At 44.2% G+C, this 144,179-nt stretch overlaps 1 protein-coding gene across 1 annotated transcript; it reads right to left on the bottom strand.

Moving 5' to 3' along the window:
• Positions 1-64,343: 64,343 nt before the first annotated feature.
• Positions 64,344-90,550, bottom strand: LOC311223244 (uncharacterized protein; the record flags this gene model as incomplete). Its single annotated transcript, XM_084308014.1, has 3 exons — positions 90,476-90,550; positions 70,646-70,778; positions 64,344-65,572 (listed from the first exon to the last, which is right to left on the bottom strand). The coding sequence occupies exons 2-3, from the start codon at positions 70,764-70,766 to the stop codon at positions 64,344-64,346; spliced, it is 1,350 nt and encodes a 449-aa protein (XP_084164140.1). The 5' UTR covers positions 70,767-70,778; positions 90,476-90,550.
• Positions 90,551-144,179: the final 53,629 nt, after the last annotated feature.

Here is a 144,179-nt window from a genome sequence, read left to right as displayed (position 1 = left end):
CTAGGGCTAAAAACCGAATGAAATAAAATAATAATAAATAATTATGCTTCTTAGCAGATTTCTTAGCTTAACATAACATACCTAAGTTTGGGGGAACTAATGGGATAACTGGGATGTTGTTTGCTCCTGACAAGAGTCTCAAAGTCTGGGGTGATGGTAGACAAATCAACTCTGAGGTCGTGCTCAATGTCCAATCTGTTCCTCTGCTTTGTCTTCAGCTGGACCAGAGCTGAGAAGCCACTTTCACAAAGACTTTCACACATTACCCACTCAAAATGCCCCCGCGACCCACTTCTGGGTCGCGACCCACCAGTTGAGAAACACTGCATTAAAGGCTGTGTAGCAGTATACATTAAAGGCTGTTGTGTTTTATAGCAGTATACATTAAAGGCTGTTGTGTTTTGTAGCAGTATACATAAAAGGCTGTTGTGTTTTATAGCAGTATGTGATTTGATTAGATTTTTATTTGGAAATTACAAACACATCATAAAAACAAATTATCATGACCAATTTGTATTCCTGAGGATATCACCTAAAAGCATTAATTAAAACACTTATTTCCAAGGTGGTCCTTGATGGAAGACATAAAAACATAAAAACACAGGACATAGCCTACTAGGAAGAACTAGAGTTTCAGTCCCCCCTGTCTACTCTAGCCCTGGAATCCGATTTCCTGCCCTATGGCTGCTGAGCCATTTGCTCTTCTCAAAGTTGAGCCTTTACCTTTGTTTTAAAAATGCTTTGTTTGACTTTGCTTGGTAGGCAGAGGTAGTTCATTCCAAAGTACCTGTGTAGAAAAAGGAGCTTCTTGCTATCTTACTCCTAGCTTTAGGAACACTGCAAGACATAATGCTAGCTCTGGTGTTATGATCATGTAGCTCTCTTACCATAACCACATGACCTTTCATATATTCAGGGGCCCTGTTGTTAACAATGTTATACATGTGGTTTAGCTTGAGTTGTTTTACTCTTTTATCTACTGGTAATAGTCTTCTCTTTCTATCGGTCGTATGTGTCCTGAGAGGGGCGTTTAACACATTGTTCTGTGCAACCTGCAGTTTATTTTTGAGCTTTCTGGAAAGACCGCTATACCATGCAGAACAAGCATAATAAAAATGACACTGGATTAGAGATGCAAATGCAACTAATATTTTTTCTACTTTTAGGTTTAGATCACGTGTGCATCGATATAGAAATTTGACTTTCTTTAAGACTTTGGATAGGACTGTCACTGCAATTTCTTCTCCGGAGACAGACTGGTCAAGAGTGATTCCTAGATATTTCACACTTGTTTTGGACTCTATGATGTTCCCTTCACACTGTACTGTGATCATTTTCCTTTTCTAATCTTTTACAAGTTCTACTAAAGTGAAATATCCCAAGGAACATCATGGGAGGAGAGGAGTGGACGTGGTCGCCAGACAAGCTGTTCAGAAACACGGCACAATTAGCTTCACTGGCGGAGGGGACGCGTGAATACTTTCCCTAAGGTGGTTGTCCTTCCGCGTTCGGTATGCGCGATCTGATTGGCCACTGACATTTCTGGTCATGTGACATGTGCGCCAATCGTGTGCCGGCAAGTTCTGCGCCAATTTCCGGGTCTAACAGCCTGAAAACGACCTAACGCCTAGTTTATCACTGGTTAAGCTTAGGCAAACGCCAGCCCTGATTCCAAACTCTAACCTTAACCAACTTCGAAAGAGTGCCTAAGCTTAACCGGCGAACAAACTCTAACCTAACCAACTTCGAAAGAGTGCCTAAGCTTAACCGGCGAACAAACTCTAACCTAACCAACTTCGAAAGAGTGCCTAAGCTTAACCGGCGAAGAACTTGCCGTCACACGATTGGCCGCACATGTCACATGACCAGAAACGTCAGTGGCCAATCAGATCGTGCAAACAGACAACCACCTTAGGGAAAGTATTCAGGCGGAAGGGACGGATGAAGAGCGGCAGCAGCAGCACTGGGATCAGCCAACGCGGTCAGAACAGAATTGAATTGAGAGAGAGAGAGAGAGAGACAGAGAGACAGAGAGAGAGAGAGAGAGAGAGAGGTTTAATGATGTCTCCCTCTGGTGAAGAACCTGCTCTGTCGACTCTAAATTCCAGATTAGTCGGGTTTGGAGAGATGGACGGCTAGAGGTTACACACACACACACACATAGATGCATATACACATACACATCAACACACACATCGACAAACAGAAACACGTCAACACACACATGTCGAGGTGTATATATACATAAATGCACAGACAGGTGCCAACGCAGACACTCGTAAGAGAAAGCGACCGTATGTTCAGATACAATACACACACGAGAACACATGCATTTGTGCCTGTATAACCAATGCGTTGTGTACTTTTTTTAATTGAAAGACAGACACTTGCTCCACGGTCTTGGGTGGTTTATTCTGGTCAGAAAAAATAAATAACGCACATCCTCCGTTTGTTGGTGCTGAGCCAAACTGTAAAAACAGTAATACATAAGACAAAGCGGGGCTCGCAACTCATTTGTAGTTCCAAGGTGTTTATTTGACAAAAAGGCAGATGCAACGTTTTGACCCTTCCGCTTGCTTGAAGAAGACCGGAAGGGTCAAAACGTTGCATCTGCCTTTTTGTCAAATAAACACCTTGGAACTACAAATGAGTTGCGAGCCCCGCTTTGTCTTATGGTTTATTCTGGTACCACACAAAAGATCCTGGTCAGACAGGTTATGTGGTCGGCTCATCAGACACCTCGAACACCGCTCACACGGGCTCCTTCCTCATGTAATGGTCAATATAATAACATGAAATAAACAATGTACAATCAAATGACAATATTTAGTACCTGGTAACACACAACATATCCTGATCAGACAGGTTATGTGGTCGGCTCATCACACACCTCGAACACCGCTCACTACAGAAGAATTAGGAATAATTAGCCTACTAGCATGTTAGCTAGTTATATACATTTTCAACACAATCTCACTTAATTATTATTTTAACACATTTACCATACGGTCGCTACCTTCTACAATTTATTTTCAACATGCCTACATTAATACTTCCAACTAGTAGTGAGAGTTAAACCTTTAGGAATATTATGTTCATTCTGGGTGTACTATATGTGAACCTACCACGGGCTCCTTCCTCATGTAATGGTACTACGCTAACGTGAACACTTGCATTGTAGCTCACAAAGAAACGCCCACCAACCAATAAGAATCCCTAGAACAATTAAGTGCCATGCTATTGGGTCTTAGTTACCTTGACAAGTGGAATCACAATAAACTCTGTTACATTCCCCCCTGCTGAATTCCACTTGCCCACACACCCCCAACAGAAAAGGAAAGAAAACAAAAAAAATATTCAAACCAGGCACAAAACACTACAGCATAATACAAATTTATTTATAAAAAATAAATAAATAAAAATTCTAAGTCTAATTTGAGGATGCAGACCCTGCAATAAAACAGTCACACGTAGTCCAGTCAAAAGACTATTCTTCACAAGAATTAGAAAAGAAATTGGTCGGCCAAACCCCTTACTCCTCATAGGCGAAACATGCCTGTTACATGTTAAATATACATTATGACTGTTGTAAGGGCAACCGAACAACAAAAAGATGCCATTGAGGGAATATGGTACGAAGCTCTTTCCAACGTGTGGTGCTTGTTGATAGTAAATGATGTCTTCTCGTTGAGTGCATTTAAAGTTTTATTTGAGCTTGCAGAGTGGAAAAAGCAAAGCATGACATAAACTCTGTGTTTAACTGTAACCTAAACAAATGAATAGTGCTGCAAAATAAACCTGAAAGATAACTCAAAAACAACTGAAAACAAACAAACACAAACGCTTGAGAAACTGTGTGGCTTCCCTGTGATAATTCCCAATTCCCTGCTGCTGCACACCTGTGACAGACATATAAGTAGGCTGTGCCTGAGATCATCTGATTGGCTAATGCCACCTGCCCAGTTAACTAGTCAATAATCTCCACAACACCCCCAAGACAACACAGCACCTTCACAACAACAAAGTGACACAGTGAAAACATCTAATTGGCTACAACAACAGCTCAAACTAAACCCAAAACATCCAGAGACCGGATCCCTCCCCAGAACCCAGCCTCCCATCAACACCATGAGAGACTCCCTCACCAAAGGCACGGTAAAAAAAATTCTCATCTCTTTCCTCTGACTAGAATAAAGATGATAACAAATAAAACAGAAGTACCCTGAACCCCAACTGAGTGAAAAATTCAAACTATCTCTTATCTATGATCAATCATCTCAATTAACCGTGACACAGGCTTAAAGAACCTGCCTGCTCTCGACCTAACATGACTCAATGACCTTCCAACTGCAACTGAAATGGCAGTATTGTGTTGTGTGGTGATAGGTGCATCTTTGCCATTCATGTCAGACATGGAAGTACATCTGCGGTCAGTATGAGACCTGTTATCATCAGACAGTCCATCATTCACCTGTGCACTCTCAGGCTCAATTGAATCTTGAGATACCAGTGCCCCAAGGATATTGCCAAGTAGAGCAGGGTAGTCAGGCTGTGATGATCCCAGAGCCGGATCAAGTAGAGCAGGGTAGTCAGGCTGTGACGACCCCAGAGCTGGATCAAGACTTGGAGGGTCCTGGGCACCATCATCCTCCTGGCCCATGACACTAGTCCCCTCTGCAGGCAATTCTGACACCCAGACACTGGTTCTGTACTCAGCAGAAACCGATGAAGCTCTAACCTCATCTTCATGGTTACGCCGCTCACTGAGATCTTCAGACTCAGACATGTCAGACATATCCATCTCCTCCTCAGAAGCATCAGAGATTGGGAGGAAGTTGACTGGTGTTATCAGATTCCTATGCACTGTTTTCACTTAGCCAGTGGAGCCATGCTGAATCTTGAAAGTGTGAGTGTCAACATTCATCCCAACAACATGGTAGATGGTGTTCTCCCACCGATCAGCAAGCTTTCGTTTACCACGCTCTCCCTTGTTGGCCAACAATACCTGGTCACCAACTTCGACAGGTGCTCCCCGAACTTTTCGGTTGTATATGTCACCATGCCTCCTCAACTGCTCGACTGCCGTGGCTTGTGCTATTCCCATAGCTTCCTTCAGATCCTTCCGCAAGAGCTGGATGTACTTATCATAGTTCACAACCTCAGGGTTGTCCAGCACCGTACTGAAGACCATGTCAACAGGCAGTCTCGGTATTCTGCCAAACATTAGCAAGAATGGTGCATATCCGGTGGTCTCATGGATAGTGCAATTGTAGGCGAATGTGAGAGACTTGAGTGCCTGCGGCCATCTGTGCTTTGCCTTTGGAGGCAGAGCGCTTATCATGTTTCCCAGAGTCCTATTCATCCATTGCCCATTGGATGATAAGGTGTGGTGTGGGACTTTTGAACAGCAGCAACATTCAAGAGCTCAGCGATCAAAGCACTCTCAAAATTGGCTCCCCTATTGGAGTGAATGCGTCTCGGAAAGCCATACACAGAAATAGTTATGCCACAACTGATGAGCCACAGCCTTAGCAGTTTGATTTGGACACAAAAAGGCGTGTGCCATCTTGGTAAAGTGGTCAGTAGCAACGAGCACATCCAAGGACTTGTTTGCAGAATCCTCAGCACACCAGAAGTCTATGCTCACAAGTTCAAGGGGCTCAGTCGTTATGATGTTCTCCAATGGTGCTCTGGCTTCAGGCTCAGGAGTCTTGCTCATCACGCATCGCAGACAGCACCTCACATACTCCCTCACATCTTTTTCCAGGCCTTGCCAGTAAAACCGCTGTTTGGTAAGGTACAAAGTCTGCTGTTGGCCCTGGTGACCAGCCGTCATGGACACCTTTCAACACCATGGCTTGCAGCGAAGCGGGGACCACATACATACATTCCTTGACAGGTGATACAGCACACCCCTCCTCATTGTTAGCTTATCCCAGCCCCTCAGTGACCGAAGGACATCAACAGACTCCTGAGCACGCTCTCTTCTTGAAGGTCTTCATCCTCTCTCAACAAAGGAAATCACTTTGTTTAACACATGGTCATCTTTTTGCTTATTCATGAGTTGATCATGTGACAGCACCTCTCCACCAATCTCTTCTGATGGCATAACTATCTGAGGAAGCTGTGGCAGCAGCAGCGCATGGGGCCCCATATCACTGTTTTGCAGCTTGTGTGACTCAAAAACAGCTGCTACTTCCTGTCTCGAAAGGGCACCAGGTTGGGAAACAGTCACACACTGGCATGCCACCGCAGGCTCAACATCGGAGGTCACGTTGAATGGATGATTAGACCAACGGAACACATCCTGAACCTGTTCTGTGCGCACAGCATCAGATTCACCCAGCAATGCCTTGTACGCAACCCTCGTCAGACGATGGAGTGCACTAGGCCGGATGAAAGGCTCTCTGCTCAGGGCATCTGCAACAATATTTTTGGGACCAGGGATGTATTTGATGTCAAACTGGTATGGGGCTAGCTTAGCAACCCATCTCTGTTCACACACATCCAGTTTTGCCTTGGACAAGATGTACGTTAACAGGTTGTTATCAGTCCATACTGTGAACTGGTGTCCCCTCAACCAATGGTGAAACTCGTCACAGACTGCCCATTTCATAGCAAAAAATTCCAGTCTATGCGCAGGATACTTCGACTGTGCATAGATGAGCGACTTGCTTGCGAAAGCAATTGGTCTTGCTGTTGTCCCACCCGCAGGCACCTGTGACAAAACTGCACCAAGGCCATTACTGGAGGCATCCACTGAGAGCAGGAAAGATTAACTGAAATCGGGATGGGCCAAAACGACCCGGTCCAGTAAGGCCTGCTTCAGCTGATGGAAAGCATCCCGGCACTCATCTGTCCAATCTGCCGCAGTCATTGTCCGTCGAGGAGGCCGGCGTTTCTTCCCTTTCCAACGAGGAGCCTTGTTCCCAGTCGTAAGTCCAAACAGTGGTTTGGCTATGGTGGAACAGCCCTCAATGAATTGCTGGTAGTATACCACCATTCCCAGAAATGACCGGATCTTCCGCTGTGATGGAATCTCTGTACCTTCTTCCATGAGGTCAGCTTCTGTCAGCGCAGTGATGGCTTTTACCTTGTCAGGATCCGTAGCGATGCCATCAGAACTAACGACATGTCCCAGGAACCTCACAGAGCTCTGCAAGAAATTACATTTCTTCAGAGCCAATTTAAGGTTGTGAGCCTTAAGTCGTTCGAAGACCATTTCCAGGCGCTCCAAGGCCAGGTCTTCTGTAGGCGCCTGGAAGATAGCATAGTAGACTGAGGAAGTTCTGATCCCCAAAGATGTTAAGCATCATCCGCATGAAGGTGGCAGGGCTGTTGCACAGACCCTGTGGCATGCGGTTGTATTCGTATAGTCCGAATGGCGATGTAAAGGCTGTATACTTCCGGTCATCCTCGTGCATTTCAACATTGTAGTAGCCGGAGGTGAGGTCCATGGTGGAGAAGTAGGCGTTGCCACCCAATGCTGCTAGAGCATCAGCCTGGTGTGGAAGAGGATGGGCGTCTTTGATGGTGCGTGCGTTAATCCATCGGAAGTCATTACAGAGTCTCAGGTCTCCCGACTTCTTCCAAACAATGACCAAAGGTGAAGCAAACTCACTATTTGACTTCCTTATGATCTCTTGTTCTTCCATCTCACTCAACACCAGCCTGAGCTTCTCATACTGATTAGGTGGAACTCGTCTGTATGGCAAGCGAAAGGGTTTCTCATCACTGAGTCGAATCCGGTGAAGACAGCCTGTAGCCCTTCCACAGTCTAACTTATGCCTGGAAAATATAGACTGGTACTGAGCTATCAGATGCACAAGTTTATCTTTACACAAAGAGGACACATCACAGGAATCAAGATCTATGTCAGACAACCCTAAACCACGTAAGACTGAACCAGGACTGCCATCACATCCACCAGGTTCCTCTTCTCTGTCACATCTGTCCGATAAGGTGGATGTATCATCAGTCAGACTCGATTCATCACGGTGGTTATCATCTGCCCTCTGCACCTGTTGCTGCAAAAAGGGTGGTGACTCGTCATCCACCTCAGAGCAGTCAAAATCCTCCAAGGCCATGCATGGATAAACGTCAGCAAGCTTGGCATTTCGTCTGAGGGTCACTGATCTACCAGAGGGATTAATCACCTTCATTGGCAGCCATCCATCCTTCCTCAGCAGGGCCACTGTCTTCCCAATCAGGACTGATCCCGGTTGTGACTTTACACAGCTGGGCTCCAGAATGACAGCACTACCAGCTGAGATGTTGTTCACACTCTGTAACCTGCCCCATACCAAATGTTCACTGAAGGGCTCTAGTCACGGCTCTTTTTATTTTCACAGTCCCCACTTTGTCAGGGATGTCATTTCCTGTCCACATCTCCACATTGGCCATCAAACTCAATCACTTGTGGTGCTCACCTCAACTTTGCCGCCAAGCAATACTTTTGCATGAAACAGATCGTCATAAGGGGAAAGCTTCTGTGTATTCTGCATTACAACTTCAGTCACCGTTCTCATTTCACTACACACACTCTTGTAAATGGACTCTATATAAATCCAAGTCATTATTATTATTAAATCATCATCTCTCATTACTGGGGTATCGATAGAAGGCCCAACCCCCCCCCCCCCCCCCCCCCAAATGCTGGCCCTCTAGTTTCCCTGTTGCCGAGAGGTGGGTTCTCAAGACACCACACCAGATGGTTGCAAAGCTGTAGACTTGGGGCATTCCGCACGGGCATGGCCAGATGCATAGCAGAGAAAGCAGAGGTGATTGGCCCTACAATGGAAACTGGTGGTATGCCCAACATCCCCGCACACCTCACAGGCCACCGGAGGCCTGCCTCTGTTATTTTGGCCTCTTGGATACTGACGGTCTGTCCTACCCTGAAACTGGCGCTGCTGAGGCCTTTGCTCAAGAGCACGCTCCAACATACCGATGATACGCTCCAATTGGTCCGTGGGCCCCTGGGAAGCCTGAGTTGTAGGCATTGGAGCAGGCTCAATAGTAGGCTTAGCAACAGGTGATGTGTGATGACCAACTTCCTGTCGCAGCGTAGTGATGGCAGGGGTTACCTTTGGCCAGGATGATTGTCTCGGATTCCTTCTGTGTTCAACCAGCCTTTCATGGACATCTGCAGCTGTCTACTGTGGTAAAAGCTTGCACTTGAATATGAGAGACAGTTCAGGGTCAGGGCAATGTCTAATAAACATGGCTGTGAGCTCACGAGATGGATCATCAATTGTCTTACTCTGTCTCTTTAGACAGTCCTCGGTCACGTCCATAGCCCTGTTCAGTCTGAGCCAATAATCAAAAGATTGCTCACCAGAGAATGGGATGGTGGAATAAAAGTCAGCTAAAGGCATGGTGGAGAAAGCAGTGTCACTAAAGTGCTGTTTTAGCATATCAAAAATAGGACCTGGGCCACTAGACAGATCAAAAGAGGGGTTACTGCGTATGTGTTGTAAATTCCCCATGATTTGTTATGCTGTGTATTGTCATTTCCAGTCAGGCACTTCTTTGATGGCCCAGGGGTCCTATTATTTATAGTCTGGCATCTCTCTGGACAGCCCAGGGGTCCTAATGGGTTTAAATACAGCGGCCATCTTGCCCCCATGTGTTCCATTGCTGTCTGCTTTCCCAGTAAGAGTGCGTTCATGAACTAAGTAAGTCACCAATAGCCTACAAATATAGTGCCTATGGTAATGATAGATACATGTCATATGTAGCCTGCCTTATGTGTTGAGATGCTGTGACATGCATGTGTGACTATGATTTGGTTTGCTACGTTGTGTTAATTCATGCTGCTAATTGAGCTATGCTAATGCCAATAATGCTATAGCATCTCTTCAGTTGTGTGTTCTGGATGCCATTGCATTCTGCCATTTACTTGTTATGTTGGTCCATGCGGCCGATGCTAATATGCTAGATAGCATCTTTTCAGTTGTGTGCATTATGTTTGGTCCATGCGGCCAATGCTAATATGCTAGATAGCATCTTTTTCAGTTGTGTGCATTATGTTTGGTCCATGCAGCCAATGCTAATATGCTAGATAGCATCCTTTCAGTTGTGTGCATTATGTTTGGTCCATGCAGCCAATGCTAATATGCTAGATAGCATCCTTTCAGTTGTGTGCATTATGTTTGGTCCATGCGGCCAATGCTAACATGCTAGATAGCATCCTTTCAGTTGTGCGCATTATGTTTGGTCCATGCAGCCAATGCTAATATGCTAGATAGCATATTTTGCTGTGTGTTCAGGTTATGATTAATAAGCATGTACCTCTGTTAATTATTGTGTGTTCTGCTTATCTGTTGCAGAACACCACTCACTCAATCTTTGATCGCTCCATCCAGCCCTACGACCTGGATGGAAGCATATCGCTCAACAACAGAATCCTTAATAAATACGAAAGGACTGTTCTCTGTGTCTGCGTCCGCTCTCTGACCGGGGTGTGCCCTTCTGGATGAAGTGGCTCCAGCAAACTTTGCAAACAAGCATTATATCTTCAATATTGGTCCTTCGAGCCGGAGAACTTCACCCACGACGGCGCCATGGACACACAGAGAACAGCAGCAGACGAAAATGGAAGACGAGGAGGAAGGCTGCGACAGCTTCCAGCACACCTGCAAGGCTATCTGGTTAGTTTACCACAGTCCCTCATGCCTAATACTGCACCGTCTCTACCAGATGACAGCGAAGGTGCCACCGCACAGCAGCTGCGGTCACTCAGCCTGCAGACCGAGTTTGCAGCTACAGGTGACCAGCTCCACACTGCGCTCGGGCCCCCTCCCTGCCTCTCATTGCCGGGAGCAGTCGATCAGACGCGACACTGGGACCTATCACCGTATGCTAACACCCGGCCTGACCAGCGGGAAGTGTGTGTGGGGCTCACATCGCCATCCCCATCAGAGCAGAGCCACCACAGTCGGAGCCTAACAGGTGGCACCTCTGACGCAAGAGGACCTTGCTCTACCGTGCCCCTACGCCTTCCACCACCATTGTCACATCATAGTCTGAGCGTCCCACCCAACCGCTCACCATGGTCGAGCTCGCTGCCACTAATACCGCTGCTGTGCCCAACAACTGCAACGTTACAGTCTCAAGCCACAACCTGTACACCGGGCCAAAGGCAGCAAGCCTACATGTCGACTCAGTCTCTACCGCCGACAGTTCAAGATTCAAGATTCAAGATTCAAGAGTTTTAATTGTCACGGCATACAGGTATACAATGAAATGCGGCTGGTCTTGCCCGCGACGATGTGCAATACAGTGGTACAACATATAATAGAATCCAATAAAATACAGTGGTACAACATATTAATAGAATCCAATAAAACAGTGCAATAAACAGGTACATGGTGTGCCATCTCGGTATCTGTACATTAGTATTTACAGAGCATATAGGACATGCTAGTTAGCTTTAGTAGTGCAATACACTGTTCCTGATGTTATACTACTTTAAGTGGCCTTTCCTCTGGCCATAAGTGTGCGTGTGTGCGGCATGAGTGTTAAAGTGGCTGCTAGTGTGTGAGCGTGCTCAGCGTGCGTGTCGTGTATGTACTTGTGTGTGGATAGTTCAGTTTCTGTGTCTCTCAATGTTCATTGTTCAAGGCTCTGATGGCCTGGGGGAAGAAGCTTAGCCTAAGCCTCTCCGTCTTAGTCTCTAGAATTCGCAGGCGTCTGCCTGACCTCAGCAGCTGGAACAGGCTGTTATTGGGGTGGTGGGGGTCTTTCATTATCCTGCAGGCTCTGGATTTGCACCTCTTGTTGTATAGAGCCTGCAGGGGAGGTAGCGCAATACCCGTGGTACGCTCGGCTGAGCGCACCACACTCTGTAGGGCCTTCTTGTCCTGTGCCGTGCTGTTCCCATACCAGGCAGTGATGTTTCCGGTCAAGATGCTCTCTACAGCTCCTGAGTAGAAGGACTGGAGTATCTTCCCCGATACTCTGAACTTCCTTAACTGTCTCAGGTGGTAGAGGCGCTGCTTCGCTTTCTTTACTACTGTGCCTATGTGTGTTGACCATGTCAGGTCCTCTGAGATGTGGACCCCCAGGTACTTGAAGCTGCTCACCCTGTCCACGGTAGCCCCGTTAATCCTCAGTGGTGTGTGTGTCTCCCGCTGTCCTCTCCTATAATCCACGATCAGCTCCTTGGTTTTACCAATGTTCAGGAGCAGGCTGTTGTCCTGGCACCAACGTTCCAGTACCTCAACCTCCTCCCGGTAGGCCTTCTCGTCGTTGTCCGAGATCAGCCCCACCACCACTGTGTCGTCGGCGAACTTCACAATGGAGTTGGAGCTGAACTTGGCCACACAGTCGTGTGTGTAGAGTGAGTACAGCAGGGGGCTTAGAACACAGCCCTGGGGGGACCCGATGCTCAGGGTGATGGTGTTGGAGGTCTGACCCCCCACCCTGACCGCCTGGGGTCTTTCACTCAGAAAGTCCAGTACCCAGGCGCTCAGGGCGGAGCTCAGGCCTAGCTCGATCAGCTTGTCCACCAGTCTGGTGGGGACTATGGTGTTGAACGCTGAGCTGTAGTCAATGAACAACAGTCTCACATAGCCCCCCTTCTGACGGTCAAGGTGGGAGAGAGTGCTGTGCAGTACCTGGGAGACCGCGTCATCAGTGGACCTGTTTGTCCTGTATGCAAATTGCATAGGGTCCATATCACTGGGGAGAGAGGCACAAATGTGGTCCTTGACCAGCCTCTCGAAACATTTCATGACCACAGAGGTGAGTGCCACCGGTCTGTAATCATTTGGACATGTTGGGGAGGGTTTCTTCGGTACAGGGATGATGGTAGACATCTTGAAGCAGGCAGGGACTACTGACTCCGCCAGGGATTGATTAAATATGGCGGTGAACACCGGGGCAAGCTGGTTTGCACAGGACTTAAGTATGCGTCCTGTTATACCATCTGGGCCTGCAGCCTTCCTGGTGTTCACCTGCATAAATGCTCTTCTCACACTGTGTTCCGACAACGAGAGAGCGCCCCCGCCCCCCCGCGGTTGCCCCCCCCCCCTCCACAACAGCCGGTGCGCCAGTGACGTCACTAGCCAGAGGGCTAGCGGCGACACTGTCTACACCGAACCGAGCGTAGAAGGAGTTGAGTTTGTCCGCTAGAGAGGCGTCGTCGCTCCCCATTGCGGGGGCGCTGACTTTGTAGTCAGTTATTGTCTTCAGTCCCCTCCACAAGCCTCTTGTGTCGTTTTGTGCCATTTGTGTCTCCAGTTTCTCAGCATATGTCCTCTTAGCAAGTTTAACAGCCTTGCGCAGAGTGTAGACTGAAGCCTTGTATTCTTCCATATTTCCTGACTCTCTGCCCAGGTTATAAGCCGTGGTGCGTGAGTTTAGGGCTGTTCTTATAGTGCTGTCCACCCAAGGTTTCTGGTTTGGGAAAACCCGCGCAGTAACCTCCGCACCGCTGTTCGGGGCTGCTCCGAGGCCCCCAGCCCCCACCGCGATGAGTCTGGTCATGCCACAGTCTGACTTCCAGGTGATGCAAGCAGTGGGTCACGTGGGCCAGCAAATGCCAACGGTACCAAGTTACCAGCCTACCTACCGGTCAAACCAGCCTGTGTCATCAATGGTGAGGAGCAGGCATGGCAGCACACCAGCGGCCGCACAGACCCGGTATGAGCTTACGCCAATGAGATCTGCATATCAAGTGCATCAATATACTACAGCTACGCCTGCACAGCCTAATTATCAACCTCAGACTGCAACAGCACTCTACCCTGCACGATGGTTACCCACTGCAGCTGCTCTCCAGCCAGTGGGCCAACATACAGCAGGTGCACCTCAGCAGTCTACCTATCAACTACCCTCCTGGACAGCGCCGCCTTCACCATTCACAACCGCTGTCGCAGCAGCAAGGGCATATCAGCCTCCACCAGTATTCCCTGCTCAGCAAGCGTATCAAGCGCTGCCGCACCAGCTGAGCCACCATCAACGATCATCATATCTGCCTCCACCAATCAACACTGCTCAGCAATTGCATCAAGCACTGCCGTACCAGCAGAGCCATCAACAACCAGCATGTCAGCCTCCACAAGCCATCCCTGCTCAGCATATGTATCAACCATTGCTGCACCAACTGAGCCACCATCCACAACCAGTGTATCAGCCTCAGCCTGCTGCATCGACTCAGCCAGCCTATCAGCTTGTGCATCCAACACCCGGTCCAGCACCCTATTATCATGTAGCAGTTCCACCGGTCCAGTATGTCCGTCAGGCCCAGTACACAGCACTACAGGATCCATACGCTCTCCAGCCTCCCAGGCAGCCAGTCCCTGTACCTAAACTGCCTAACCTGGTCCATGACAGCGAGAGAGAGTTCACGGACCTTAAGATGGCGCTGGACCACCTACTCGATGCCCACACTGAACTTTCTGAGCACTACAAGTACTGTGTACTTATGGAGCAGCTGGTTCTAGATGAGGCTAAGCTGATAGCCCAGTCCTGCAGGCATTATGCGCAACCCTACACCGCCGCCATGCAGGCCTTGCAGCGGCAATACGGACAGCCATATCAGCTTGCACAAAGCGAGATTGCCGCACTACTGAACGCTCCTGATCTCAAAGCAGGAGATACCAAAGCCTTCCAGAGCTGCGCCCTTAGCGTCGACTTGCTAGTGGGAATGCTCACATCACTGGAAGGACCTAACGGGATGGAAGTCAGGTCGACCGGCCATGTGGACCGGCTCCTGTGTAAACTCCCTACGCAAGTGAGAGATGGCTTTGTGGAGCACCTACAGGCTCGAGGTCGCCTCGACACGACCAGCCTAAACCCGTACGACCTTCGAGACCTCGCCGACTGGCTCAGGGTAAAGGCTGAAGCTCAAAGACTGTCAGAGAGAATGGCACAGCGCCATCGGATGGAAGGGACACAGTTCTCTAACAGAGACAAGCAAGTTCCCCCACCCAGACCTTGCAACCAGCCTTTCTCTGTTTATTATGGCTCCGCCAAGCCTAAACAAGACAGCCACCAGCCTGCTGAGACATCTCAATCAGAAGCCAAGAAGCAGAAGTTCAAGAGGATGTGTCTCTTCTGTAGGAGTGCCGAGCACTACCTATCGCAGTGTCCAGACATTGTCCAATGCTCGCCGGGAAAGGTTGAGAAGTGGATAGCAAATGGCAAACGTTGTCGTAATTGCGGTCGTACCAGCCATGAGCAAGATGCCTGCACCTTGAGGAAACCATGCAGTGAGTGCCAGGAGGTCCACCTCAGAGTTCTCCACGCCATCGCCAAGCCGGGTCCCCGTGCCTACCTCATCACACCAAAGGATGGTGCCTCGCTCTCCAACTCCAAACAAGGAGGGAAGGTGTACCTTAAGGTGGTACCAATCGTCATTACTAACGGGAGCAAGTCACTGCACACTTATGCGATCCTAGACGATGGAGCTGAACGCACGATAATACTGCCTGCTGCAGCTCGACACCTGGACCTTAAAGGCGAAGTGGAGTCCCTCGCACTGCGGACGATTCGCCAGGACGTGGCTCGCCTCACTGGCAAGTCTGTAGATTTCCATGTGGCCTCCCTGACTCATCCTTCTGAACAGCACCTGGTGAAGGGCGCCTTCACAGCAGGTCGATTAGCCCTGTCCGAGCAGTCTTACCCTGTGACTGCGCTTCAGGAACGCTATCGCCACCTGAGGGGGCTCCCATTGCAGGACTTCAGTCAAGTGCATCCACTACTGCTAATTGGTGCAGACTGCACCCATCTGATCACATCCCAAGAACCCATCAGATTCGGCCCCAAAGGTGGACCCGCAGCAGTCCACACAGCGCTCGGCTGGGCACTCCAAGGCCCAGATGGTCTTGCGTCACAGGCTACTTCATGCTACTTTACCTCTCTCAAGTCTGCACCGGATGACCTCTATCAACACGTTGAACGTCTCTGGCAGCTTGATGTGCTTCCATTTAGAAGTGGAAAGCTAGCAGTAAGGGCCCGTCTGGACCACAAGACTGTGGGCATCCTGGAAGCACGCACTGAGAGGGTGAAGGTTGGTGACACACTCCGATACGCCACGCCTCTGCTCCGCGCAAAGGACGCGCCACCACTGAAAGCCACTGCCAAAGCAGTCATGCCAATGCCCCGTAACACAGAGCAAAGACTGGTAGGAGATTCAGCTAAGACTCAAATCACTGGAGCAGAGATCAAAAAGCTCGATGGAGGATGTGTTGCCAAGCTGGGTGAAGAAGCGGTAAATGAGTCTGACGAGTCATGGTTCACCCATCACGGGGCGGCGGCCGACTCCTCCTTACCTCAACCTAACCTGCATGACACCGAAGTCTTCCTGCTGAAGACCAGCCAGGCGGACTGCTTCCCAGAGGGATTTAAGTGTCTCAGAGCTGGAAACCCAGTACTGCCCAGTAGTAAGCTCAGTACGCTCTCACCAGAGATGGATCATACAATGGGTCTTCTCCAAATTGGTGGACGCTCTTGTCACCTGGACACCTCCTGTTCTACTGACATCCACCCCATAGTTCTCGATCCTGGCCATGCAGTGACGAAACTCATCAAGGATGTAGATGCCCGCCTACTCCACCCAGGGCCCGATAGGGTCTTCGCAGAGATCAGGCACCAGTACTGGGTCCTGTGGGGAAGACGGGCCATCAAGCATCATCAGAGGACCTGCACAGGATGTAGGAAGTGGAGGTGGGAGCCGGTGGCTCCAATGGTGGCAGACTTACCTCCTGCCCGGTTGCGGCCCCTTAAGCCACCATTATGTGACACCAAACAGGTTGCTGATGGGGCGGCGGGATGCCTCCCTGCCACAAGTGTCCTACGCTCCCGACCCGACTGTGGCAAATGATGGCGACAATCAGAGACCTCGGTAGCCACTTAGGGAATTTGACTGTTTACATAATAGCTATGCTATTCTTGGGGCGGCTGTTGTAAATTCCCCATGATTTGTTATGCTGTGTATTGTCATTTCCAGTCAGGCACTTCTTTGATGGCCCAGGGGTCCTATTATTTATAGTCTGGCATCTCTCTGGACAGCCCAGGGGTCCTAATGGGTTTAAATACAGCGGCCATCTTGCCCCCATGTGTTCCATTGCTGTCTGCTTTCCCAGTAAGAGTGCGTTCATGAACTAAGTAAGTCACCAATAGCCTACAAATATAGTGCCTATGGTAATGATAGATACATGTCATATGTAGCCTGCCTTATGTGTTGAGATGCTGTGACATGCATGTGTGACTATGATTTGGTTTGCTACGTTGTGTTAATTCATGCTGCTAATTGAGCTATGCTAATGCCAATAATGCTATAGCATCTCTTCAGTTGTGTGTTCTGGATGCCATTGCATTCTGCCATTTACTTGTTATGTTGGTCCATGCGGCCGATGCTAATATGCTAGATAGCATCTTTTCAGTTGTGTGCATTATGTTTGGTCCATGCGGCCAATGCTAATATGCTAGATAGCATCTTTTTCAGTTGTGTGCATTATGTTTGGTCCATGCAGCCAATGCTAATATGCTAGATAGCATCCTTTCAGTTGTGTGCATTATGTTTGGTCCATGCAGCCAATGCTAATATGCTAGATAGCATCCTTTCAGTTGTGTGCATTATGTTTGGTCCATGCGGCCGATGCTAACATGCTAGATAGCATCCTTTCAGTTGTGCGCATTATGTTTGGTCCATGCAGCCAATGCTAATATGCTAGATAGCATATTTTGCTGTGTGTTCAGGTTATGATTAATAAGCATGTACCTCTGTTAATTATTGTGTGTTCTGCTTATCTGTTGCAGAACACCACTCACTCAATCTTTGATCGCTCCATCCAGCCCTATGACCTGGATGGAAGCATATCGCTCAACAACAGAATCCTTAATAAATACGAAAGGACTGTTCTCTGTGTCTGCGTCCGCTCTCTGACCGGGGTGTGCCCTTCTGGATGAAGTGGCTCCAGCAAACTTTGCAAACAAGCATTATATCTTCAATAGTATGCTTACTCTCACCACCTCCCGTGCCCTCCCCATGAGCCTACTCATGACCTCCTCAGCCTGCTCTGCCACTGAGATCCCCCTTTTTCGCAAGTATATCCTGACTACTGACTCCCATTCATACACTGTGCATGTATCAGAGCCATCACCTCTAAAGCACACTGGCTCCCTAATCCCAGTCTTCACCAACATGTTTACTAGGGGTGGGACAATACATCGATCCAGATCGATATATTGATCTATTATCAATTATCAAATAGGATTGATGCAACATAAATTCATATTGCGATACTACAGCGTGTGTAGACATTAGACAGCATTGCTTCAGAGTCCGCCTATTTTGCCCGAAATAAGTTTGTTTTTTTCCCCCACAAGGGGTCAAATGCATCTAACATGCTTTCCATCCTCGCCATTCCTTTATGCCCACGTCGCGTTAAATACTGAAATTAACGTTGCGTGAGCGTGAGATAACTAAGCTAAGCTGATAGAGAGAGCAGCAGAGGTCCACTAGGGACTAGCCCCACTAACAGGATCTGGCCGGTACTGCACCTTCTGACTCTCAATATGCCTTTTCCAGCCAAAATACAGCGCTGTGATAGGATATTAATATCGGAAAAAAAAGAAAAACGAACCAAAAACAGTTATCAGGAGGTCTATTTGTATTAAAAACAATAGATTGTTTTTCATTTAAATGTCTGGAAGAGATCAAAAATAAAAATGTCATGATATTTCCATTGCCTTTTTTTTTGTTGATTTAAATGTTACTGATTGTGTTAAATGGGCATATAATATCGTCTCATATAGATTGCAGGCACCTGAATCTAATCGTATCGTGGCAGACTGTGATATCGGAAAATATCGTATCGTTGTCCAAAGAATCGATATCGTATCGTATCGTGATGAAACTGGTGATTCCCACCCCTAATGTTTACCAGGGACATGGCTGACATCATACCTCAAGGACCGCTCCTACCAAGTGTCATGGAGAGGGACTCTTGTCGGTCACCCGCCCCCTGCGGACGGGTGTCCCCCAGGGCTCGGTCCTAGGACCCCTTCTCTTCTCCCTCTACACTAAATCACTGGGTAACATTATCACGTCTCATGGCTTCTCATATCATTGTTATGCCGATGATACTCAACTCTTCCTCTCCTTCCCTCCCTCAGATATCCACGTCTCTGAGCGGATCTCCGCCTGGATGACAACCAACCACCTCAAACTGAACCTAAGCAAAACAGAATTGCTCCACCTGCCGGCCAAATCCTCCCCCCTGACAGTCGAGAATGCAGCTGTGACCGCGTCCCCGATCGCCAAGAACCTTGGTGTTGTCCTCGACAACCAGTTGAACTTCTCTGCTCACATCGCAGTGACAACCAGAACCTGCAGATTCCTCCTGAGCAACGTCAGAAGGATCCGCCCCTTCCTGACAAAAGAAGCCACCCAACTCCTCGTCCAATCAACAGTCATCTCCCGCCTCGACTACTGCAACGCACTGCTAGCTGGCCTCCCGGCCACTGCCACCAAGCCTCTTCAACTCGTTCAAAACGCAGTGGCCAGCCTGATCTCAAACCTACCGAAGTCAGCCCATGTCACCCCACTTCTTAGGGACCTGCACTGGCTCCCTATTGCTGCACGTATCCACTTCAAGGCCCTCGACCTAGCATACCGTGCGGCAAAGGGAACCGCTCCTGCCTACCTCCGGTCAGCTTAGCATAGTTAGCAGCTTAGCTTAGTTAGCAGCATAGCTTAGCTTAGTAAAATAATACGTTTGTCCTCTTTGCACACATCAAATCCGTCTGTGCCAGAAAAAAAGGACCCAAGAGGTGCCAGGGGCCCAGTCAGCTACCTCTCCTAACCCACCCCACCTAGTGCTAGATAAGAACCCTATTAGGCGAGCAAGCTTCATCTCTGCACCCTCCCTGCACCCCCTGAGTGACGAAGGTTATCCTATAACCCTAGTTATATGAGTATAGCGAGCGCTCTGCTCTATTGGAACTGTCCCTTTAATCATATGCTATCATAAAAACGTTCAACCACATGCACGCTCCTCACCTGCCTGGCCATGCCCACATCCGCACACACATAAGCTGGGGCCATGGCCATACTACCAGCTCCTTCCCCAGTCTTTCACCGCCGAAATGGAAGACACGTGGGGTGCTCAGTGAGTCAGAGCAGAGCGCTCGCTATACTCATATAATTAGGGTTATAGGATAACCTTAGTTATATTTCGTTATAGCGACAGCGACTCCTACAGTTCGGTCGGGGCGCCTGCTCAGCGAGGAAAGGATCTAAGGGGGGTAGTGTGATCCTTCCACACGTTACACCCTCTCAGTGAGAGTCCGCGCTGCCAGGTGAAAAGAAGCAGTTGATTGGCTACACAGGTGTCAGAGGAAGCATGTGATAGCCTCCACTCTCCCAGACCGACTGTAGGGGGTAGGTGCGCAGCGACCAGGAAGGGGATTGGGAATTGGTATAATGACTAACATTGGGATTGGAGAAAAACGGAGGAAAAAGGAGGGGAAAAAAAATAATAATAATAATTTATAGACCAGGTCGAACACGCTCAATACAAGGGACCCTAATCAGAGTCCTGATATATTGACTAATCAGGGTATAGACGTGAGAAATACTGAATAGCCATCAGGTATAAATGGCTAGAAGCAGTACAAGCAATTAATTGAATCTGTTTTGTTAAATGGCTTTACCAGGACATCTTTATAAAATCATGCTTACCCCAGGTGTAGAATTGTTGAATTGTTCCCAGTGTGAAAGCAAGGCATGGCAGGCGTTTTTGAAAGAACTCATGATGGAGTGGCTCATAGTTGAAATAACTCGGTCAAAAAAGTTGAATAAAGTATTTAACAAAGTTTGTTTTAATTAGAAAAAGTAGTTACAGTAATACTGGCTTGAGAAAAGCTCTAAGTCCAGGAAAATAATAAAGCACCATAATACTGAATGAAAAAGAAAAGGTAAATCTAACATCCTCTCAGAAAGAAAGGAAAAAGAAGTAAACGTCAGAATCTAACAAAGTTAGATTCTATCTAAAACGACAGGCAAAATGCAAAAATGTTCCTTTCCAACATGTCTCTGCAAAAGCAGACACTCTGGTGAAACATCTATGCTAGAGTCAAAAGGAGAGGCGCAGCTCCCCAGCAACAGAAAAAACAGCAAAAAGCATGCAGCAGCCGAGAGGAGGGAGCAGAACGAACGGAAAGAGGGAGACAATGCACAGACCTTCATTTTTATAGACAAGTCTCAATCATATCTTCAAACTTTCAAAGCTACTTACTATTGGTTTGAAAACAATGATGTAATTCTATCAACCAATCGTCATACAACAGTAAGGATAAAACACTCCCTCTTTCAGTTGTTACTGTAACTTGAAAAGTAACTAACAGTAACTGAAACGGACTACTGTACTTGGGAAAGTCCCTCTGTACCACTGGAATGTGCAGCCTGCAGCCGAAAGGCCCTCTTCGGGGGAGAGGATTTTGGAGCATACAGCATTAACAAAGAATGAACAATTGCACTGCTGCGATATACAAGATATATATACATGTACTTTAGCATATACAATCAACATATACTAATTATAGTTATATGTTTACACACCACACATGTATCTTAATCATCTCATCAGTTTTGCTTTAACACAGGAAGAGCAGTTTTCAATTTTAGCATGAGGCCCTTTTCAACACAGTGAAGCATGGTTACACTGAATGGCTTGTACTTGTCTCAAGATTGTAATAGTCTATAACAGGGCTTGTTTACAGTGAAGCAAACATAGGATAGGTCACTGCCGGGGACAACTGGTAACTTCCTGGAACTGGCACAAAGGGAGAGAGAACAGGATGGGAATACAGAAAGGGTCACTCTCGTTAGTGGCACTTCAACACTTCTCTCGTGTGAATTATCTGGTGCGATTTCAGACTAGAAAACTGACTAAAGCTCTTCTCACACTGGTCACAAAAGTAGGGCTTCCATCCTGTGTGATTTCTCTGGTGTCTTTGCAGATTACTCCGATGACTAAAGCTCTTCTCACACTGGTCACAGGAGTAGGGCTTCTCTCCTGTGTGAATTCTCTGGTGTGATTTCAGATGATCTCCCAGACTAAAGCTCTTCCCACACTGGTCACAGGAGTAGGGCTTCTCTCCTGTGTGAATTATCTTGTGTAATTTCAGATTACTCCGATGACTAAAGCTCTTCTCACACTGGTCACAAAAGTAGGGCTTCCATCCTGTGTGAATTCTCTGGTGTGTTTGCAGATTAATCAGTTGCCTAAAGCTCTTTCCACACTGGTCACAGGAGTAGGGCTTCTCTCCTGTATGAATTCTCTGGTGTGTTTTCAGATTACTCCGATGACTAAAGCTCTTCTCACACTGGTCACAAAAGTAGGGCTTCTCTCCTGTGTGAATTCTCTGGTGTGGTTTCAGATGAGACAGTTGACTAAAGCTCTTCCCACACTGGTCACAGGAGTAGAGTTTCTTTCCCGTGTGAATGCGTTGGTGTTTATCAAGATTAATCTTTGAACTGAAGCTTTTTCCACACTGGTCACAGCAGAGACCTTTTCTTCCATCCAAGCCTCTTGGTTTTTTCCCAGGCCTGACAGGACAGCTCTCTGGATGGAGAAGAGTGTCAGAGGAAGGAGAGATTTGGTGATTTTATTCAGCTTTAATTTCCATGTAAGAGGTTTATAATGGTACGTAGCTGGGTTTTATAGTTTAACCTCTTAAGCCAGACGGGGCAGGTACCGGTCCCAAAATGACATAACATCAAAAATCAATCTCTAGACTGTATGACATAATGTTGCGTTTCTTTTCTTCAAATGTATCCAAGAGTAAAGACCATAATCCTGTCAAAACAGCAGTCAGTGTATATTTTCAACAATACATTTGTTTACCAATAGGGTAAAGTGTTATATTTCATATGGCTTTGCGCTCTGCTCTATTGGAACTGTCCCTTTAATCATATGCTATCATGAAAACTTTCAACCACGTACACGCACCCTCACCTGCCTGACCACACCCACATCCGCTCACATATAAGCGGGGTCGTGGCCATACTACCAGCTCCTTCCCTACTTTCACCACCGTGAAGTATGTGCTACAGTGCACCTCTTCGAGTTCAGTGCTTAAAGTAGTTAGTTAGTTAGTTATAGGAGCTGTGTTGGCATTGTCTTTTGTTTTTCCCTCTCTCACTAATTTAGGGGAGAAAGAAAGGATAATGTCGTCACCACTGGAGAGTCTAGAGGATTATTCCGACCTCCACCGGCGCTTCACATTCGGGCTTCCTCGGGGCGTAGTGGGGCTTGCCTGCTCCACGTTTGTGGCAGGCAGGTGAGCCTCAGCGGCGCCCGGAGGAGAGTGCGCGTCGCTGGGCAGTAGTATCGCTGGGCCGCGGTATTGATATTTTCCTTACCGCACAAATTTGCGAAATCCTACCGCCGCGGTAACCAAAAAAATATATAGTTTGAATGCATTTTTTTGTCTACTCTTTATAGCATATAGCCTGCCTCTGTCTAATGGCGCTTTTCCACTGCATAGTACCTACTCGACTCGACTCTACCCGCTTTAGGTACCTGGTACTTCGTTCCTTTTCCTCTGCAGGTACTACTCCGTTTGTCTCCGTGTGGGGAGACGGGGCCGCTGGTGTACAGCATGAAAGCTCTGTGAGCATAGCTATGTCCATGAGGGCTTGCAGTAAGCCAGAGGTTAACACAGTTTCAATCAATCAATCAATAACAACATTAACCAGACTCTCGTTGTGTCTATTCTGCTAAAGCTAACGTTACCTCTCATTGTGTCTATTCTACAAGCTTTAATGTTACCTCTCGTGTCTATCTGGTGACGTTAGCGTTAGCATTAACAACAAGCTTAACACATCAGCGATCTTTTTGCGACACTAAACTCTCCACTCTGTGGTAAATTGGATTGATGTCAGTTTTGTTTCATCAATAAATGAGGCAGAATATGTAACAGCAATACCGCGGTAATGCGGTAACCGCGGCAGCTCTACTGGGCAGTTCCCCCACCAGCGTTGCTCTCCGGCTGTGCAGCTAGATACTATTGCCGCGAGAGGCTGTCGGCTGGCCGATGGTCTCTCTGGGTGGGTGGTGTCTTGCGGCGGGGGCTCTCCGCCTCTGCTCGCTCACGTCAATTGGCGGTGAGCGGCAGGCGCGGACGGTCTAAACAGACGTGTCAGTTGTGCGGGGTCGACTGCTCAGGCATACAGACCCGCAGAACAGTCGAGGCGAGGATTCCTCTGTTACCTCTCCATCGCGTCTGATACAGGTACAGTAACTAGACGTTAGACTGTGGCTAACCATTAGCCGTTAGCCTGTAAACCTCCGATGGACAATTGGGATTGCATGGAGGGGGCCTGCCTATCAAAGAGAGAAAGTGGGTTGAACCTCCCGCCGCGAGCTTGAATGTTTTTTGTCCCCGAGCTTAGGGCGGCAGCAGCCCGCATAAATGGGGCTTTGCTGCCGACGCCACTGTATCTCTGGCAACGCCGTCATGTGAGGGAGGCGAGCGTTGTCTGCCTTTTTTCTTTGGGCTAGGAAGTCGGCTATCTGGAGTGACCAGGCCTGCATCGCAATTCTCCACCTTACGCAGCTTCAGTGGCTGGCCGTTAGCGGGTAGCTAGCCGTTAGCCGGTAGCTAGCCGTTAGCCGGTAGCTAACGGTGGGCCTGTAAGAGATAGCTGTTAGCTTGTTGTTGGCAGTTAGCCTGAATACAGTAGCTGGTGGCTAACCGGTAGCTAACGGTGGGCCTGTAAGAGCTAGCCGTTAGCTTGTAGAGTGCTAGCCGTTAGCCTGAATGCAGTAGCTGGCCGTTAGCCGGTAGCTAACGGTGGGCCTGTAAGAGCTAGCCATTAGCTTGTGCTAACCGTCAGCCTGGAGCTAGCAGTTAGCTTGTTGCTAACTGTTAGCGATAGCCGCGGGAAGGTAGCGGGCCTTGGACACTGATTCGGCATCATCTCTGGTAGGGGATGTCCATGGCCGGCCGCTGGATGTGGGCGAAACGCCGGAGCAGGACTCCAGCCATCGCCACTACTGACTGTTTAACAAAATGATGCGGCCGGCTGGGAATTATTATTTTTTTTATCTCTACCGAGCGCCAGTGCACTAGATTAGACTCGAGGACTCGCGTACATCTCCGGGGGGAGATGACTGAGTAGATCAAACATTGGCAGGGGGGTTTCATGCCCGTTAGGTGGGCCACCGCACGTGGTGCGTTCGCATACTGACCGTCTTGGTGGCGCCTCCGGTGATGTTTTGGACACACATACCTACCCCCCTCTTAGGACTGGGGGCGGCGGCATGACAAGGGCACGGGACTTGTCCTGGTCGCGCCAGACCGGATCAGTTTAACCCGTTGTCCACCGGGGCTCAGACAAGTTCTGGTACCCCGAAGGACCCTGAGCTTTTCCGGGGGGAAAATGCCAGGGGGGGCCGGACGTCACAGGGGTTGAGGTCATGAATGTGTGTGTCATGTAGATGCCACTACGAGTTGCCCTTAACAGTGGTGTGCATTGGTCCATACTGTGTTATACCTTTTTGCACAATGTTTTGTAGATACAGTACTGTGGGTTGATCCTTCTCCATTCATTTCACCCCTCCCTCCCTGCTAAACCGGGGATGGGAGGGGGCTGTCGGGGAAGCTGCTTCTGTCAACTCCTCTATGCATCCCTGTGTAGGTCCCGGTCCTCCAGGCTCAGGTCGGGCCTTGCCCTCGTTGGCCTGGGTTAACCCTTTTTTAAACCTGAAACGCCTTGAACTGCATTGTATAGCCTGTGTATAGACGCAGTTATGTTTCCGGGGTTTTCTTAATGGGTTAAGGGAGCAATTATTTTCTGTTAATAAACATAGGGGGGTGGTTGTCTCCCCGGTATGTTGGTAGCAGAGTGGACTCTCCGGTTGAGCCCGGGTCTGACCCCGGCTGCCCCAGAGTATGCCCCTGCATGTTTCATGACGTCTGCCAATTGTGTCAAACTCTCTGAACCTGGACCCTGCGGGATTAATAAATTGGCAGGGTCAGGGTTCGTGGTGGAATCGGTTCGCTGGCGGAGTTGGCTAACTCCGACTCCGCAAGGTTCGTGACCCCATCAGATTGTGACATGGAGCACGGCATACCGAACACCCCTTCCGCCGGGATACTGTTCTTACAGTAAGCCCCTTAGGCGCCCGTCTAGTCCGCAGTGCTCCGGGCGCAGGTCGAGTTCTGCTCTTGTTAAGACCCGTTGACCTGGATTGCGGGATCAACCTCCTTGGGGGGGTGTCTCCCCCGTGCGCCAGCTGGCCCCACATCATTGTGGGGGGGAAACCTCCTTGGAGCGCTTCGGAGCGACGTGCCAGGTGGAGAAGGGCCTTCACCTATTGTAGACCATGTCCGATACGCTGGCGATGTGGGGGGGTGGTGTCACCAGTGACCACCTGGTGGGGTCTCGATGCCTCGCCAGGCCCCTTTTTCAGGGGGTCCTGGCCGCGTCTATGCTTTTACCAACGCGTTCGTGTTTCCGGGTTCCCGTTTTGCGCTCTGATTGGCCACTGACCTACGCTAGTACGCCCCCTCGCTATGAGCGTAGCAGGATGCTGAAATGCAAATGGACTTTATGTGTGGGCTCGCTCTGAGGGAAGGAGGCCGTTCATATTCATTTCTACATTTTATACATTTTCAACCATTTTATACATTTTCAACCAGCTGCACATTATACTCACATTATGTGCTCATTAGAAGAAGAAAAAAATTACGCATATTGGTCAGGAAATGGCGAAACGCTAACGTTATAAAATACCCTGACATTGGGTAGAAATGTAGCAGGGTTAGGGTGACCTATTGACGGGTCTGGGAGAGAGATGCGGGGGGGGGGGGGCTGCCTCGCGCTGACGCTGCCCGCCTCGAGGTGCACAAAGCGGCCGCACGTCTCACATCACCAGCCACACCTGAACGAATCTATCCCCCCCAAATCGGCAGACCCTCTCGGCTAGAGACATTCGCCCTATATTGTGCCATGCAGTGCATACTACCTACTATCTGTTGATACAATTATATAGAAAACGATATATTGTATATAATATATTTTAGGCAGTTTCGTGGCATGAATTGCATTTCGCTGTAGAGCGCAGCAGCTGGTGATAGAAATATAGGCTGCGGTCTACAGCAAAATACAGCGTTTGATTTTATGTTTGATTTTAAAATCGCAAATTTTTTGCATCACACAAATATGGATTATGAACATAATGTCATTTAAGGGTCTGTACCGACCCCGGCGGGTGGAACAGGTTAAAGGAACACTCCAACATTTTGGGAAATTTGCTTATTTGCCATCTACCCTGGAGTTAGACAAGAAGATACATACCTTTTTCTTCTCCGTGCATGCAGTAGGAGTAGGAAGACATTGGGAACTAGGCTAATGGAGGAACCTACTTCCAGTGACTGACACTAAGCTAGGCTAACGGTGCGCGTCTTCCTACTCCTACTGCATGCACAGAGAAGAAAAAGGTATGCATCTTCTTGTCTAACCCCAGGGTAGATGGCAAATAAGCTAATTTCCCAAAATGTTGGAGCGTTCCTTTAAGAGGTTAAAGTCAACACATATAAAGTCTTAATGTTTACAGATTAAAGTCAACATTTCCATACTTGTTTCCATGCAGTCCACACAGCTCTTCTCCTGGTCCACTTGTGACGGTTTCATGCAGTCCACCAAACAGACAGACAGTTCTCTCAAACCAAGGTGTGAGAGGCTATGAGGGGTGGTCATATTCAGACCAATCTTGGGGGAAAGTAAGGAAAGAAATATCAGTACATTTTACATTCATCCTAACAAACAAAGGTTTAACGTTTCAGTTGAAATTCATCAGGAACACAGAAAGCCAAGCAAGAACCACCAGTCCTTAACCAGCTATACAGGTAGCTCTCTTTTCCTAGGCTAACCAATTGGAAAGAAATGAAAATCTTCCTGTCAGGATTTCCCTAAGAACTGAAAAACACATAGATGTATATATAGACAGAATGGCCTGACAGGACAGCTATCTGGAGGGAGATAGTGATGGAGAAGAGTGTCAGTGGAAGGAGAGAATGAGAATTGGTGATTTAGTTTCTATGTAAGAGGGTTACAGATTTAACTATATTGAGGAGATTCTGGTATTATAATAGAGGAGATTCTGGCCTTTCAAATGATGCCTCACTTGGCCCTATAAACCCATTTCTACATTCATATTGCATGTGTACTGTCCGGATGGCAAAATTCTGTACTGCATCTACAAAAGCCCCTGTAAATTATCTGCCCATTGTTCATTTGTTTATATATTGACTATACTTGATCTTAAGAAGTAGCTGAATGAGCTCAGTGGCATCTTTTAGCTTTTGGTCATTGTCAGCATGGTTATTCACTGTCAAAGATGGAGAAAAAATTAATTATATTCTCCTTTGGTTCATTACAATTTGTTAGGGCTGTCATGATTCATCAGCCATATCGACTATGAAATTTCGTCGACTTGTATGCCTTTTGCGGTGGAAATGGCAGTTCAAAGTCATAACATTCGCAACGTGTAATCTAACTAGTGCGCAATGAATCACGTTCGAAATATAAATAACTTCTCTTAAACCACTATTCGTGATTCTGCCTAGAGCCGGGACTCGACAGTGCACGTTCGCTCGCATTTGATGTTTCATGTCAACTCCAGCTGGAAGGGAGGGGCTGAGCCCGATACCCCCCACCTTCAATTTTAAAAGCTATGACAGCCTGTGACAACTCCTCGTGAACGCTGAGCTCGTGAGCGCTGTTTCTATGTAAACTCTGTGAGCAACGGCTTTAATAAATGCGTCTAACTTGCTTTATATCCTCGCCATTCCATTCATGTATGCCCACGTCGCGGTAAAAACCTTAACTAAAGTTAGCTGCTAACTAAGCTAAGCTAAATAGCTCACAGACACAGGAGAAATTAGTTTAATGGAGTTCCAATAGTGAGGAATGGGGGGGCGTGGGGCTGAGCCCGTCTCTCTCTCTGTACGTTCAATGAAGTAGCCAAACAGTACACTATAAAAACGAACTGGATAGTTAAATTATATAATCAATATTGTAAAATCATTAAGTCTGCTATAAGCTATTCTCCCTCTCTCTTGTGTATGTGTGCGTGTATACATTTACTATAGGCTACTCTTTTTGACATGGATTAGGCCAATTAGCTTTAACAAGCCTGATTCCTGAGCCTATTTTATTCAAAAGGAAGATATTGATTTAAATGTGTACATAGCCTATATATAAAAAATACATTGTAATTAGGGATGCCCCGATCATGTTTTTTGCCACCGATACTGATCACCGATCGTTTGCGATATCGGCCGCTATACTGCCGATACCGATCGTTTTTGGTTGTGTTATAGCAGCTGGCAGTATTATACTGTAGGTCTAACACAGGCATTCTAAAAGTCTGGACTCCGGTCCAGATCCGGACCGAACCACAACTGTCTCTGGACTCTGAGCAAATGATACTTTTCATATGTATTATCTGTGAGACAACGCAACGAGTAAAAATTCTCCGCTATCAATAATGCAAGCAGCATCTTTGCATGTCCGACTCCACTGCGTGTGTGTGTCTGTCTACTCTGCTTTGGTCCAATCACATTCGCCCACCCAGTCTGCGAATCAGAGGTAGAGTAGGGCGGGTCTTCACGGAATGCTTGTTGTCTCTTCAGCGAGCTGGGAGTGTACCGGGGCTTGCTCAATGTGAGAGAGTGGTCCGTCTCATCCAGCCCTATGAATTTCAAGACTTTTCTTGTGATCGCCTTAGCCTTCTGACTATCACGGTTATACGCACGGGTAGAGCTGCCGCGATAACCGCATTACCGCGGTATCGCTGTTGCATCACGCTCACCGCAGAGTTAGGCTGAATACCGCGTCACCGCTGTTTTTTATCATAATAATAAAGTTGGCTTGCGGCTTGCGGCTTTGCAGATATACCCTACTCGGTTCCAAGCGACCCTATTGGGTAGAAGTGGTACCAGAAAAGTCATGTGAAACATTGCAGACCACTGACTGGTCAGAAGAGAGACGCGTCACAGTTTGGAGGCTCTGAACAAAAACAGAACGCCGCCATCTTTACTGCCTCGCTAAGGATGCATTTCATTCAGGATTTGTTTGCGACAGAACCAAGTGCAATAAACAAAAAAGAATGGATTCACTGTGTATTCTGCCTTATTTATTGATGAAACAAAACCGACATCAACCCAATTTACCACCGAGCGGAGAGTTTAGTGTCACAACAAGATCGCTGATGTGTTAAGTTTGTTGTTGTTATTAGCCTAATACTACCGTCAGCCGATATACACGAGAGGTAACGTTAAACCCGGGTTGCTTGGTAGAATACACAATGAGAGGTAACGTTAGCTTTGGCAGAATAGACGCAACGAGAGTATGGTTAATGTTGTTATTGATTGATTGATTGATTTAAACTGTGTTAAACTCTGGCTTGCTGCAAGCCCTCGGACACGGAGCTTTCAGTGTACACAAGCGAGCGGCCCCGCCTGCATCCCCACACGGAGACAAACGGAGTAGTACCTGGCTGCAGTGGAAAAGGAACGAAGTACCAGGTGCCTAAAGCGGGTCGAGTCGAGTAGGTACTATGCAGTGGAAAAGCGCCATTAGACTAGAGGCAGGCTATAAGAGTAGACTACTAAAAAAAAAAAAAAATGCATTCAAACTTTTTTTTTTTTTGTGCGCACTGTGCGGTAATAACCGCGGCGGTAGGAAATATTTCGCAAATTTGTGCGGTAAGGAAAATAGCAATACCGCGGCAGCTCTACGCACGGGTGCTCTCTAAAGTGGTTTGTTATTAATCTGCCTTTTTCTTTTTGCAATCGTATCTCCTGTGCTGGCACAAGCACTACCATAACATGGAGTGGAGAGATAACACACAATACATGTAATATCCCTGTTTTTCAGCATGGATACATTGTATCATGTAATGATAAATAATGTCATAGTAACGGGCGGGTGTTATAAGATAAACTTTATTGTCCCTGAGGGGAACATTTACTTGGAACATCAGTGATGCATCAGTCTGCGATAACAGTGTAAACAAAGAAAAAAAAAATATATACAATCATTCATTCAGTTAGTAAAAAAGACTTCAGACAAATATGACAATACATATGCCCCTTTTCCACTGCATGGTACCTACTCGACTCGACTCCGCATTTTCAGTTTTCCATTGCCAAAATACCTGGAACCGGGTACTTTTTGGGTTCTTTTTTAGTCCCTGCTCCGTCGAGGGTCCAAGCGAGTAGAACTGGTACCAAAAAAGTGACGTGAAACACTGCAGACCACTGATTGGTCAGAAGAGAGAAGCGTCACACGTTGGAGCGTCTGCACAAAAACAGAAAGCCGCCATCTTTAATGCCTCGCATAGGATTTCATTATTTGTTTGCAGCAGGAACAAGTGCAATAAACAAAAAAGGATACATTCACTGTGTATTCTGCCTCATATATTGATGAAACAAAACCAACATCAACACAATTTACCACAGAGCGGAGAGTTTACTCTCACAAAAAGATCACTGATTTGTTAGCTTATGTGATTGTGTTTTACCGTTAGCATTTGGCTAGCGTACATAGCGTGCACAGTAGGGCTGCAACTAACGATTATTTTGGTAATCGACTAATCTGTCGATTATTTTTTCGATTAGTCGACTAATCTAACGATTATTTTTGTCATTCGATTAGTCGACTAATCTAACGATTATTTTTGTCACACCCTCAATCTCTGCTTTCTGTGGGCATGGCTCCTTCTCCAATGCATGTTTTACCTCACATGCTCAAGTCTGCACACCTGTGAATGTCACCCTGTTGTCCAGTCCCTCTGCCCTAACAGTTAACTTAACATAACATGATGATCCCATAGCAAATTAAAATAATGACTCATGAAACATTTGAATTTGGATCTTAAGCAACTTTAAATAAAAATGACACCAGGACACAGATGGCTAGTAGGGCTGAAATAAACGCTGGCAAAGAGGTACGCAAGGAGGAGATAGCAGCGGGTGTGGAGACTGGAGAGAGAGAAGGAAAGACGGCTATGACAATGGAAAACATGCGCTCGCTATTGAGAGAGCTCTTGTCAGAAGAAGCCGGGAAGAGAAACCAACAAACAATGGAGGCCATGCGCGCACTGTTGAAGGAAGAAGCGGAAAGGAGGGACCAGCAGTTAATGGGGGAATTTGCACGGTTGGAGGAAAAGCTGGAGAAACAAAACAAAACTTTATTGGCAAGTTGGGAAAGAAAGATAAAAGACTGGGTGGATGGAAAGATGGAGGCATGTGAAGCTACCGTGGCTAACCTAGAAGCGAGGATGAAGGAACAGGAGAGACGATACACGGAAAGAGAGGCCTCGTTGGATAGCAGAGCTACGGACCAGGATCGCTGGGAGAGGGAGTGCCAGAGGCTCCGAACTGACAGTAAGGAGATGAGAGAGAATATGATCAACTATGCTAAACGGAATAATCTGAGAGTGATCGGCATACCAGAGGAACAATGACAGAATACTACTCAAAGATACTCGGGGGGCTAGCGGGGACAGGAGTCTTCACTAAAAATCCCAGGCTGGAAGCGGCGTACAGAGGGGCTCCCGCGAGAAGGAAAAAGAGAGGCGAAAATGGAACCAGGAGGAGGCCACTCATAGTGGTATTCACCAACCAACGGGACAAATAAGCCATGCTAGACATCGCAAAAAAGAAGCGAGTTTTGACACACGAAGGATTACAAGTGAGGATATACCAAGATCTCGCCCCGTCCCTGGTCAAGAAGCGGGAGGAGTACAGGGAAGTGAGAGACTACTGCTTTCAGGGGAAAGGACGGACGGGCTTTGTGAGAGGAGCCATTCTGAAGGTGACGTGGGAAGGAAGAACTACTTTGTGTCAACAGGAGATCTCAAGTCTCCGCGGGTGAAATGTGATTGCCATCACAGATTTTTGAAATATTGATCTCAATGACGTGTTACGGCGTCATTGGCAGATTACGCATGGCGGAGAATGACGTGTTAACTCGTCCTTGGCGATTAAAGGGTTAAATAGAATAATTTTCTATAGGCTTGCCGTGGTAGTCATACTGGTGTCATTCTGTGTTCAGGCATTCACTGAGTAAATGAATTGCCTAGTGCCCCTTTAACAACTTATAGGCGACGGCTACGTGGTGCAGTGGGCAAGGCGCTCACCACGAATACTGGAGACGCTGGGTTCGCCTGTTCGAGCCCAGCGCTCCACATTGCTTTCAGTTTAGCTGGTCGTCCGTACTAATACATTGGCAGTATTAGGGGGTGGGAAACTGATGGGTGGGGATCGGGCGTTGTGGACAGCGACTCCTACAGGTCGGTTGGTGCGCCTGCGCAGTAGAATCAGGAAGCGATGGGGGCGGCGCCCCTCCAAAGTGCAGACCCCTGATGCTGAAGGATTGCGCCGCGCAGGTGGAAAGATGTGACTGCGGTTACCTCGAGTATCGGAGCGGACTCGTGCTATGTATGACTTAGTCCACATTGCAGCCGGCTTGTGGGAGGCAAGAAACAGCGTTCGAGACAGGGGAGGGTTGAATTGGATGATACGAAATTGGGATGAGAGAAAAATAGAAGAAAAAAGTGGATACAAAATTAAAAACGTATAGGCTTGGTAAGTTTCAGTTTCACTTCTAGAGAGGATTTATATTCACGCGACTGAATACTAGAGAACAGATGACATGTTACAACAATGGCAGAGGATTATTTGGATAAACACAGTAGCAGTTCAACTGGAGAGGAGCTCAGATGATCTGTCCGGAAAAGTATGTAAGCTTTTTTTTTCTCTATCTGTGAGAGAATGTCCGCAAGCAGGAGAAAGTTGGCGTGTGTGTTCGTGACACACACAAACACAACGACTGCAAAAAGTTGAGTCCCGTGGATATTATTGCAAGAGATAATTCATACATATTATGAAAAGCCAATCTGTTGTTTAGAATTTGGGGGGGTAGGCTCCGATACCTCTGTCTCACGCCTCTGCGGGGTCCAACACCTTTTCACAGCGCACACGCCGCTCTTGTGTGTGTGCGCGCGTGCGTGTATGTGCGTTTCTTGACGCGCTGTAGTTCTCTGGCAAACGGAGATAATTACAATCATACCATCTAGCAAGAATTAAATGTATTTACTAGGGCTGTCAGTTTATCGCGTTAAGTAGATTAATTAATTACACAGCAAATTATCGCGTTATGAAAATTAATACAAAAAAATATATATATCTTTTTTTTATAATTTTTTTTATCTCATTCATTCCATAAGAACGTAGAATACACATTTACAGACTTTTTTTTAATATGGTCCAATTGCATGTTCTTGGTATCTGATTCTAAGGACATCTATGGATCTTAGGGAATGTATTCCCATGCAGTGACAGAAATTCTGTGTCTGTTACTAGGCTTGAGTAAATTGTAATGAACCAAATGAGAATATCAATTAAATTTTTTTTTATCTTTGACTGTGAATAACACTATGCTCAAATTGACCAGACCTGAAAAATCTAAGCAAATTAATAGATGGAAGATGATTAAACAGAAGGTTTTGTAGATACAGTACTGAATTCTGCCATCCGGACAGATGCAATTTGAAATATATAGAATATAGAATATCAGGCATAAAATGGTTATGCGATTAATTAGATTAATTAATTACAAATCCTGTAATCAATTAGATAAATTTTTTGTATCGCCTGACAGCACTAGTATTTACAAGTCGTATTAAGTTTAGCAAGTAAGAAGACGTATAACATCTCAAAGCACTCGAAAATGTCATTTTTCTATTTTTACCGATTTCTGAAAATAGGTACTTTGAGCATTTGGGAGAAATTCTAAATCCTTCTGTTCTCCGCCCACAGGTGAAAAAAGCAGTTTGGACTCTCAAGGGTTATTAAAGTAAGTAGAGGGGCAGTCGCCAGCCTTCAATAGGCTTAGAATAAGTGTGTCGTCTGAAAATGTCAGAACATGATTGTTAGGCTGCTACACTCATTGGTGTACAGCGTAAATAGGAGAGGGGAGCTCACCGCACCTTGAGGCACCCCGGTGCTGCAGAATTTGACCTCAGAGAGTGTGTCATTCACCTTGACTTGTTGTGTCCTGTTGGTAAGAAGAGAATAGAACCATTTGATTATTGAGTGTTTATCCCAATACTCATACGCTTCTGGACAAGCAGGTGTGGGCGAACAGTATCAAACGCAGAGCTAAAATCTGCAAATAGCAGCTGTTCGCCGTTATATTATTTCAAGATAATAAAGTAGCTATAATGAGTCAATAGATAAAAAGCAGTAATGGCATGTAGGTTATTCACCCTACTCATGTACAGTAGGCATCCACACTACACAGCATTTATTTACATTGTCATTTAGCCGATGCTTTTATCCAATGCGACTTACAAGTTTTGTACAACAAGACAGCAGGAAGGGTACAACTCTATCAGCTGAGTAACAATGTTCATCAAAGTGTTGAGTGCTATAGTGTTGGTTAGTATATTAGGAAGTGCATGACAGTAGGGTTAGAGTTTTTTTTCCCTTTCATTTCAGATAATGATTGAAGAAGTGCATCTTTAGTCGACGGCGAAAGATTGGATGGGTTCGGCTGTCCTAACTGTGGTGGGAAGTTCGTTCCACCATTGTGGAACGAAAAGAAGAAGTAGTAAAGAAGGCGAAACAGCGTCTCTACCACCTGAGACAGTTAAGGAAGTTCAGAGTATCGGGGAAGATACTCCAGTCCTTCTACTCAGGAGCTGTAGAGAGCATCCTGACCGGAAACATCACTGCCTGGTATGGAAACAGCACGGCACAGGACAAGAAGGCCCTACAGAAAGTGGTGCGCTCAGCCGAGCGTACCACGGGTATTGCACTACCCCCCCTGCAGGTTCTATACAACAAGAGGTGCAAATCCAGAGCCTGCAGGATAATGAAAGACCCCCACCACCCCAATAACAGCCTGTTTCAGCTGCTGAGGTCAGGCAGACGCCTGCGAACCCCAGCTACTAGGACAGAGCGGCTTAGGCTCAGCTTCTTCCCCCAGGCCATCAGAGCCATGAACAATGAACATTGAGTGCTCAGAACATTGAACTGTCCACACACAAGCACACATGAACACACACACGACACGCACACTGTGCACGCTCACACACGAGCAGCCACTTAACACTTTAACATGAGCGGGCACACACTCATGTCGCACACACGCACACTTATGGCCAAAGGAAAGGACACTTTAAATTAGAATAACAGGAACAGTGTATTGCACTACCAAAGCTAAATAGCATGTCACACATGCTCTGTAAATAACTATGTACAGATACCGAGATGTCACTCCATGTTACCTGCTACCTGTTACTGCACAATGTTGTTTCTTCTTTTGATTCTATTATATGTACCACTGTATTGCACATCGTTGCGGGCAAGACCACCCGCATTTCATTGTATACCTGTATGCCGTGACAATTAAAACTCTTGACTTGACTTGACTTGTGGGGCAAGGACCGAGAATAGGCGACTTCTCTTTGATGACCCTCCCGGAGCTCGGATAGGAGTAGGTCTGAGGCGGCCAGAGGATGCAGAGCGTAGGGGTCTTGAGGGTGTGTAGTTAGAGACCATTGACCAGAGGTAGGTCGGAGCCGTTTCCTTCGCCGCACGATATGCTAGGTCGAGGGCCTTGAAGCGGATTCGAGCGGCTATGGGCAGCCAGTGCAGGTCCCTGAGAAGTGGGGTGACATGGGCTGACCGGCAGGTTTGAGATCAGGTGGGCCGCTGCGTTCTGAATGAGTTGAAGAGGCTTGGTGGCAGTGGTCGGAAGGCCAGAAAGCACTGCGTTGCAGTAGTCGAGGCGGGAGATGACCGTTGATTGGTTCCAGCTGAGCACCAATTTTTCACGTTCCGAACCAATTAATCCCGGTGTGAACGCGCCGTCCGGTTCGAGATTACGTTCGGGAACCGGCTCCAGCACGGAGCCCGGCCGGTGTGAAAGGCCTAAAAATATTTGAGGTGGGGCGGTGCCATATTGAATCAGTTTCAGTAACATCAGTTTGTAAGTCTGGTTATACTGTAAAGAGGTGAAAAAGGTGACATGTTTGTAAAACAAACCCCTGTAGGGGTTTGTGGGGGCATTGCAGGGTTTCCCATTAATTACCGTCCTAGACTGTGGCGGCCCACCACAGTCTAATTAGTCCCTGCCACAGTTGTATAATGAACCAGAAAAATCTTTATATAATTTTTTTTTTCTACTATTTTTTTAAATATAGTTTGCCAATAGGGATGTGTCAGTAGTATTGGCAGTGGTAGTAGTCGTAATAGTAATCCACTATATTTTTTTATTTTCTAAAAAAGAAACCAGTTCAACACAGGTAACCACTTTTGCTTAATTTCTTTGATGGCTCAAATGTATGCTCTAGTCCCGTGGTTCCCAAACCTCTCCTCAAGACACCCCAGCGCAGCCGTTCCATGTATTTGTTAAATTCCACCACCAGCACACCTTGATTCAACTAATAAAGGGCTAGTTAAGTTGAATCAGGTGTGCTGGTGGTGGAATTTAACAAATACATTGAACGGCTGGGGTGCTTCGAGGAGAGGATTGGGAAGCTCTAGTCGATTTTGTGTTTTGAGCACAAAGTTCATCATAGATCTAGCCTCTTTATTTTGCTCTCAAAGTGCACCAGATTGATGCATTTAACTTTTAAATGTACCAAAAAATATATATATATCCCGGGGTGGCATGCCCCCGGACCCCCCTAGAGGGTCGGAGGTTCACCCCCCATAGGCTCTGAAAATACTGTGGGAAACACTGCATTGTCCCCCAGAAGAATATCATTGTGATTTTAACATGTAAACAAAGCACTCAGAAGAAAATAAAAGGGAAAAGACAACCCGTATCCGGGTCTGACTGCACTACAATTACATTTTCATATCATAATAATAATCATAATGCAGGACACTTAACTTTTTTTTGCTGCCGGTAGAACATTGCGTAAGAATTGGAAGAGCCGTTGCGTGTCACGCTAACCATTCGAGAAGCTTTGTGGTCCGGGCGTGAACTTTCCATAAATATGTCTCTATAAATCCATTTTGTCCAGCACTGAATGTATCTTCAGTTCAATCAATTTATGACGACGACAAGTCAACAACTATTAGTGTTAGTTATTTCCTGGTTGGCGTGATTACGGACATGATGTCAAATGAATGCCACACGCTCAGCCTACTGTGACTTACGTATGGCGAAAGCACGTAAGGGTTTGCACTAAAACAACCCATAGAAATGCATTGGAGGTTGTGGTGTTTGAAAAAGAAAAATGCCAACGCGTGAATGTACGAGAGGACTGAGGGGCAATCGGCAGCCAGAGAAGTCGCCCATGAAGTGTCAGACAGTGATTCTGAGATTCATTCCAGAACTAAATTAGATAATTCGACTGATTGGACTATGATATTCAGAGGCAGGATTTAAAAACATTTATTATTATACAGCATTATTTTGTAAAAAATGTAAAAAATTAAATTGCCTGTGGCAGGGAGGGCGACGCACAAATCACCATAATCAAATCAGTCAACCTGCTGATAACATTACTTCCACACCTACCCGCCACAGAAAGCTGCTGGGAGAGGGATGTATGACATCGAAAGAGCAAAGTCATTTATTGCTCCCTCTGCTGTTCACACAAAATACAAACAAAGAATTAAATAAAATAAAAATGTAAAGAGAGCTCCATAAGATTACATAATTTCAAATAATCACGTTACATTACTCATGTCAGGTTACATTCATTACATTACTTGAACAGAACGTGATGCTCATCCGTTTCTTACTACAGACCCAGTGTCAGAACCATATACTGAATACCTCTTCACCTACGACTAGGGTAGGGTAGGGATGGGAACCGGTTCCTAATTGTCCGATGCCTGGAATCGCGTGCCTCCCTTGACTTTCGATTCCCTTATCGCTGCCAGGTTTTCAAAACAACGTTAGCGTTAGCATGTAGCCATGACAGACTTATTTGATTCCTTAAGGGCTCGAAATTGCCTGGGTTTTGGTCATATGCTCCCGAAATGCTCCCGCTGTTTGGCTACTTCTATGTGCAGTGAAAACTACTTGAATGCTTTAGAACCTAGTCATTGATTTAGTTCAGGGTAAGGTAATATTAGCCGCGGAGTTAATGCTAGCTAACGTGAGCTAACGCTAGCTAATCAAGCTCACAGAGAGAGATAAACAGCTGACAGCAGCTAGTACAGGTACAAATACAATAAAACAGCGGGTGGGGGCTGTTGTGTAAACCTTGTACTCTTTAGTTCACATATAATAAGAGACGGAGTGTTTGTTTACTAGTCTGTAAGCCAGGCAGTACCGTGGTGCAACATACAAATGTGTCCGTGTAGCAACACAAGCCAATACCTTACAGGACAGGGGCCCGGGGAGGGAGCTCTGTATGTGTGTGTGTGTGAGACAGAAGTCAGAGGAATAACGACCTGTTATTCAATAGATAATTAGTTTAAGAATAAAAAAATAAATACATTTTAAGAGAATCTCAAATACATTATTTTATTTTAAGTGTAGGCTATAGTTAATGTTTTATTTTTTACAGTTTTTGTATTTTTCTGAAATGGGGGCTCAACAATAAATGACAATCAGAAATGTCAAGTTGCATGTTGTTATTCTAACCAGCTTAGTTCTGTTGCATTTCCAATTTATACTTATTTAAATTATAAATAGATCAGGAATCGATAAGCAGAATCGATAATGGAATCGTATCGATAAAATCCTATCCGTTCACATTTGAACCAATACCAGCAGGGAACAAACTTAACTTTTTGACTTACCAGCCATTTGGCTGGTAGATTTTAAAAACTACCAGCCATCCAGATGTTTTACCAGCCAAAAATTATAAATAGCTTTTTAGTATATCGCCATGTGTTATTATTACTATATAATACTCTCGTATGCTATTTTCAATTAATATCATAAACAACATAAGGAATATTAGCATAATTTTGAGTGGACTGAAGGAATGAGTCAGCGTTAATAGTTTTAAATGCAAATAATTTATTGCGAATTTATTTACAATATGGAAGCAAAAGAATTAAAGAACATATTAAAACAACTTCAAACAAGATAAACAAATCCATACTTGCCACCTACAAGGCAACAAGGGATGTTAGCGGAGTATGTAATGCATCCAGCCTTGTATGGAATAATAATATAATAATAGATAATAATAATAATAATACCGTCCACCCCTAATATAATATAATAATAATCTGGTCAGCAGCCTCCACTGATGTAGCGTGATTCAAACCCCCTCAATGTGCAGTTTCTAGTTAATCAGTTAGTCAGTTACGCATCCTCCACTGATGTACAGTGACGAGTGAATCTGGTAGTTGGTTTATGACGTTACGAGTTAATCAGTCAGCAGCCTCCACTGATGTTATGACGTTACAAACGCGAAATAACATTATACATTATGCTCCGCGAAATAAAGAGAGCTTATTATTAATCAGTCAGCAGCAGCCTCCACTGATGTTATGACGTTACAAACGCGAAATCACATTATGCTCCGCGAAATAAAGAGAGCTTATTATTAATCAGTCAGCAGCAGCCTCCACTGATGTTATGACGTTACAAACGCGAAATCACATTATGCTCCGCGAAATAAAGAGAGCTTATTATTAATCAGTCAGCAGCCTCCACTGATGTTATGATGTTACAAACGCGAAATAACCAGGGTACAAAATATGCCTCCACATATTTGGTCAAATCAAATGCAAAATTAAATATCAGAGCACAATCAAAAACACGATTGCAGGTTTTTTTGTAGGCTAAAGAACGGATGAAGACAGACCTCGTGTGCGTCTCATGTTACAAACTTGATCTCGTGAGCAGAGCGCATCTCATTTACATTTAAAGGTTCATTGTTTGTAAACATTAGAACGGACACGTGAGACGTGACACACACACACACACAGTTTCACTTTCGTTTCAACTCACCACGCCCGCATCCAATAGGGGCCAGCTGCAGCCGCGGAGATTGTTCCAGATTGGGCAACTTTCGCCCGCTCCCACGACATTTCTCCCTCCAGCTGGAGGCTACTCATATCATATTAATGCCGACGCATGCAGTGGATTTTGTTGGCCGCCAGATGGCGCCCAGGCCTTAATTTATGACGGCCAAACATTAAATCTACCAGCCTGTGGCGGTGGGCGTGTGACTATTTTGTACCCTGAATACCAGTATCTGGGAATCGATACCGATACCTTTTTTTGTACTTTACCCTCTCTGTAATAACAAAAACATTATTTCAGTTGTAAAACTAAAGATTAAACTTCCAAATAAAATGTCAACATCATTATCACACCACACAAACTAAAACCCCTCCCTACCTAGTCCGGCAGAGTGGCTACCAGGGGTGGGACGATAGATTGATAGAGATTGATACATCGATCTAATTATCAATGATCCAATAGGATCAATGCAACGTAAAAAGATCGGTTCATAATATCGATACTCTTATTTAGAAAATCCTGTGGCAAGTCTCATTTACACAAGCGCAGCTCCGGCAGCTGGATTCACGTGAGAACAAACCACCTGGCAGCAACAACACAACAGCATGTGAAACGCCTGTGTGGAGACGTTAAAGCAGGGCTCCAGAGTGCGCCTATTTGGTCATTTTGTGACCCAAAATAAGTCAGTTTTTTGTTCGCAACAGGTTCAATGAGTCCAACATGCTTTGCATTCTTGTATGCTTAGTCGCCATAAAAACCTAAATTTATGTTAGCTGCTAGCTAACCCTGCTCACAGACAGAGAAAATAGTGGAGCAAGAGTGAGGGAAAGGTGAGCAGTCTCTCTCTCTCTCTCCCGCTCTCAGTCTCTACATTCAATGATTTTAAGTAGCAAAACATTACACTTTTAAAACTGGATGGTTGATGAAACATTTAACTAAACATAAAAATTTGCTGAAATATTCAAAAATCATTAAGTTTGCTATAAGCCACTATCCTCTGTGTGTGTGCGTTCATGTCCCAGACCAGATGAGGTCAGAGGAGTTTGATAGTATTTACTGAGGATGGCCAGATAATGTTGATATTTAAAACATACAAAATATAATGCATAATAAATATATACATGATCATGCAAATAAAACAATTGTCGTAGGAACGGTTTGAGAGAGGTTTTAGGTTGAGAGTTCAAAAAAATTAACTTAAGTTATTTCAAGTTTCTTTAATAGTGTAACCTTGCTAGACGTAACGTCATTCATGACTCTGGAGGCAGGTTGTTAGTTCTCAGTTAACTTATTTATTCACCATTAGCATAGGCTGCAGCATACAAGTGACCCATCGCTAGGGCTGGGCGATATGACGATATATAAATATCGGGTACAGTTCATTAACGATACACTTTTTCAACGTATCGTGGATATCGTGATGTTTTGCCCAAGAGGATTGTGTCGCGTCAATCTGTCCACACGTTACTCGTTCATATCTCAGCCCGTGCTGAGATATGCCCATTCCGCGGTCTGTTAATAAAGTTTTCAATCAGACAGATGTATGGAAAGGCTTTTATTATAACATTCGTTGTAGTAAAATCATTATGCCTCATTTAGTCATCCTGTGGAGCACTGGTCTCCTACTCGACGGCCACGGGAAGCTAACGTTACTAGTAGCTTTGTTGTTGTTCAGCACACAGGACATTCAGGAAGTCAAAACTAATAGCGCTTGCCGATTGGTGCTAAGAACAGCAGGGCGGGTGCAAGCGGTGTGACGTCATTGGCAGACTCGACTGTCAATCAAAATGATTATGTTTCCGTCAGAATGAATTAATGAAAACTTTATTAAAAGGTTGCAGAATGGGTACAATACAGTACAGGAGGATTAAGACTAGAAAAAGACTTTCGGCTTTTTTACATAAGGGTCCTCCATTTTCAATTCATCAAAACATTTAGAGACATACATACAGTAGTTTCATAAAAATGCTATTGATTGATTGATAATTGATTGATTTAAAACTTTATTAACATATTGCAGAATGGGTACAGTACAGCTCAATACATACAATTGTTAAGGGGATGCAGACCAGAGAAAGACTTTAGTCTTGTTTACATCAGGGTCCCCCATTTTCAATTCATCATATTTCATATCTAAATCATATAATATCTCATATGCAATATATAATCTAATAATCTAAATCTAATATATAATATAAAAATGCTAAATGCATGGGTATATTATTTTGTCTTTAATGTTAGCTTGCAAACTCAAATACTGTCTTGGTAAGCCTCATAATGAATTGTTTGGGGTAAAAAAGAAAAACATTGTGATGTGTATCGCCGGTCAGAAAATATCGTGATATCATATTTAGGCCATATCGCCCAGCCCTACCCATCGCTACCATTTCCCATGCCTCAAGAGAGCGCACCCTGGGTGCCACACCCTCTTATACCTTCCCCAGGTCAGCCCCTGCCCCCTCAACTCTGTCAACCTTTTGCAAAGCTTAGCTTTATGCTTTATATATACTAACTAACACTTGGTAGACGACAGAGTACAGCAACTTGTAATGGGCCTGGTCTACAAGATACACTACACCACTAAGGTACCCATGTACATGTCGAAATACTTCCCAAAGGTCAGTGAATACCACGATCACAACACCAGAGGGAGTTCCACAAATCATGTTCAACCCAGATTCGGCTCAAACAAGGGCCTAAACACGTTTCGCAATTATGCCACATCAACGTGGAACGCCCTACCCACAGCCGTAAAGAAATGTGACCCACCTTCAAAACCGCTCTCAAAGAGCACCTAGGGGAGGCTGAGATTGAAACTGGCCCCGTAAATGTCCAATAACAATCCCAACAAAACAGGAACAGTCGAAACGAGAGAGAGAACTAATGACCGGCTATGCTAACTAGGCTAACATCAACCCCACGAGCGATAAGAAGCAGCTGTGGACGCTGCTAAGAACACAGTAAGAGCGGAGAACTCCCCTCTCAACCACTGAAGACATACAGCTAGAAAACACATTTCAGTCACTACCTGACGAGCCTAGATCACCAGGAGGACGGGGCTCAGATGCCAGTCCCACGCCGAGGACACGAGCAGCAGGACAGAGGACATCAACAGCAGGCCAGACTCGCTCGGAGGAAACGGCTGATACTGATGTGACGTTCAAGAACGATCTGGTTCATTTGAACCAAGGGAACGTAGCATATGGCTGCAGCCCCGGATACCATTGTTTTTTTCGCGACAGCGCCACCTACCGTATTTGATGACCAAGGGTCGCGTTACCATGGACGACAATCAGAGTGTTTGAGTACCTGAATGTGAATTTGAAGTTTTATTTGTTTAAAGGCTGTTGTGTTTTATAGCAGTATACATTACAGGCTGTTGTGTTTTACACAGGGAAGCAGCTCACAGTCAACTACTACACTGTAAAAACTGAGCGTCATCTGGTAATTCTTTAACTATCAGCTCATTTTATTCAACCAAAACTGTGTAAAATGCAATTCATAAATGGGTCAAATTAATTGAATTCAGCTCAATTCGATTTCAAATGGCACATCGTCTTTTGTATTATACAGCCTGATGCCACAGATTACTTGTAAAAGTAATCTGATTGCTGATTACTGATTACTCCTTTAAAAAGTAATCTAAGTTACTTTACTGATTACTTGATTATCAGAGTAACTTAGTTACTTTGAAAGTAACTAGGTTACGAAGTCGGCGTCGTTCCCCCAACAGTTTTTTTTAAACGCTTTATTGAAAGTGCATAAATTGTTTTTAACTTGTTTCTCTGCACATAACGTAAATTGTTAAACTAGTGCTTCAGCTTCTGTACCATCAAGTATGGTAAAGCAACAGTCTATGATGCTCACAGCATTAGAGCAGCCAGCCAGTGGTTTTACAGGCTGAACTATTCAATTATATCAACTGTAACTATTAAATTGTTTTTATAAATATCTCTCTATAAACATACAATCAGTCTCTCTTTAACATGTAAATTAACTGTAAATCTGGCAAATAAGAGCTTTTGCTCTGCCACCATCAACCCTCCTGTACCTAGTCGAAGCGTCGGCTAGTGTTGTGATTCCAGATGCTTTCAATGCAATTGGATGTGCTGTTTTTAGCGGTAGACAGTATTTTGTTTCCTCCGCCGTGAAGTAGTGACTGAGGCTACGTTTAGACGAGCGTTTTGGGGTGGAATTCTGAACAGAAACCGCAAAAGTCATCTTGCGGTTTCACTTTTAATTTTGCCAAGCGTTTTGGGGTGGAATTCTCCGACGACGGAGCCCTGCTGTCACACGATTGGCGCATATGTCACATGACGTGCTGTGAAGACCCGCCCTACTCTGCCTCTGATTTGCAGACTGTGGATGGGGAATGTGATTGGACCAAAGCAGAGTCACTCAAAGACAGAGGGACCAGTCACGCCGCGGGACACATTCTTGTATTTAACCCTTTCACTGCCACACCACGTCACTCCCAAAAGAAAAACAGCTCAAAATGTATTTTTGACTGTCGAAAACGAAATAAAATACTGCATTCCGCCTGCATTATGAATTTATAATGAGATAGTAACGAAATAGTAATGCACAGCCACTTGGACAAGTAACTGCAATCAGATTACTGGCTTTTAAAGATTAACGCGTTATGTTGTGAAGGGCCAGATTAAACCGAATATATATATTTATTTATATATATATATTTAATTGTATTTGTATATTCTCTAATATTCCCTGATATCCCTTGTATATTCCTTGTACAATATGCATTGAATATCCATTCTAGCCTACTGAACATCCCATAATAGTCTCCATTCTACTATTGGTCGAGACCTTGGTGCCAGGCTGCCATACCCCCTCAGACCCAGTTCAAACGTACCGCTCAACATGTACGAACAAGTCCTAGTTCCGCGTAGGAATCTGGCTACCGCACCACTAATGGGACTATTTGTTCATAGTGCGTATATATACTGCGCTACTAAAGTAGGACTTTCTTTTCAGTCCAGTTTCTTACCCTCCAATAGAGTCACAGACGTAAAGCCTCCCCGCGACGCCACGTGTGGGAGTAAGGCCAAGTTCGCCTACCATCGGTATTGAGACATCGTGTATATTAATATTTGAATAGTCATATTTGGCACTATATCGTCGAGTTGGACGTAGTCTATTAAGCTAATAATAGTCTGTTAATATATAGTGCTTCGTGCGGTGAGAATACTACCGTAGTCAGTACCCCATCGTTTCGGGCAGAGAACTGGCTGCTTACCCAGGGTGGTTGACCCTATGTGAAGCTGCACCCGAGGAGCCCCAGAGCCGACGAGCGAGTGGACCTGTATACCGGATTATTCTACCGACGACAGCCCGCCTTCCCAGGCACGGATTATGCTTTGGATACTTTGATTATTCCATGGATAAAGACCCCCGACACTGCCGTGTGTTGGAACCCCCCCCCCTGGAGAGGACGCAAGGTGAGGAGACGCTCTGCAAGACGAGGTCGCTTCACCTCTCTCCCCCGTGGACCGGAGAGAGCCGGCCCACAAAGAGTCCACCTGCTTTCATCTGTGGTCCAAGGATCGCCGGCGCATTGAACGCCACTACAGTGGGTTCACCTGGGATACCCTTGGCCGGACGAGGCAGCCGGATTCTACCCCCCCCCCCCTCCTACTCCTGTCGGCTTACAAGCGACCGGATTAACCCCCTCTAGTGTATCTAGTATAATCATTAAAGTATCATTGCTGTTATTCCTTAACTATTCCAGGTCGTATATTTACCACCTGCGCCTTCAGAGATTGGACATTCTCTATTGATATACCGACGAATACTCCTTGCCATAAAAGTGCATACTATTTCAATTCATAAATGTAATTAAGTGATTAAGTGCTTATTCTACACACCATCGCTGTGTAGAAATAAAGACCTGTTTCTAATTCGTACATTTGTGTTGGATCCGTTTCATCTACGTGAGAGTGTTCATGATAATATATTTATGCCGTGTACTGGGTGGCCGAATATTAAGTACAAAGGTAGTGGTAGTAAGTATCATATCTAGTAATACAGTCAGGGAATTGTACCCCTCAGTTAAAATTGGTCCTTCGAGCCGGAGGGTAATTAGTGTAATATTAATATAGTGTTATTAATATTGAAATGGCCTATGATGAACACTCCACGAAACGATCCTCCTAACCAACGCCCGCAGCGCGAACGACGGCTCCCTCAGTACTTAGAGGCCTACGCTGTCAGTCAACAACCTAGTCTTCTACTAACAGTAAACGCGGTAAAACTAGAAAGTAAAAGTATGTCTAACCCCAACGCCCAGACTACCCCGACCATAGAGGCCCCTACGGGCTCTAATGTAACTGACCAAGTTCACGGTGGGGACCAGTGGGAACCAGACATGACTTCACACCCCGCCAGTACCGAAGAAGTAGTCCCCGATGAGTCCCGGGAGGAATACAACGCTACCGAGAGAGAACTCGGCACGGAAGAAGACGGGGAGAGCACCGTGGAGATAGAGCTCCAAGGCTCCGCAAGGAGTACCCCGAGGGAAGGCTCCCCTATACAACCGCCTTCTCCCAGCGAGGCAGAGAGGACCCTACAGCAGGCCTTCCTCATCAGCCTGAACGCCGCTGCTGAACGCGACCGACTGCAGATCCAGCAGCGGAGCGAAGAAGAGCATATACGTCTAGAAATAAGACGCATTCAGATGGAAGAGAATGTGGCCCGAGACCGAGCAGACAGCCAGCGAGCAGCTGCTGGTGCTCTACGGGACGCAGAGCGCGACAGACAGCAAGCGCAACTAATAGAACAGCTGATCAGACGGACAACACCCTCTCCCTCCGCCAGAGGCTCCAGGAACTCGTCTAGACACACCTCCAGGGCGGCATCCCCTAGCCGAGTAAACAACCCTGAACTTGACCAACAGACGAGGTCTATACCCCCCACAGACCACCTCCCCCCACCGGTCCAAGCGAGACCTAGCAACCGGGAAGGAGCAGCATATCCTGTGGAGAGGCTAAACCAGAGACTACAAGCACTGGATGACCTAACTGAAGACGAAGAGGAAGAGGAGGAGAACCACGCCCGAAGACAGCACAGTACTCTACCGGACCAGGAGGTCCGGTACAGCCCAGGCTATACTCCCGCGGAGCTGCGCTACAGACCCCCGACTCTATACACGGGTGAGCACGACGCACGACCCGCACCGAGGAACAGCACCTGGACAAGCGGGCCATGGTACACTGCCGGTACCAGCCCATACCAAGGAGCGGGAGGAGACTCGCCTAGGAGGCCTCTCCCCCAACGCTCGCCGATGTATCCACAGTCAGCATCATACATTGGCACGCCTATGGTACCCGACTTCACCCAAGAGAACTGGGCCCAGTATACAGAACTCCGCATGTGTCTGGAGACCATGTTGGTGGATGTATTGGATGAACGCCACAAATACGCCATCCTACTGAAGCACTTAAAGGTACCCCGCGCACATAATATAGCGCTCGCCTACGCGACTTCCACCACCCCATACACAGCAGCGCTGGTAGCATTGGACCAGAGGTATGGGCGCATATGGGATTACGTGATCCAGGAGATCCGACACATCGACCGCTTACCCCCAGCAATAGACAATCGAGCACTGGACGACCTGTCCATCAGAGTGCAGTCCCTGGTAGGGATGTTGGGAGCGCAAAGAGAGAAGGGGAGGCATGAACTTTACGCCAACTCAAATGTGGAAAGGATCCTGGAGAAGCTGCCGCCCGCTCGTCAGGAGCGCTTTAGGCGGCAGAGGGACCACAGAGACCCGAATGGCCCCGAACCGAACCTCCTCGATCTAGCAGACTTCCTGGCGAGAGAAGTCAGCAGCCTACGGCTAGATACATTCGGACGGAGCACCCCTGGCTCCAGAGAAGGAACCAGACGACTAAATGATGGAAGAAGATCGGTGACTGTGATGCACCAATCGGAGTCAGTACCGAGCAGCAGGAGCCACAGTACCCCCTCCAGAACGGAGAAGTGGAAGATAGTGTGCCCCTACTGTGAGAAAGAACACTGGCTAGCGCAATGTGACTCCTTCCCCAAGCTGAACGCGGAGGAAGCAGGTCAATGGATAAAGTCCAACAAGCGCTGTTTTCGCTGTGCGCGCTCACACATGGCAGCCGAATGCCGCTTAAAGAAAAGGTGCACCAAGTGCGATGGAGCCCATCTGGACATACTTCACGACAGTAACAGACGGCGCCCTTCACCTGCACCATCCAGCCGCAACGCGAGCGTCATGTACATCGATCCCGCCAGCAGCAGTGGAGCCCGAGTACTCCTAAAAGTAGTGCGTGTGACACTAAGCTACCAGAATAAAGTCCTGGACACTTACGCCGTCCTCGATGACGGGTCAGAGAAGACCCTGCTGCTCGCCTCCGCTGCGGCCCAGCTAGGGCTGCGGGGAAGCGAAACCCAAATGACAATTCGGACAATAAGACGAGATTTGAAGACGATAAAGGGCGAGAATGTCTCATTCTCTATCGCAGCAAGCGGCCAGCCTGAGCGACGGTACCAGATTGCAGACGCTTTCACCAGCCAAGAAATAGGACTGTCGCGGTACACATACCCCGTCGCCAAGCTGATGGAGAAATATGCACATCTGCGCAAGTTACCGATCCCGCTCATAGACAATGCTATGCCGACCCTGTTGATAGGCTCCGACCATGCAGACCTCATTGTCCCGATAGACCGGGTTCATACCGGACCCCGAGGCTGCCCTGCAGCAGTCGAGACCCGTTTGGGATGGACTCTCCAAGGCCCGCTCGCCAAATCTCTCAACCGAAGTACAGCCACTAGATGTCTCCACTCCCGAGTCACAGAGGGAGAAACCGCACTCCTGCAACACGTAGAGCGGCTATGGACCCTGGAACAAATGCCCTTTAAGAACGGAAAGAAAGACATTCGCTCTAAAGATGACATTTACGCAATTCACCTCCTCGAGACAGGGAACAAGAGAGTCCCGGTCAACGGCGTGTCGAGATACGCCACGCCACTCCTGCGGCGAGAAGGAATGCCTACTTTCCACGCCAAGACAGACGCCACAGAACGGTACCTGCTGAACACGGAGCGGCGCTTAGCCAAGAACCCCGCCCAAGAGAGTGTATACCGCGCTGAGATTGAGAAGCTCATCACAGCGGGACACGTCACAAAGATGGACATTAAAGAGGCTGACCAGACCACTGAATCGTGGTACGTGCCCCACCACAAGGTCCATCACAACGGTAAAGACCGCATAGTATTTAACTGCAGCTACCAGATCGGATCCCAAAATCTGAATAAAGAGTTACTGCCCGGTCCCACACTCGGCCCCTCCCTACTCGGCGTTCTACTCCGCTTCCGCCAGGAAAAGGTGGCCATCAGCGGGGACATTAAAGGAATGTTCCTGCAGGTGAGATTAGTAGAGGCGGACAAGCCCCTGTTACGGTTCCTATGGAGAGAGAAGCCAGGAGATGAGCACCCAGCCATCTACCAATGGGAAGTCCTCCCCTTCGGAACGACGTGCAGCCCCTGCTGTGCGACATTTGCACTACAGAAACATGTAGCAGAGGACCCAGCAGCGGACGAAGAGGTCCGACACAGCGTAAAGAACAGCTTCTACGTAGACAACTGTCTACAAAGCCTTTCAACCCAGGAAGAAGCCGAGGCTCTCCTGATTAAACTCCGCGCCTCATTGATCAAAGGCGGCTTTGATCTCAGGCAGTGGGCCAGCAGCGATCCGCAAGTACTGCGCAGCCTCTCCTCCGAGGACAAGGCAGCCAGCAGCGAGACCTGGATGGCTACAATCCCGGGAGAAGCCCAGGAGATGACCCTGGGATTGGTGTGGCGATTCAAAACAGATTCGCTTCACTACAGACACAAGCCCCTGACTACGGAGCAGGGAAGGCCGGCGGCGGCGCCGACCACCAGACGGAGTGTGTACACAACACTCGCCCGACAATATGACCCGCTAGGATGTATTCTACCGTACACCACCAGGGCAAAAATGATTGTACGAGCATTGCGGGACAAGGACCAGGGCTGGGACGACCCCATTCCCGCACACCTTGCATCCACCTGGAGAGAGTGGGAGATGGAGCTCCACTCACTCCCAGGCGTTAATATGCGCCGAAGCTACTTCCCACCCACGGTGAGGCCAGAGACATGTAAAATGGACTTACACGTCTTCAGTGACGCCTCAGAGGTCGCATACGGATCAGTAGCCTACTTGCGGGCCCAAGACCAGGGGGGAGAGATCTACACAGCATTTGTCCTCGCCCGCTCGAGAATAGCCCCACGCAAGCAACAATCTATCCCACGTCTAGAGCTCTGCGCAGCCCTAGCCGGAGCGCACCTAGCCACGCTCATCCAACGTGAGCTCACCATACCGGTGTCTAGAACAATCCTGTGGTCAGATTCCACGACGGTACTCGCCTGGATCAAATCGGACTCATGCAAGTACAAAGTCTTCGTGGGAGTCAGAGTCACCGAGATTCAAGACTTAACCGAAGAGTTAACCGGAGAAACAGAGTGGCGCTACGTTGATACAAAACAGAACCCAGCTGACGTCATCACCCGGGGGATGCCCCTGGATGACCTCACCCGTCGCAATGTCTACAGTGACGGCCCCGCATTCCTAAGACTCCCGGAAGGACAGTGGCCCATGCCTATCCCGAGGGAAGCAAGTCCAGAGGAGGTGGAAATTAAGAAGTCTGTGTTCTGTGGATTGAGCACCGTAGCCTCCACCGACCCTAACATAGACGATTGCACGTCCATAGAGAGTGCACAACAAAGAACATTCCTGCGGTACCACCCGGAGTGCAAGTCCCCCGCTGATATGTCAGCAGCTAACTACGAGGAAGCAGAATTGCTTCTACTGCAGCGAGCCCAGAGAGACTCGTTCCCCGATGAATTGGCCTGTCTACAGGGAGGAAAGCCCGTCCCATCCGACAGCAGATTAATTCACCTGGCCCCCGAGAGCGACGCTCACACCCTCATCAGAGTGGGTGGTCGCCTACGCAGAGCCCCCAATCTACCGGATGACATTAAATACCCGATCGTATTGAACAGCCGACACAAGGTCACAGAGCTGATTATAAAGAAATACAATGTCCTACTGCACTACCTACCGTCTCTACAGACCCGCCAGAAGTGGGTAAAGGAGAGAGACAATTTGACAGAAGGAACAGTCGTCATGATTATTGATCAATCACTGCCCAGAGCTATGTGGCCGGCCGGCCGCGTAAGCAAAGTGATCACCGGTGCCGACGGCAAGGTCCGAGCAGCTGAAGTGCTCATCCAGGGTCGCACTTACACCCGTCCCGTGGCAAGGCTCATAGAACTGCCTCGACTCCCAGACACAATCGATGATGACCATGACCCTACAACCCTATGACTTTGTGAAGTTGACTGACCCCTACAGCAAACCCTTATGTGTAAATAGACAACGCGATTAATCTGTCTCTGTTTAACTGATTAGGTCTGGGACCTATTCAGGGGGTGGCTGTTGTGAAGGGCCAGATTAAACCGAATATATATATTTATTTATATATATATATTTAATTGTATTTGTATATTCTCTAATATTCCCTGATATCCCTTGTATATTCCTTGTACAATATGCATTGAATATCCATTCTAGCCTACTGAACATCCCATAATAGTCTCCATTCTACTATTGGTCGAGACCTTGGTGCCAGGCTGCCATACCCCCTCAGACCCAGTTCAAACGTACCGCTCAACATGTACGAACAAGTCCTAGTTCCGCGTAGGAATCTGGCTACCGCACCACTAATGGGACTATTTGTTCATAGTGCGTATATATACTGCGCTACTAAAGTAGGACTTTCTTTTCAGTCCAGTTTCTTACCCTCCAATAGAGTCACAGACGTAAAGCCTCCCCGCGACGCCACGTTTGGGAGTAAGGCCAAGTTCGCCTACCATCGGTATTGAGACATCGTGTATATTAATATTTGAATAGTCATATTTGGCACTATATCGTCGAGTTGGACGTAGTCTATTAAGCTAATAATAGTCTGTTAATATATAGTGCTTCGTGCGGTGAGAATACTACCGTAGTCAGTACCCCATCGTTTCGGGCAGAGAACTGGCTGCTTACCCAGGGTGGTTGACCCTATGTGAAGCTGCACCCGAGGAGCCCCAGAGCCGACGAGCGAGTGGACCTGTATACCGGATTATTCTACCGACGACAGCCCGCCTTCCCAGGCACGGATTATGCTTTGGATACTTTGATTATTCCATGGATAAAGACCCCCGACACTGCCGTGTGTTGGAACCCCCCCCCCTGGAGAGGACGCAAGGTGAGGAGACGCTCTGCAAGACGAGGTCGCTTCACGTCTCTCCCCCGTGGACCGGAGAGAGCCGGCCCACAAAGAGTCCACCTGCTTTCATCTGTGGTCCAAGGATCGCCGGCGCATTGAACGGCACTACAGTGGGTTCACCTGGGATACCCTTGGCCGGACGAGGCGGCCGGATTCTACCCCCCCCCCCTCCTACTCCTGTCGGCTTACAAGCGACCGGATTAACCCCCTCTAGTGTATCTAGTATAATCATTAAAGTATCATTGCTGTTATTCCTTAACTATTCCAGGTCGTATATTTACCACCTGCGCCTTCAGAGATTGGACATTCTCTATTGATATACCGACGAATACTCCTTGCCATAAAAGTGCATACTATTTCAATTCATAAATGTAATTAAGTGATTAAGTGCTTATTCTACACACCATCGCTGTGTAGAAATAAAGACCTGTTTCTAATTCGTACATTTGTGTTGGATCCGTTTCATCTACGTGAGAGTGTTCATGATAATATATTTATGCCGTGTACTGGGTGGCCGAATATTAAGTACAAAGGTAGTGGTAGTAAGTATCATATCTAGTAATACAGTCAGGGAATTGTACCCCTCAGTTACACGTTAGATTACTATTTTCGGGGAAAAGTAATCAGATTACAATAACGCGTTACTTAGTAACGCGTTACTGGCATCACTGTATACAGGTTACTAATAATTATTTAATAAATATTAATTAACCCCAATCCCAGTTTTTACAGTGTAGGGGGTGAATCTGAGAGGGAACAGAGAGGGAACTGAGAGGGAACTGAGAGCGAACAGAGAGGGAACAGAGAGGGAACAGAGAGGGAACAGAGAGCGAACAGAGAGGGAACAGAGAGGGAACAGAGAGCGAACAGAGAGGGAACAGAGAGGGAACAGAGAGGGAACAGAGAGGGAACAGAGAGGGAACAGAGTGGGAACAGAGAGCGAACAGAGAGGGAACAGAGAGGGAACAGAGAGGGAACAGAGAGGGAACAGAGAGGGAACAGAGAGGGAACAGAGAGGGAACAGAGAGCGAACAGAGAGGGAACTGAGAGCGAACAGAGAGGGAACAGAGAGGGAACAGAGAGGGAACAGAGAGGGAACAGAGAGGGAACAGAGAGGGAACAGAGAGGGAACAGAGAGGCTTCAGGCCTGTTGGGGTAGACGTAGAATCAAGTTCTGTGCGTTCCTGCGCATGCGCATAAATGTTCCCTCGCATAGCATAGACTAAAGACAGTGCCTAATTGCCTCTACGAATGGAATGTAACACATTTCATTCACAAGTTTTGTGTGAATGTATTTGAACACACCTGACGACCTGCGCTATTGTTATGCAAAGTAGTACTTAGCGAGTTGGCGCATCAGTCGAGTGCAGCGCATTCCTGTGTGCATGCACGTGCACATCCGTGCATGTGCGTGCTTCTGCTCACAGACTGGTTGCACGGCGTGCAACCCCGTCCCATGAGCAACGCATGCCTGCCTATAACCCCTGTGTGGGTACTAGGTTAACCCCTGTGTGGGTACTAGATTAACCCCTGTGTAGATTAACCCCTGTGTGGGTACTAGTTTAACCCCTGTGTGGGTACTAGTTTAACCCCTGTGTGGGTACTAGATTAACCCCTGTGTGGGTACTAGATTAACCCCTGTGTGGGTACTAGATTAACCCCTGTGTGGGTACTAGATTAACCCCTGTGTGGGTACTAGATTAACCCCTGTGTGGGTACTAGTTTAACCCCTGTGTGGGTACTAGATTAACCCCTGTGTGTGTACTAGATTAACCCTTGTGTGGGTACTAGTTTAACCCCTGTGTGGGTACTAGATTAACCCCTGTGTGGGTACTAGATTAACCCCTGTGTGGGTACTAGATTAACCCCTGTGTGGGTACTAGATTAACCCCTGTGTGGGTACTAGAATAAGTCTTACCTCTATCCTAAAGGCATCTACAAGTAAACTAGCGACCATTGCTGTCCCTGTCATCTTCTGTCAACACCACCATTCCTCCTGTGTGTCAGGCTCCTCATTCACTATAAAGCAATATTATTCTGTTTAATATATCTTTCTGAGTCAAAGGTACTTATTTATTTATTCTTTTTTAAAAGGAACAATTTTTCACTTGAGGTGCAGTTTGACCAACTGTCAACTTCTTACAGAATGTTTATAATCTTTCCTCCAGCAAGGCAGCAGGTAACCATGGTAACCACTCCCCAACATGCAGGGCAAAGATACACAGCACACTCAAACCTGCAACAAATTGACTGTATCTGCTTTTATTTGTCTACGGTAATAACTCTGTAAAGACTAATCAAATACTGAAACAAACACACTAAGAATAGTCTGTTTTATTGAAATCTGTAGTAGTTTGTTTATGCTTCAAAGGTATGATATTTGGATATGGTGGTGTACCTGAGTGGCTCCGCCTAGAGTGCCCTCCAGTGGAAACAGATATATATGCAGCTAGACAGTTACTGGTGGAGACAGTTATATATGCAGGTAAACAGTTGTGTAAACAGCCATATATACAGTTAGACAGTTACTAACAATCCTACACAGAACCTCTGACTTCAACAAAGCCCTGGAAGGGCTTTAGGCTTGGCATGGGGGTCCCAGACCACTCTGGCATGATTAACAGACTACATTTGTTAAGTTTTTTTTATTGCTTCTTCAAATTGACAAAACAATATAATAAAATACAATCTGGACATCCTGCAAAAATTGGTCCCAGCTTTTACTTGTGAAAATGTCTCAGAAACCCCTCTTTATCATCAATGTATATAGATAAACCATAAACTCTCTTAATGCCCCATATATCTATAGTTTCAGAGTAAAGGTTCATGAAGTCATTTTATAAATGTATATACAGCACATGTAACTCCATTACATGAAGGTGGCAGTAGATGTGACCTAAATAACTATGGACCAAACTGTCCTGTCTAGCAAGAATCCTGGAATCATTGGTAAATAATCAACCTAAAGCACTTGAGGATGGGTGGGTTCATCTTTCTTATTTAATTGTTTAACTGCATTTGGGGGGGGGGGGGGCTGTACCTTTTGGATTTTTGTAATACTTTATATGTTTCCAATAAAATATCTTGACATTTCAGTTCTGAAAACATACTGTAATAATTATACACTGTTCAATAACCTTTTTCTAAAGTGTGGCTGTTATTAAATGTTGATTCAATGTAATTTCTAAGATGACCCTTCTAACCAGAATTCAAGGTTGAACCATTTTAACACTATTTTCTACTTTTTTGCTTCATGTATTTTTGGTCTCAACTTTTTACCTGGAGCAATCTTTTCAACTGAATGTACATGTTTGACCTTGTAAGCCAAGGGATTGTTTATAAAAAAAAAAAGGAGAAAAAAGTAATTTGATTTATTTCTCAGTGACTCATCAGGATAAATAAACAACAACAATGAAGTTTTGAATTTTCACATTTTTCAGTTTAGTCATTTAGCTGAGGCTTTTATCCAAAGCGACTTACAGATTGTGAACAGCATGTCATCTGTGGCAGCTAAGGGTCAGTGGCATTGTTAATCAAATAATATCAAGCTTGAGTGTTACACTCTGAGTGCATAGTAGTATAGACAATTAGACATATTAGCAAGATGGATAGTAGTACAATATTTTATTTATTTATTATTTCAGATATTGTTTGAAGGCGTTTCTAAACGTTCTAGTCAACAGCAGAACATTTTCAAAAAATGTTGCATTCAGAAGATGAAGCCTTTCATACAAAGTAGGTTAACATGTAATATTAAATGTTCATACTTCTGAGTTAGTTACTTCTAAGACATCAATTCACACTTTCCAACTTATCTTGATGCTTACAATTCATCCATATTAGCTAATCATACATTCTAATGAGAATGTTTCAGAGTTGGGATCAATTAAGTTTTTAATTCAAGATTTAATTTAAAATATTGTACAAGTTATGTGATAAAAATGTTTTACTATCCAACCTAATGACCCAAGTAAATGTGAATGGATGTTCCATCATCAGAAAGTCGTGGTTGCCTGTATGAGGTCTTGTTTGATGATGAATATTGAGAGATGGCTCTGAGCCCTTCCTGGTAACATAATCAATGAGAATGAGAGAGAGAGCATAGGTTCTAGGTTGAAAATAAGTGCACGCTAGGTAGAATGAATGGCCTTGATGTCGCCGTTGGAACGTTTCATTATAAGCGCCTTGCAAGTTGCAACGTTGGTTAAGATATGAAAATACTTGCCAGTAGTGTAAGGATGCATTAGCCATTAGCTAGCTTACTTACAAAGACTTGTGGTGGAGGTTGTAGCTGTGTTCAACTTCTGAACGAGCCCGCCAGCTTGATTTCAGCCAGGCAGAAAACGGGTCCAGAAACGAACGTTTTAATCCACACCACAATATGTAAACAAAGGTTTTAACCATCCACAACAGAATACTGCAGTCCAAATGTATTTCCGCCGATGCTTGATTCTTCTCTCAGACCGACGCAATGTCTTGAAACTATTATGTTTATTGGCGACGTGACGCGAGTGTAGTAGCAGTTTGTAAACAAACACGCCCACGTGTCTCCCCACTCTCCGCACACATGACTGAGTCAGGACTGCTCGCTATCGCTTGCTACCAATACAAATAACGCAGTAACGAAACATTTAGTAACGGTAACGGAGTTACTGAATTTAAAAAGTACTAGTTACCGCTAAAAGTAGCTTTGTAACGCGTTAGTCCCAACACTGCTTGTCAATATACACACAATAACGACAAAATAGTTAGTAACAAGCAGTTAGATGGTAGAAAAACCACTAAAGATGATAAATTCATATAAAGAAACATCCATTCAGATTCAGACAACTTTATTGATCCTGCGTGGGGCAATTCATATTTGTAGCTTCACGAGTAACAAAAACAACAAACAACCAAAACAAAACATCTCAATGACAGCACGGCACCAACAACATTCCATGCAATACACAATCCAAGAAAAGTAAAAACAGACAACTAAGTGTAAAAGGCTACTTAAAGTGACAACCGTCTTTAATAGAATACAAATGAAGACAATACATGGAACATTACTCTAAAATAAAAACGTATTCTTGTGAAAGTAAAAAAACATGTCCTACTAGGAATGTTGACAATATGTGACATTAGTTCAAGTTTTCAAGTTTCTTTAATAGTTGTCATACAGAAGTACAGAATACTTTTATACAAAATGCTTCTTACTGTTGCGCTCCAGAGACTGTGCAAGACAAGATAAGTATGAAATAAAATAACATAGTAAAATTAGAAGTAAAAAAAATGAGGTCACAGTGTTCAGTTTAGACATATGTACAATGTTCGATGCAGAATAGACGTAGTTACCATACAATATACAATACTGTGCAGTGTACTAATATACAATACTATATAGTGCAAGGCAGAAATGGAGAAATGGGACGAGGTGCAATTTAGGTACAATTCACAGTAGGTGTACGAGTTGTAGTGCAAATCCTTTATCAATAAATATAAAGTGTAAGTGTGTTTGTGTGATCTAAAGTGTGGAGAGTGGGTGCTGCAGTGTGTTGTTTGTTTGAGTGAGTGTGTGCGTGTGGGTGTGTGTGCTGTGTGCATTTGATGGTTGTTGCATAGTGATTATTGTTCGTTTAGCAGCCTGATGGCCTGGGGATAGAAGCTTCTTCTGAGTCTTTCTGTGCTTGCCTTAAGACTCCGGTATCGCTTGCCTGACCGCAGCAGTTCAAAGAGGCAGTTGTTCGGGTGGCTCGAGTCCTTAATAATTCTCTTAGCCTTCCCCTTGCACCGCTTGTTGTAAATGTTCTGGAGGGTGGGAAGCCCCCCTCCAATTGTGCGTTCGGCTGAACGTGTCACTCTTTGTAGTCTGCTACGGTCTTGTGCAGTGCTATTCCCAAACCAGGAGGTGATGTTGCCGGTCAGGATGCTCTCTATTGTACATGAGTAGAAGTTCCTAAGGATCTTCCGACTGACTTGGAACTTCCTTAGGCGCCTGAGGAAGTAGAGGCGTTGTCGTGCCTTCTTCACAACACTGTCAATGTGTGTGGTCCATGTCAAGTCCTCGGATATGTGGGCTCCGAGGTACTTCAATACATCAATAGTGTCCACATAAAAATATAAAAGTCATTACCAGAAGCAGTTTCCCCTCCAGTGTGTACACTAGGGCTGTCTTAAATAATTCGAAGCTTCGTTCGATGGGCATGGGATTCGAATATGAAAATTTTATTTGATTATTAAAAAAAATATATATATATGATTTAATTTTTTTTTACTAAATCAACTCTGCCTCTCTTTGTTAACTACAACAAGCAATGCTGTTTGTTATTTAAGATGAGGTCGGACTCGGCACTGACAGATTTGTGTTCATTGTGCTGCTGCCTCCAATGACGGCTTACAATATTTCATGAAAGCAAAGTGTTTTGTTTGTCTAAGATTTAAAAAGCACTGACAAAGTTGAACAAATTGCTGTACAAGTCCCACAACATAAAAAACAAATAAAAATAAAAGATTTATAATAATTATTTTTTTGTATCTCGAAGCTTCGAATTAAAATCGAATCTCGGCCCCGAAGCTTCGAATTCCAAAAAAATATTCGAAGGTCAGCCCTAGTGTACACACCACGTTTGTTAACTAGCTTGGCTTTTGGATGGTCACCCCATACTGAGGTCAGAAAGTTCCTATGATCCCAGTATTTAAAACACTAGAACAATGTGTGTTCACTCTTATACCAATCCACACTGTCTGTCTCACTCAGAGCGACAAAAACACAACTGTTGTCGTCAATGACAACTGTGTCTATGCTAGTACTGCTTCTCTCTCACAGAGGCTTCTGTGCAGGTCAAAAGCTCTTGGTAGTAGTTTTTCATTACAAAAGAACGGTCAAATATTATTCTTATGATTGTTGATGGACCGATATAGCTGTAATGATGTACTGAAGCGTTTTTAACACTGGGCCACACATTCATTATGAGTAGGGCTGTCATGATTCGACAAGTAAATGTAGTCAATTTGCATATTCATGTTTGACGCGTGGTATGTGCCTTTTGCGGTGGAAATGGCAGACGCTCAAAGTCATAACATGCGCAACGTGTGTTATGGAAAATATTAAAGGACAAAAGATAAATCATAATAAATCATTCTGAGTCGTTAAAAATTATTATATTAAAAATAGAAAAACATAGTTTAATCTGAGTTGAACATGATTTGTGGAACTCCCTCTGGTGTTGTGGTTGTGGTATTCACTGACCTTTGGGAAGTATTTCGACATGTACATGGGTACCTTAGTGGTGTAGTGTATCTTGTAGACCAGGCCCATTGCAAGTTGCTGTACTCTGTAGTCTACTCTAAGCCATCCTAGGTTGTCAAAGTGGGCAGGGGTGAGGTGGGTTTTAGGAGTGAGGTCAAGCAGTAGTCTGACCAGTTTGTTTTGTGATGTTTGTAATCTTGTTTTTAGTGCCTTTGAGGTGCTTTGGTACCATGAGGTGCAGGCATAGTCGCAGTACCCTTGAATGAGTGCTCTTGTTTACCAGAGAGGAGATCCGGTACAAGAATCTTGTTCGTTGGTTGACCTTTTTGATTACATTGGATGCCATTTTGTCACAGGAAAGATTTGCCTCTAGGATGGAACCCAGGTATTTAATTTCATCTTTCCTTGTGACAATAGTCACCCTGATAGTTGATGATAATAAATATTTCACTTCATTAGCAAAAATAGTGTAACATCAGTAAGTCTGCTATAAGCTATTCTCCCTCTCGTGTGTGTGCATACATTTACTATATGCTACTCTTTTTCACATGGATTAGGCTAATTAGCTTTAACAATCCTGATTCATGAGCCTATTTTATTCAAAAGGAAGATATTGATTTAAATATGTATATAGCCTAATTATAAAAAATAAATCTTAATCGTATCTCCTGTGCTGGCACAAGCACTACCATAGCACACAATACATATCATAATTAATGGAAATATACTAAAAAGCTATTTATGGCCGGTAATAATCTCTCTGGCTGGTAGTTATTTTTAATTTTTTTTTAATTTTATCTAAAGCTAAAAAGGATGATGATACTCATTAAACATTTTGAAATATTCAATCGAAATAGATTTTTCTGGTAAATTAATTGTTTAATGATTAATCAACTAATCGATAAAATAATCAACTGATTAATCAATAACAAAAGTCATTAGTGACAGCCCTAATTATGAGTGGAACTCTTCTAACACTGGCTACAGCTGTAGGGGTTCTTGTATTAAGCCCCAGACCTTCTGATTAGTTCAACAAACCCATAAACCGGTGGTTTGGCTGCTCAGCATACAGCGTCCTGTATGCTTAGCCTTCAGACCCCCATTCATATCATGAATCTGTCGAACACAAAGTATCTGATGCTCGCTCTGTCCTCCCTCGCAAGGTTGCTAGGCTTGGTGAGGGTTGCAGAGTCTATATTTTATTTAACAAACAAACAATGATAATCATTAGATAATCATTTCATAGTCAGTTTATCCAGTGCATTTGAAATACCACACTTGACAGATGTTGTTAATCCTAGGATGTAAATAACCAAATGTCTGCTGGCAGGATACCTCCTTCTTTGAGTAATAAACTACAAAATTCCTTCCCTTTCACTCTCGCTTAGAGCAAAAATAGACATCTTTACACATATACCATGATATACCATGATAGACAAGTTGATACTTTTGTTTGAGGATTTAAAAAAGCCTGGAAATACTGAATGCAGTATTTATGTCATCTTTCTCCAGAAGAACAATAATAAACCTCTATGGTTTAAAAACCATCACAAAAATGAGCGGAGAGCCAAGCACAGCTCTTCAAATCTAAACAGACAAGATAGTGCTCGCCATCATAGGGAAAAGCTCACATTTAAAACATCCATATTCAAGTCCCAATACACCGCACGACTTTGAAATGGAGATAAAAGAGTCACAAAAGCAAGTGACCTATGGGTCAGCCTGACTCAAGCTCCTAGAGACAGAAGACTAACTTGAGTAACAAAGTCATATTTTACAAGACACTATACCTTCCCGTTTGTAGTTGGCTTACCAGCATATGAAGAGTGGCAGACGATATCAAAGGTTCATTAAAAGCCTGTCAATACCCCACTAATCCAATCCAGTTAAAAGTTTCAATAAAGAGAAGAAATGGTCCTTTTTAAAAAGTGAAGTTTTAATTCGAAAAAGAATACAGTGTGAAGAAGAGTCATAGAAAAGAATGCACAATTATTCCAACAAGTCTACAGGTATAGTTAAAGGTTTTCAAGGCAAAAAGGAGCGACCAAAAAAGACGTTTCTGTACTCGAGAACAGGGTTCTGCGTTAGTCATATCTTGATAAACAGAAACACACCTCTTTTTCATAATACAGTATATTTGTCAGCACCAATCAGCGTGCAGTGTTGGGATTACATACCCAGCCCCCGGTAGAAGTACTTTTATACTATAAGTACTTTACTTTCTAAACACAGGGGGAGGGCCGTGTGCACCCCCTACTCTGTGTGGGAGCACACACTGGGCCCACACGTTATACTTGGTTCAGGTATTGTTAGTTATAATCCTTTTTCTTGATCCTCCAATCACAACTGTCGCTTACCGGTTTGTCCGAGGTAAGCGACAGTTGTGATTGGAGGATCAAGAAAAGAGGGCAGGGTTTGAGATAGGTCCATTCCATAAAACATCGTTCTTAAACATCATCCATGGTGTTCTTTTTTTTTAAACACACGTACAGTCTGTATACAAATGACCTTGGCTTCCTCTCGCTACAAGGAGGGAGGATGAGGATGAAAATGCATCAGTGAGGAAGAGTTCTCCTCACCCTGAGAGGAATGCAGTACAGCAGGACATTCGACAGAGCATATATAGAGCAGTGGCAATCAATGGCCACAAAGTCTTTAAATGACACACAAGTTATAAATGTCAATAGCTGGTTTTCTTACTTCAATTATATATAAGAAAAAAACCTTTTAGCCAGACGCTGGGTATACTTTTAACATCCTTTACTTAGCTGGATAATGTAAGTTGACCCTTGAGGAGGAGGAAAGACATCCTTATCAATCACTGTATTTCGTGCATTCCGCACTTAAAAACAGAGGCACACTTGTTTTGTAATCAAGTTTAAAATACACACTAGATTAAACAGATATAGGTATACATTTGCAGGACCAGAATACATCTGTAAGGTCTTTAATACAGTCATCCCCATTATTCATGCATTCTAATGTAATCTTCTCTGCCTCTCTTCTTAGAGTCTTGGCTGGTCGTCCTGGCGGGTGTGTTGATCATCCCTGGATGGCAGATATCCAGGGTAGTACATCGGGCCACTGGGGTATGGCCTCATCTCGTATTCCTGTTGTCGCTCGACATGCTGGGCGGCAGGACGAGGGGGAGGGGGGCGTGGAGCCATAGGGATAGCTGTAGGGGGCCTGATGACCAGGGGGGAAGAAGAGTGAGAGCCATGTGAAGTGTAGTCACTTTGATGAAAGGCCTGCTGGGGTGGGTGGTGGCGATGCGTTGGACGAAACCTCTCGTTGAAACTCCCTCTGGGTTTTCCTCACTCCCGGTTCTGCTGGTAGGGCCTTGACGTCCGAGAGGTCACCACTATTTGGTCATGCTGTCTGTGACCTTTGACAGTTCTCTCCTCTGGGAATGTGCAGGTGAATTGACAGGTTTGACATTTCCCTGAATCTTCTCTCCCAAGTGTATTTTCTCATGTTTTCTGAAATATGCTAATCTACTGAATCTCTTATCACACAAACCACAATGACGTGGCTTCTCTCCTGTGTGAATTATCTGGTGCGATTTCAGATTAGACAAATTACTAAAGCTCTTCTCACACAGGTCACAGGAGTAGGGCTTCCATCCTGTGTGAATTTTCTGGTGTGATTTCAGACTACCCAGTTGACTGAAGCTCTTCTCACACTGGTCACAAAAGTAGGGCTTCCATTCTGTGTGAATTCTCTGGTGTGTTTGCAGATGACCCCATTGACTGAAGCTCTTCTCACACTGGTCACAGGAGTAGGGCTACTCTCCTGTGTGAATTTTCTGGTGTGATTTCAGACTACCCAGTTGACTGAAGCTCTTCTCACACTGGTCACAAAAGTAGGGCTTCCATTCTGTGTGAATTCTCTGGTGTGTTTGCAGATTACCCAGTTGACTGAAGCTCTTCTCACACTGGTCACAGGAGTAGGGCTTTTCTCCTGTGTGAATTCTCTGGTGTAATTTCAGATTACCCAGGTGCCTAAAGCTCTTTCCACACTGGTCACAAAAGTAGGGCTTCCATTCTGTGTGAATTCTCTGGTGTGATTTCAGATTACTCAGGTACCTAAAGCTCTTTCCACATTGGTCACAGGAGTAGGGCTTTTCTCCTGTGTGAATTCTCTGGTGTGTTTTCAGATGAGACAGTACACCAAAGCGCTTCTCACACTGGTCACAGGAGTAGGGCTTCTCTCCTGTGTGAATTCTCTGGTGTGATTTCAGATTAGTCAGTTGACTGAAGCTCTTCTCACACTGGTCACAGGAGTAGGGCTTCTCTCCTGTGTGAATTCTCTGGTGTGATTTCAGACTATGCAGATGACTAAAACCCTTTCCACACTGGTCACAGGAGTAGGGCTTCTCTCCTGTGTGAATGCATTGGTGTTTATCGAGATTTCTCTTTGAACTGAAGCTTTTTCCACACTGGTCACAAAAGTAGGGCTTCCATTCTGTGTGAATTCTCTGGTGTGTTTGCAGATTACCCAGTTGACTGAAGCTCTTCTCACACTGGTCACAGGAGTAGGGCTTTTCTCCTGTGTGAATTCTCTGGTGTGATTTCAGACTATGCAGCTGACTAAAGCCCTTTCCACACTGGTCACAGGAGTAGGGCTTCCATTCTGTGTGAATTCTCTGGTGTGTTTTCAGATGAGACAGTACACCAAAGCGCTTCTCACACTGGTCACAGGAGTAGGGCTTCTCTCCTGTGTGAATTCTCTGGTGTGATTTCAGACTATGCAGCTGACTAAAGCCCTTTCCACACTGGTCACAGGAGTAGGGCTTCTCTCCTGTGTGAATTCTCTGGTGTGATTTCAGATTAGCCAGTTGACTGAAGCTCTTCTCACACTGGTCACAGGAGTAGAGCTTCGCTCCTGTGTGAATGCGTTGGTGTTTATTGAGATTGCTCTTTGAACTGAAGCTTTTTCCACACTGGTCACAGCAGAGACCTTTTCTTCCATCCAAGCTGCTTGGTTTCTTCCCAGGCCTGACAGGACAGCTCTCTGGATGGAGAAGAGTGTCAAGAGGAAGGAGAGATGGTGATTTTATTCAGCTTTAATTTCCATGTAAGAGGTTTATAATGGTACGTAGCTGGGTTTTATAGTTTAACCTCTTAAGCCAGACGGGTCCGATACCGGTCCCAAAATGACATAACGTCAAAAATCAATCTCTAGACTGTATGACATAATGTTGCGTTTTTAGTTTTTTGTACATTTGATCTCAAGAAGGTGCTGAATGAGCACCTGGATTTTTGACGTCTGGTCAATGTTAGCATGGTCTTATTCACCTTCAAAGTGAATTAACTTTTTTTTATAAAATAATGTATATTTTCCTTTGGTTCATTACAATTTACTCAAGCATAGTAACAGACACAATATTTCTGACACTGGGAATACATTCCCTGATGTCCATAGATACCAAGAACATGCAAATGGTCCTTGTAGAAGTGGAGCAATCTTCCTTTTAGGCAAATTTAGAGTCTGGCTTAACCTCTTCCACCCGGAGCCTATTTTCTGAAAATCTGCCTAAAATGGAAAAGTAAATGGAATATTGCTGGGACATCTATGGACCTCAGTGAATGTATTCCCAGTGTCAGAAATATTGTGTCTATTACTAGCCTTGCTTAAATTGTGATGAAACAAAGAAGAATATGAATTATGATTTTTCTTTCCATCTTTGACAGTGAATAACACCATGCTAATAATGACCAAACATTAAAAACTGCCACTGATCTCGTTCAGTACCTTCTAAGGAAATGAATAAAGGGAAGATGATTAAACAGAAGGTTCTGTGGATACAATACTGAATTCTCCCATCCGGACCAATGCAATTTGAAATATTATTATAGACTATAGAATAGCAGGCTTATAAATTACCTTATAGCCAATTCGCACATTTATATATCAGGGATGTGATTGCGCCATAACACTTTCCGTGCCAGCAGTGCCGTGCCTAGGTACCCTGTTGCGTGCCAGCGCTCTATTCAATGACAGAGCGATCATATTTGTGAACGCATAAACTACATCTTAAATTATGTGTCTAATACGGCCGTCGCTTATCAATGACTTGTTTGCAGTCAACATTGTCGAAATGGATTTCCTTTATTTTTATCGGTTCATTTCTGTTTTATACCATTTTGAAAAATGCTGTTTTTTTTTAAAGTTTCAAAAAAAAAAAAAAAAAAAAAAAAAAAAAAAAAAGATTCCACATTAATCGCCCTTTACTGGAATACACAAAACACGTTGTCATTTTTCGGTCTATTTATGAATAGTTTTCAAATAAACGCTAGATTATCGATAGTATGTATACTTATGCACGCTATAAAAGCGGGCTGAAAAATCGATTATCTTATTTCCTGATCGCACACACACAGATATATCTGTGAAAATAGCTCAGATTATCCCAAGACTGGTAAAATAGATTCCTTACCTCAGATCAGATGTTCTCCAAAAAGATTATTCCAATTCCTGATCGCCATTCCAAATATCTATCGCGTTTATTGATCCAACGCTGGGTGGTCGAAACACATATTCTCCGCTGTTCTGATGGTGGGCGATGATGACTGCAGTAGGCTCGGATTACATACCTGACAAGTAAAATTTGGAAGCCAGACTTTTTTTTCTCCATGCGTTTTTATTGACTCCATTCCAATGAGTGCAATACCATCCGGAGAGACGATAGGGGGCGGCATTTTCCCAATTCTAGCTCAAAGCCAGTCCCAGTGGTAACGTGAGGCTAGATTGATGAAATATGAATGGAAATCGCTAATAAGAAAAATAACGACTTCTCGTCGCTTGGCACTCAACGGTTGGCATGAAATAACGAGAATTCTCGTCGTTGACACTCAGTGTTAAGAAAAAAACCTGAACATTTTCAAAACCAATCTTCTTTCTTGGGACCAAGTAAAGTTTCGTCGATATTCCAATATAGTTTCCCCCCCCCCCACCTCCTCCAATGTACAGTTTCTACGTCAAATGTTATACTCTCTTTTTTAGACGCTTTTTGTATCACAAACAGTACTGTATTTGTAAATCTAGTATGTCATATATGTTATGATGAATTGAAAATGGGGGACCCTGATGTAAACAAGACGAAAGTCTTTCTCTGGTCTGCATCCCCTTAACACTTTGAGTGCCATGGACACTATATATATCGTTATTTCATGCCGCCCGTTGAATGCCACCAACGCTAAATAGCGTTTTTTTTATTAGCGATTTGAATTCATATTTCATCAATCGAGCCTCACGCTAGTGCTCCAAGCACTCTGAGCTCCATTGGGAAAATACCACGCCCTATCGTCTATCCCTGTGTAACTGCACCCCATTGTATTAGACTGGTGGGGGGGGAGGCAGCTTCCTCATTCTACTTTTCCGGCGAGGCATCTGAATAATACCGAAGTGATTGCGAGACGGAAAACAACGTGGAATATTTATTTACAGTACCCAATAATCAATCAATAAACGCAATCGATATTTGGAATGGCGATCAGGAATTGGAATAATCGTTTTGGAGAACAGCTGATGTGAGGTAAGGAATCTATTTGACCAGTATTAGGGTAATCGGAGCGGTTTTCACAGATATCAGCGTGTCCCGTATGTGTGCGATCAGGAAATGAGAATATATTTCTCAGCCCGCTTCTATAGCGTGCATAAGTACACATATACTATAGATTCTCGAAGACACTCTGATGTCACGAGACCGCCGCCATCTTGGTAAGAGGGTAACAAACTGATTTCTACCATCAAATGCATGCGTTGAGCTCCGTTTTTATTACATGTTTTATCACATTCTTGTTCATTTCATAAAATTTTCATAAGATTTGTTTTGAAAATATTGAGGCCAACATGGCATTTCACTATTTCGAAAGCCTTTCTGGTGATTCTAAGGCGAGATATGAGTCAAAGAAGCTCGCCCTGATTGACTTGACATCATGTCCATACAAAACACCTGTGCTCGAATACCCAAATTGAAGCTGCGGTTACGTTTTGTACTAATAACAAACACAGAAATCCAAATTGCAAGTTTTATATAATACCAGCTGATGCATCACGGAGGAAAAAGTGGCTGGCGGCTAACGTTCGGCTAACTCCCTCTGGTGTTGTGGTCGTGGTAGCTACATGCTAAGCTAACGTTAATTTCATCATATCGAACCGATAGGAGCTTATCTTATCTAATCTTACGTGGTGGTACCACGTGTGCCACTACCCGATCAAACATCCACGTAAGATTAGATAAGATAAGCTCCTATCGGTTCGATATGATATAATTAACGTTAGCTCAGCATGTAGCTATTTCTCTAGGTTAACGTAGCCAACGTTAGCTGCCAGCCACTTTTTCCTCCGTGATGGTATAAAACTTGCGATTTGGATTTCTGTTTTTGTCATTAGTACAACGCGTAACACAGCAGCTCTTTGGCATTGTGAAGGACTGAAGAAAATTCCGCTTTCGATCCGTTTCTCCACTAAATGAAGCGTACACAATGTACCAGGCAGGACAGTTTCCCCCCACGCTGCAGTTGCGTAGCAACAACAGACAGGAAGTTGACTTCGAGAATAATCTAGCGTTTATTTGAAAGCCGAAAAATTACAATGTTTTGTGTATTCCAGAATATTCCAGTATGTCGTTTTTTGACGGAATCTTTCTATTTCCCTGAAACTTTGAAGAAAACGGCGGCTTTTCGAAATGCTATAAAACGGAAATTAACCAATTAAAAAACAATCCGTTTCGACAATGTTGACTGCAAACAAGTCATTGATAAGCGACGGGCAGATTAGACACAGCCATAATTTAATCCATAGATTATGCGTTCACAATGCTATCATTGAAGTGGGTGCTGGCATCCAACCACGTTTTACCATGTTAACAAGTGGCAATGAAAGTGTTAACCTGTTCCACCCGTGGAATATTTTCTAAAAATCCGCCTAAAAAATATACCTAGGTAAATGGAATATTGCTCCACTTCTACAAGGCCATTTGCATATTCTTGGTATCTAGGGACATCTATGGACCTCATGGAATGTATTCACAGTGTCAGAAATATTGTGTCTATTACTAGGCTTGCTTAAATTGTGATGAAACAAAGGAGAATATGAATTAGGATTTTTCTTTGCATCTTTGACAGTGAACACCATGCTAATAATGACCAAACATTAAAAACTGCCACTGATCTCGTTCAGTACCTTCTTGAGATCATGTGTAGGAAAAAATCGAAGGAAATTAATAAAGGGAAGATGATTAAACAGAAGGTTCTGTAGATACAGTACTGAATTCTCCCATCCGGACCAATGCAATTTGAAATATTATTATAGAATATTTTAAGTCAGAAAAACCGGAATTCCGTTTTAAACGGGAGAAATCACATCCCTGATATATACATATATTATCTTTCAAATGCCAGAGTTTAATTTTGATTTAGTATCACCAGGCGTGCATAAGAACAGATAATGAAATCTACTGTAAATACAGTAGCTTTTTTATTTTGATTAGGGTGCAACCATTTTGAAACTAATTTCAGAACTAATTGTTGCTACATGCTAACAATAGGGAAGATAAACGAACTACGTTTCAATATTTGTCATAAACGTTACCTTTTGTGGTAGAATTATCCCGAATAATAGCAGTTAATGAAATAATTAATAAAGTACTATGAACCTTGAACCCAATAGAATTTTCCAGGAAGTGTAGTTTTGACAAATTTCAATGCAGAACCAGACCTGTGGAAGGCCGCTACAAAATGGCAGCAAAAAAACTACAATTCCCATTCCCCCGGTTTTACAAAACGGTCACCTCTCGCGAAATAACATTGACATTACAAAGAGGAAAATCTATCTATATAACACTTTAACCTATTCCTAAACTAACGTATTGATGATAATATACATTCTAAATGCTGTTGTGATGTTTATACTTGAATACGTTTGAAATTAAAATCGCTAGTTTTATAGAACATTCTGGAAATATTCATTTATGACCATTATGTAATTTGCGGTCCGCTGACGGACCGCACAGGCGGAAGAGGTTAAAGTCAACACTTATAAAGTCATAATGTTTACAGATTAAAGTCAACATTTCCCTACTTGTTTCCATGCAGTCCAAACAGCTCTTCTCTTGGTCCAGCTGTGATGGTTTCATGCAGTCCACCAAACAGACAGACAGTTCTCTCAAACCAAGGTGTGAGCGGCTATGAAGGGTGGTCATATTCAGACCAATCTTGGGGGAAAGTAAGAAAAGAAATATCAGTACATTTTACATTCATCCTAACAAACAAAGGTCTAACTTTTCAGTTGAAATTCATCAGGAACACAGAAAGCCAAGCAAGAACCATCAGTCCTTAACGAGCTATACAGGTAGCTCTCTTTTCCTAGGCTAACAAATTGGAAAAGAAGGAAAATCCTGACATGAAAATCTTCCTAAGAACAGAAAAACACATGGGTGTATATATAGACCAGGGGTCTCAAACTCAATTTACCTGGGGGCCACTGGAGGTAAAGTCTGGGTGAGGCTGGGCCTCATCAAATATTCCACACAAAAAGGGTTTCAAGTATTTTAAATTTTTTTATGGAAATGTATGGTTGAAACATGCAAACGTTCAAACGCACACACACTAATAAGCATTGGAGGCTTTTAACCAGGGCCAGACTGGGGAAATCATTCAGGCCAGGAAATAGTGCGAAATATAGCCACTTTATAAGCAGGGGTCCCCCACCAGGAGATTTTGTGTTACAAAGACTTCACTTCCTGCATTCTGGTGCACGAATTGTTTTATTTGTACCCTTTAAATGCCAGTGTTTGTGATGACATGACTAAAAAAAGAAAGAAAAAAATCTTTTTGGGATTTTGATTTTTTGAAATCATCTGGGGGGCCGCAACATATCATCCAGCGGGCCGCGAGTTTGAGACCCCTGATATAGACAGAATGGCCTGACAGGACAGCTATCTGGAGGGAGATAGTGATGGAGAAGAGTGTCAGTGGATGAGAATTGGTGATTTAGTTTCTATGTAAGAGGGTTACAGATTTAACTATGGTATTATAATAGGAGATTCTGGCCTTTCAAATGATGCCTCACTTGGCCCTATAAACCCATTTCTACTAGGGATGCCCCGATCGATCGGCCACCGATCGTTATCGGCCGATAATCAGTATAAATATGCGATCGGTGAATTCCGATAATGAGTCATATTCGCCGATCGCGGAAACCGATCAAGCGGAGATCTCACTCGCCGTCTGTCTCAGACACACAGGACCTGCAAACTGCCGCTGCTCCTCCTCCCTTGCCCCGCCCGCACCCGTGTACAGTTTGTAAACACAGAGGACTGAGAGGAGGCTCTGCTCGAGTCTATAGTGCATTCGACGTGAGCTAACGTAAGCTACCTAGCTATCGTTACTGTTTAAACAAAATTACCCAGTCAACTATTCACTTTTAGTAGGCATTGTCTAACCAGTATCTAGCCGGCTAGCTACTGATAGCTCCTGATATCAACAAATGCTCCAGCAAGTCTAGTAGTGCATGTTGATACCTCCGTTAGCTCACGTTAGCTAGCTCGCGTTAGTTCACTGTTCAAAACTAAATGTCCCATTGAACTAAATAGTTCACTGAGGCATCGTCTTAACGTTATCTAGCGGGCTAGCAGTAGCTACAGATAGCTCCTGATATCAATGTCTTATGCCATTGATTCGATGCGTATTCGAGCTGAGGGCTTGCTGAATGTGATTTATACCAATACTAGGGTCCAGCTGCAGCGCCGGAGGGTCCAGCTGCAGCGCCGGAGGGTCCAGCTGCAGCGCCGGAGGGTCCAGCTGCAGCGCCGGAGAATCCTGGCCATAGCTGAAGGCTACTAGTACACACAAGACAGTGGAGCTGTTTGCAGATAGCGAGCATTTTGACTTGTTGCGTGGTGGCGATGTCTCGCAGATAATACAAGTACAAGTCTAATTATATAATATATATTTGATAAAAAATAAAAAAAAGTATATAAAATATTCTTTTATTTTTTTTAATCAAATTATCGGTATCGGATCGGTATCGGCCGATATGGCTCACGACGATCGGTATCGGTGGCAAAAAATGTGATCGGGGCATCCCCAATTTCTACATACATATTGCATGTGTCCGGATGGCAAAATTCTGTACTGCATCTACAAAAGCCCCTGTAAATGATCTGCCCATTGTTAATTTGTTTAGATATTGACTATACTTGATCTTAAGAAGTAGCTGAATGGGCTCAGTGGCATCTTTTAGCTTTTGGTCATTGTCATATTCACCGTCAAAGATGGAAAAAAAACTAATAATTCATATTCTCCTTTGGTTCATTACAATTGACTAGGGCTGTCATGATTCATCGACCAAATCAAATCAAATCAAATTTATTTATAAGGCCCAACAACACACGTTAATGTCCCCATGGGCCGTACAAGTCTTCTTTAAACAAGTCAAGAAGAAAACATAACAATAAGTCAAGAACAGAACAAGGACACCATAAGGTCCAACAAATTTAAAATAAATGCAAATAGATGAAAGAATGCAAGCACTCCCAGACATACCCCACGCGAAGGTAAGGAAAAACTCACTAAAACCTAACAATAGGTAAAAATGCTCCACAGGCAGTGTGGAGGAGAGAAACCTTAGAAGGGCCATTCAAGGGGGGGGATCTCCCTTCTTAGATGTCGGTGATAGTAGTGTTGCAGACGGACAGTTGGTAAGCATGCACTCAAGTGTGTAATGACACACAGATGAGTGCATGCAATAGCAACTGAACATTTTGAAAGATTAAAGATAGAGCCGATAGCGATAGCAACTGAACATTTTGAAAGATTGAAGATAGAGCTGATAGCGAATCTATTTGAGGCACAGGGGCGGCGCAGAGAGGGTCGCGTCCTCCCCGTCTTAATCACGGGACATTCAACACTCCGGTCATTGCTCAGGGACAGCCGGAGACAGGGAGATAGGGGGCGGCGCAGAGAGGGTCGCGACCATGTCGACTATGAAATTTCATTGACTTGTATGCCTTTTGTGGTGGAAATGGCAGACGTTAAAAGTCATAGCATTCGCAACGTGTAATCCAACTAGTGCGCAATGAATCACGTTCGAAATATAAATAACTTCTCTTAAACCACTATTCGTGATTCTGCCTAGAGCCAGGACTGGACAGTGCATGTTCGCTCGCATTTGATGTTTCACGTCAACTCCAGCTGGAAGACAGGGGCCGAGTCCGATACCCCCCCCACCTTCAATTTTAAAAGCTATGACAGCCTGTGACAACTCCTCTTGAGAGTCGCGCTGTTTCTATGTAAACTCTGTGAGCAACGGTTTTAATTAGTGATGCACGATATATCGGCCGCCGATATAATATCGGCCGATATGGCAGTTTTTTTACACATCGGTATCGGTCCGATATCAAGATATCATCATTAGGGATGCACGATAATTATCGGGCCGATATCAGCAATTATGACGTCATCCCGATAAACTCGATAACGTTATTGATAGCTCCGATAACATATAATACATTTTTTGGTTAAAATAAATCCGGTGTGGGTGGATTTGGATGAAGGGCGCTTGTTTTTATTATAGCCTCCTCCCGTTTTGCCAGTACTGTGGTAAAACTGATAGCGTGTGGTTTAGGAACAGGGAGTTTTTCACAAATCCATCGCTCCCTTTCTTGGCTGTGACGTAGTCACGTTACATTCGGAGACAGACAGTCGATCTGCCAATTACATCCCACGGCTTGCACCCACCTCTTCTTCTTACCACCAATCAGAAGCTCTCGTTCGTTTATTTACCTCCGGATTGTCAGCCATTACTCTACTCGGAGCTAACGTTATCTCCCCGCCAGCCACATTGACAAGTACCAGCGCTTATACATTACTGGCAAATGTCTTGTTGCACTTGTGGCAACGAGCGTTGTCAGCATCGACTTTAGTAAAATGGACCCAGACTTTTGAACATTTCGTTCTGTCCGCCATTATGAGAGCAGAGCTGTCTGTACTCCAGCGCAGCACCCGTGTGAGTGTGTGTGTGTGTGTGAGTGAGTGAGTGTGTGGGAGGGGAAGAGTGGAGAGAGCAGGCAGGCTGCTCGCTCCCCGCGCAGGCAGAGAGACACAGAGGCAGGAGAGATAGACAACGGCCAACAAGATTAGTTTGCGACGTTTAAATTCATCAAAAAAAAAACGCCATAATTTCTCGAGTACCGATAGCAGTACCGATGACGTCGGAGCTTATAAATACTCAAAAAAAATTTTTTTTTTGATAAAAAAAATATATATATATATAGTTAAAAAAAATATTATAATACAATAAATATCGGTTATCGGTATCGGCTGGAGGAGCATAAAGTTATCGGTATCGGTGTCAAAATCAATATCGTGCATCCCTAATCATCATATGGGCCGATATTAAAAAAAAATATATATATATATATATATATATTTTTTAATTTTTTTTTATTCTTTTTACATGTTTTGGCCTTAAATCGTTTAAAAATAGTCATTTCTGAAAATAAGTTACAAAAGTAAAAAAAAATCGTTTTGGAAAATAGCTCTTTATTTGATTATCATAAAAAAGTGTTTTCTATACAGAGATATCGACATCGGTAAATATCGGTATCGGCCAGAACAGCAATTTTAATATCGGTTATCGGTATCGGCCACAATTTTCACATCGGTGCATCACTAGTTTTAATAAATGTGTCTAACATGCTTTACATCCTCGCCATTCCATTCATGTATGCCCACGTCGCGGTAAAACCTAAACTAAAGTTAGCTGCTAACTAAGCTAAGCTAAATAGCTCACAGACACAGGAGAAATTAGTTTTGTGGAGTTCCAATAGTGAGGAATGGGGGGGGGGGGGCGGGGGGCTGAGCCCGTCTCTCTCTCTCTCTTTACGTTCAATGAAGTAGCCAAACATTACACTATAAAAACTAACTGGATAGTTAAATTATATAATAAATATTGTAAAATCCTTAAGTCTGCTATAAGCTATTCTCCCTCTCTCGTGTGTGTGCGTGTATACATTTACTATAGGCTACTCTTTTTGACATTGATTAGGCCAATTAGCTTTAACAAGCATGATTCCTGAGCCTATTTTATTCAAAAGGAAGATATTGATTTAAATATGTACATGGCCTATATATATATAAAAAAATACATGTAATTAGGGATGCCCCGATCATGTTTTTTGCCACCGATACCGATAGTCTATGAGCCATATCGGCCGATACAGATCGTTTTTGGTTTTCTTATAGCAGCTGGCAGTATTATACTGTAGGTCTAACACAGGCATTCTCAAAGTCCAGACTCCGGTCCAGACCGAACCACAACTGTCTCTGGACTCTGAGCAAATGATACTTTTATTGATAATGATATGTATTATCTGTATTATCTGCGAGACAACGCAACAAGTAAAAATTCTGCGCTATCAATAATGCAAGCAGCATCTTTGCATGTCCGACTCCACTGTGTGTGTGCGTCTGTCTACTCTGCTTTGGTCCAATCACATTCCCCCACCCAGTCTGCGAATCAGAGGCAGAGTAGGGCGGGTCTTCACGGAATGCTTGTTGTCTCTTCAGCGAGCTGGGAGTGTACCGGGGCTTGCTCAATGTGAGAGTGGTCCTTCTCGTCCAGCCCTATGAATTTCATGACTTTTCTTGTGATCGCCTTAGCCTTCCTACCAGGGCTCGAGACTTAACAACGTTGCGTCGTCCCCGGGACTATCAAATATTTATTTGGGACGAACACAAATCCTCGCCGGGACGCAGTGGGGACGAAGAGGATTTATTTGGAAAATGTCAACTGCACCGACTGTCAGTGCGCATATCACGGTCACTGGCAAATGGTGCGCGTCTTCCGAGTGCTCGCTTTGTTGACAGTGCCACGAGAGCACTGCACAAGACCCGCGGACATATATAATGTTTAATAAAAGTTCCCGCAGTACTAGCCATCAGTCAAGGGAGCACTCGCAAACAGATAACGTTAAACACAGCAGAAGATGAAAAACAGACAGACTGACCAACGGGGAACTGCATCCGATTCCAACCCTAGTACAACCCTCGAGTCTAAGGTAAGGACACATTTAAATCACAGAGGTGTAATGTTAGTCTATTGGAACTGTATACAGTAGTTAGCTTCTAGTTAGCGTTTGAGCTATATAGCTGCTTGCTAGCTAACGTTAGTCCTGTGTGTGTGTGTGTGTGTGTGCGTGTGCTCAAAGCAGCCCGCCCCATGTTAGCTAGGTGTATCCGTTATATTGAGGAGGCTTGACAACCGAGGTTCAAAGTTAACTTCACATTTATTGGCTGTTGGTTTACATGTCGCTACGAAAAGAAATCACGCAGCTCAACTGTGTGTCTTGACTTCCTGCCTGGTGTGACATCACACAACAAGTACGGAATCCACAAGGCTCAAATGTCTGTTGTAATGACTATGCTGCCACCGAAGATGTTCAGTTTGGAATATGAATGAACACACTTGTATTCCTTACAGTATCCATGAAATTGGACACTTTGACTCCCTTAGATATGTCAGATGATTTCTGTACTTTTCACTACATGTTTTATTACTTCTTAAACTATCCTATCAGTCCTTAAAATATTAGAGTTACAAATATCCATAATAATCTACAAGACATCATTAACACTAACAGTATATATATTTTGTATCATAATGATTCTTGTGAAATAAGTTGCCTTTTGACTAAATACATTTATTTTCTCTTTCTCTACAGAAACAAAGACTGACTTGCTCTCATTCATCACTCACTCACATTGCACAATGTTGTTCTATTGGATTCTATTATATGTTATTACTATTGTATTATCCACATCGTTGCGGGCAAGACCACCCGCATTTCATTGTATACTTGTATGCCGTGACAAATAAAACTCTTGACTTGACACACAAACAAACACACACACACTATTACTGACAATAAAATAAGAAAGGTCTTTCAATATTGTTATTGCTTTGGTTGTTGTTTTGTTGTTACCTGTTGATATAATGTGCCTATTGTTCAAATAAACAATTATTTCAAATACAAATTATTATTTATTTCCTAATCATTTGAATGGTGTCTTTATGGCAATAACAACTATAGACGGAAAAAGTTAAAATACGACATTTAGATTTGTGGGACGGTTTACATTCACTTTGGGACGGTAACAATTGTATTTCGGGACGGTTCCGGGACGGTGGTGAAAAAAGGTTAGTCTGGAGCCCTGCTTCCTACTATCACGGTTATACGCATGGGTGCACTCTAAAGTGGTTTGCGTTAGCAGCCGTTTGTTTTTAATCTGCCTTTTTCTTTTTACTCCGCGGTAAGCTTAAACTCTCCATGCTCCTCTCGGTGATGGGACTTCAAGTGTCTTATTAAATTTGTTGTCGAAACTTTTTACATTGCTTCCCCCACAAGGTATTTTATCCTGGCATACATTGCAGATGGCATTTGTTGCATCTGTCTCAGACACTTTGTAATAGTTCCACACCACCGACATGTTTTAGGATAGTTAACATGAGACAATGACACCAACTCCGCTGAGAATTGGCTCATGTTTTTTACGTCATCAGTCGGTTTTCGCAATCGGGGACTAGAAAGCATTATCGGAATTCCCCAATCTCATATTTATACTGAATATCGGCCGATACCGATCACTGGCCGATTGATCGGGGCATCCCTAATTGTAATCGTATCTCCTGTGCTGACACAAGCACTACTATAGCATGGAGTGGAGAGATAACACACAATACATATAATATCCCTGTTTTTCAGCATTTAGCTACAGGCATGGATACATTGTATCATGTAATGATAAATAATGTCATAGTAACGGGCGGGTGTTATAAGATAAGAATAAACTTGATTGTCCCCGCGGGGCCAATTTACTTGGAACATCAGTGATGCATCAGTCTGCGATAACAGTGTAAACTAAGAAGAAAAAATAATATATACAATCATTCATTCAGTTAGTAAAAAGGACTTCAGACAAATATGACAATACATAGAGACGTACAACCATAATACATAAGTACCGTACTTTTCGGACTATAAGCCGCGGCTTTTTCCCCCATTTTTCGACCCTGCGGCTTATATAACGGTGCGGCTTATATGTGGACAAAACCCGAAAATCGAAATATTGCTTTTTTTACTGCATTGAAATGTTATTTATATGTTCCCTTATTTACTTAATACAACTTGTAATATGCCCATTTAACACAATCAGTAACATTTAAATCAACAAAAAAAGGCAATGGAAATATCATTTGACATTTTTACAAATATTTTTACAAATATTTTTCCTGTTCACTGTTTTTGGTTAGTTTCTTTTTTTTCCTATAGTAATATCCTATTCACTGTCACAGAGCTGTATTTTGGCTGGAAAAGGCATATTGGGAGTCCGAAGATGCAGTACCGGCCAGATCCTGGTAGTGGCGCTGTCTCGAGAATGCAGTAACCCCCCCTACTTCCCAGTCCCTAATGGACCTCTGCTGTTCTTAGCTTAGTTAGCTAACGCAACGTTAATTTAGGTATTAAACGACGTGGGCATAAAGGAATGGCGGGGATGCAAAGCATGTTAGATGCATTTGACCCGTTGTGGGGGAAAAAAACAGGCACTTATTTCGATTGCAAAATAGGCGGACTCTGAAGCAATGCTGTCTAACGTTAACACACGCTGCTACTGAGCTACTGTTGTTGCCCGGGCGGATATGCTCACCAGGGGATTTTCAAAATAAGAGTATCGTAATATGAACCGATCTTTTTACGTTGCATCGATCCCATTTGATAATAGACCGATATATCGATCTGGATCGATGTATCGTCCCACCCCTATTAGACACAGCCATAATTTAAGACATAGAGCTCTCATATTTGCGAACGCATAAACTATCATTGAAGTGGGTGGTGGCACGCAACGGGGTTCCGGGGCACTCAAAGTGTTAATGGCATTATGCAGTACACCATCTAAAATAAAGTTTCACACATACACATTTTTGCGGACCTCCCAAACTTTCAAACTTTTTAGATGAAGGAATGGGTACAATAGGAGACACGCCTCCAGTTTTTCAAACGTTTTTGACACGCCTCAGCTTCTGAGCTGAAGGCGTGTTTTTGCGGACCTCCCAAACTTTCAAACTTTTTAGATGAAGGAATGGGTACAATAGGAGACACGCCTCCAGTTTTTCAAACGTTTTTGACACGCCTCAGCTTCTGAGCTGAAGGCGTGTTTTTGCGGACCTCCCAAACTTTCAAACTTTTTAGATGAAGGAATGGGTACAATAGGAGACACGCCTCCAGTTTTTCAAAAGTTTTTGACACGCCTCAGCTTCTGAGCTGAAGGCGTGTTTTTGCGGACCTCCCAAACTTTCAAACTTTAGACTGTTTTCTTTATACGTTTTTCTTTTTCTTTCTTTCTACCACAAGACGCGGCCACTGATGGGTCCATGGGACTTGGATAAGTCCTGTGGACCCAACTCTGGCCACTGACCACATGAGCGAACGGGTACATACGCACACAATACACGGCCACTGATGGATCCATGGGACTTGGTAAAGCACTATGGACCCAACTATGACCACTGATAAAAACGTAACTACACTAGCATTATAAGACCTAAACATTGCTACCTACCATACAAGTGCATTGGTTTAGTGCACTTCCGGTTGCCACTGAGCGGAAATGTTTGTGCGGACCTGTTCTCCCAAACTGGTAAGCAAATGACTGTTTTTACGTTATTTTCATTTTTACGTTACTATTATTATTATTTTTTTTTTTTTTAAAACATTGATCTTAACTGATCACTATGACTTTATTGCTTTTATCGTTATATATGCCTATAATTGTGTACAGCACTTTGAGCTACATGACATGTATGAAAGGTGCTTTATAAATACTTACTTACTTACTTACACACACTCCTCTCACACACAGCAAAGAAAATACCTAGAAGTCTGTCTGATCTTATCACTATGAATTGAAAATGGGGGACCCTGATGTAAACAAGACAAACGTCTTTCTCTGGTCTGCATCCCCTTAACAATTGTGTGTATTGAGCCGTACTGTATTGTACCCATTCTGCAATCTGTTAAATAAAGTTTTTCATTCATCTGACTCATCCTCCTCTCCTCTCCCCCTACAGCTGTTCCACGTCACCCTCCTGGACCAAGTTACAGCCCCATCAGCCACGGTGCTGGGGGCATATGCTGCTATTAGTATTTATTATTTTTCTCTTCGTTTACATTTAAACACTTGCACTTTAATTTGTATTATTTAATTTATTTATTTTGTTATTATTATTAATTGTTGTATTGTATTTGTTGTGAAGGGCCAGATTAAAGCTGAGAATCTACATTTATTGTTTTATATACATTGTATATTATTTATATATACACGGTATATCCCTTTACCTGCGTTCGAACCATAGTAATATTCGCTCTCCTTATTGGATAGCGCCCCAGGCGCCAGCCCGCAAGCCCCCAACGTCAGATTCAAAGACAAGCTCAGGCATGTCGTAACATGCCCGGAGACAGCGTATTGATTCCAGACAAGAACTGAGGTTTGGGACTAGATAACCACTTAAGTATATATACGGCGCAGGTGTGCACAGCAGTGTTCGTCTAAAGTCTGTCTGTGTTCGGTAACAGTGAAGTGAACAGTGAAGCGTCTAACAGAGCGTTGAGAACACGTGCGAATAGAATAGTAAAGTGTCAGAGTTTAATGCAGTAACGTCAAGTTCGACCTAGTTTAATGTGAAGTAAATAGTCGTTCATTTATTGTATATCGTGCAACCCAGTTCGTTCGTGTGTAGCATTACCTAACGGTTCGTTCGTGTTAGCTAGTGAACCTTAGCCAGGGTGTGTGGCCTAAATACGTCGCCAGCACCCGAGGAGGCCTAGTCGGAGAACCGTTGGACATGTGCACAGGAGAACCAGCGGCGGCGATTGCAGAACCATTACTGGTTGGATTATATTGATTTGGAACGTGTTACCCGGAGAAGAGCCTCGTTGATTTCCACTATAGTTTGGGATTTAACCTCGTGAGGATTACACTCGGGCTGGCCTCATGGACAGAGGCTGGCTAGCTATCATCGTTTGCTATCGAGCATTGGATTACAGTTATTGCTTTTGCTGCTGACCGTTGGATGTACAAGGACTGGCTTCTGTACGTGGAGTCCCTTTATTCTTCATTGAATCAGACTGAGTATCCGAACATTCCTCTATCCTCTAGAACTTACAACTGAGAGGAACCCAGTGTCTCCAGGCGGTACCAGCGTTGCCTTCTATAATTGCTATTATACGCCAGGTGGCGTCAATCTAGACCCCTCGTAGGAATCCTGCTATTCCCAGTGACTCATGCTACTGACTGACTTTATGCATATTCTTCGCCATACAAGCGCGACACTAATTCTCATTCTGTAACCTAATGTTGCATAATAATAAAATACCCTCAAATACTATTTCTTTGTCAATGCCGTGTTATTATGAGTGTTCACCATCTATATTCGATGTACTGTCTGGCCAGTAATTAAAGTACATACCTAGCAGTGGTTTAATCGATCACAATCTTTAATACAGTCAGGGTTTTGTAACCCCTCAGTTACAGTATTTATGTTATTCAAATACATTTCGATTTAAGCAAGTTGCTTAAGATCCAAATTCAAATGTTTCCTGAGTCATTATTTTAATTTGCTATGGTATGTTAGTTAACTGTTAACACAATCGCGGCCACTGGGATGAGTCTAATAAATCTCTAGAGGACCAGCAAATGTAAACAGACGTGGGGCTGTTTGTAGAGCTAAATCTATACTTTATAGTATTGCTATCTGTACATTCTCATTGTCAATTGAGTCCATAAACCGTCCCTTCAAAATGGCTTAAAGAAAAAAAAATCAATACGTTCTCATTTTATAGCGCCGCGAATATAAGCCTTATACGGCATTTGGTCTAGTATATTTCCTGGAAGGCTAGATAAAGGGCTAATAGCTACTAACGTTATATCCAATGGCATTTCCGTTATACAGTTGCTACAGTTAAAACTTGCACGATCCTCAAGCATGTATGTGTAGCAGCCTGAAAATATTGTTTATTATTCAGAGCTGCTGACTTGCCTTTTTATCTTCCCTTTCTGCACCAAGACATTCTAACTAGTTTCATTGATATTCGCACGAACAATGACACAAGCGTCTCCTTCTTCTATCACTGGAATATGGATTATAAACGACATTACTGGATCATATTCTACAATCCTTTTCCCTGTGGAGCTAGTAGGCGACCAGCAGGGGGCGGTAGCAGGCAGAGAGTGTCGGAGAGAGTTGGGAGGAGATATATGGAGGAGAGACGGAAGACGCTCTCTTCGGCAGTGAACTTGACCACGAACGGTCGCAACAGGCGTGTGCTCTGGACGAGCCCTGTTGCCGAAGTTACGTTGAAGGGCCCCGTGGGATAGCGACGGGTGATAGGAAGTACTGGCTAGTTGACGTGATATCCTAGAAGTACCAGCGATAGTGTGTGAGCAAACGGTGCAGAACAAAGCACTAACAGTATCGGGTTATAGTAGTTACTGTGTGCGGTATAAGTAGCGTGCGGCTAACAACATATCTAAGTCCTTAGTAGTCGGGTTATAGTAGTTACAGTGTGACGGTATAGAGTGCGAGCCCCGAGACGTGCGTGGACCTACAACCAGTCTGCCCTGGCTGCCTGCGACCAGATCTACACCGGACTGCCTGCAGCCTACGGGAGTTCGCCCGTCCAGCAGAGGTCGTCATCGCCCAGCACACACTCTCAGCCAGCACTGCCTCTCTGCTCAGCTCCGCCTGCTAGTGTCCTCGCCGAGAGTACTCGCCGCCATCTTGCCTTCCGGACAACAGTGGCGCGGCGAAGCGGCCATTTTGGATGAGTATAACCGAGCGTCTATGCTCCGGAGTCTTACACCGTACACAGTGTGGTGCAGCCCGCGGGCGAGTCAGCGTTGCTATTATAGTTTATAAGGGGAACCCCAAACAATAAATGCCGGCATTAGAATAGGGCTTTTGCAAGGTATTAGTGGGCCCACACGTTTGTTTTCTTTCCTTTCATTCGAGTGTGATAACATGTGTGTTTAATAATATTTTCCCATCCAATTAACCCTTTCCCTGTGGGGAAGTTACAGACCTGGTGTATTATAAATAAAGCCTAGAGAGGTATTATTCTGGCCGTATAATTAAAGCCTTTTGAGGTATTATACAGGGTGAAGACCCAGACGTGGGTGATGAGTCAAACAGTGAAGTATATTATCCCTGATATTAACCCAGAGGTGGGTGTATAATATACGTGTTTATGAGGTATGGAGTTACCAACGGTACTATAGTGGGACTTCCGTCCAATTGGCCACTAGTAGTAGATCATTGTAACTGACCAGTACATAACATTAAAGAATCGGATGGGAGATTTGTGTGTGTGTCTATCCATGGGCCGGTTGACAATCATTTTGGTGTGGGTAACGTTAATATAATTAACCCTTTCCTATTCCACCTTTCCCTCTTCATTGTAAGGTTTCTAGGGTCATTGAGGGAGGGTACTGCTTGCGGGGGGGAACTCAGAGTATTTAATTACAATTCAGTCACTAGGTGTGGGAGGGTTTAAGGAGCAACTGGGGGGAGTGGGAGCGTGTTGGGGAGTACTGCTGACCGCCCTGCTGCAGGGAAGGAAGACCAGAGTACCAGACCAGGTTGGTAAATCCCGGGCCCCATCCACTCACTACCAGCCTCCAGTCGACGCCCCAGGCCCAAAGACGAGGGTGCAGTCAGACAGAGTTCTACTGTGTCCAGCTACCTCGTGACTGCCAGCAACCGTTCCCACGAAGCAGGGATAATCCACCCTGCTACATATGCATGAAAGGGGGGGGGGGACGTCGTTTCTTATTATTGATTACCAATAACCGTGTTCGTCTAAGTAGCCATCAAAACAATGCCAGATCGGGTTGTACTTTACGTGAAAAAGATCTTACCATGAGCCGGTTGGATCCCCCCTGAGCATTTTCCTGTTATCGATCGCCATCTGGTAGATCGATATGTCCATTGGCTGATGATAAATCCCCTTATTGCATAGTGAAATCCACGCTACAAAAGGTATTCCGTGGAACAGACAATAGCTATCGCTTCAGATGAGTAGAAAACTACATTAGAGATCATAAAAAAAAAAAGACAACTTCTGCCACAGGGAACACTATTATCGCGATAGCGCCCCTAAGAGGATCTGGCCGGTATTGCACTTTGGCGAATTCAAATAGTAAGGTACATCTGCAGTGCAGCTCGGCGACCTTGAATAGGTTATTAAAATGGAATAAAAGCCAAAACAACTTGCCACGGATATATCTGTCCTTCTGTCCACAACGGGTGGAATCGAAACACGGAGATATCCGTGCTTCGTCCCCAATGTGTTAAGGCAGAGGGACTGGACAACAGGGTGACATTCACAGGTGTGCAGACTTGAGCATGCGAGGTAAAACATGCACTGGAGCCCGGAAAAGGAGCCACGCCCACAGGAAGCAGAGATGGAGGGTGTGACAAAAATAATCGTTAGATTAGTCGACTACCAAAATAATCGTTAGTTGCAGCCCTATACTGAACCGAAAACAGTGACACCAAAACCGTGATACGAACCGAAACGTAGATTTTGTGAACCGTTCCACCACTAGTAACTACAGTATATAACCAGACCTGCAAACTGATAAGAGGTGAAAAATGTGACACGTTTGTAAACCAAACCCCTGTAGGGGTTTGTGGGCATTGTTCCCCCGAAGAAAATCGTTGTGATTTAACATGTAAACGAAGCACTCAGAAGAAAATAAAGGGAAAAGACAACCCGGTCTGACGGCACTACAATTACATTTTCATATGATAATGCAGAGACTCACTTTTTTTTTGCTGCCGGTAGAACGTGAACTTTCCATAAAATGTCTCTATAAATCCATTTAGTTAGATCCAGCACTGAATGTATCTTGTGATTGTTATCAATTTACGACGACAACAAAACAACAACTATTAGCGTTTTAGTCATTTCCTGGTTGGCGTGATTACGGACATGTCAAATGAATGCCACACACTCAGCCTAGTGTGACTTACGTATGACGAAAGCACGTAAGGTAAGGGTTTGCACTAAAACAACCCATAGAAATGCATTGGCGGTTGTGGTGTTTGAAAAACAAAAATGCCAACGCGTGAATGTACGAGAGGACTGAGGGGCAATCGGCAGCCAGAGAAGTCGCCCATGAAGTGTCAGACAGTGATTCTGAGATTCATTCCAGAACAAAATTAGATACTGCGGCTGATTGGACTATGATATTCAGAAGCAGGATTTGTTTTTATTATTATTTATTATATTTATCATACAGCATTATTTTGTAAAAAATGTATGTACATTTTTTTATCACCTGTGGCAGGGAGGGCGACGCACAAATCACCATAATCAGTCAACCTGCTGATAACGTTACTTCCACACCTACCCGCCACAGAAAGCTGCTGGGAGAGTGATGTATGACATCGAAAGAGCAAAGTCATTTATTGCTCCCTCTGCTGTTCAAACAATATAGTGAATATATAAACAATAAAATAAACAAAAGTGTAAGGAGCGCTCCATAATATTACATTATTTCAACTAATCACGTTACATTACTAAGAACAGAATGTGATGCTCATCCGTTTCTTACTACAGACCCAGGGCGGGATCCACAAAGAATGGATTGCACACTTACTTACAATTCATTATGAATTGAAAATGGGGGACCCTGATGTAAACAAGACGAAAGTCTTTCTCTGGTCTGCATCCCCTTAACAATTGTGTGTATTGAGCCGTACTGTATTACCCATTCTGCAAAACCTTTTTTTTGTACTTTACCCTCTCTGTAATAACAAAAAATGTATTTCAGTTGTAAAACTGGGACGATAGATCAATAGAGATTGATACATCGATCTAATTATCAATAATCCAATAGGATCGATGCAAGGTAAAAAGATCGGTTCATATTGATACTCTTATTTAGAAAATCCCGTGGCAGGTCTCATTTACGCACAAGCGTAGCTCCGGCAGCTGGATTCACGTGAGAACAAACCACCCGGCAGCAACAACAGCACGTGAAACGCCTGTGTGGAGACGTTAAAGCAGGGCTCCAGAGTGCGCCTATTTGGTCATTTTGCGACTCAAAATAAGTCAGTTTTTTGTTCGCAACAGGTTCAATGAGTCCAACATGCTTTGCATTCTTGTATGCTTAGTTAGTCGCCGTAAAAACCTAAATTAACGTTAGCTGCTAGATCTAACTAAGCTAACCCTGCTCACAGGCACAGAGAACATAGTGGAGCAATAGTGAGGGAAAGGGGGGGGGGGAGCCAGTCTCTCTCTCTACGTTCAATGATTTTAAGTAGCAAAACTGGATAGTTGATGAAACATTTAACTAAACATAAAAATGTGTAGGGCTGTCTTAAATACTTTGAAGCTTCGTTCGATGGGCATGGGTTTGTTATTTAAGATGAGGTCGGACTCTGCACTGACAGATTTGTGTTCATTGTGCTGCTTTTATAAAGCCTCCAATGACGGCTTACAATAATTTCATGGAAGCAGCAAAGTGTTTAGTTTGTCTAAGATTTAAAAAGGGTTAAACTTTACAGCACTGACAAAGTTGAACAAAGTGCTGTACAAGATAGGGGTGCACCGATATATCGGTCGGGTATCGGTATTGGCCGATAAGTGCCTTGTTGACTGCTATCGGCCTATAAGCTCAAATGTGCTGATAGCAGTCGCCGATAAATACCCATCAATTTGTGTAGCGTCAAAAGGCAAAAAAAAAAAGTTCACTCGCGACCCACCTGCACAACGCCCGCCGTCCCCCACACACACAAGCTAGTGCTACTGCATCAAAGTAACTATTTATGATTAACAAGGCATTCGTTTTGTGGCATTAGCGTTATATAGTTAGTGTTACACGGACAATAACATCAGCATATTATTATTACCCATAGCAGCAAGGCATTACTCCGAGTCCGTTCATTAGCTACCGGGAGATGCAAGACTAACTTACTGGTGAAAATATGATTTGCGTTGGAATACTCCTTTGTCAACTTGCTGTACTTTGCTTGCAGGTCTGCAGCCATTATTGCTGCATTATGAATAGTCCCAACTTTAGCCAAGGTAACGTTATGGCTAAACCTTTAACAATAGTTAACGCTAGCTTTCGGTTAGCTGTTCAATGCTATTAATAACACAACTCCCCGTCAACACCCTCTCTCGGGAAGATGGCATTTAAGAAAGTATCTGCTGTTAAAATGAAGTGTTACACGTTCAATAACAAGCATATTATTTACCCGAAGATAGCAGTAAACAAGGCATTACTCCGTTAGTCCGTTCATAGCTCGGTTCCATTCCGTTGCTCATTCCGTACCCAACTACACATTCTGCAATCTGTTAATAAAGTTTTCAACCAGACAAATGTATATAAAGGCTTTGTTTTATTATAACATTTGTTGCAGTAAAATCATTATGTCTCATTTGGTCATGCGTGGAGCGCCGGTCGGCGGGCCGGGCAGCTAACGTAGCTACGTTAAATGTGTTCTGCTCTCGCAAACAGAGCAATGGCGGCATGCCCGGAAGTAGAAAAATGCATAAACGCTTGCCGATTGGTGGTAAGGACAGCAGGAGGTGGGTGCTAGCGGTGTGGCGTAATTGGCCGAATCGACTGTCAATCAAAATGGTTCCATTGCATTGGTTGAAAGCTCTGGTTGAGAGAATAGTATCCCGCTGCAGGCCGCAAGAATGGTTCCATTGCATTGGTTGAAAGCTCTGGTTGAGAAAATAGTATCCCTCTGCAGGCCGCAAGACGATACTGGGAGAGAGATAGTGATACCATAAACATATTTCTTGATGTTTCCTTTTTTTAAGTAAGTAAAGAGGCCTACAAATACAAACATACAGTAGTTTCATTAAAAAAATAAAAATAAAAAATTACAAATACTTATATACAAATATCGGTATCGGCCGATAGTGTTAGTTGAACAATCGGTATCGGTATCGGCGGCCAATTTTCATATCGGTGCATCCCTAGTACAAGACTCACAAAAAAATATATATATTATAATACATTTTACAATTTATTTAGAAGCTTCAAATTAAAATCGAATCTCTGCCCAGAAGCTTCGAATTCCAAAAAAAAAATCGAAGGTCAGCCCTAAAATTGCTGAAATTCAAAAATCATTAAGTTTGCTATAAGCCACTATCCTTTTCTGTGTGTGTGCGTTAGTGTCCCAGACCAGATGAGGTCAGGAGTTTGATAGTATACTGAGGATGGCCAGATAATGTTGATATTTAAAACATACAAAATATAATGCATAATAAATGTATACATGATCATGCAAATAAAACAATTGTTGTAGGAACAGTTTGGGAGAGGTGTAGGGAGGGGTTTTAGGTTGAGTTAAAAAATAATTAACTGAAGTTATTTCAAGTTTCTTTAATAATGTAACGTTGCTAGACGTAGCAACGTCATTCACGACTCTAGAGGCAGGTTGTTAGTTCTCAGTTAACTTATTTATTCACCATTAATTAGCATAGGCTGCAGCATACAAGTGACCCATCGCTACCATTTCCCATGCCTCAAGAGAGCGCACCCTGGGTGCCACACCCTCTTAAAAAAAAGCAATTGGTTTTGATAGTCTATCAGTGAGCTGGATGCAATCCTACCTTGAGGGGAGAGAACAGATGGTGGAGGTAAACGGTACCCTATCCCCCCCGCCCCCCCCCCCTCAGTGAGCTGTAGTGTTCCACAAGGAAGCATACTAGGACCGCTACTGTTCCTAATTTATGCAAATGACATGTCGTCAGCTTGTGACTGCAACTTGTTCCTGTTCGTGGACGACTCAGCCCTGCTGGTCTCTGACAAGAACAAGTTACAGGTTGAAAAAACCCTCAGCTCAGAACTCTCTAGAATCTGCACCTGGCTCGCTGATAAACACCTGGGTAAAACAGAGTCCATTCTCTTCGGATCAAATAACAAACTGAGCAAGACCGACGGCTTCTCAGTTACAGTGGGTGACAATATTGTCACAAGGAAAGATGAAATGACATACCTAGGTTCCATCCTAGAGGCAAATCTTTCCTGTGACAAAATGGCATCCAATGTAATCAAAAAAGTCAACCAACGAACTAGATTCTTGTACCGGATCTCCTCTCTGGTAAACAAGAACACCCTGAAGACTCTGGCAGGAGCACTCATTCAAGGGTACTACGACTATGCTTGCACCTCATGGTACCAAAGCACCTCAAAGGCACTAAAAACAAGATTACAAATACAAACATCACAAAACAAAGTTGGTCAGACTACTGCTTGACCTTACTCCTAGAACCCACCTCACCCCTGCCCACTTTGACTACCTAGGATGGCTTAGAGTAGAAGACAGAGTACAGCAACTTGCAATGGGCCTGGTCTACAAGATACACTACACCACTAAGGTACCCATGTACATGTCGAAATACTTCCCAAAGGTCAGTGAATACCACGATCACAACACCAGAGGGAGTTCCACAAATCATGTTAAACCCAGATTCGGCTCAAACAAGGGCCTAAACACGTTTCGCAATTATACCACATCAACGTGGAACGCCCTACCCACAGCCGTAAAGAAATGTGACCCACCTTCAAAACCGCTCTCAAAGAGCACCTAGGGGAGGCTGCAACTGAAACTGGCCCCGTAAATGTCCAATAATAACAATCCCAACAAAACAGGAGCAGTCGAAACGAGAGAGAGAACTAATGACTGGCTATGCTAACTAAGCTAACATCAACCCCACGAGCGATAAGAAGCAGCTGTGGACGCTGCTAAGAACACAGTAAGAGCGGAGAACTCCCCTCTCAACCACTGAAGACATACAGCTAGAAAACACATTTCAGTCACTACCTGACGAGCCTAGATCACCAGGAGGACGGGGCTCAGATGCCAGTCCCACGCCGAGGACATCAACAGCAGGCCAGACTCGCTCGGAGGAAACGGCTGATACTGATGTGACGTTCAAGAACGATCTGGTTCTTTTGAACCAAGGGAACGTAGCATGTGGCTGCAGCCCCGGACACCATCGTTTTTTCGGTACAGCGCCACCTACCGTATTGGATGACCAAGGGTCGCGTTACCATGGACGACAATCAGAGTGTTTGAGTACCTGAATGTGAATTTGAAGTTTTATTTGTTTAAAGGCTGTTGTGTTTTATAGCAGTATACATTACAGGCTGTTGTGTTTTACACAGGGAAGCAGCTCACAGTCAACTACACTGTAAAAACTGAGCGTCATCTGGTAATTCTTTAACTATCAGCTCATTTTATTCAACCAAAACGGTGTAAAATGCAATTCATAAATGGGTCAAATTAATTGAATTCAGCTCAATTCGATTTCAAATGGCACATCGTTTTTTGTATTATACAGCCTGATGCCACAGATTACTTGTAAAAGTAATCTGATTACTGATTACTGATTACTCCTTTAAAAAGTAATCTAAGTTACTTTACTGATTACTTGATTATCAGAGTAACTTAGTTACTTTGAAAGTAACTAGGTTACGAAGTCGTCGTCGTTCCCCCAACAGTTTTTTTTAAACGCTTTATTGAAAGTGCATAAATTGTTTTTAACTTGTTTCTCTGCACATAACGTAAATTGTTAAACTAGTGCTTCAGCTTCTGTACCATCAAGTATGGTAAAGCAACAGTCTATGATTCTCACAGCATTAGAGCAGCCAGCCAGTGGTTTTACAAAACCAGTGTATCACATCTAACAAATGCAGGCTGAACTATTCAATTATATCAACTGTAACTATTAAATTGTTTTTATAAATGTCTCTCTATAAACATACAATCAGTCTCTCTTTAACATGTAAATTAACTGTAAATCTGGCAAATAAGAGCTTTTGCTCTGCCACCATCAACCCTCCTGTACCTAGTCGAAGCGTCGGCTAGTGTTGTGATTCCAGATGCTTTCAATGCAATTGGATGTGCTGAGGGGAACTGAGAGGGAACTGAGAGCGAACAGAGAGGGAACAGAGAGGGAACAGAGAGGGAACAGAGAGGGAACAGAGAGGCTTCAGGCCTGTTGGGGTAGACGTAGAATCAAGTTCTGTGATGTTCCCTCGCATAGCATAGACTAAAGACAGTGCCTAATTGCCTCTACGAATGGAATGTAACACATTTCATTCACAAGTTTTGTGTGAATGTATGAGAACGTAGACAGTTAGACAAAGGTTTTAACCATCCACAACAGAATACTGCAGTCCAAATGTATTTCCGCCGATGCTTGATTCTTCTCTCAGACCGATGCAATGTCTTGAAACGATTATGTTTATTGGCGACGTGACGCGAGTGTAGTAGCAGTTTGTAAACAAACACGCCCACGTGTCTCCCCACTCTCCGCACACATGACTGAGTCAGGACTGCTCGCTATCGCTTGCTACCAATACAAATAATGCAGTAACGAAACATTTAGTAACGGTAACAGAGTTACTGAATTTAAAAAGTACTAGTTACCGCTAAAAGTTACTTTGTAACGCGTTAGTCCCAACACTGCTTGTCAATATACACACAATAACGACAAAATAGTTATTAACAAGCAGTTAGATGGTAGAAAAACCACTAAAGATGATAAATTCATATAAAGAAACATCCATTCAGATTCAGACAACTTTATTGATCCCGCGTGGGAATTCATATTTGTAGCTTCACGAGTAACAAAAACAACAAACAACAAAAACAAAACATCTCAATGACAGCACGGCAACAACAACATTCCATGCAATACACAATCCAATAAAAGTAAAAACAGACAACTAAGTGTAAAAGGCTACTTAAAGTGACAACCGTCTTTAATAGAATACAAATGAAGACAATACATGGAACATTACTCTAAAATAAAAACGTATTCTTGTGAAAGTAAAAAACATGTCCTACTAGGAATGTTGACAATATGTGACATTAGTTCAATACATCAATAGTGTCCACATAAAAATATAAAAGTCATTACCAGAAGCAGTTTCCCCTCCAGTGTGTACACTAGGGCTGTCTTAAATAATTCGAAGCTTCGTTCGATGGGCATGGGATTCGAATATGAAAATTTTATTTGATTATTAAAAAAAATATATATATATGATTTAATTTTTTTTTACAAAATCAACTCTGCCTCTCTTTGTTAACTACAACAAGCAATGCTGTTTGTTATTTAAGATGAGGTCGGACTCGGCACTGACAGATTTGTGTTCATTGTGCTGCTGCCTCCAATGACGGCTTACAATATTTCATGAAAGCAAAGTGTTTTGTTTGTCTAAGATTTAAAAAGCACTGACAAAGTTGAACAAATTGCTGTACAAGTCCCACAACATAAAAAACAAATAAAAATAAAAGATTTATAATAATTATTTTTTTGTATCTCGAAGCTTCGAATTAAAATCGAATCTCGGCCCCGAAGCTTCGAATTCCAAAAAAATATTCGAAGGTCAGCCCTAGTGTACACACCACGTTTGTTAACTAGCTTGGCTTTTGGATGGTCACCCCATACTGAGGTCAGAAAGTTCCTATGATCCCAGTATTTAAAACACTAGAACAATGTGTGTTCACTCTTATACCAATCCACACTGTCTGTCTCACTCAGAGCGACAAAAACACAACTGTTGTCGTCAATGACAACTGTGTCTATGCTAGTACTGCTTCTCTCTCACAGAGGCTTCTGTGCAGGTCAAAAGCTCTTGGTAGTAGTTTTTCATTACAAAAGAACGGTCAAATATTATTCTTATGATTGTTGATGGACCGATATAGCTGTAATGATGTACTGAAGCGTTTTTAACACTGGGCCACACATTCATTATGAGTAGGGCTGTCATGATTCGACAAGTAAATGTAGTCAATTTGCATATTCATGTTTGACGCGTGGTATGTGCCTTTTGCGGTGGAAATGGCAGACGCTCAAAGTCATAACATGCGCAACGTGTGTTATGGAAAATATTAAAGGACAAAAGATAAATCATAATAAATCATTCTGAGTCGTTAAAAATTATTATATTAAAAATAGAAAAACATAGTTTAATCTGAGTTGAACATGATTTGTGGAACTCCCTCTGGTGTTGTGGTTGTGGTATTCACTGACCTTTGGGAAGTATTTCGACATGTACATGGGTACCTTAGTGGTGTAGTGTATCTTGTAGACCAGGCCCATTGCAAGTTGCTGTACTCTGTAGTCTACTCTAAGCCATCCTAGGTTGTCAAAGTGGGCAGGGGTGAGGTGGGTTTTAGGAGTGAGGTCAAGCAGTAGTCTGACCAGTTTGTTTTGTGATGTTTGTAATCTTGTTTTTAGTGCCTTTGAGGTGCTTTGGTACCATGAGGTGCAGGCATAGTCGCAGTACCCTTGAATGAGTGCTCTTGTTTACCAGAGAGGAGATCCGGTACAAGAATCTTGTTCGTTGGTTGACCTTTTTGATTACATTGGATGCCATTTTGTCACAGGAAAGATTTGCCTCTAGGATGGAACCCAGGTATTTAATTTCATCTTTCCTTGTGACAATAGTCACCCTGATAGTTGATGATAATAAATATTTCACTTCATTAGCAAAAATAGTGTAACATCAGTAAGTCTGCTATAAGCTATTCTCCCTCTCGTGTGTGTGCATACATTTACTATATGCTACTCTTTTTCACATGGATTAGGCTAATTAGCTTTAACAATCCTGATTCATGAGCCTATTTTATTCAAAAGGAAGATATTGATTTAAATATGTATATAGCCTAATTATAAAAAATAAATCTTAATCGTATCTCCTGTGCTGGCACAAGCACTACCATAGCACACAATACATATCATAATTAATGGAAATATACTAAAAAGCTATTTATGGCCGGTAATAATCTCTCTGGCTGGTAGTTATTTTTAATTTTTTTTTAATTTTATCTAAAGCTAAAAAGGATGATGATACTCATTAAACATTTTGAAATATTCAATCGAAATAGATTTTTCTGGTAAATTAATGGTTTAATGATTAATCAACTAATCGATAAAATAATCAACTGATTAATCAATAACAAAAGTCATTAGTGACAGCCCTAATTATGAGTGGAACTCTTCTAACACTGGCTACAGCTGTAGGGGTTCTTGTATTAAGCCCCAGACCTTCTGATTAGTTCAACAAACCCATAAACCGGTGGTTTGGCTGCTCAGCATACAGCGTCCTGTATGCCTTCAGACCCCCATTCATATCATGAATCTGTCGAACACAAAGTATCTGATGCTCGCTCTGTCCTCCCTCGCAAGGTTGCTAGGCTTGGTGAGGGTTGCAGAGTCTATATTTTATTTAGCAAACAAACAATGATAATCATTAGATAATCATTTCATAGTCAGTTTATCCAGTGCATTTGAAATACCACACTTGACAGATGTTGTTAATCCTAGGATGTAAATAACCAAATGTCTGCTGGCAGGATACCTCCTTCTTTGAGTAATAAACTACAAAATTCCTTCCCTTTCACTCTCGCTTAGAGCAAAAATAGACATCTTTACACATATACCATGATATACCATGATAGACAAGTTGATACTTTTGTTTGAGGATTTAAAAAAGCCTGGAAATACTGAATGCAGTATTTATGTCATCTTTCTCCAGAAGAACAATAATAAACCTCTATGGTTTAAAAACCATCACAAAAATGAGCGGAGAGCCAAGCACAGCTCTTCAAATCTAAACAGACAAGATAGTGCTCGCCATCATAGGGAAAAGCTCACATTTAAAACATCCATATTCAAGTCCCAATACACCGCACGACTTTGAAATAGAGATAAAAGAGTCACAAAAGCAAGTGACCTATGGGTCAGCCTGACTCAAGCTCCTAGAGACAGAAGACTAACTTGAGTAACAAAGTCATATTTTACAAGACACTATACCTTCCCGTTTGTAGTTGGCTTACCAGCATATGAAGAGTGGCAGACGATATCAAAGGTTCATTAAAAGCCTGTCAATACCCCACTAATCCAATCCAGTTAAAAGTTTTAATAAAGAGAAGAAATGGTCCTTTTTAAAAAGTGAAGTTTTAATTCGAAAAAGAATACAGTGTGAAGAAGAGTCATAGAAAAGAATGCACAATTATTCCAACAAGTCTACAGGTATAGTTAAAGGTTTTCAAGGCAAAAAGGAGCGACCAAAAAAGACGTTTCTGTACTCGAGAACAGGGTTCTGCGTTAGTCATATCTTGATAAACAGAAACACACCTCTTTTTCATAATACAGTATATTTGTCAGCACCAATCAGCGTGCAGTGTTGGGATTACATACCCAGCCCCCGGTAGAAGTACTTTTATACTATAAGTACTTTACTTTCTAAACACAGGGGGAGGGCCGTGTGCACCCCCTACTCTATGTGTGGGAGCACACACTGGGCCCACACGTTATACTTGGTTAAGGTATTGTTAGTTATAATCCTTTTTCTTGATCCTCCAATCACAACTGTCGCTTACCGGTTTGTCCGAGGTAAGCGACAGTTGTGATTGGAGGATCAAGAAAAGAGGGCAGGGTTTGAGATAGGTCCATTCCATAAAACATCGTTCTTAAACATCATCCATGGTGTTCTTTTTCTGTACAGTCTGTATACAAATTACCTTGGCTTCCTCTCGCTACAAGGAGGGAGGATGAGGATGAAAATGCATCAGTGAGGAAGAGTTCTCCTCACCCTGAGAGGAATGCAGTACAGCAGGACATTCAACAGAGCATATATAGAGCAGTGGCAATCAATGGCCACAAAGTCTTTAAATGACACACAAGTTATAAATGTCAATAGCTGGTTTTCTTACTTCAATTATATATAAGAAAAAAACCTTTTAGCCAGACGCTGGGTATACTTTTAACATCCTTTACTTAGCTGGAGAATGTAAGTTGACCCTTGAGGAGGAGGAAAGACATCCTTATCAATCACTGTCTTTAGTGCATTCCGCACTTAAAAACAGAGGCACACTTGTTTTGTAATCAAGTTTAAAATACACACTAGATTAAACAGATATAGGTATACATTTGCAGGACCAGAATACATCTGTAAGGTCTTTAATACAGTCATCCCCATTATTCATGCATTCTAATGTAATCTTCTCTGCCTCTCTTCTTAGAGTCTTGGCTGGTCGTCCTGGCGGGTGTGTTGATCATCCCTGGATGGCAGATATCCAGGGTAGTACATCGGGCCACTGGGGTATGGCCTCATCTCGTATTCCTGTTGTCGCTCGACATGCTGGGCGGCAGGACGAGGGGGAGGGGGGGCGTGGAGCCATAGGGATAGCTGTAGGGGGCCTGATGACCAGGGGGGAAGAAGAGTGAGAGCCACGTGAAGTGTAGTCACTTTGATGAAAGGCCTGCTGGGGTGGGTGGTGGCAATGCGTTGGACGAAACCTCTCGTTGAAACTCCCTCTGGGTTTTCCTCACTCCCGGTTCTGCTGGTAGGGCCTTGACGTCCGAGAGGTCACCACTCTTTGGTCACGCTGTCTGTGACCTTTGACAGTTCTCTCCTCTAAGAATGTGCAGGTGAATTGACAGGTTTGACATTTCCCTGAATCTTCTCTCCCAAGTGTATTTTCTCATGTTTTCTGAAATATGCTAATCTACTGAATCTCTTATCACACAAACCACAATGATGTGGCTTCTCTCCTGTGTGGATTCTCTGGTGTGATTTCAGATTACCCAGTTGACTGAAGCTCTTCTCACACTGGTCACATGAGTAGGGCTTTTCTCCTGTGTGAATTCTCTGGTGTGATTTCAGACTATGCAGATGACTAAAGCTCTTCTCACACTGGTCACAAAAGTAGGGCTTCCATTCTGTGTGAATTCTCTGGTGTGATTTCAGGTCACAGGAGTAGGGCTTTTCTCCAGTGTGAATTCTCTGGTGTAATTTCAGACTACCCAGTTGACTGAAGCTCTTCTCACACTGGTCACAAAAGTAGGGCTTCCATTCTGTGTGAATTCTCTGTGTGATTTCAGATTACCCAGGTGCCTAAAGCTCTTTCCACACTGGTCACAAAAGTAGGGCTTCCATTCTGTGTGAATTCTCTGGTGTGATTTCAGATTATCCAGGTACCTAAAGCTCTTTCCACACTGGTCACAGGAGTAGGGCTTTTCTCCTGTGTGAATTCTCTGGTGTGATTTCAGACTATGCAGATGACTAAAGCCCTTTCCACACTGGTCACAGGAGTAGGGCTTCTCTCCTGTGTGAATTCTCTGGTGTGATTTCAGACTATGCAGCCTAATAAAGCTCTTTCCACACTGGTCACATGAGTAGGGTTTTTCTCCTGTGTGAATTCTCTGGTGTGATTTCAGGCCAGTTGACTGAAGCTCTTCTCACACTGGTCACAGGAGTAGAGCTTCGCTCCTGTGTGAATGCGTTGGTGTTTATTGAGATTGCTCTTTGAACTGAAGCTTTTTCCACACTGGTCACAGCAGAGACCTTTTCTTCCATCCAAGCCGCTTGGTTTCTTCCCAGGCCTGACAGGACAGCTCTCTGGATGGAGAAGAGTGTCAAGAGGAAGGAGAGATGGTGATTTTATTCAGCTTTAATTTCCATGTAAGAGGTTTATAATGGTACGTAGCTGGGTTTTATAGTTTAACCTCTTAAGCCAGACGGGTCCGATACCGGGTCCCAAAATGACACAACGTCAAAGATCAATCTCTAGACTGTATGACATAATGTTGCGTTTTTAGTACACTTGATCTCAAGAAGGAAGGTGCTGAATGAGCACCTGGATTTTTGACGTCTGGTCAATGTTAGCATGGTCTTATTCACCTTCAAAGTGAATTAAATTTCTTTATAAAATAATGTATATTCTCCTTTGGTTCATTACAATTTACTCAAGCATAGTAACAGACACAATATTTCTGACACTAGGAATACATTCCCTGAGGTCCATAGATGTCCCTTGATACCAATAACATGCAAATGGTCCTTGTAGAAGTAGAGCAATATTCCTTTTAGGCAAATTTAGAGTCTGGCTTAACCTCTTCCACCCGGAGCCTATTTTTCTGAAAATCCGCCTAAAATGGATAAGTAAATGGAATATTGCTCCACTTCTACATTTTCATATTCTTGGTATCTACGGACATCTATGGACCTCAGTGAATGTATTCCCAGTGTCAGAAATATTGTGTCTATTACTAGCCTTGCTTAAATTGTGATGAAACAAAGAAGAATATGAATTATGATTTTTCTTTCCATCTTTGACAGTGAATAACACCATGCTAATAATGACCAAACATTAAAAACTGCCACTGATCTCGTTCAGTACCTTCTAAGGAAATGAATAAAGAGAAGATGATTAAACAGAAGGTTCTGTAGATACAGTACTGAATTCTCCCATCCGGACCAATGCAATTTGAAATATTATTACCTGGAAAGTGATTTTGATGGCAAGAAGCCTGGGCAAATGTTCGACTCACATCAAGGAACCCGGACCATCAACAAATCAATCTTAACTATATTCACAGGACACACTTGACTCCTATAAGACTGAAAAAAATGGGTCTTATACAAGACTCCAAATGCTCCTTATGTACAAATGGGGACGAGGGGGACATTTATGCACATGTACTGGGACTGCCCACCAGTTAAGATATTCTGGAAAGAGGTGACCCAGCAATTATCAAATCTCTTAACTTGGAATATACCTGTACACCCCTCTGTATTACTGCTGAATGATGTTTTTGAGTGTGCAGTACATCCACAGCTAAAGAGATTGGTTTTATCGGGGTATCACAGTGGCTAAAAAGCTGATAGCATCACGATGGTTCCAACCGGAAAAAATGTGCCGAAAGGTCTGGATTATTACATATCTCGATGTGATCCATCAAGAAATATCTACAGCAAGAATTTTGGGGTCTCAATGAATCCAAAATGACATTGTGGTTAGAAGTGGTGGAGAAAATAAAAGCTAGCATATAATGGTAGTGTCTGGTTAGGAGCGAGGGATAATGGATGGATTATCCAATGGGGGGTCCGGGGGGGGGGGGGGGGGGGGGGGTACGAGGTAGAGCATATGTGTGTAGGGTATTAGATAGCAGGTATTGGGGGTATATCCTGTATAAGACAATTAACTAAAATGTGATTTCATTGGATGTGCACTGTCAACTAATGCTTGTATATCTTATCGTGTGTTGTCATGTTTGTTTATGCGTTTGTTTAAAAAATTAAAAAATAAAATACAAAAAAGAATAGCAGGCTTATAAATTACCTTATTATAGCCAATTCGCATAATATAATAATAATATAATAATATATCAGGGATGTGATTGCGCCTTAACACTTTCCGTGCCAGCAGTGCCGTGCCTAGGTACCCTGTTGCGTGCCAGCGCTCTATTCAATGACCGAGCGATCATATTTGTGAACGCATAAACGACATCTTAAATTATGTGTCTAATACGCCCGTCGCTTATCAATGACTTGTTTGCAGTCAACATTGTCGAAATGGATTTCCTTTATTTGTATCGGTTCATTTCTGTTTTATAACATTTTGAAAAATGCTCGTTTTTTGAAAGTTTCAGAAAAAAAAAAGATTCCACATGAATCGCCCTTTACTGGAATACACAAAACACGTTGTCATTTTTCTGTCCATTTATGAATCGTTTTCAAATAAACGCTAGATTATCGATAGTATGTATACTTATGCACGCTATAGAAGCGGGCTGAAAAATCGATTATCTTATTTCCTGATCGCACACACACACGTTGATATCTGTGAAAATAGCTCTGATTATCCCAAGACTGGTAAAATAGATTCCTTACCTCAGATCAGATGTTCTCCAAAAAGATTATTCCAATTCCTGATCGCCATTCCAAATATCGATCGCGTTTATTGATCCAACGCTGGGTGGTCGAAACACATATTCTCCGCTGTTCTGATGGTGGGCGATGATGACTGCAGTAGGCTCGGATTACATGCCTGACAAGTAAAATTTGGAAGCCAGACTTTTTTTTCTCCATGCGTTTTTATTGACTCCATTCCAATGAGTGCAATACCATCCGGAGAGACGATAGGGGGCGGTATTTTCCCTGTTCGAGCTCAAAGCCAGTCCCAGTGGTAACGTGAGGCTAGATTGATGAAATATGAATGGAAATCGCTAATAAGAAAAATAACGACTTCTCGTCGCTTGGCACTCAGTGTTAAGAAAAAAACCTGAACATTTTCAAAACCAATCCTCTTTCTTGGGACCAAGTAAAGTTTCGTCGATATTCCAATGTAGTTTCCCCCACCCCGCCTACCCAACCCCCCCCCCCCCCCCACCTCACCTCCTTCAATGTACAGTTTCTACGTCAAACGTTATACTCTCTTTTTTTAGACGTTTTTTGTATCACAAACAGTACTGTATTTGTAAATCTAGTATGTCATAAATGTATAGATGTAGCAGTATTGTCTATCTGTATGTCATATGTTATGATGAATTGAAAATGGGGGACCCTGATGTAAACAAGACGAAAGTCTCTCTGGTCTGCATTCCCTTAACACTTGAGTGCCACGGACACTAAATATATCGTTATTTCATGCCGCCCGTTGAATGCCATGCTAAATAGCGTTTTTTTTTTAATTAGCGATTTGAATTCATATTTCATCAATCGAGCCTCACGCTAGTGCTCCAAGCACTCTGAGCTCCATTGGGAAAATACCACGCCCTATCGTCTATCCCTGTGTAACTGCACCCCATTGTATTAGACTGGTGGGGGGGGGGGCAGCTTCCTCATTCTACTTTTCCGGCGAGGCATCTGAATAATACCCAAGTGATTGCGAGACGGAAAACAACGTGGAATATATATTTACAGTACCCAATAATCAATCAATAAACGCGATCGATTTTTGGAATGGCGATCAGGAATTGGAATAATCTTTTTGGAGAACAGCTGATGTGAGGTAAGGAATCTATTTGACCAGCATTAGGGTAATCAGAGCTGTTTTCACAGAGATATCAGCGTGTCCCGTATGTGTGCGATCAGGAAATGAGAATATATTTCTCAGCCCGCTTCTATAGCGTGCATAAGTACACATATACTATAGATTCTCGAAGACACTCTGATGTCACGAGACCGCCGCCATCTTGGTGTGACCGCGTCCCCGACCGCCAAGAACCTTGGTGTTGTCCTCGACGACCAGTTGAACTTCTCTGCTCACATCGCAGCGACAACCAGAACCTGCAGATTCCTCCTGAGCAACGTCAGAAGGATACGCCCATTCCTGACAAAAGAAGCCACCCAACTCCTCGTCCAATCAACAGTCATCTCCCGCCTCGACTACTGCAACGCACTGCTAGCTGGCCTCCCGGCCACTGCCACCAAGCCTCTTCAACTCATTCAAAACGCAGCGGCCCGCCTGATCTCAAACCTACCGAAGTCGGCCCATGTCACCCCACTTCTTAGGGACCTGCACTGGCTCCCCATTGCTGCACGTATCCGCTTCAAGGCCCTCGACCTAGCATACCGTGCGGCAAAGGGAACCGCTCCCGCCTACCTCCGGTCAATGGTCTCTAACTACACACCCTCAAGACCCCTACGCTCTGCATCTTCTGGCCGCCTCAGATCTACTCCTATCCAAGCTCCCGGAGGGTCATCAAAGAGAAGCAGCCTATTCTCAGTCCTTGCCCCACAATGGTGGAATGAACTACCCATCCCAGTTAGGACAGCCGAATCCCGTCCAATCTTTCGCCGTCGACTAGACTCACTTCTTCAACCATTATCTGAAATGATAAAAAAAAAAAAAACTAACCCTGACTAACCTGTCATGCACTTGTCCTAATAAACTAACCTACACTGTAACACGCAACACTTTGATGAACATTGTTACTCAGCTGATAGAGTTATACCCTTCTTGCTGTCTTGTCGCACAGAACTTGTAAGTCGCTTTGGATAAAAGCGTCAGCTAAATGACTAAATGTAAATGTAATGTAAATGTATGAGGGTAACAAACTGATTTCTACCATCAAATGCATGCGTTGAGCTCCGTTTTTATTACATGTTTTATCACATTCTTGTTCATTTCATAACATTTTCATACGATTTGTTTTGAAAATATTGAGGCCAACATGGCATTTCACTATTTCGAAAGCCTTTCTGGTGATTCTAAGGCGAGATATGAGTCAAAGAAGCTCGCCCCGATTGACTTGACATCATGTCCATACAAAACACCTGTGCTCGAATACCCAAATTGAAGCTGCTGTGTTACGTTTTGTACTAATAACAAACACAGAAATCCAAATCGCAAGTTTTATATAATACCAGCTGATGCATCACGGAGGAAAAAGTGGCTGGCGGCTAACGTTCGGCTAACTCCCTCTGGTGTTGTGGTCGTGGTAGCTACATGCTAAGCTAACGTTAATTACATCATATCGAACCGATAGGAGCTTATCTTATCTAATCTTACATGGTGGTACCACGTGTGCCACTACCCGATCAAACATCCACGTAAGATTAGATAAGATAAGCTCCTATCGGTTCGATATGATATAATTAACGTTAGCTCAGCATGTAGCTATTTCTCTAGGTTAACGTAGCTAACGTTAGCTGCCAGCCACTTTTTCCTCCGTGATGGTATAAAACTTGCGATTTGGATTTCTGTTTTTGTCATTAGTACAACGCGTAACACGGCAGCTCTTTGGCATTGTGAAGGACTGAAGAAAATTCCGCTTGATTGTCTTTAATTTGCCGCTTTAACGATCCGTTTCTCCACTAAATGAAGCGTACACAATGTACCAGGCAGGACAGTTACCCCCCACGCTGCAGTTGCGTAGCAACAACAGACAGGAAGTTGACTTCGAGAATAATCTAGCGTTTATTTGAAAGCCGAAAAATTACAATGTTTTTTGTGTATTCCAGAATATTCCAGTATGCCGTTTTTTGACGGAATCTTTCTATTTTCCTGAAACTTTCAAGAAAACTGCGGCTTTTCGAAATGCTATAAAACGGAAATGAACCGATTAAAAAACAATCCGTTTCGACAATGTTGACTGCAAACAAGTCATTGATAAGCGACGGGCAGATTAGACACATAGCCATAATTTAATCCATAGATTATGCGTTCACAATGCTATCATTGAAGTGGGTGCTGGCATCCAACCACGTTTTACCATGTTAACAAGTGGCAATGAAAGTGTTAACCTGTTCCACTGTGGAATATTTTCTGAAAATCCGCCTAAAATATATACCTAGGTAAATGGAATATTGCTCCACTTCTACAATGCCATTTGCATATTCTTGGTATCTAGGGACATCTATGGACCTCAGGGAATGTATTCACAGTGTCAGAAATATTGTGTCTATTACTAGGCTTGCTTAAATTGTGATGAAACAAAGGAGAATATGAATTATGATTTTTCTTTGCATCTTTGACAGTGAACACCATGCTAATAATGACCAAACATCAAAAACTGCCACTGATCTCGTTCAGTACCTTCTTGAGATAATGTGTAGAAAAAAATCGAAGGAAATTAATAAAGGGAAGATGATTAAACAGAAGGTTCTGTAGATACAGTACTGAATTCTCCCATCCGGACCAATGCAATTTGAAATATTATTATAGAATATAGAATAGGAAGGTGGTCAGGTGGCGTAGCGGAGATTGCGCTCGTCACCAATGAGGTGCAGGTCACAGCTTATTTCGCAGGAGACATTATTATTTCTTTTTTTAATTAAACATTTTTTTCATACTATTCACATTTTCAGTTGACTTGATACAGTTTAATTTGGTTGCTGTACTGTAACTAGGGTATTAATTAACAAAGTAAAAAAAAATTCAGATATGTTACTTCCGGTTCCAGAACCGGTTCCTAATTAGAACCGGTTTTCGGTGCCGAACCCTATGTGTGACTGCGTCTGGGCTTGGCTTCTTTCTAAAAAGCCGGTGCCGCGGCTCAATATTGACCATGACACCCCCCCCCCTCCCAATATTTTATTGCTTTTCTGCATGATTCACGTGAGTCACTAATTTAGGTCAGAAAAACCGGAATTCCGTTTTAAACGGGAGAAATCACATCCCTGATATATACATATATTATCTTTCAAATGCCCGAGTTTAATTTGGATTTAGTATCACCAGGCATGCATAAGAACAGATAATGAAATCTACTGTAAATACAGTAGCTTTTTTATTTTGATTAGGGTGCAACCATTTTGAAACTAATTTCAGATCTAATTGTTGCTACATGCTAACAATAGGGAAGATAAACTAACTACGTTTCAATATTTGTCATAAACGTTACCTTTTGTGGTAGAATTATCCCGAATAATAGCAGTTATTGAAATAATTCATAAAGTACTATGAACCTTGAACCCAATCGAATTTTCCAGGAAGTGTAGTTTTGACAAATTTCAATGCAGAACCAGACCTGTGGAAGTCCGCTACAAAATGGCAGCAAAAAAAACTACAATTCCCATTCCCCCGGTTTTACAAAACGGTCGCCTCTCACGAAATAACATTGACATTCCAATAAGGAAAATCTATCTATATAACACTTCAACCTATTCCTAAAGTAACGTATTGATGATAATATACATTCTAAATGCTGTTGTGATGTTTATACTTGAATACGTTTGAAATTAAAATAGCTATTTTTATAGAACAGTCTGGAAATATTCATTTATGACCATTATGTCATTTGCGGTCCGCTGACGGACCGCACAGGCGGAAGAGGTTAAAGTCAACACTTATAAAGTCATAATGTTTACAGATTAAAGTCAACATTTCCCTACTTGTTTCCATGCAGTCCAAACAGCTCTTCTCTTGGTCCAGCTGTGATGGTTTCATGCAGTCCACCAAACAGACAGACAGTTCTCTCAAACCAAGGTGTGAGCAGCTATGAAGGGTGGTCATATTCAGACCAATCTTGGGGGAAAGTAAGAAAAGAAATATCAGTACATTTTACATTCATCCTAACAAACAAAGGTCTAACTTTTCAGTTGAAATTCATCAGGAACACAGAAAGCCAAGCAAGAACCATCAGTCCTTAACCAGCTATACAGGTAGCTCTCTTTTCCAAGGCTAACAAATTGGAAAAGAAGGAAAATCCTGACGGAAGATTTTCATAAGAACAGAAAAACACATGGGTGTATATATAGACCAGGGGTCTCAAACTCAATTTACCTGGGGGCCACTGGAGGTAGAGTCTGGGTGAGGCTGAGCCGCATCAAATATTCCACACAAAAAGGGTTTCAAGTATTTTAAATTTTTTTATGGAAATGTATGGTTGAAACATGCAAACGTTCAAACGCACACACACTAATAAGCATTGGAGGCTTTTAACCAGGGCCAGACTGGGGAAATCATTCAGGCCAGGAAATATAGTGCGAAATATAGCCCTAGTCAGGCCACTTTTTAAGCGGGGGTCCCCCACCAGGAGATTTTGTGTTACTGCATTCTGGTGCACGAATTGTTTTATTTGTACCCTTTAAATGCCAGTGTTTGTGATGACATGACTAAAAAAAGAAAAGAAAAATCTCTTTTTGGGATTTTTATTTTTTGAAATCATCTGGGGGGCTGCAAAATATCATCCAGCGGGCCGCAATTGGCCCGCGGGCCACGAGTTTGAGACCCCTGATATAGACAGAATGGCCTGACAGGACAGCTATCTGGAGGGAGATAGTGATGGAGAAGAGTGTCAGTGGAAGGAGAGAATGAGAATTGGTGATTTAGTTTCTATGTAAGAGGGTTACAGATTTAACTATGGTATTATAATAGGAGATTCTGGCCTTTCAAATGATGTCTCACTTGGCCCTATAAACCCATTTCTACTAGGGATGCCCCGATCATTATCGGCCGATAATCAGTATAAATATGCGATCTGTGAATTCCAATAATGAGTCATATTCGCAGATCGCGGAAACCGATCAAGCGGAGATCTCACTCGCTGTCTGTCTCAGACACACAGGACCTGCAAACTGCCGCTGCTCCTCCTCCTCCCTTGCCCCGCCCGCACCCGTGTACAGTTTGTAAACACAGAGGACTGAGAGGAGGCTCTGCTCGAGTCTATAGTGCATTCGACGTGAGCTAACGTTAGCTACCTAGCTATCGTTACTGTTTAAACAAAATTACCCAGTCAACTATTCACTTTTAGTAGGCATTGTCTAACCGGTATCTAGCCGGCTAGCTACTGATAGCTCCTGATATCAACAAATGCTCCAGCAAGTCTAGTAGTGCATGTTGATACCTCCGTTAGCTCACGTTAGCTAGCTCGCGTTAGTTCACTGTTCAAAACAAAATGTCCCATTGAACTAAATAGTTCACGGAGGCGTCGTCTTAACGTTATCTAGCGGGCTAGCAGTAGCTACAGATAGCTCCTGATATCAATGTCTTATAACATTGATTCAATGCGTATTCGAGCTGAGGGCTTGCTGAATGTGATTTATACCAATACTAGGGTCCAGCTGCAGCGCCGGAGGGTCCAGCTGTAGCGCCGGAGAATCCTGGCCGTAGCTGGAGGCTACTAGTACACACAGACAGTGGAGCTGTTTGCAGATAGCGAGCATTTTGACTTGTTGCGTGGTGGCGATGTCTCGCAGATAATACAAGTACAAGTCTAATTATATAATATATATTTTATAAAAAAAAAAATAAAAAAAAATATATATAAAATATCTTTTTATTTTTTTTAATCAAAAATTATCGGTATCGGATCGGTATCGGCCGATATGGCTCACGACGATCGGTATCGGTGGCAAAAAATGTGATCGGGGCATCCCTAATTTCTACATATTGCATGTGTCCGGATGGCAAAATTCTGTACTGCATCTAGAAAAGCCCCTGTAAATGATCTGCCCATTGTTCATTTGTTTAGATATTGACTATACTTGATCTTAAGAAGTAGCTGAATGGGCTCAGTGGCATCTTTTAGCTTTTGGTCATGGTCATATAAAGATGGAAAAAAACCTAATAATTCATATTCTCCTTTGGTTCATTACAATTGACTAGGGCTGTCATGATTCATCGACCATGTCGACTATGAAATTTCATTGACTTGTATGCCTTTTGTGGTGGAAATGGCAGACGTTAAAAGTCATAGCATTCGCAACGTGTAATCCAACTAGTGCGCAATCTAAACCACTATTCGTGATTCTGCCTAGAGCCAGGACTGGACAGTGCGTGTTCGCTCGCATTTGATGTTTCACGTCAACTCCAGCTGGAAGGGAGGGGCCGAGTCCGATACCCCCCACCTTCAATTTTAAAAGCTATGACAGCCTGTGACAACTCCTCTTGCGAGTCGCGCTGTTTCTATGTAAACTCTGTGAGCAACGGTTTTAATTAGTGATGCACGATATATCGGCCGCCGATATAATATCGGCCGATATGGCCGTTTTTTTACACATCGGTATCGGTCCGATATCAAGACAGGGTCGATATGGGCCGATATTATTATTATTTTTTTATATACATGTTTTGGCCTTAAATCGTTTAAAAAATATCAGTCATTTCTGAAAATAAGTTACAAAAGTAAAAAAAAAAAATTGCGTTTTGGAAAATAGCTCTTTATTTGATTATCATAAAAAAGTGTTTTCTATACAGAGATATCGACATCGGTAAATATCGGTATCGGCCAGAACAGCAATATTAATATCGGTTATCGGTATCGGCCACAATTTTCACATCGGTGCATCACTAGTTTTAATAAATGTGTCTAACATGCTTTACATCCTCGCCATTCCATTCATGTATGCCCACGTCGCGGTAAAACCTAAACTAAAGTTAGCTGCTAACTAAGCTAAATAGCTCACAGACACAGGAGAAATTAGTTTTGTGGAGTTCCAATAGTGAGGAATGGGGGGGGGGGGGGGGGCGGGGGGCTGAGCCCGTCTCTCTCTCTTTATGTTCAATGAAGTAGCCAAACGTTACACTATAAAAACTAACTGGATAGTTAAATTATATAATAAATAATAAATATTGTAAAATCCTTAAGTCTGCTATAAGCTATTCTCCCTCTCTCTTGTGTGTGTGCGTGTATACATTTACTATAGGCTACTCTTTTTGACATTGATTAGGCCAATTAGCTTTAACAAGCATGATTCCTGAGCCTATTTTATTCAAAAGGAAGATATTGATTTAAATAAGTACATGGCCTATATATATAAAAAATACATGCAATTAGGGATGCCCCGATCATGTTTTTTGCCACCGATACCGATCGTCTTTGAGTCTCTTATAGCAGCTGGCAGCATTATACTGTAGGTCTAACACAGGCAGGGCTGTACGCTAAGCTTTTTCACTAGGGGCACACTTGCCCCTAAATGAGACATTTAGGGGCAAAAAATATTTTTTAGGGGCAAATTTTTAAATAACAATTTTACCATTATTAAAAAAATATGTTCCTCCTGCCTCATTACTGTGGTCCTTTTATTTAACATTTAAGTGCGTTTGTTTTCAGGTTTGTATCTTTTATAATGAACCAACCGAGAAAGTGTGTAAATCACTAATAGAACAAAAACAACAAACTGTGTGTGTGTGTGTGTGTGTGCGCGCACACACACACTTGTGTAGTGCTCCTTGAATGAGATCACCACAACACACACACACCATTGCATTAATCAGGAGGACAAGAAACTCTGCATACATTTGTTTCACAATGAAAAGTGCTTTAGAAATCAAATGAATTATTATTGTAAATAACCCCATGAAAGGTTTATCATTTGTATGGGTAATTACCTGCTTCATATTTGTGATGTTACTGGTTTCAGTGTGTGCCTAAAGTGATCAATGTGTTGGGCCGTTTATAGAGATCTATGCCAATTAATGTTTATGTATATCCGGGACTTTTTTTAGTAAGAATTGAGAGGTATTTGTATATGTGACCTTTATTTTGAAAACCGTGTTGCGACGCAACCTTATTTACATTTGCGCTTTTGACAGTGAAATGTTCAGTCCAACTTAGCTCGAAGGAAAGACTAATCAAAAAGGTTTAATTGACCCGTATGAGGCTCTTACGGTAGGACTTTGATTGTTTATAGAAGTGGAATATAATATGCTAAACGAAAAATAAACAGTTTGTGACAGCCAGTAAAGTTGCAAGCCACTTTCATTTCATATACGGGGACACCGTGACAATTATTAGTATTATCTTATTTGCATATTGTCTCATTATTAGATAGATAGATAGGTTGATATTTTATAAATTTAAGTAGACAGTATTTCACGTCCTAATAGTGGGCTACTACTACTACTCACCTAATGCATGGCTGAACCTGAACGTTAGAAGTGTCCGTGTCCCCGTCAATCAATCACATCATCACGTCAATCATCATCATCTTATCATCTCTCCACATCGGACGTGGTTGTCATAAGATGGACTGATATCCACTCCGTTGTTCTTGCAGAGCAAAATTTGTATCTTAAATGTATTGAAATGAGGTGCTTCTTTGGCGATGCAATAGCCCATATTGAAAGGAAGAGAGGCCACATTCAGTTTCGTTTTGCTAGGAATTATGGGATTTGGTGTTGGATGTATAGACTACGCAGATAGGGACATGGTCTTTAATCGCACGATAGACTACAAGTACCAAGTATATAGCGTGACCTAGATTCACTCCACACGCAAATCTTTTTTTTCACTCAGGCTATCAGTGATCGCAGTAAGTTCATTCATTGCCGACAGATTCTTTCATAGCACCACGACATTGTGTCGCACTGACAGCTCGCGTGAGTGGCGTCATCACACGCCTTGGATAATTTAGGAGTGAAATGCGAAAAGTGGTCTGACGAATCAGAGGCCGAGCTCCGTGACGCGTTCAAGGATACAGACTGGGACATGTTTGAAGGAAGCGCCAGTGACGTCAGCGAGTATGCTGATACCGTTGTAAGCTACATAACTACAGTGGCAGACGGCATTGTCCTCACAAAGACGGCGCGGGTTTTCCCAAACCAGAAACCTTGGGTGGACAGCACTATAAGAACAGCCCTAAACTCACGCACCACGGCTTATAACCTGGGCAGAGAGTCAGGAAATATGGAAGAATACAAGGCTTCAGTCTACACTCTGCGCAAGGCTGTTAAACTTGCTAAGAGGACATATGCTGAGAAACTGGAGACACAAATGGCACAAAACGACACAAGAGGCTTGTGGAGGGGACTGAAGACAATAACTGACTACAAAGTCAGCGCCCCCGCAATGGGGAGCGACGACGCCTCTCTAGCGGACAAACTCAACTCCTTCTACGCTCGGTTCGGTGTAGACAGTGTCGCCGCTAGCCCTCTGGCTAGTGACGTCACTGGCGCACCGGCTGTTGTGGAGGGGGGGGGGCAACCGCGGGGGGGCGGGGGCGCTCTCTCGTTGTCGGAACACAGTGTGAGAAGAGCATTTATGCAGGTGAACACCAGGAAGGCTGCAGGCCCAGATGGTATAACAGGACGCATACTTAAGTCCTGTGCAAACCAGCTTGCCCCGGTGTTCACCGCCATATTTAATCAATCCCTGGCGGAGTCAGTAGTCCCTGCCTGCTTCAAGAGGTCTACCATCATCCATGTACCGAAGAAACCCTCCCCAACATGTCCAAATGATTACAGACCGGTGGCACTCACCTCTGTGGTCATGAAATGTTTCGAGAGGCTGGTCAAGGACCACATTTGTGCCTCTCTCCCCAGTGATATGGACCCTATGCAATTTGCATACAGGACAAACAGGTCCACTGATGACGCGGTCTCCCAGGTACTGCACAGCACTCTCTCCCACCTTGACCGTCAGAAGGGGGGCTATGTGAGACTGTTGTTCATTGACTACAGCTCAGCGTTCAACACCATAGTCCCCACCAGACTGGTGGACAAGCTGATCGAGCTAGGCCTGAGCTCCGCCCTGAGCGCCTGGGTACTGGACTTTCTGAGTGAAAGACCCCAGGCGGTCAGGGTGGGGGGTCAGACCTCCAACACCATCACCCTGAGCATCGGGTCCCCCCAGGGCTGTGTTCTAAGCCCCCTGCTGTACTCACTCTACACACACGACTGTGTGGCCAAGTTCAGCTCCAACTCCATTGTGAAGTTCGCCGACGACACGGTGGTGGTGGGGCTGATCTCGGACAACGACGAGAAGGCCTACCGGGAGGAGGTTGAGGTACTGGAACGTTGGTGCCAGGACAACAGCCTGCTCCTGAACATTGGTAAAACCAAGGAGCTGATCGTGGATTATAGGAGAGGACAGCGGGAGACACACACACCACTGAGGATTAACGGGGCTACCGTGGACAGGGTGAGCAGCTTCAAGTACCTGGGGGTCCACATCTCAGAGGACCTGACATGGTCAACACACAGGCACAGTAGTAAAGAAAGCGAAGCAGCGCCTCTACCACCTGAGACAGTTAAGGAAGTTCAGAGTATCGGGGAAGATACTCCAGTCCTTCTACTCAGGAGCTGTAGAGAGCATCTTGACCGGAAACATCACTGCCTGGTATGGGAACAGCACGGCACAGGACAAGAAGGCCCTACAGAGTGTGGTGCGCTCAGCCGAGCGTACCACGGGTATTGCGCTACCCCCCCTGCAGGCTCTATACAACAAGAGGTGCAAATCCAGAGCCGGCAGGATAATGAAAGACCCCCACCACCCCAATAACAGCCTGTTCCAGCTGCTGAGGTCAGGCAGACGCCTGCGAATTCTAGAGACTAAGACGGAGAGGCTTAGGCTAAGCTTCTTCCCCCAGGCCATCAGAGCCTTGAACAATGAACATTGAGAGACACAGAAACTGAACTATCCACACACAAGTACATACACGACACGCACGCTGAGCACGCTCACACACTAGCAGCCACTTTAACACTCATGCCGCACACACGCACACTTATGGCCAGAGGAAAGGCCACTTAAAGTAGTATAACATCAGGAACAGTGTATTGCACTACTAAAGCTAACTAGCATGTCCTATATGCTCTGTAAATACTAATGTACAGATACCGAGATGGCACACCATGTACCTGTTATTGCACTGTTTATTGGATTCTATTAATATGTTGTACCACTGTATTTTATTGGATTCTATTATATGTTGTACCACTGTATTGCACATCGTCGCGGGCAAGACCAGCCGCATTTCATTGTATACCTGTATGCCGTGACAATTAAAACTCTTGAATCTTGAATCTTGAATCTTGAATGCAAGGCTTGAAAGCACTACTCGCAAGCCCGCCCCCAGATAATATTTACCAATCGCAACGGCCAATTAAAGGGGCAATTCGCGATCATATCATCGCAGTGTACAGGCCTGACAGGCATTCTCAAAGTCCAGACTCCGGTCCAGACCGAACCACAACTGTCTCTGGACTCTGAGCAAATGATACTTTTATTGATAATGATATGTATTATCTGTATTATCTGCGAGACAACGCAACAAGTAAAAATTCTCCGCTATCAATAATGCAAGCAGCATCTTTGCATGTAAGACTCCACTGTGTGTGTGCGTCTGTCTACTCTGCTTTGGTCCAATCACATTCCCCCACCCAGTCTGCGAATCAGAGGCAGAGTAGGGCGGGTCTTCACGGAATGCTTGTTGTCTCTTCAGCGAGCTGGGAGTGTACCGGGGCTTGCTCAATGTGAGAGTGGTCCGTGTCGTCCAGCCCTATGAATTTCATGACTTTTCTTGTGATCGCCTTAGCCTTCCTACCAGGGCTCGAGAGACTTAACAACTATAAGGGCCAACTTGACTTAACAAAAACAATAAAACTATAAGCCCTTGAGGAGGCTGTTACCGGCTAAAAACCTATAGTTGACGCGTCTGTGGCCGCTGTTGTATAACGTCTGGTGAAAGGAATGAATGTCCACAAGGTCCGTTCCACTAGTACCCCAAATGGGTTTATTTACCACATAATTAACGTATGCACCAATTGCATGTGATACAAAGCAAATGCCAACGATACCTTCAAAAGAACAAACAAACACTATACACTACAAACAAAACGATAACAAAACAACGTGCCGTGTCGACGTGACGACTTGACGGTCAAAAACTGTTTAGCCCTGCCGGTAACCAAACGCACCTGGCTGTCATCAGTCCCGTTATTCATTAAGTAGCTGAGTATGTCACCTACTGGTGAGCCAAGTCAAGTCAGTTTTATTTGTATAGCACATTTCCAGGCAGCGGCAGCTGACACCAAAGTGCTTCACAAGCAAGTTGATAAAAACAAATTAGTGTGAGGCAAGGTATAAGATTAAAAGAATGTTTCATAGCAAAGCAATGAAAGCAACAAAAACAAACAGTATGGTGCAAGATATAGGATTAAAAACATAATAAAGCAATGAAAGTAATAAAAACTGGTAGGACACAGTAAAACAAAGAGGATAGAAGGGCCAGGGTTCTAGTGGTGGTTAAGTAGGGGGGAAGGCCAAGGAGAACGGGTAGGTTTTCAAGAGTGATTTAAAAGCCTGGGCAGTCCGTACGCTGAGGGGGAGGCTGTTCCACAGTCTAGGCGCTGTGGGCACTGATGCCACAAACTCAATTTGGCAGGCTGCAGGCACACTGTATATAGGCAGAACAACATAAATCCATAAATCCAAACAAATGCATAAAATATAACATATGGCACTACAACCATGTAAATTGGCTCTTACACGCCGGCCTCTAATTGTTAAATGTCATAACATATAACAATTATAACATAAAATGAAAAACAAAAAGAGCCAAAGTGTGCCATATAACCACAAAACAAATCAAATATTTGAGACTATTGCCTCGTGCATAACAAACTTAGGACCAAGCCCGGTCAATGGTCATTCCAAGATCAATGTCTTGGCCTTTAAGCACCGAGCACCCCAAGCCGTTCTCATCTGGGAAGGCCTCTAAAAACTCTGCCGAGGAGCTGCAGAGTTGAAAATGTCAATAAAATCTCCCGCCATCTTGTCCATTAGCGCTCAATGTCATTGGGAATGTTTTCATCCCAGCTGCACACTCTTCTCCACAGTTTGAGCAGCATGGACTTGGCAGGAAGTGTAACTGGGCCAAGGAAACTCAAGGGATGGCACACCGAAATCTGGTTGTTCAGTGAAATTCTCAGGTTGCTCAGTGTCTCTTCCAATCTGCTCACGGAAATCATATTGACAGTGGCCACTGAAATCCCATTTTCAGGACCATTATTTTCTTGCAGGGGGCCGTTGACCACCCAGCCCAGAACAGTTCTCATAGCATACGGACCATTTCCATGGCCGTTGATCACCTCCCAAGGTTCCAATAATCTGGGAGCATTGGTACCAATCAATAGATCAACATTTGCCTTTATGCTGGGAATTTGGACATGGGACAGGTAAGGCCACTTCAGCAAATCTTCCTGTGATACAACATTGTCACTTGTCACAGGCATTTTCCTTTGTGAAAGGACTTCTGGGAGGCTATAGAAAGTGTACCCATTGAGACCAGACACCTCCAAACCTTTCAGTGAGGTACTTGATACCACCTGCTCCTGGCTCAAAGTGCGCAGAAGGAAGTTAGTCTGTGGTCCAGTCACATCCAATGCACTCATTAAATGTTCAGAACAAAATGTTGCAGAACTGCCAGGGTCGAGAAAGGCGTATGTTTGCAGTATCTTTCCATTTGTGGACTTGACTTGGACTGGCAGAATGGACAGCTTACAATTTCCTCCGCCGGCCCCAGTAAGACCACACGTCTGCGTGGCTATAGTGACACTTGACTTGACAGCTGAAGTGACACTTGCAGATGAATTAGGCTGCTGGTGTGTGCTGAGGTAAGGCCTGTCAATGTGACGCATGGTTGGATGTTTTTTCTCACAAACCTTGCAGGTTAGGCGCTTGTCGCAATCAGCACTCATGTGACCGGAACACAAACATCCGAAACAAATCCTATTTTGCTTTATGAAGATAATTTTATCGTTGTGGTTCTTGCCTTTCAGCCGCGGGCACTCTGACAGAGAGTGATCCTGAAAGCAGCATACACAAGACTCAGATTTCTCCATTTCAAAATCCTGCCCCCTATGGACAGAGCCTGAATTGGCTTTGGAATCATGTCCCCTATGGACAGAGCCTGAATATGCTCCGCTATCCTGTCCCCTATGGACAGAGCCTGAGTCTGGGTTAAAATCATGTCCCCTATGGACAGAGCCTGAGTTTGGCTCCTTGGAGTCCAGACGTGTGACAGTTGTAGCAAAGCTGTTGCCTTCAGCTCTGCCAAACTTGAACTGAGGCTGGAACTTGCTCATGTTGCTCAATCCATCCTTTATGGTTGGTTGATCCTGGATGTCACCGAAAAGTGAGTCAGAAAGGATCCTGACCCGACGTTCCACGAATGTGACAAGATCATTAAAAACAGCTCTATAATGTCGTCGCTCAAGTAGCTCATAAGCTGTTGTCCTCCATCTTTCCCTAAATCGGTAGGGCAGCTTGGTTATAATCATGCGCATGTTGGTAGGCATGTCAAGCTCCTGCATGTGTTGCATCTCTGTCATCACGTTGCAACAGTTGCGCAGGAACAGAGAATAGTCCTGTAGTGCCTTTACATCTTCAGCCTTAACTGCGGGCCAGGCCAATGCCTTTTCGATGTATGATGTAGCGATCTTAAATTCATTCCCAAAATGTTCTTTCAGGAGACCTTTGGCCATGTCATAACCACGGTCTGGCATCATGTGCTGACAACTCCTTACCAGCTCACATGGTTGTCCTTTTGTGAACTGTTCCAAAAAATATAAACAATCTGCTTTGTTGGCCTTTGCTTCAATATTATGCTCAAAGGATCTTATGAAGCTCCTGTAGTGAAGCGGGTCACCATCAAAGGCAGGGATGTCTCTGGATGGTAGAGACATTGTGAGCTGTTGTTGCACAAGAGCATTAGTGATTTCATTCTGCCGTTGCAGGACTGTACTCAAGTCTCCTTGAAGTGGTATTTGACACGGTTGATACAGTTGTGGTTGCGCAGCAGCTCCACCTTGTGGTGGCATTTGAAAAGGTTTATACAATTGTGGTTGGACAGCAGCTCTACTTTGTGGTGGCATGTGAAAGAGGGGTGGTTGTGCAGCAGCTCCACCTTGTGATGACATGTGAAAGAGGGGTGGTTGTGCAGCAGCTCCACCTTGTGGTGGCATGTGAAAGAGGGGTGGTTGTGCAGCAGTTCCGCCTTGTGATGACATTTGAAAGAGGGGTGGTTGTGCAGCAGCTCCACTTTGTGGTGGCATGTGAAAGAGGGGTGGTTGTGCAGCAGCTCCACCTTGTGGTGGCATGTGAAAGAGGGGTGGTTGTGCAGCAGTTCCACCTTGTGATGGCATGTGAAAGAGGTGAGGTTTAACCTTTGGCTTGACAACAGGCTCTGGCATAGGAATGTTGAATTGCTGTGCTGTTGGATTTAGCACAGTGTAGCTTGAATGAGGAGGTCCATTGTGATTTCCCACATGCCTTTGGCTAGAGGTTCGTGACAGTCTCCCTGACTCTGACATAGTACTCAGAACAGCCAATTGAGCAGCGGATGCAGCCAACTCAGCCTCCATTTCAAGTTGCTGCTTTTTCCTCCTTAACACTTCCTCTTGATCCTCCAGAGCTCGTCTCTCCTTCAAGTACGCTGCTTTCACCAGCAGTGATGCTCTTTTAGCCTCTGCTATGAGGCGTTCAGAGCCGGCACTGCTACCACTCTTTCTGCTGCCTTGTGAGCGTCCAAAGGAGATATTTGAAATACTGTAATTTGGTTTCACATCATCAACCACTGGTTGCATGTTGTCTAGGCGCACGTCCTCTGTGGGTGCACTGACAGTGTTCACCTCCTTTGTGTGCACATCCTCTGTGTGTACATCCTCTGTGTCTACACAGACAGTGTGCACCTCCTCTGTGTGCACAGGTTCTGAGTGCACTTCACCCTGGCTACTTGTAATTGCCATATTTTGTGCCAGCCAACTCTCAACATGCACGTGGAAGCTTTCCAACGTGTTTATTCTTGACCCAAACCAGGCAGTTTGTAATGCACTTTCATCCGGGGACATAGTTGATGTATTCATAAATTCAATTTGTACAATTTTGGCTGTCTCACACAGCCTTACATATTCACACAATACACTTTGTACCCCTTTTACATCAGTATTGTGCATAAATATCTCCATCATTTGCAACAATTTTTTTGCCTTATTTAAATGATCTGACCTTTTATTTTCCAATTTTCCCAATTTTTCCATTACAGCCTTATAGGTCAGTTTAATTTCCCTTTTTTCCATTGTGACAGTTTCCACAGCCGCCTCTGCACCGACGAGTTGATCCTTATTAATGCTTTGATTGTCATCAGCAACGCTCATGTTGACAATCAGCAGTGAAATGTTTGAAGCAGTAACGTTATGCGCGGCGCGCACAAAGGATTCAAAAAGTCAACGATAGTTGTGCGTGGCGCGCATAAAGGATTCAACGCCAACGGTGGCGCGCACAAAGGAATCAAAGTTAACAGTAGACTGGAACGCGCAGTCTATTTTCAGCTACCAATGCATTGGAATTTATGCTCGCAAAACGTAAGAGTTGTGTGCACACATTTACTATGGCCAGAAAAAAGGGTAGCGCTACCTTACCTTGGCTTGTAGCCTACCACGGAAAATGTTGGCAGCTGACGTTGGGTACCGTTGGTTGTAGTTGGAGCTCTGATGAGTAGGTTGACGGTCTGCGCTTCTCAGCTCATGGCTCTGTTGACATCCAACAGCTGGAACTGCGCAAATCCCACGCAGTCCTCAACGCATCAGCTCCGTGTGCGCATCAAAGCGAGGCTGAATGGCTTCCCCGCTGTCCTCAACGTTTCTTGTTGCGCAAAGCTTATTCCTATAAATTTGCTCGTCTTGCTGTGGTTCCCTATGAGCCACAGTATTGACTTGTGCTGTGGTTCCCAATGATCCACTTTACTGATGAGCAAGTTTTTGACTTGTATAAGGGCCAACTTGACTTAACAAAAACAATAAAACTATAAGCCCTTGAGGAGGCTGTTACCGGCTAAAAACCTATAGTTGGCGCGTCTGTGGCCGCTGTTGTATACCGTCTGGTGAAAGGAATGAATGTCCACAAGGTCCGTTCCACTAGTACCCCAAATGGGTTTATTTACCACATAATTAACGTATGCACCAATTGCATGTGATGCAAAGCAAATGCCAACGATACCTTCAAAAGAACAAACAAACACTATACACTACAAACAAAACGATAACAAAACGACGTGCCGTGTCGACGTGACGACTTGACGGTCAAAAACTGTTTAGCCCTGCCGGTAACCAAACGCACCTGGCTGTCATCAGTCCCGTTATTCATTAAGTAGCTGAGTATGTCACCTACTGGTGAGCAACGGGCACTGATGCCACAAACTCAATTTGGCAGGCTGCAGGCACACTGTATATAGGCAGAACTCAACATAAATACATAAATCCAAACAAATGCATAAAATATAACATATGGCACTACAACCATGTAAATTGGCTCTTACAACAACGTTGCGTCGTCCACGGGACTATCAAATATTTATTTGGGACGAACACAAATCCTCGCCGGGACGCAGTGGGGACGAAGAGGATTTATTTGGAAAATGTCAACTGCGACGACAGTCAGTGCGCTTATCACGGTCACTGGCAAATGGCGTCTTCCGAGTGCTCGCTTTGTTGACAGTGCCACGAGAGCACTGCACAAGACCCGCGGACATATATAATGTTTAATAAAAGTTCCCGCGGTACTAGCCATCAGTCAAGGGAGCACTCGCAAACAAATAACGTTAAACACAGCAGAAGATGAAAAACAGACAGACTGACCAACGGGGAATTTTGTTGAATAGTTTATTGGTTTAGAATGGAACTGCATCCGATTCCAACCCTAGTACAACCCTCGAGGCTAAGGTAAGGACACATTTAAATCACAGAGGTGTAATGTTGTCTATTGGAACTGTATACAGTAGTTAACTTCTAGTTAGCGTTTTAGCTATATAGCTGCTTGCTAGCTAACGTTAGTCCTGTGTGTGTGTGTGCTCAAAGCAGCCCGCACCATTTTAGCTAGGTGTATCTGTTATATTGAGGAGGCTTGACAACCGAGGTTCAAAGTTAACTTCACATTTATTGGCTGTTGGTTTACATGTGGCTACGAAAAAAAATCACACAGCTCAACTGTGTGTCTTGACTTCCTGCCTGGTGTGACATCACACAACAAGTACGGAATCCACGAGGCTCAAATGTCTGTTGTAATGACTGCTGCTGCCACTGAAGATGTTCAGTTTGGAATATGAATGAACACACTTGTATTCCTTACAGTATCCATGAAATTGGACACTTTGACTACCTTAGATATGTCAGATGATTTCTGTACTTTTCACTACATGTTTTATTACTTCTTAAACTATATTATCAGTCCTTAAAATATTAGAGTTACAAATATCCATAATAATCTACAAGACATCATTAACACTAACAATATATATACAGTATATATATTTTGTATCATAATGATTCTTGTGAAATAAGTTGCCTTTTGACTAAATACATTTATTTTCTCTTTCTCTACAGAAACAAAGACTGACTTGCTCTCATTCATCACTCACTCACACTATTACTGACAATAAAATAAGAAAGGTCTTTCAATATTGTTATTGCTTTGGTTGTTGTTTTGTTGTTACCTGTTGATAGAATGTGCCTATTGTTCAAATAAATAATTATTTCAAATAAAAAATTATTTATTTCCTAATCATTTGAATGGTGTCTTTATGGCAATAACAACTACAGTATAGACGGAAAAAGTAAAGATACGACATTTAGATTTTTTTCACTGGGGGACGGTAACAATTGTATTTCGGGACGGTTCCGGGACGGTGGTGAAAAAAGGTTAGTCTGGAGCCCTGCTTCCTACTATCACGGTTATACGCACGGGTGCACTCTAAAGTGGTTTGCGTTAGCAGCCGTTTGTTTTTAATCTGCCTTTTTCTTTTTACTCCGCGGTAAGCTTAACAAACTCTCCATGCTCCTCTCGGTGATGGGACTTCAAGTGTCTTATTAAATTTGTTGTGTCGAAACTTTACATTGCTTCCCCCACAAGGTATTTTATCCTGGCATACATTGCAGATGGCATTTGTTGAATCTGTCTCAGACACTTTGTAATAGTTCCACACCACAGACATGTTTTAGGATAGTTAACATGCAACAATGACACCAACTCCGCTGAGAATTGCTCATGTTTTTCGCGTCATTGGTCGGTTTTCGCAATCGGGGACTAGAAAGCATTATCGGAATTCCCCAATCTCATATTTATACTGAATATCGGCCGATACCGATCACTGGCCGATTGATCTGGGCATCCCTAATTGTAATCGTATCTCCTGTGCTGGCACAAGCACTACTGTTGTGAAGGATCAGATTAAACCGAATATGTATATTTATTTATATATATATTTAATTGTATTTGTATATCGTTTGATATCCCCTGTATATTCCTTGTACAATATGCATTGAATATCCCCGTTTCTACTAAACAGCCCATAATAGTTTCATTCTACCATTGGACTAGAACCTGGCGCCAGGTTGCCATACCCCTAGGTTCAAGTTCAATCGTGCCGCCTAACATGTCGAGGCAGCCCCCGGTTCCGCGCAGTAATATGCCGGGCGAAATACGTGTGGTACTATTTGTTCATAGCGCATATATATATGACGCTCGTAAAGTAGAACTTTCTTTTAGTCCAGTTCTTTACCCTCCAACAGAGTGACAGACGCAAAAGCCTCCCCACGAAGCACGTGCGGTGTAGTAGGGCCTACTTGGCCCAGAATAGGCATTGAGATATCGTGTAGATTAATAGTTGAATGGTCATAGTTTGGCACCATACCGTCGAGTTGGACGTATTCTATTAAGCTAATAATAGTCTATTTATGTATGGTGCATCGTTCGGTTCGAGTTCTACAGTTATCAGTACCCCCATCGTTCCTGACGTTATCTGGACGCTTATCCAGGCTGGTCAGACCCCTAGTGGTGATTGCATCCGAGGAGCTCCGGGTCAAGAGCGACTGGAACTGTATATTGGATTACTCTACCCGACGACGGCGAGCCTTCCACGGCTCTTGGATTATGCTTTATGTGCTTTGATTATTCCATGGATAAAGGCCAACACTGTCGAGTGTTGGAATTACCCCCCGGAGAGGACTACAGGTGAGGCGGCGCTCTACACGTGAGGTCGCACCACGTCTCTCCGTTGTGGACCGGCAGATACCGTTCCACAGAGGGTCCAGCTGTGTTCGTCTACGGCCCCAGGTTCTGTGGGCACTGGGTCTAAGACTTTGGATTCTCCCAAGACACCGTCGGCTAGATGGGATACCGCCAGCGACTTCTCTAACCCCCCCCTCCTACTGTCTTACAACCAGCGGGACCCCCCCCCCCCCCCCTTAGTGTATCCAGCTATAATTATTTAAGTACTATCGCTATCGTTTCCTAAATATTCCAGGTTGTATACTTACTCCCTGCGCAACCAGAGATTGGACATTCAACGTTGATTTACCTACGAATACTCATTTGCCATAAAAGTGCATACTTAACATTTCAAATCATAAATGTAATTAAGTGAATATTGTGTACACCCTTTGCTGTATTAAATATTCGATTTGGTCCATTTGTGTTGGTTCGTTTCATCAGGTGGGAAAGTGTTCATCATACTTATATCTTGTACTGGGTGGCCAGAAGTTAAAGTACATGAGGTAGTGGTATTAAATATCATATCTAACAATACAGTCAGGGAATTGTACCCCTCAGCTACAATTGGTCCTTCGAGCCGGATGGTAACTAGTGTAATATTAATATAGTGTTATTAATATCGAAATGGCCTATGATGAACACTCCACGAAACGATCCTCCTAACCTAGAACGCCCGCGGCGCAGACGACAGACACCTCAGTACTTAGAGGCTTACACTGTCAGTCAACTACCTAGCCTTCGACAAACGGTAAACGTAGTAAAAGTAGAAAGTAAAATTATGTCTGACCTTAACGACCAGGTTTCCCCGACCACAGAGGCCCTAGTAGGTCCTAATGTAACTGACCAAGCCCACGGTGGAGACCAGGAGGGAATTGACATGCCTTTACCCCCCGCCACTACTAAAGAAGTAGTCCCCGACACGCCCCGGGAGGAAGACAACCCTACAGAGAGAGAACTCTGCACGGAAGAAGAAGAGGAGAGCGCCGAGGAACTAGAGCTCCAGGACTCCCCAACGAGTACCCCCAGGAGCGGTTCACGCAAGAGCGGCTCACCTCCACTACCGCCTTCCCCCAGCGAAGCGGAGAGGATACTACAACAGGCGTTCCTCGTCAGCCTGACAGCCTCTACCGAACGCGATCGGCTCCAAGCACAGACGCTTAGCGAGCGCGAACGTCTCCAAGCCCAGGCGACCAGCGAGCGCGAACACCTCCAAGCACAGCAACGGAGCGAAGAACAGCGCACAAGTCTGGAGATGAGACGCTTCCAGATGGAAGAGAATATGGCAAGAGACCGCGCCGACGCCCAGCGCACCGCCGGTGCCCAAAGAGACGCAGAGCGCGACAGACTACAAGCGCAACTAATAGAGCAGCTGATCAAAAGGACAACTCCCTCTCCCTCCGCCAGGGGCTCAAGGAACTCGTCGAGACAGCAGTCAAGAGCAGCGTCACCGCAACGAGCAAGCGACCCTGAACTTGACCAACAGACCGAGTCTAGACCCCCCGCAGACCCCCTTCCCATACCGGTCCAAGAGAGACCCAGCTACAAGGAAGGAGCGGCCTACACTGCGGAGAAGCTAAATAAACGATTACAAGATCTGGAAGATTTGATAGAAGAAGAAGGAGAAGAGGAGAACCAAGCCCGACGACAGCACAGTACTCCACCGGACCAGGAGGTCCCATACAGTCCAGGCTATACCCCCGCGGCGCTGCGCTACAGACCCCCGACTCTATTTACGGGTGAGCACGACGCACGACCAGCCCCGAGGAACAGTACCTGGACCAGCGGGCCATGGTACCCTGCCAGTACCGGCCCACAGCGAGGCGCAAGAGGGGACTCGCCCAGGAGGTCTCTCCCCCAACGCTCGCCGATGTATTCGCCATCCACGGCGTCATACAACGCCACACCATCAATCCCAGACTTCGTCTATGAGAGTCGAGCACAGTACACGGAGCTCCGGATGTGCTTAGAGACAATGCTGGCGGATGTCATTGATGAACGCCACAAGTATGCAATATTATTGAAGCACCTGAAAGTACAGCGAGCACACAATATAGCGCTAGCCTATGCTACCTCCTCGACCCCATACACAGCGGCCCTTGCAGCGCTGGATCAAAGATATGGACGTATATGGGATTACGTAATCCAGGAGATAAGGCATATTGACCGCCTACCCCCAGCCACAGACAATCGCTCACTAGATGACCTGTCAATCAAAGTGCAGTCCCTGGTGGGGATGCTGGGAGCTCAACGGGAGAAGGGCAGGCATGAGCTGTACGCCAACTCTAACGTTGAGAGGATTTTGGAGAAGCTGCCACCCGCAAGACAGGAGCGCTTTCGGCGGCAGAGGGACTACCGAGATCCCGACGGCCCCGAGCCATCCCTCCTTGATCTGGCCGACTTCCTGGCAAGAGAGGTCAGCAGCTTACGACTGGACACCTTCGGGCGGAGCACGCCAAGCTCCAGAGAGGGACCCAGGAGAATAAATGATGGAAGAAGATCGGTGACTGTCATGCACCAATCAGAGTCAGTACCGAGCAGTAAGAGTCACAGCACCCCCTCGAGGAAGGAGAAGTGGAAGATAGCGTGTCCCTACTGTGAGAAAGAACACTGGCTGTCACAATGTGACACATTCACAAAGATGAATGCAGAAGAAGTGAGCCAATGGATAAAGTCCAACCGGCGCTGTTATCGATGTGCGCGGCCCCACATGGCAGCCGAATGCCGCTTAAAGAAAAGGTGCAGCCGGTGCGATGGAGCCCATCTAGATATACTACACGATAGTAACGGAAGGCGGCCTACACCTGCACCACGGAGCGGCACCAAGGCAAGTGTCATGTACATTGACCCCGCCAGCAGCAACGGAGCTCAAGTGCTCTTAAAGGTAGTCCGTGTGACATTGAGCTACCAGGATAAAGTCATGGACACTTACGCCGTCCTTGATGACGGGTCAGAGAAGACCCTTCTGCTCGCCTCCGCTGCGACTCAACTGGGACTGCGGGGGAGCAAGAACGAAATGACGATTCGGACAATAAGAAGAGATTTGAAGACGATAAAGGGCGAGAATGTCTCCTTCACTATCGCAGCCAACGGGCAGCCAGAGCGACAGTACAAGATCACAAATGCTTTCACCAGCCAAGAAATAGGACTCTCGCAGTACACCTACCCTGTCACCAAGTTGATGGATAAATATGTGCACCTGCGCCAATTACCTATCCCGCTCATAAACGGCGCTACCCCGACCCTGTTGATAGGCTCCGACCATGCAGAACTCATAGTCCCGATTGACCGGGTCCACACCGGTCCCCGAGGCTGTCCTGCAGCCGTCGAGACCCGCTTAGGATGGACATTACAAGGCCCCCTCGCTAAATCTCTCAACCGAACCGCAGCCACTAGCTGCTTCCACTCCCGAACGACAGAAGAAGACACCACTCTCCTGCAGCATGTCGAGAGGCTATGGACCCTAGAGACAATGCCCTTTAAGAACGAAAAGAAAGACATTCGCTCTAAAGAAGACATTTACGCCATCCACCTACTCGAGCAGGGGACAAAGAGAGTCACAGTCGGCGGAGTGATGAGATACGCAACTCCACTCCTGAGGAGAGAGGGAATGCGCCCCTTTCACGCAAAGAAAGACGCCACGGAACGCTATCTACTGAACACAGAGCGGCGCCTAGCCAAAGACCCCGTTCAACAGAGTGTGTACCGAGCTGAGATTGAGAAGCTAATCACAGCGGGACACGTAACAAAGATTGACATTAAAGAGGCCGATCAGACGACCGAATCATGGTACGTGCCGCATCACAAGGTCCATCACAATGGCAAGGATCGCATTGTGTTTAACTGCAGCTACCAGATCGGATCGCAAAATCTGAATAAAGAGCTTTTGCCCGGCCCCACACTCGGCCCCTCCCTACTAGGCGTGCTACTGCGCTTCCGCCAGGACAAGGTGGCTATAAGCGGGGATATCAAAGGGATGTTCTTGCAAGTGAGACTAGTAGAGGAGGACAAGCCTCTGCTACGGTTCCTATGGAGAGAGAAGATCGGAGATGAGAACCCATCCATCTACCAGTGGGAAGTACTCCCCTTCGGAACCACATGCAGCCCGTGCTGTGCTACATTTGCACTACAGAAACACGTCACAGAGGACCCAGCAGCAGGTGAAGAGGTCCAACACAGTGTGAAGAACAGTTTCTACGTAGACAACCGTCTACAAAGCGTCTCGACTCAAGAAGAAGCCGAGGCTCTCCTAATCAAGTTACGCGCCTCCCTAATCAAAGGAGGCTTTGATCTCAGGCAGTGGGCCAGCAGTGACCCGCACGTATTGCGCAGCCTCTCCTCCGCAGACAAGGCTGCCAGCAGCGAGACCTGGATGGCGACAATCCCAGGAGAAGCCCAAGAAATGACACTAGGATTAGTCTGGCGCTTCAAAACAGACTCGCTCCACTATAGACACAAACCCTTGGCTCCAGAGCAAGGAAGGTCGGCGGCGATACCGACCACCAGACGGAGTGTGTACAGAACACTCGCCAGACAATATGACCCGCTGGGATGTATTCTACCTTACACCACCAGGGCAAAGATGATTGTGCGAGCACTATGGGACAAGGACCAGGGCTGGGACGACCCAATAGCCGCACACCTTGCCTCAACATGGAGAGAGTGGGAGACGGAACTCCGCTCACTCCCAGGTGTCAACATACGCCGCAGCTACTTCCCATCCACAGTGAGGCCAGAGACATGCGAGATTGAGCTACACGTCTTCAGCGATGCCTCCGAAGTAGCCTACGGATCGGTTGCTTATTTGCGTGCCCAAGAGATGGGAGGAGAGATACACACTGCTTTCATACTGGCCCGCTCAAGGATAGCCCCACGTAAGCAACAATCTATCCCACGTCTAGAGCTCTGCGCAGCCCTCGCAGGAGCGCATCTAGCCACGTTAATCCAACGTGAACTCACCATTCCGGTGCATAGAACAATCTTGTGGTCAGATTCCACGACAGTACTCACATGGATTAAGTCTGATTCATGCAGATACAAAGTCTTCGTGGGAGTCAGAGTCACCGAGATTCAGGAACTAACAGAAGAAGCAAGCTGGAGATATGTGGATACCAAACACAACCCAGCTGACGTCATCACCCGGGGAATGTCCCTGGATGACCTAACCCGTCACAACATCTACAGTGACGGACCAGCATTCCTCCAGCTCCCGGAAGGAGATTGGCCTACGCCCACCCCGAGGGAAGCAAGTAGAGAGGAGGCTGAGAACAAGAAGCCTATGTTCTGTGGACTGAGCACTGTCGCCTCCACAGACCCGAACATAGATGACTGCATTACCCTAGAGTGCGCAACAAAGGACATTCCTGCGGCACCACCCAGAGATTCAGTCCACCACTGACATGTCAGCAGCTGACTACGAAGAAGCAGAACTTCTTCTACTACAACGAGCCCAGAGAGACTCGTTCCCCGATGAGCTAGACTGTCTACAGGGAGGAAACCCCGTCCCATCAGACAGCAGACTGATTCACCTGGCACCAGAGAGTGACGCACATAATCTCATCAGAGTGGGTGGTCGCCTGCGGAGAGCCCCCGATCTACCAGATGACATTAAGCACCCGATCGTCTTGAACAGCCGACACAAGGTCACAGAGCTGATCATAAAGAAATACAACGAGGATGTGCACCACGCCGGAGCAGAGAGAGTCTTCGCGGAGATCAGACGTCGTTATTGGATATTACAAGGGAGAGAGGCAGTACGGCGCTTCCAGCGAACCTGTCTAGACTGCCGTAAGTGGCGCGCGCAGCCCAGCATACCACGGATGGCTGACCTACCCCCCTGTCGCCTCCGAATCGGCGACAAGCCATTCCACTCCACAGGCATGGACTGTTTTGGCCCGTTGTATATAAAAAGAGGAAGAGGCACCGAGAAGCGGTGGGGTATTGTATTCAAATGCATGACCACCAGAGCGATACATATCGAGCTCCTTCCGACCATGAGCACAGACTCATTCCTTATGGCCTTCCGTTGATTCATATCACGGAAAGGACAACCGTCTACATTGTTGTCTGATCACGGGACCAACTTCAAAGGCGGAGAAAGAGAGCTGAGAGAGAGCTTCCAAGCTATGGGCCCAGAACTTAAGACCCACCTCGCTCCAGCCCAGGTTGACTTCCAGTTTAATCCCCCGAACGCACCCCACTTCGGTGGAACCTGGGAACGAGAAGTACGCTCTATAAAGACAGCCCTGTATGCCGTACTCGGAGCCCAGACTGTGGCAGAGGAAGTCCTAATGACAGTCCTCACGGAGATCGAGGGAGTATTGAACTCCAAACCCCTCGGTTACGTCTCCAGTGATGTAGCAGATGTCGACCCAGTCACCCCCAACACACTCCTAATGGGGCGGCTGGACCCCGCGCTACCCCAGACAATGTACAGGCCCGAAGAAGCGAACGGCCGAAGAATGTGGAGGTACAGCCAAGTACTAGCTGACAAGTTTTGGAGCAGCTTCCTACTTCACTACCTACCGTCTCTACAGACCCGCCAGAAGTGGGTAAAAGAGAGAGACAATTTGACAGAAGGCACAGTCGTCATGATAGTTGACCAGTCACCCCCCAGAGCTATGTGGCCGGCTGGCCGCGTAAGCAAAGTGATCACCGGTGCCGATGGTAAGGTCCGAGCAGCTGAAGTACTCGTCCAAGGGCGCACCTACACACGGCCCGTGGCGAGGCTCATAGAACTGCCCCGACTCCCAGATACTATCGATGATGACCATGACCCTATGACTTTGTGAGTTGACTGACCTTACAGCGGACCTTGAGTGGAAGACAGTGCGGTTAATCTGTCTCTGCTTAGCTAATTAGGTGGGACTAATTAGGGGGCGGCTGTTGTGAAGGATCAGATTAAACCGAATATGTATATTTATTTATATATATATATTTAATTGTATTTGTATATCGTTTGATATCCCCTGTATATTCCTTGTACAATATGCATTGAATATCCCCGTTTCTACTAAACAGCCCATAATAGTTTCATTCTACCATTGGACTAGAACCTGGCGCCAGGTTGCCATACCCCTAGGTTCAAGTTCAATCGTGCCGCCTAACATGTCGAGGCAGCCCCCGGTTCCGCGCAGTAATATGCCGGGCGAAATACGTGTGGTACTATTTGTTCATAGCGCATATATATATGACGCTCGTAAAGTAGAACTTTCTTTTAGTCCAGTTCTTTACCCTCCAACAGAGTGACAGACGCAAAAGCCTCCCCACGAAGCACGTGCGGTGTAGTAGGGCCTACTTGGCCCAGAATAGGCATTGAGATATCGTGTAGATTAATAGTTGAATGGTCATAGTTTGGCACCATACCGTCGAGTTGGACGTATTCTATTAAGCTAATAATAGTCTATTTATGTATGGTGCATCGTTCGGTTCGAGTTCTACAGTTATCAGTACCCCCATCGTTCCTGACGTTATCTGGACGCTTATCCAGGCTGGTCAGACCCCTAGTGGTGATTGCATCCGAGGAGCTCCGGGTCAAGAGCGACTGGAACTGTATATTGGATTACTCTACCCGACGACGGCGAGCCTTCCACGGCTCTTGGATTATGCTTTATGTGCTTTGATTATTCCATGGATAAAGGCCAACACTGTCGAGTGTTGGAATTACCCCCCGGAGAGGACTACAGGTGAGGCGGCGCTCTACACGTGAGGTCGCACCACGTCTCTCCGTTGTGGACCGGCAGATACCGTTCCACAGAGGGTCCAGCTGTGTTCGTCTACGGCCCCAGGTTCTGTGGGCACTGGGTCTAAGACTTTGGATTCTCCCAAGACACCGTCGGCTAGATGGGATACCGCCAGCGACTTCTCTAACCCCCCCCTCCTACTGTCTTACAACCAGCGGGACCCCCCCCCCCCCCCCCTTAGTGTATCCAGCTATAATTATTTAAGTACTATCGCTATCGTTTCCTAAATATTCCAGGTTGTATACTTACTCCCTGCGCAACCAGAGATTGGACATTCAACGTTGATTTACCTACGAATACTCATTTGCCATAAAAGTGCATACTTAACATTTCAAATCATAAATGTAATTAAGTGAATATTGTGTACACCCTTTGCTGTATTAAATATTCGATTTGGTCCATTTGTGTTGGTTCGTTTCATCAGGTGGGAAAGTGTTCATCATACTTATATCTTGTACTGGGTGGCCAGAAGTTAAAGTACATGAGGTAGTGGTATTAAATATCATATCTAACAATACAGTCAGGGAATTGTACCCCTCAGCTACAACTACCATAGCATGGAGTGGAGAGATAACACACAATACATATAATATCCCTGTTTTTCAGCATTTAGCTACAGGCATGGATACATTGTATCATGTAATGATAAATAATGTCATAGTAACGGGCAGGTGTTATAAGATAAGAATAAACTTGATTGTCCCCGCGGGGCCAATTTACTTGGAACATCAGTGATGCATCAGTCTGCGATAACAGTGTAAACAAAGAAAAAAAATATATATATACAAATCATTCATTCAGTTAGTAAAAAGGACTTCAGACAAATATGACAATACATAGAGACGTACAACCATAATACATAAGTACCGGTAGGTAAACTCATTTCAAAAGCTTCAAAAAGTTTCATATTGCACCCTGCCCTAATTAAATTACAACATGTCATGGGGCTACCCCATGCCCTATAATGGTTGCCTCACAGTCTTAATTGGTTTAGCCCTGGTCCCCACATGTGGTCATCAGTGATGTACCTGAACGCGTTCAATGAACGATCGTTCATGAACGCGTTCGTATTTTGGGCGAACGTGAACTGAACGTACTGTATATCCGCTAAATGAACGTAATTGAGCATGCGTTCATTCTCAGCGCTGTATAACGGCGTTCAAAAGTGCGTTCATTCTTAGCACTATTATAACGCCGTTCAAAGATGTGCCAGATTTCATATGCATTTCAGCCGAAAACAGTTAAAACACACCGTAAACAGGCTTCAAAACTATGCGGAAAACCACCCGATCTGGCAACGCGCCTGTCACCCCCTGGCTACGTCATCAGACTCCTCCTCACACCAAGCAGTGGAACAGCGGAATCGGCGAGCAGAAGCCGAGAACTGCAGCAGCACTCGCTCAGAGTCAGACTCCCTCTACGACGTCGGCCTATGAGCATTTAAAATAGTTTAACGGTAAAGTCAGTACTGACTCAGACGGAAAAAATCTAACGTTTGTCTGTAAACTTTGTCCACCCGGTTTGAAGAAGCAAGTCCATACATCGACAGCAAACCTTAAACGGCACATTGAGAATATTATGCAAACGTCCTGTTTTAGTTTTCATAATAAAGACAATTCAAGCAAAGTTTTTCCTCATGTTTATGAAAATATACTGTAGAGATGAAAGCTGCAGCAAAGCGTTATGGAAATGCCAGTATTCCGATTGCTGTCTGTGGTTCAATAATTTTTACAAATAATAGCTCACAGCAACATATTGAAAAAATAACTAACAAAATGGGCCGTTCAATATCTCCTTTATGTTCGAAATGTCAAACAGATCTGGGTACCTACTATCACTACTTTTGGGAATGTAAGTGTTTATCCAGGTTCTGGGGCCAAGTGGCATGTGAGTTAAGCAACATTTTCAAACTATACTTCTACTTTCAGCCCGGAAATGCATTCTGATAAACTGGATTAAGGATAAGCCTCCATCTATACAAATGTGGTATAGAGAGATCTTCGGTGTGCTACCCCAGTGCTTCCCAATCCTCTCCTCGAAGCACCCCAGCCGTTCCATATATTTGTTAAATTCCACCACCAGCACACCTGATTCAACTTAACAAGCCCTTTATTAGTTGAATCAGGTGTGCTGGTGGTGGAATTGAACAAATACATGGAACGGCTGGGGTGTCTCGAGGAGAGGTTTGGGAACCACTGTGCTACCCCATGAAAGAGAATGTGCAATGCATAGAGGCAACAACGCTTCCTTTCAGGAGGTGTGGGCCCCACTATTAGACTATTTTCCTGCTGATCCTTCTAAAGGCCCAATGCCCCATTGTATGGACAGACCTAGGATAGACAAAAATAAATATATGTATGTCTACATGTGAATGGGCTCGAGGCAAGTGCAATACTGTACAGTGCCTGTCTTGGTTTGCTCTCCTTTTTGCTTGTTTTTCTTTTTGTTTTGTTTTTGCTTGCTTATGGTGTGGATGATGGCATAGATGAACTGGAGGTCCCAATGTGTGTTTTTGTAATGTAAGTAACTGTACGTGAAAAATCTATAAAAAAAAATAAAAATGTAAAAGGAACTATAAACTATAAATTAGTTCATTTTTGAAACCATGAACTTTAGTTAAACATTTTGAATTATGAACTATGAACTGAACTAGTTCATTTAAAAAATTGTGAACTGTGAACTGAACTAGTTCATGTAGAAAGTGAACTTTCCCAACACTGGTGGTCATGCTACCAAACATTTAGCTTAGGCTTTTTGACTTTGTTATATTTTGTATATAGGTACTGGTAGAACCCAGGCACAGAAGACAAACCTTCTGTTAAATTATAAACATGTTATGTGGATTTAAAGTAAATTAATGTGTTAACAAATGTCCTGTTTGTCTGTGCTCCCACTTGGTTCCTTGTAGAATCTCTGGCTGCCCAACCAGAACTGGGAGAGGCCAACGCCTTTTCTGGAGGAGAGATTTGGAAGGAACCAAGTGTGGTAGAGTACAGGGGGGGGGGTTCATAATGAGAAGGGAATCAGCTAATGAAGCACCCTAAACACTGTTTAGCGTTTTGTGATGGTAGATCAGTATGGAGTGATGTATCCATCTTATACAGAATTATTGAATGTATAAAATAATGTCTGTATTTATTAATTGATTGTTGCGTTTTTGGTTTGTCCCTGTAGGAGGAGCTTCCAGGATAAAGCCGGGGATGGAAGCTCCTCTCAGGGAGAAGTAGAAGCAGGCTTGGAGAGAGACTCAGCCGTGCTGGAGCTAGTTCCCTTAGCCAAGGGCCTAGTTGTTGATATTTTGTTTATAGAAAGTATAATCTTTTTGCATTTAATTATGATAAATATGGTTTTGCCTGTTTTTCCCACTGGTGAGCAAAAGAACCAAGATGATAAAAACCAACCACCGGGTGATGACAACCTGCCTCTTGACTAAAGTATTTCCACTGCTTGGCCACATCCTCACACAACAGATTAAGACTTGGACAAGAAAGAAAGAGGTGACAGCCCACTGTTAGGTGGCACCTCAAAGAAATCAACCTCTATTATTATTTAGGAGAGCGATGGATGTAGGAAGGAAGGAGAGCTTGTAGCGGTTGCTCTTATATCTACTTTCTCTGAACTGTCTCCCCAAGGGAAGAACTTCATATTCGGGATAAAGATTATGAGAAGGGTCCTGTAAGATCCTCTGTGCCTGGCTGACCACTACTTTCTCGAAGATAGATTGGATTGACGGATACTTGGTGTTTCCGGTCACCTTCATCGCTGCTTTCACTAGCCTTTCAATCTTCGACTTACACTGTACTGTGAGCGTACCAAACCACGCTGCCATCTCATCAGGCTTTCTAGGACAGCTTAATTAAATGTGGTCATGATCGCTGTTCTCACACCAAACAGTCTGAGACTACGGAGGAAGTGCAGTCGTTGGGCTAGTTTGGAACACAGAACATCAACATGTACATCCCATTTCAGTCGATTATCCATGTGGATTGCTAGGTATTTATATGATGCAACCTGCTCTATATCACAGTCGCCAATTACCACAGGGTCATGTACTCTCACTTCTCTGGGGTCATAGAACATCTTTGGTTTTGGTGGTATTGAGAATGAGATGATGTCTCTCACAGTCACACCAGACCTGAAAGGAGTCGATCTCGTTAAAGTAAGTAGAGGGGGCAGTCGCCAGCCTTCAATAGGATCAGAATAAATGTGTCGTCTGAAAACGTCAGGACATGATTGTTAGGCTGACTGCTGCTACACTCATTGCTGTACAGTGTAAATAGGAGAGGGGAGCTCACCGCACCTTGAGGCACCCCGGTGCTGCAGAATTTGACCTCAGAGAGTGTGTCATTCACCTTGACTTGTTGTGTCCTGTTGGTAAGAAGAGAATAGAACCATTTTATTATTGAGGGGTTTATCCCCATACTCGTAAGCTTCTGGACAAGCAGGTGAGGGCGAACAGTAGGGGTGGACGGTATAAACGGTATGAATTTGCGCTACGGTATGGATTTTGATTATACCTTCATACCTTGTGACCGGTAGACTAGAGCAGCTAGTCACAGCAGTAGCAATGACGTTAACGTTACTTGACGATTCACTCAACGTTTGCAGTGGTCGTTGCATAGTGTTTAATTGTACTGAGTTTTTCTCCACTATAGTTTGGGCATTTCAATTTGGCTAAGGAGGCTGAGAGGAGACTTGCTTTAGCGCAGCAATGGGCTAAAGTTAGCCATTTTAAGATAAATTAATATACCGCGATATATACCGTTACCGTCTATGCTTCAAATTATACCGCGATATAAATTTTAGACACCGTCCAGCCAGGGCACGAAATTAAAGCCCGCCACCCGCCATTGGCGGGCAGTTTTTACGTTTGGCGAGTGCCACTGAGAGGTCTGTCCGCCACCTGGCGTGTAGTTCATATCGATACTCTTATTTTTTTAATCCTGTGCGGGTCTCATTTCCGCCCCAAGCGCAGCTACAGTCATAATATCGATGGCTCCGGCAGTTAGCAACATTCGGTTCATATGATACTCTTATTTTGAAAAAACCTGTGGCAACGAGTCATATCCGCCCAGTCCTGCAGCGGGATACTATTGGCTTCGGCTCGTATCAACACAGAGGCAGTCTGCTCTAGTCTAGAGCGGACCTCTAACGCTACTGTTTAAACAATGACCCAGTCAACTATTCACTTTTAGTTTAATACATGACGAGGCATTGTCTAACGGTATCTAGCTGGCTAGCTACCGATAGCTGCTGATATCAACAAATGCTCCAACAATAGTCTAATAAATAATAATAAAATAGTGCATAATACCTCCGTTCGCTCCTTAGCTCACGTTAGCTCTATATGTCCCAGTAAACTAAATAGTTCACTGAGGCGTTGTCTTAACGTTATCTAGCGGGCTAGCAGTAGCTACAGATAGCTCCTGATATCAATGTCTTATAACATTGATTCAATGCGTATTCTAGCTGAGGGCATGCTGAATGTGATTGATCAAAGCACAGTAACGTTATACCAATAGGGTCCAGCTGCAGCGCCGGAGAATCCTTGGATGCCGAATGTAGAGTATAGGGTCCAGCTGCAGCGCCGGAGTATCCTTGCTGGAGCTGGAGGCTACTCGAGTATACACACAGACAGTGGAGCTGTTTGCAGATAGCGAGCATTTTGACTTGTTGCGTGGTGGCGATGTCTCGCAGATAATACAACTACAAGTATGATTATATAATATATATATAAAAAATAGGTGAAAATAATTCCCTCTAAGCACAATTTGAATTGTATTAAAATAGTTACATTTGTTTCATTGTTGCTTCACCAAGCAGGTCTAATAATGACAATGATGCGTGTTCTATTATGATATGTGTGTAGTGTTCTGATAACGACTATTGGTGAAGCGATGTCGAGATTCATTTGGGTTTGGCAGCGGGAGCTAGATTTGCGAGAAGCATGCAACTGCAGAGCCGCAGAGCTGACAGTTGTGTGCGCACAGTGCAATACTCCAATTCAGCCATTGGCAATTCAGCTGTTGGGTGGGTGGCGCTGCTGAGCGGTCCCCAGACCGGAACTGAGAGCGCCGCTGGCTCTGCGGCTCTGCAGTTGCATACTATTGGTATGTGCTTCGTTGGGACTGGGAGGCGGAGATATAATAGTCATCAGTCACGCAACGTTTATATTTCACGATAATGTTGCCGTCTCTCTGCCAAATTTCTCAGTTATTCGCTTGATATAATTAATACAAATGTCCAATATAACGGAATTCGTTAGCTCATAAAAATGTGATTATAACACACTGCTGTTTATTAATGTCGGGCCGACTGCCCACAGACACCTATTTGATTTAAAGTCAGCAGCAGCACGGAGTCTCTGGACTTATTTTATTTGGAATATAATGACTATACGCAAAAGTAGCCTAGTTTTAAGTTAAAATATTATAAATCTACATGCCTTGAGGATGTCATTCTTTATATAGCCTGCCTATTAGGGCTGCAAGCCTGCAACTAACGATTATTTTTTCGATTAGTCGACTAATCTAACGATTATTTTTGTCATTCGATTACTCGACTAATCTAACGATTATTTTTGTCACACCCTCAATCTCTGCTTCCTGTGGGCATGGCTCCTTCTCCAATGCATGTTTTACCTCACATGCTCAAGTCTGCACACCTGTGAATGTCACCCTGTTGTCCAGTCCCTCTGCCTTAACAGTTAACTTAACATAACATGACGATCCCATAGCAAATTAAAATAATGACTCATGAAACATTTGAATTTGGATCTTAAGCAACTTTAAATCAAAATGTATTTGAACAATACAACAATCACTCATAACAAGATAAATAAATTAAATAAAAATTAAAGTGGAAGTGTTTAAATAACTAAAAGAAATATATAGCAGACTTCTTAGCTTAACATCCCAGGGAACTAATGGGATAACTGGGGATGTTGTTTGCTCCTGACAAGAGTCTCAAAGTCTGGGGTGATGGTAGACAAAGCAACTCTGAGGTAGGGGTGGACGGTATGGTCTAAAATTTATATCACGGTATAATTTGAAGCATAGACGCAGGGAGCGAAATTAACTTTGACTCACCGGCCAGTGGCGGGTAGATGGGAAGAGTCTACCCGCCAAGCATATTTCTTACCTGCCAATTTTTTTTTTAAATAAAATATATATTATATAATCATACTTGTAGTTGTATTATCTGCGAGACATCGCCACCACGCAATAAGTCAAAATGCTTGCTATCTGCAAACAGCTCCACTGTCTGTGTGTGTATACTTGAGTAGCCTCCAGCTCCAGCAAGGATTCTCCGGCCCTGCAGCTAGACCCTATATTCAGCTAGACCCTACATTCAGCATGCAAGGATTCTCCGGCGATGCAGCTGGACCCATTTATAACGTTACTGTTCTTGTGTCAAATCACATTCAACATGCCCTCAGCTAGAATACGCATTCAATCAATGTTATAAGACATTGATATCAGGAGCCATCTGTAGCTACTGCTAGCCCGGTAGATAACGTTAAGACAATTTAGTTTACTGGGACAGATCGACTAACGTGAGCTAGCTAACGCGAGCTAACGAGGGAACGGAGGTATTATGCACTCGAGTCGACTATTGCTGGAGCATTTGTTGATATCAGCAGCTATCAGTAGCTAGCCAGCTGGATGCTGGATTTTGCTAGAAGCATATGTAGCTGCAGAGCCACAGAGCCAGCGGCGCTTTCAGGTCTGGTCACAGCTTTCAGCCGTTGGGTGGGGGGGGGCGCTGTTGAGCGGACCTGACCTGAAAGCGCCGCTGGCTCTGCGGCTGCATGCTATTCGCAAATCCACTGCTGCCGCCGTCCTCCCGGCTCCCGCTGCAGCCGTCGTTATCATAACACTACACGCATATCATAATGTTTACAGCAAACTGTAGTTGATCACCAGGTATGTTTTATTAACGTAGAATAATTCATATAAGAAAAACGATAGGGACATCTCTTACCTTTCTCCACTGGTTAAAAATGCCAGGAACTGAAATTGAAACTTGCTGTGCGCCGCGGTGATATGTGTTTATTATGAAATGACAATTGCGTGTTGACACGCCCACTGCGCGAAGCCTCCTAAATAACTTTTTCCAGTTTGCACATATCTATTATCTATGACTAATTCTATCTATTTTTAGGGGCAAATGCGATTGAAATAGTCGCGCTGTGGTTACATGACGTCATTGCTATTTTAGAGCTGCTCTACCGGTTACACGGTATAGTCAAAATCCATACCGTAGAGCAAATTAATACCGTTTATACCGTATACCGTCCACCCCTACTCTGAGGTCATGCTTAATGTCCAATCTGTTCCTCTGCTTGGTCTTCAGCTGGACCAGAGCTGATAAGCCACTTTCACAAAGATAGGTAGTGCAAAAAATATATATATATTTGACTAATCGACGCAAAAATTCAGCGTCGACGAGTTTTTATGATCGACGTCGTCGATTATGTCGACTAATCGTTGCAGCCCTACTGCCTATCAATTGTTTTTAAGCTCAATAAACTCTGACCGGAATTTCTCCCATTTGACCGGCAGATTGAGATGGCTCATCTCCTACTCTGGGTATTCAGTAGGTGGTGTCAAAGAGGCAACTACCCATGTGACCTGAGGATACTAGTAAAACATTTTGAAATATTCAATTGCAAATAGGGCTGCACAAAAAAAATCGCTTCATTCATCTATGCAATCTCATTTCTAAATTACGACAATTCTGATGTATTTGCATCAAAATGGAGATCAGTTGCATTAAAACACTCGCTCCTATTCCCTTATGCATTCACGTCACGCTGCATTCACATGTTGACTTATTTGCTTCGGAACAATCCCAGTTGCGATATCAATCACACGATGTAAAGCAAAACACGCTATTAATTCAACATTCACGTTACTCACATTGCCATCATTGCGTCCGATAACCAGTGGCGGCTGGTGAAAAATATTCAAGGTGGGGCGGTGCCATATTCAATCAGTTTCAGTAACTACTAGGGGTGGAACGGTACGCATTCGAACCGTACACCGGTACGACCTCCACGGTTCGGGGCAAGTGTATTGTTCGGTTATAACGTTAGCCGCGAGCTAACTAGCGTGAGCCACGAGCTAACAGTGGAAATGCTCACAGCGAAGTGACTCCACGACACCAGTTCCATTAGTAGGGAAGATGTTCAAAGATAGTTCACATGTATTGGCTGTTGGTTTATATTATATCATCAGGGCTTCTCCTTCCAACGCAGTGTTGTGTTTCTGTTGATTATTTACTTCCTTGTGCGACGTGACGTCACTTCAAATACGGCTACCAAGACACTCAAAAAGCTAAAGCGAGTCGAGTCGATTAGGTACCATGCAGTGAAAAGCGGCATAAGAGAATACTTCATAATGTTTCATGCAATTAAAAAGTTAATATTTATTTAGTACACATGATTTATTTATTTTAAATAAGTGACTTTTCCTTTTTGATAAGAAAGTCTAGTGCTGGTTGAGCATATGCATACTTTATGTTTTACATTTTGTCATTTAGCTGACGCTTTTATCCAAAAACGACTTACAAGTTTTGTACAACAAGACAGCAGGAAGGGTACAACTCTATCAGCTGAGTAGCAATGTTCATCAAAGTGTTGAGTGCTATAGTGTAGGTTAGTATATTAGGACAAGTGCATGACATTATGTTGCATTATGCATTATGTTGATGGCCTTTGTCTATAATGTGGCCACAAAAATAGAAAAGGTTTAATTATTTTGTTTGTTTTAGGGATGCACCGAAAATTCGGCTACCGAAAATTATCGGCCGAAAATAGTTAAAACGGCTCTTTCGGCCGAAAGGGTTTTAGCACCGAAAATATATGACCGAAAGTCAAATAACGTGTTGTTGTGATGACGTCATCAAAACGCGACTACAGACATACCGGTAGCATGCGCAACATGTAACGTGAGCAGCTTGGCAGCTCTTCCTGCATTCTACAGCCTGTGATAACTAACTCCTCTTGGGAGTAGGGATGCACCCCGAAACCCGGTTCTAAACTAAATTAGAAAAAAACGGAGTATTGATCAGCTCCGACGTTAACGGTACTGCCATCAGTAGTCTAGGAGCGGATTAGCTACGGAGCTAACAGTGTACCATCCATCTGCGACGCAACGGTGGCAGCAACAGTGGACACTGAGTAATGTTAACGTTATGACGAGTTCATACTACACTACACGTATGAACTCGACATAACGTTAACGGTACTCCGTTTAAATGAAGTGTTTAATTAGCAGCAATCTGTTGTTGAAAATGTATCGTTAAACAGGAAATCGAAATGCAAGGACAGGAAGTCGTCATCAATCGTTGTAGTCTTTTAGTCTTAACAGTCTGGAATTAATGTATGCATTCAAAAGTGCTGAATAAATGTTTTATGGGCCCATAATAGTGATTATTAATATTATTTAAGTTAAGTTTAGCCATAATCATGTCTTTTGCCATAATCAGGTAGCTAAAAAAATATATATATATTTATATTAATCATTTTCGGCCTTTCGGCATTCGGCCAACTGTTTCCTATTTTCGGTATCTGTTTCGGCCAAGAATTTCCCATTCGGTGCATCCCTAGTTTGTTTGCACTAAGTTAATACTTTGACAAATGTTGCCTATATTTTTCAGTCAGTTCGGTCTTTGTGTGCCAAACATTATTAAAGGTAAACCTTTTTTTTTACCAAATAAATGAGAAGCATGTTTAAATCAGCAATGCCTCCCCTCTCTCTCCTAGCTCTAACCGTCACTGTCAAAATAATGTGCCGGATGTCAAACTGCCTCATTCTTTCAGTTTTTGCATGACTACGTCCTTGAGAATAACTGAAAAGTTGGATTATTTTTAGGCTATATATATATATCTTATACTGATGTATGGTATTTTTTGAGTTACATTTTTTTTAAATAAAAAACATATACTGAACTAGGGCTGCAACGATTAGTCGACACAATCGACGATGTCGATCATAAAAAATCGTTGACGGGAATTTTAGCGTTGATGAGTCATATAAAAAAAAATCAGAGACGCAAATGTTCATTTGCTGCAATGCACTACAGGAAGTGCTGGGGGCAGTATCGTTTCCATTGTCTGACTGCATTCTGTAGTAACGGCCCGGGTAAGAAGAAGAAAGAATGCACCCGGAGCCATGGTGACTTCGGAACATGGGTATGTTTAAGATAGTTAACCATAGTATTGTATTTTTTACGTTAGCTTACATGTTGGAAAACAGAACGTCTCATGGATATGGATAATGCTTGCTACGCGAACTCTATTGCTGAGGCTTATAGAGGTATGTTGTAGGGCTGGACGCGTGAATATTAAAGGCAACCAACTTGTGTTCGGCTTTTCTCTGATTGGCCGCGACCCCCCGCCCCCACGCGCAGGCAAGCGGCAGCCGTCCCACGTCCCAAATTAAATCCAAGGAGCAAGCGGCAGCGCGGGCAACCAACTTGTGTACCAACCAACTTGTGTTCAGCTGCTGTACCAACCAACTTGAGTTCAGCTGCGGTAGCAGTGGAGCGCTGCTGACTGATTATTATGTTTCGCGTTTTTAACAACCAACTACCAGATTCACTCGTCACTGTACATCACTTCAGCTCCAGCAGCAGCAGCGGCCGCGCTCCGTTGTAGGAAGCCCTTCAATGACAGCGATCTCATATTTTGCGAATGCATAAACTATATCTTAAATTATGGCTCGGTTTCTCACTTGATTCGATACTCGGTAGTACGGACGTGTTTCGGTTCGGTACCTCAAAAGTACCGAATTCGGTACCCATCCCTACCGAGTACAGTCCGCTCGACTATGGGAGCACCTTTATTCTAGTCTTACCAATAGCAATAGATTTTAGAACACCTAGATTTATCGATAGCAATAGTAATATAACGGTAATGCAACAAAACGAATGCCTTGCTTTGTTAATCATAACGTTGATGCAGTACGGACATGACAATAACATAACGTGTACACATTAAAATTGCGATATTCGATTCTAACATTTTCAAATCGATGCAGTTGAATTTTCTCCTTAGGATCAATGCATTGTTACACCCCTACACCAAAGTCACTGGCCCACTGTGTATGCGTGTATAATAACTTGGCTAGCGTTATCAACAGCAGAGGTGGGCAATAGGTCCAACTGCAGCGCCGGACGGCCGGAGTGCAAGCGGTGTGACGTAATTGGCAGACTCGACTGTCAATCAATGGTCTACCTGACACGCAAACTCATAAACAATGTTTCTGTACTGGATGTGTACAGTATTTCAATAGGCAACCCTGAAGGGATTATTTTTCTAGAAGAGCAACACTAGCCAAAACATAGGCATTGTATGCGTAAAAGGGGCAAAAGCTAAAGTTAAGTGACTGTTACTTTTGTAGCAGTAGTTTGATTTGATAGGGACAGCACATTAATGAACATCAAGTACAAAATGTAAACATGCAGGGTTGTAGCAAGAGCTAATTTACACCCATGCACGCACAGTACAAATATACATTTATATATATATATATATATATATAAAAAAAACTGTTACTTGAAATATTTTCACTGTGCTCCTAAATATTTTTGGGTGTTCCTTGGGAAAAAGGTTAGCGTAGAGCCCTGTATGGTTGCACTGTAGAGCCCTGTTCACTCATAGTTAGACATTAGAGGTTGAGTAAATATCTAAAGATAAGTTAGATGTCAATGTTTTGGTTTGATTGTTTGTCCTAGTAACGTTAATGCTAGTAGAATAGACACAACGTGAGGTAATCACCATCCATTTTAAACCGGTTATTACCTAATGCTAACATTAGCAGATAGACGGGAGACTGGTAACGTTACAGCTTGGCGTTAGCCTAATGCTAACATTAACGTTAGCAGATAAGACACGAGAGCCAACATTAAAGCTTGTAGAATAGACACAATGAGAGGTAACGTTAGCAGAATAGACACAACGAGAGCCTCGTTAATGTGGTTATTGACTGATTGATGAGTCGGCATTTAATACAGAGGTGCTTCACAGCGGGGCGTTTCCAATTATAAATACGGAAACGGCTGTTCTGCGAGGAAGTCACGGAAAGGGCTGTAGAGCGTCGGATAACTGGTGGTGATAAGGGGGGCGTAATAGCATAGGGTCACGTGGGGTCAGTGGCCAATCGGAGTGCAAAACTCGAACGAGGAAACAAACTTTTGTTGTCGAAAGTATTCACGCGTTTAGGCCCTTGTTTGAGCCGAATCTGGGTTGAACATGATTTGTGGAGCTCCCTCTGGTGTCGTGGTCATTGCAAATGTGAATCCCGCAGGGATATTTTTAATGAATGAAACCTATCGGGCGTTTGGCTCTGATTAGTTTCATATTATCTGCTGTGGATGTATTTGCTTAACGGAGCGCCCGGATTGTGTTTCATTCAAGCATAAATTGAAGTGTCTATGCATGGATTGTGGATTATGAATTACGAGGAATCTGAATCTGTGGATTGTTGAATTGTATCACTGTCACTCACACGTTATTGTGATATTGTAACTGGGATTAAAATGTCTGATGAGATGCGCTGTTTGACGGATTTGAGAAATTGAATGAGCCGTTGACATTAATGCATTTGAGAAAATGCATTTATCTGTTCAAGCACTGTTATCTGATGATGAACATGTGTCACTGGTATAAACCAAAGGTTAATCAATTCAATGCATATGGATTATGTCCGAAACAGATTAAAACCTGATTAATAGTGAAACTGTATAGCCGGCTCCAAGCCTCTCCGACACGTTATTTCGGGGGCCGCGCCTTGAAAACTGTATTATACATGTTACCTAAGCCGAGCGCATACAGTATAGATATTAGGGCTGACCTTCGAAGCTTTTTTTGGCAATCGAAGCTTCGGGGCCGAGCTTCGATTTTAATTCGAAGCTTCGATTTTTTTTTTTTTTTTTTTTATCTTATGTTGTGGGACTTGTACAGCACTTTCATAAACTTTGTTGTTTTTAAATGTGCTCTATAAATAAAGTGGGTTGGATTAATTAATTAAGTAGCCCCTTTCGTGACTGAGCCAACAAGGTTTCACTCGGCTGTGTGATTTAATTCAAGGTGGATCGCTGTTGTCGTTTGAACAACTTCAGATTTCATGGGAACTACCAATCCCCCAAATCAAGAATGTTTAAGATGAATGAAGTAAGATTTTGATTATTTGAAATATGGCCTGTGTAGACTAAACTATGCACAGAATTATGTCAGTCTACAAGGTCCGGATTCTACATGGTCCGGCAATGTAGACCTTGTAGACTCCACTACAGACCAATTATCAGTGAATGTTCATGCATTTTTAAGAAGGGCAATTTCCACAAAAAAACAAAGAACTCACCAAAACATCTCAGTAGCACCTTATCAAAATTTTATTTCCTATTTTGTTTATTCATCCCAGTATCTTTCTTTCTTATGTGTGGAATTCTACAAGGCATGTACATACATGTACGTACATACATGTAGGTGTATATGTATTTGAGGATGATATCCTTCAAACAGGCAATAGTGATGATATAATTTGGGCAGTGCTGAGATGGGTTACTTTCCTCCAGTGTATTTGTCCCCTGGCCCCACCCAATGGCCCCATGCACACACACACACACACACTTACATTTAGTCATTTAGCTGACGCTTTTATCCAAAGTGACTTACAAGTTCTGTATGACAAGACAGCAAGAAGGGTACAACTCTATCAGCTGAGTAACAATGTTTATCAAAGTGTTGCGTGTTACAGTGTAGGTT

The sequence above is a fragment of the Notolepis coatsorum genome, assembly GCF_963971535.1.
Source record: "Notolepis coatsorum genome assembly, chromosome: 2".
Classification (NCBI taxonomy): domain Eukaryota; kingdom Metazoa; phylum Chordata; class Actinopteri; order Aulopiformes; family Paralepididae; genus Notolepis; species Notolepis coatsorum.
Note: the sequence above shows the minus strand (reverse complement) of the source record. Positions and strands in the feature narration are given on the sequence as shown.